This window comes from Ochotona princeps, chromosome 15, assembly GCF_030435755.1.
Source record: "Ochotona princeps isolate mOchPri1 chromosome 15, mOchPri1.hap1, whole genome shotgun sequence".
NCBI classification, from domain to species: Eukaryota; Metazoa; Chordata; class Mammalia; order Lagomorpha; family Ochotonidae; genus Ochotona; species Ochotona princeps.
The window spans coordinates 211788-347136 of record NC_080846.1 but is presented as its reverse complement, the minus strand read 5'-3'; the positions used below and the strand labels follow the sequence as shown (position 1 = coordinate 347136).

At 58.1% G+C, this 135349-nt stretch overlaps 6 protein-coding genes across 15 annotated transcripts in view; 3 read left to right on the top strand and 3 right to left on the bottom strand.

Annotated features, from left to right (window-relative positions):
* Positions 1 to 19732, bottom strand: part of PLXNB2 (plexin B2) — a 21784-nt gene extending 2052 nt beyond the window's left edge. Inside the window, exons 1-33 of one of the 3 annotated variants that reach the window (XM_058673878.1) lie at positions 19591 to 19732; positions 12830 to 12896; positions 12565 to 12618; positions 8989 to 10067; positions 8426 to 8608; positions 8210 to 8338; positions 7883 to 7983; positions 7678 to 7804; positions 7303 to 7456; positions 6775 to 6889; positions 6512 to 6620; positions 6328 to 6429; positions 6003 to 6095; positions 5743 to 5824; positions 5498 to 5658; positions 5268 to 5416; positions 4846 to 4954; positions 4550 to 4686; positions 4279 to 4449; positions 3967 to 4096; positions 3660 to 3887; positions 3407 to 3583; positions 3073 to 3212; positions 2890 to 2990; positions 2559 to 2788; positions 2301 to 2482; positions 2131 to 2197; positions 1814 to 1960; positions 1425 to 1581; positions 1237 to 1337; positions 1068 to 1152; positions 827 to 981; positions 532 to 692 (exon numbers count right to left, since the gene is read on the bottom strand). In XM_058673878.1, the coding sequence (XP_058529861.1) occupies positions 532 to 692; positions 827 to 981; positions 1068 to 1152; positions 1237 to 1337; positions 1425 to 1581; positions 1814 to 1960; positions 2131 to 2197; positions 2301 to 2482; positions 2559 to 2788; positions 2890 to 2990; positions 3073 to 3212; positions 3407 to 3583; positions 3660 to 3887; positions 3967 to 4096; positions 4279 to 4449; positions 4550 to 4686; positions 4846 to 4954; positions 5268 to 5416; positions 5498 to 5658; positions 5743 to 5824; positions 6003 to 6095; positions 6328 to 6429; positions 6512 to 6620; positions 6775 to 6889; positions 7303 to 7456; positions 7678 to 7804; positions 7883 to 7983; positions 8210 to 8338; positions 8426 to 8608; positions 8989 to 10067; positions 12565 to 12583 (5081 nt within the window). In that variant the 5' untranslated portion in view covers positions 12584 to 12618; positions 12830 to 12896; positions 19591 to 19732. Of the gene's footprint in view, positions 1 to 531; positions 693 to 826; positions 982 to 1067; positions 1153 to 1236; positions 1338 to 1424; positions 1582 to 1813; positions 1961 to 2130; positions 2198 to 2300; positions 2483 to 2558; positions 2789 to 2889; positions 2991 to 3072; positions 3213 to 3406; positions 3584 to 3659; positions 3888 to 3966; positions 4097 to 4278; positions 4450 to 4549; positions 4687 to 4845; positions 4955 to 5267; positions 5417 to 5497; positions 5659 to 5742; positions 5825 to 6002; positions 6096 to 6327; positions 6430 to 6511; positions 6621 to 6774; positions 6890 to 7302; positions 7457 to 7677; positions 7805 to 7882; positions 7984 to 8209; positions 8339 to 8425; positions 8609 to 8988; positions 10068 to 11454; positions 11773 to 12564; positions 12619 to 12829; positions 12897 to 14456; positions 14907 to 19590 lie in introns of those variants that run through there. The other 2 variants (XM_058673879.1, XM_058673877.1) reach the window with 2 other exon arrangements.
* Positions 19733 to 23293: 3561 nt separating this feature from the next.
* Positions 23294 to 31113, bottom strand: DENND6B (DENN domain containing 6B). Of its 3 annotated transcripts, none has more exons than XM_058673881.1 (20): positions 30835 to 31113; positions 28730 to 28768; positions 28614 to 28656; positions 28019 to 28131; positions 27642 to 27722; positions 27187 to 27247; positions 27022 to 27101; positions 26476 to 26538; positions 26219 to 26274; positions 25745 to 25867; positions 25568 to 25663; positions 25378 to 25472; positions 25210 to 25275; positions 24577 to 24641; positions 24339 to 24428; positions 24218 to 24271; positions 23884 to 23993; positions 23706 to 23808; positions 23553 to 23627; positions 23294 to 23483 (listed from the first exon to the last, which is right to left on the bottom strand). In XM_058673881.1, the coding sequence occupies exons 1-20, from the start codon at positions 31009 to 31011 to the stop codon at positions 23361 to 23363; spliced, it is 1713 nt and encodes a 570-aa protein (XP_058529864.1). In that variant the 5' UTR covers positions 31012 to 31113; the 3' UTR covers positions 23294 to 23360. The 3 variants fall into 3 exon arrangements, with proteins under 3 accessions (XP_058529864.1, XP_058529863.1, XP_058529865.1); XM_058673880.1 differs by having other exon boundaries at positions 27187 to 27292; positions 30835 to 31112; XM_058673882.1 differs by lacking the exons at positions 27022 to 27101; positions 27187 to 27247.
* Positions 31114 to 44888: 13775 nt separating this feature from the next.
* PPP6R2 (protein phosphatase 6 regulatory subunit 2) lies at positions 44889 to 104092 on the top strand. Of its 5 annotated transcripts, none has more exons than XM_058673186.1 (23): positions 44889 to 45093; positions 69002 to 69233; positions 74423 to 74609; positions 86496 to 86633; positions 87519 to 87584; positions 90178 to 90290; positions 90640 to 90753; positions 93262 to 93388; positions 94338 to 94490; positions 95278 to 95493; positions 97908 to 97972; positions 98571 to 98662; positions 99508 to 99593; positions 99909 to 99989; positions 100235 to 100332; positions 100482 to 100539; positions 100661 to 100782; positions 100887 to 101038; positions 101405 to 101561; positions 101654 to 101727; positions 102276 to 102450; positions 103669 to 103854; positions 103932 to 104092. In XM_058673186.1, the coding sequence occupies exons 2-23, from the start codon at positions 69109 to 69111 to the stop codon at positions 103999 to 104001; spliced, it is 2655 nt and encodes an 884-aa protein (XP_058529169.1). In that variant the 5' UTR covers positions 44889 to 45093; positions 69002 to 69108; the 3' UTR covers positions 104002 to 104092. The 5 variants fall into 5 exon arrangements, 4 of the variants coding, with proteins under 4 accessions (XP_058529169.1, XP_058529167.1, XP_058529168.1 ...); XM_058673184.1 differs by having other exon boundaries at positions 69002 to 69244; XM_058673185.1 differs by lacking the exon at positions 99909 to 99989 and having other exon boundaries at positions 69002 to 69244.
* Positions 104093 to 105479: 1387 nt separating this feature from the next.
* Positions 105480 to 124527, bottom strand: SBF1 (SET binding factor 1). Of its 2 annotated transcripts, XM_058673105.1 has the most exons (41): positions 124317 to 124527; positions 119983 to 120068; positions 119616 to 119753; positions 119317 to 119475; positions 119112 to 119222; positions 118629 to 118734; positions 118414 to 118546; positions 118205 to 118313; positions 118012 to 118125; positions 117831 to 117908; positions 117467 to 117580; positions 117257 to 117385; positions 117069 to 117167; positions 116775 to 116979; positions 116478 to 116590; positions 115866 to 116015; positions 115475 to 115543; positions 115233 to 115391; positions 113824 to 114089; positions 113570 to 113742; positions 113423 to 113496; positions 113080 to 113275; positions 112809 to 112936; positions 112393 to 112568; positions 112172 to 112308; positions 111866 to 112073; positions 111584 to 111780; positions 111358 to 111495; positions 109822 to 109899; positions 109400 to 109581; positions 109138 to 109317; positions 108849 to 108950; positions 108585 to 108770; positions 108373 to 108499; positions 108168 to 108298; positions 107856 to 108086; positions 106948 to 107061; positions 106651 to 106862; positions 106213 to 106300; positions 106014 to 106145; positions 105480 to 105918 (listed from the first exon to the last, which is right to left on the bottom strand). In XM_058673105.1, exons 1-41 carry the CDS (start codon positions 124369 to 124371, stop codon positions 105820 to 105822), a joined length of 5682 nt encoding a protein of 1893 aa, XP_058529088.1. In that variant the 5' UTR covers positions 124372 to 124527; the 3' UTR covers positions 105480 to 105819. The 2 variants fall into 2 exon arrangements, with proteins under 2 accessions (XP_058529088.1, XP_058529089.1); XM_058673106.1 differs by lacking the exon at positions 109822 to 109899.
* A 2468-nt stretch (positions 124528 to 126995) lies between these two features.
* Positions 126996 to 128237, top strand: ADM2 (adrenomedullin 2). Its single transcript, XM_004589699.2, has 3 exons — positions 126996 to 127221; positions 127326 to 127429; positions 127881 to 128237. Exons 2-3 carry the CDS (start codon positions 127332 to 127334, stop codon positions 128182 to 128184), a joined length of 402 nt encoding a protein of 133 aa, XP_004589756.2. The 5' UTR covers positions 126996 to 127221; positions 127326 to 127331; the 3' UTR covers positions 128185 to 128237.
* A 2275-nt stretch (positions 128238 to 130512) lies between these two features.
* MIOX (myo-inositol oxygenase) lies at positions 130513 to 132950 on the top strand. Its single transcript, XM_004589407.3, has 10 exons — positions 130513 to 130527; positions 130835 to 130915; positions 130999 to 131079; positions 131158 to 131320; positions 131412 to 131479; positions 131572 to 131681; positions 131767 to 131834; positions 131927 to 131976; positions 132065 to 132177; positions 132842 to 132950. Exons 1-10 carry the CDS (start codon positions 130513 to 130515, stop codon positions 132948 to 132950), a joined length of 858 nt encoding a protein of 285 aa, XP_004589464.1.
* The last annotated feature ends 2399 nt before the right edge of the window (positions 132951 to 135349 follow it).

Below are 135349 nucleotides of genomic sequence, written 5' to 3'. Positions count from 1 at the left end.
GGCCAGGAGGCAGGGCTGAGGCAGGCTGAGGCAGGCGTGAGGGGCAGGAGGCAGGGGTGAGGGGCCAGGAGGCAGGCTGGGGCAGGCTGAGGCAGGCTGAGGCAGGCTGAGACAGGCGTGAGGGGCAGGAGGCAGGCTGGGGCAGGCTGAGGCAGGCTGAGGCAGGCTGAGACAGGCGTGAGGGGCAGGAGGCAGGGGTGAGGGGCCAGGAGGCAGGCTGGGGCAGGCTGAGGCAGGGGTGAGGGGCCAGGAGGCAGGCTGAGGTAGGCTGAGGCAGGGGTGAGGGGCCAGGAGGCAGGCTGGGGCAGGCTGAGGCAGGGGTGAGGGCCAGGAGGCAGGCTGGGGCAGGCTGAGGCAGGGGTGAAGGCCAGGAGGCAGGCTGGGGCAGGCTGAGGCAGGCTGAGGCAGGGGTGAGGGGCCAGGAGGCAGGCTGGGGCAGGCTGAGGCAGGGGTGAGGCAGGCTGAGGCAGGGGTGAGGGCCAGGAGGCAGGCTGGGGCAGGCTGAGGCAGGGGTGAGGGTGTGGCCCTCACCTGTTGGTCTTCCAGATGTGAATGGTGTCCTCGTCCCGGATGTCGTGCTTCTCTGCCTGCTCGTCCAGGAAGTCAAAGAAGTATTTGACGGCAGGGGGCACGGCATTCCGGGGCGCCAGCACGCTCTGGAAGAAGTCGTCCACGAACTGCTGCAGTGTGCCCTGTGGGGGGGCAGCGGCCATGTGAGGTGTGAGGCATGGCAGCTCTCTGGGCAGCTAGCACTGTGCTAGGCCCACCCCGAGGGACAGCGCCAGCGCCGCGCCCCACCCACCCCGAGGGCCACTGTCCCCCCCACCTTGACGGAGAGCAGACGAGTCAGGTAGATCTCGGTGATGGCCTTGGTACGCTCCTTCTCCTTGACGCTGCCCCGCTTGCTCTTGCCTTCCTCCACCTCGTCTGCCGGCCGCACCAGGTGCCACACACGGTTCTCCTCCTCCAGCAGCGCGTGGCCTGCAGCAGGGAGGGGCGGGGCCCTGAGTGCGAGCAGACCCCGCGGGGCTGCGAGGGGCTGCGAGCGCCGGGGCAGAGGGACTCACGCTCCCCGGGGAGGTCCTGCTGGCTGTCCTCAGGCTGCTGGGAAACGCCCACCTTGGAGAGGATGAGGGTGGCCCCATCACGGACCTGGGAGCAGAGTCAGGAGGTCGGAGGGTGGGCGGCATTTGCCCGAAGCCCTGCCCCCATGCAGCGCCCCCATCCCACGCTCACGTTGTAGTGCATCAGTGTGTTGATGCGCTTCCACCGGCCGTCCCGCTGCGACGTGAGGTCCAGGTCAGACAGGATCTGGGCTGTGGACCCAGGCCGCCACTCTGTGGGAGGACAGAGCAGGCTCCTGGGACCCTCTGGCGTGGCCACTCCCCCGAGCGTGGCATCCAGGGGGTGGTGGACACACTCACCGAGGACCACGCTGTCTGGCCTGGGCCAGCAGGAGCAGGGCTGCGTGCGGTACACCTGGTCAATGATCTTTTCCTTCACCTGGGAGATGGTGTCACAGTTGAGGACCTTGACTGGGATGGCGTCCACACCTTCGTCCTGGACAATCACGCTCACAGTCTGAAGGTGGGCACAGGGTGTGAGAGGGAAGCAGGATCATACAACTCTGCCTGCATGTGTCTACAGCACACGTGTCTATAGCACAGCACACACCGAGCTTGGAGAGCTATACCACGCACAGGGACAGAAGGCAGGACCCTCCCCATACCAGCTGAGCCCCACTGTCCTCCCCTGGGACGCACCCCACAGTCTGGGCCCCTGCCCACCCTGCAGGGACACACCCTGGACTTACCAGGGGCACATACTCCACATCGTCCCCTAGGAGCCCCGTGTCATTGAGCGTATATTTGGCTTTCTTCAGCACAGCGTCCACCGGTCCCTTCTCCACCTGGTGCTTAATGGCCTTGAAGAGCTTGTACAGGGGCTCGCCCGCACTGTCCTGCAGAGCAGGGACCACGCCCTGTTGACCCAGACGCCCATCCCCTGCCCAGGGATGCCCACCCCCTAGGGGCCCGTGGACCCAGATGCTCACCCCCTAGGGGCCCGTGGACCCAGATGCCCAACTCCCCGCCTGTGTACCCAGATACCCAGCCCTGCCCGCACACCCACCCGGAGGTACTGGTACAAGCAAATGGACATCCAGTTGGACAGCATCCTCTCCACCACCGTCTCAGACCTGCGGACCAAGTGTGTTGTACAAGGGACCATCTCAAGTGTGCACTTGGCTCCTCCCCGGCCCCAGGCGGACTCCTCCTCCAGCCCAGCTGGGGTCCACTCACCTGCGAAGCATGAGTTTGGGGTTCTTGGCCACCACGTACTGCTCCATGAGCTCCAGGAAGAGTGTGCGCATGATGTCTGTGTAGTACTCCAGCTTCCCATGCAGAGCCACCGTCAGCAGCGATGCAAAGTACACCTTGGCCCGCGCGGAGAACTCCCGCTGATTCTCCAGGGTGTGGATGAACTGCGGGGTGGCAGGCAGCATCAGGCTCCACCCTCAGAGTCCCCTCTCCGTCCCGCCCGGCCTCGCCCCAGCTCACATTGATGAGGAAGGACTTGCTATTAAGCAGGTTGGAGAACTGGTAGAGGGCTTGCTCCACCGCAGGCCGCCGCGACTCGGGGATGTCCAGCTTGCCCGTGATCATCACGTCCTTGTCGCCATCCTTGGAAGGCAGGAAGAAGACGCGGTCGGTGTAGGTCTTGTAGTCCAACACGGGGATGCCCGCCTCATGGACGTCGTTGGTCTGGTCTTCCATCTCGATCATCAGGTCTAGGGGCGGGGTGAGTGAGTGAAGTGCCCCGCCCACCACCCCGCCCCTCCACCAGCCCCGCCCACCCAGCCCTGCTGGCCCCGCATCACATCCCACTCACCAGTGAACTCCTTCTTGCAGCGGTCTCGCACACTCTCCTCCAGCCCCTCCAGCTGCGAGCGAATCTTCTCATACTCGCGCTCCGCTTGCTGGCTCTTCCTCCTGCAGCACAGGCAAGTGGGCCGTGGGCAAGTGGGCTCACATGGGGCCCTGATGGGGTCTCCTGCATGGGGTGGGGCCTCACCAGTAGCAGTAGACAGACACAGCGATGACAGCAACCATGGGCACCATGACCAGTGGCAGGATGAGGCTGAGCGGCACGTCACTGACGCGTGTGTCATACTCCACGCGACCTAGCACCCACTCACGGGAGCCAAACTTGACCTGTGGGGGGTGGCAGACAGTGAGTGCAGGTAAATTCAGGCAGGTGGTCTGCATGTCCCGCCCAACCCACGGCTGCCACACCTCATCCCACCCTGTGGCCCCACCTGCCCCTCTGTGCATGCTCAGTGAACTTGAGCAGGTCGTGGACAGTGTCCCGCCCAGCCCGCGGCCCCTGCCCACCCCTACAAACGCACAATGAACTCTGGCAGGTTGTGTGCTGTGTCCCGCTTCTGCCGCCGTTTGGGTGGGGGCTGCACCTCTGGGGGCTCGCAGTATAGATCTGTCTCGGTCAGCGTCTTCATGATGCAGCGCTCGGCACCCACAAAGGCCTCGGCCTCCTGCAGCGTCATCGCCTTATTCAGGTTGGTGCCCTGAGGGGGTGCGGAGGTCAGCGGCCTGGGTGCCGTGAGGGGTCCCCTGCCCCGCCCCGCTCTGAGTCCTCCTCACCCGGGCGTGGATGAGCTTGTTGACCTGTTTCTTCACACCACCTGTAAAGTTCTCAAAGGTGGGGTCGGCCACGTACTCAAAGGCGCCGGTGTTGGTCCTGAGCAGGGCGCGGTGCCCGTCCATTTGGATCAGCACCGTGAGGTTGTAGGCCTCGGGCTCTTCGGGCACGGCCGGTGACAGGAAGACCACCTTGGTGTCATTGTGGAACACGTACTCGGTGCCCATGACCTGTAGGCCAGTCCCAACCATTAGCCCTGGGGCCAGGGGACAGCGCATACCGTGCCCGCCAGCCTAGGCACACACTGACCGTCACGGGCTGCAGAGGCCCGGCCTCCCGCCGCTGTCCCCAGGACTGCAGGGGCTCGGCAATGACCACCATGGCAAAGTTCTGGATCAGGCTGAAGCCCTGCCCGGTGATGTTGATGCTTCGGCCGCCGCTGCAGGAGGGGGAGGGGAAGGTGGCGTCTTTGAGGGTGCCTGGCCAGCTCCAGGGCACAGGCCCTGCCCTGAGCCCAGAGGTCGTGTCCTGGGCAGGCAGAGGTGGCAGGGTGGGGAATGAGCAGGAACCGAGTGACCAAACTGCTGGCCAGCCTCCCCCAGGATGGGCCAGCTGCCGTACCTGACGAAGCTGCGCAGGGGCTCGAAGGAGTGCAGCACAGGGTTCTCACGATAGGTGAAGGTGGCACCCACATTGGGCACCAGGGAGCCCCCATAGGAGATCTGAAGGAGCACCTCGCCCAGCGTCGTCTGGGGGCCGGTGACACACTGCAGCTGGGCCCCGAACTTGGTCCTGGCCAGAGAGGTGCTGGTCAGTGGGGCAAACCCCTCCCCCACAGGCCCAGGACCATGCCCCCATCCAAAGGCAGGGAGAGGGCTGAAGTGACACCCACACTTTACAAGGGACGTTGCTGAGAGTCACCCGCACGTCCTCCTCAGAGCCTGTGTCCAGGTGCGTGCCGCTGATGGTCAGCGTGGTACCACCCGCCTGTGGTCCCTGCTTGGGCTCCACGCTGAGGGGCTGGGGCTGCTGCAGGAGCAAAGGCCAGCGGGGGTCAGGGCTGCTGACCCCGCTGTCCCTGGTGTAGCACGAGGCAGGGGCTCCCACCCCGGCCTTCCCTGGGCAGCGGCCCAGATTCAGCAGCACAGCCCTGACTTCACAGCTGCAAGGCTGTGTGCCCATGTTTACCTGGTAGGTGAACTGGACATCGGGTGGTGAGTGGCCGAGCTTCCCACTGACGTCCACTTCGACACCCCCTGTGCACGGTGCCTCTGCTGCGCCAATCACACACACGATCCTGTGGACAGGAGGGTCCCCAGGTACCACCCACGTAGTCCCCCCACGCCCCTGAGACAGGAGGGTCCCCAGGTACCGCCCACGTAGTCCCCCACGCCCCTGAGACAGGAGGGTCCCCAGGCACTGCCCACGCAGCCCCCCGCGCCCCTGGGACAGGAATGTCCCCAGGCACTGCCCACGCAGCCCCCCGCGCCCCTGGGACAGGAATGTCCCCAGGCACTGCCCACGCAGCCCCCCGCCCCTGGGACAGGAGGGTCCCCTAGCACTGCCCAGTGTTGGCCAGAACCTGGTGGCGAGGCACAGCATCCACTCACCGGGTGGACACGGAGTACTGTTTGGGCTCAAAGATGCAGTCCTGGCCAGCCACAGTGACCTTCTTGATGTCGTCTGCTCTGATGCCCAAGTTGGAGCCAAAGATGGTGACGCGGATGCCCCCACCCAGAGGGCCAGTCTGGGGCTGGATCTGCAAGGACAGAACCCGGTGAGGCGGGGGTCCAGCAGGCCGAGGTGTGGGGTGGGTGAGGGCCAGCAGGGCAAGGCTCACCCTGGTGATGGCAGGCGGCGGGCACTCGGATGTGGCGTTGCTGCACAGGGCCTCGTACACACACCTGCCCTGTCCACCGCACCACACACACCGGTAGGTGGGGTCGGCGGCCAGGCACAGGCTGCAGTCGCTGCGGCCAAAGGAGCAGTTGTAGAGGGTCACTGTGGAGGGGAGCTCCTCGGTCAGCTGGCTGGTCAGTCGGCAGGAGCACCCAGTGCCCGCGGCCCGCTCCCGACCCCACCCACCTCGCAGCCGGCTGTCGATGTTCTTGCCGTATGACTTGACGTACAGGTGCAGGGGCAGCGTCTCATTGGCGTCGTGGGACAGCTAGGGGGACGGTGGGGATGCTACGCTTCATGCCTCACCATTAGGGACAGAAAGTAGGGGACTAGACCCTCAGTGGCAGGGAGATAGAGAGGTCAGAGGTGGGCTGGGCTCTGGCCAGGACCTATCAGCACTTCCAGAGTTCAGGGTTCCCCGAGAGCCCCCAGGCCCAGCAGCCCACCTTTGGAGTTCGGAAGGAGAAGGTCCCTCTCTCCTGCATGGTCACTGGCTCCTCAAACTTCAGCAGGTCGCTGCCCACGTACAAGGAGGAGCCCTGTGGACAGTAGTCAGAGCCTGGCCTCCGGGGCACGTGACCTCCCCAGCCCCACACCCTCTGTGCATTAGAGGCCCTGACCCTGCTGCCCACTCAGGCCGCTCCCACCCACCCCCACCATGGGAGGGGCTCAGCCCCTGCCCTGGCCCCCAGCGTGTCCTAAATGCTGCACCCCTACAGGCTGGTTCCTGACTCAGGGAGGACAGTGGTGGCCACCCAAGCCTCTCCCCACCTTCACCGTGTCCAGGTTCTTGCCCTGGAAGGTCACATCGGTCTCATAGTTCATGGGGACCACCAGAGGACTGGGGTCCAGGAACTGCGGGCAGTTGTCCTCCTAGGAGAGAACAAAGTTGGCAGGGAGTGGCTCCAGTGGCTTCCCCCAGTCCCCAGCCTATACCCCTCGCAGCAGCCCTCACCATGTGGGCTCGCACAATGCCGTCCTCAGGGTTGGGTGAGGCCTCACGGCACTCATGGTAGCGCAAGTCCCACTGGCAGGTCCAGCGGTTGCTGGCACAGGAGATGCAGCTGGAAGAGTGGTCATGAGTGGGACAAGGTGGAGGGTGGGGCGTGGCCAGGGATGGCAAGGGGCGTGGCCAGGGATGGAGTGGGGCAGGGCAGGCCAGGGACCAGGCCAGGGATGGGTGTGGCAAGTGGCATGGCCAGGGGTGGGGGTACTCACGGGAGCTTTTCCACGAGGCTCATGGCCTCCCGGCAATCATAGAATGGGTATGTGTGGAAGGTGAGGGAGACATTGCTGCGTCTAAACAGGAGCTGGATGGTCATGGCCACGTGGTCTGGGGAAGCAGGGAACGGTGTCAGGGCAGGGGACAAGGCATGCTCAGGGACCAGCCTCCCAGCCAGCAGAGGCTGAGGGCAGGGCTGTGTGGTCCCCAGAACTTGTGGCCAGCCCAGGGTGGGCTCCCACTCTGCCACCACACTCTGACCTGCCTCTCACCGGGGCCCTGCTGCTCTGGCCTCTGGCCACACCACTTGTCCTCACAGTCCCCAGTACAGGAGACAGGGGCCAGTGCCTGCTTCGGCTCCTGTGGGCCCAGCCTCTGGGGACAGCTCTGCCAGTCTCCAGCTGGACAGCAACCCTTCCCCTCGGCCTCAGCTTTGATTGTGCAGCCCTCGCCTTCCTGGACCATCCACATGGCTGAGGGCAGGATGCCCTGGCGTCACCGGGCGCCCTGCCCCAAGTCCTCACCCTCGCCGGGCTGTGTGCTGGGGATACTGCTGGGGGAGTTACAGATGACGGTGTCACCCTCCACGCGGGCGGGGTGTGGCGGGGGCTCCCCAAAGAGGCACAGCAGCTCGTCGTCGGCGCTCAAGGCAGGGAGGGGGCTGACGGTCAACTGCACCTGCAGGAGGGCCAGCAGCTGACCCGGGGCCCTCACCGAGTTGATGTCCTGCCCCACCCCGCTTCCTGCTCCCCACCCCACGTTTGATTCTGCCAGGTAAGGTCTGGGCCTGCTCTGGACATGGGGGGCCCCACAGAAGCACAGCAAGTCAGAAGGGAGACAGGCTACCCCCAGCCCAGTCCCACTCCTGCCCCCAACCCTCCCCACTCTCCTGTGCGCACCTCTCCCTGGGCCCGCCGGCTCATGTTCTGTGGCTGCGCATCAGTGACAGTCACGCAGGTCTTGTCCCAGCTCCACAGCCAGTGGCCAGTCTCCTCGGCCCGGGGACACTCGGTCCTCCTGGTGCATCTGCAGGGGAAAGGGGCAGCCTCAGCCCTGGTCTCCCCTAGCCCTGGGCCAAGACCCTGCAACCCCACGGGAGCTCACCGGCCCTCGACGACACACCAGCCACAGTAGGGATCCTGGGAGTCACGGCACTGCGCGCAGGTGGAGTAGCTCAGACACTCCTGCACCGGCAGCCGGAACACCTGGGGACGCAGCCAGTAGAGTCCCAGGTGCACATGCCTCTGGGACCGTAAGCTCAACCGTACCTCCGTGACCATGTGGCTGCCGGCACAGACCCACTGCCCGTGCTCCCTGAGGGGACGCCTGTGCCCCTGGTGGTCTGAGGGATGTTCGGCCCCTCACAGGCAACACCCTGAGATGCCACTGCAGGCCCAGCCTCCTGCGCGCGCCCTGGGTCACCCAGCGCACCTTGTCCTGCGTCATGGCGTACAAGCTGGTCAGGTCCCCTGACAGCACAAGGTCCTGTTTGATTCTCCTGTTGATCTCAACAACAATGGAGCCGTACTCTGTGGAGGCGCCATCCGGGGCAAGGTACACCTGTAGGCAGAGAGGCAGGGCTGTGAGGGAACGGCCTGCCCCACTGGGAGGGACTCCAGGGACCTCACTGCCCCTGTGCGGCCTCACCTTGAGGACGCGGCCATCGGAGGTACCCAGGAACGCAACCGTGTGGCCATTCTCAGCAGTTACCACCACAGCTGTCAGGTTCAGGCCACCCCGCAGCAGCACAGCTGTGGCCGTGAGTCCGTCCCGGCTGCCCAGCGGGTAAGGCAGATGCTCCGAGCCACATGGGAAGTTCTTGCTGGCTTCCTACAGACCACAGTGTCAGTGGCCAACGTAGATCTCCCCACCATGTTCCCGAGCCCCAGCACACAGGGCCTTCAACGTCACCAAGAACGAGGGCCATGCAGCAGGGACCCTGGGCACTGTGCCCGAGCCTGTGAGAAAATGCCTAGGACACGCACTTCACCCTAAACTCTGACAGCACCCCTAGAACACATGAATGAACCAAGCTCACGAGAACACATCCAACACATACATGAAGGTCAAACCCTGAGAACACGCCAGGACACACACAGACCATGGACATGGGAACACGCCAAAACACACAGAGACCATATACATGAGAACACGCCAAAACACACACAGACCAAGGACGTGGGAACCCCATGACCACCTGTGACACATACCGGCCCGTGGCTGCCACACTGTATCTCGCCATGGAAGGGCTTGTAGAAGTTGTCGCGGCCCACATCTGTGCCTTTATAGCAAGCCTCGCGGGCGGCCTTCATCTTCGCATGGACCTCATCCAGCGGGAACAGGCAGAGGCCGGCCCCAGGTCCTCCAGCACCACCTCGGCCGTCCCTGCTGAAGACGGCATAGAGCACACTGCCAGCATCCGTAGTGGCCACAGAAGCTGCCAGACATGTGCCGAGGGCAGGTGCCTGGGGCTCGCTGGGGTCATGGCACTGCAGGTCCAGCTCCAGGTATGAGTAATAAAAGAGGTCCTGCTTGCACATGCGTGCCAGCAGCGTGTGGTTGCGGGCTGGGTGCTTGTCCTGCTGGTTGAAGACAAAGAAGACGTAGGATCCGTCCTCGAAAGCCGCCACAAACTGCTGTGTGCTGGTGGACAGGTACCCGGCCTTGAAGGTGGCATGGTCTGTATAGGCCTCAAAGGCCTCCCGGCCCTCGGCCCGATCCAGCAGGCGGGTGCTCACAATGATGCCGTTGTCGTGTGGGCCGTTGCCCTTGCCCACAAACAGCACGCGCTCCCCATCGGGGCCTGCTGTGGTCACCAGCCCCACAGTGGCTACGGTCTCATCATTGCTGGCCACGAAGGACTTCTCGCCGCCGCTGTCCTCATAGAAGAGGCGTGTAGAGACGTTGCTGAGGGCACGTAGGGCACAGATCCCTTTGAAGAGGCTACCACACTCCACCAGGCGCTGGCCAGGGGGGTCCAGCAGCAGCAGCTGATTCACGTTGTCAGTTGGCACAGCCTCATGGCACTGGCTGGCCTCGATGGGCGGCGTGCACTTCTTGTTGTCCAGCTCTGGGCCTGTGACTGCCTTCTGCTGTAGCTCCAGGTTAGCACTCAGCTGGTACAATGCGTTCACTGCTCCCACGTATACCACGCCAGACGCCTTATCCACCGCCAGGTGGTTTAGTTCTGTCTCGCTACGGAAGCTGGGCTGCCGCACGCTGGAGCCTAGGCACGCCAGTCCCAGCAGAGTCAGTGCCCAGAGCTGCAGAGCCATCACCCCCCGACAACCTACAGGAAGAGGGAGGCGTCAGGGGAGCCCCAAAAGCCCCACAGGGGCCGGGGCTGTAGTGCAACCAGCAAAGCTTCCACCTACCATCCCATATGGGCACTGTTTCATGTCCCAACTGCTCCACTTCCAACCCACCTCCCTGCCAATGCACCTGGGGAAGCAGCAGAGTGCTTGGGTCACTGCACTCACGGCGGAGACCCGGGTGGAGCTCCTGGCTTTGCACTGGTCCAGCTCCAGTCACTGGGGGTCATTTGGAGACTGAACCAGCTGGTGGAAGACACCATCTCTCTATTCCTATTCCTCTGTAACTCTGACTCCAAAATAAACAGGAAACACACACACACACGCATGCATGCTCACACGCACGCACGCACCAGAGGGCTGTGAACCTGGAACAAGCGGGAGAACCCAGCTCCTTGTCTGGCACCTCAGGGATCTGGAAAACTACTTCCTTGTCCTGCTTATTCACTTGCAGCCCAACCTGTGACCAGGGCAGGGCACGGCCACTCCACACCTGGTCTATCCCACCAGGTCCCCAGGCTCCTGCAAGACCAGCCCTGAGGCAACATAGCTATGTGGCTAGGAAGTCTCCGGGCACCTGCTCCCTGCCCTCTGACCCCTTCAACACAGCCCAGGGCTCAGGCCCAGGCCAGCGGACAAACCTTGCATGCATGAGCAGTGGGGCTGCATCATGTCCTGCACCTGACTCTGAGCAGGACATGTATGCGGCCTCTGGGAGCAGCTCACACACAGCCCTGGGAACAGCCCTCTTCACCCTGCCTATGCCCTTCCTGGGACACAGAGCCAGGACCCAGGAGGGATCCTGGGGGCTTGGGTCCAGCTGGCAGAAAAGCCTGTGTGCAGCACTGTGCTAGGACCGTGCGCATCCACGTCTAACCCAACAATGTGACCCTGCATGTGCATGGCAGGGCTGGGTGAAGGGTCTCCCCATGGAGCAGGATCCACTGGTGCAGCACGCACACCTTGGGCCCAGGAACAATGGCAGGTTGCCTACTCCATTTCTCTCTGGGGACCCCAGCCTCTCCCAGTCAGGCTCCTTCCCTCAGGTTCACTGGGATCTGCTCAGCATGCCCCAGGGTGAGCTCTGTGCAGGCTCTGGGTAAGCCTGCCCCCTGGGACAGGTGCTTGTCACTCTTGCAAGCCTGCTTCCTTCTTCCCTTGGCCCCCAGGCAGCCCTGCCAGGGCGTGCCTGCCTCAGTCTCAGCCGCACTCTGCTGTCTGCCCAGACTCTCCATGGGGGACAGAGAAAGGCAGAGCTTGCCTGGTGGTCCGGTTCCCCGGGGAGCAGAGTGCCTCAGCAGCCTTCTCCACTGCACTGGACTCAGTCCTTGCCCAAACCCTGGGGACACAGGCCAAGGAGCTCACCTATAACTGGGCAGTGCACAGAGCAGGAGGGCCCTTCCCAGCCTAGACTGACACGCAGGGCCCTTTTCTCTTGCCAGGGTACCTGCTGCAGCAGGTCATCTCCTGGCCACACCCCAGTAGCACCAGGGCTGCCAGGCAGCTCAGTCCCTTCCACGCCTGTACTCCCAGCCCCGCCCATTGGGCTGCGCCAGCCACAGGGAGCCCGGAATGAATGGAAAGCCTGGGCCCTGGGAGGGGAGGTGGGGGGGAGCATGGGGGTGGGGCGCCAGCCTGACAGGAAAGGGGACCCTATATGTGCTCAGACCCTTTGTGTCCACCCCGCCACCTCCACCCTGGAGCAGGCACAGCCTGGATCTGAGATCCTGCCACTCGTGGTAGCACTGACCCCAGCTCACCCAGGAGGGCAGAGGGATCCCCTCAACACACACCAAGCCTGGATCCCCAAGGCAGGCAGGAGGGGCAGACTCTGTCCAGGGGTGGAGGTTCCTGAGAGGTAAGCACTGTGTCCACAGGTAGAGGCTCCTTGCACTTCCTGGACAAACAGACCTAGCCACCCTGCCTGTCAGGCAGGGAGCAAAGGGCCACACACCTGGCAGCCAGCTCAGCCCCGGGCAACAGGGCAGGAGGCGCCAGGGACAGCCGCCGGAGCTTCCGGCCTCTGGAGTTCCTGGAACAGGCGGGCGGGCAGCCGGCGCTTCCTGTTTTGAAATCTGGCCTGGGACCCCCACTTACAGGGCTGGTGGGGGATTTCCTCCAGGCCCTCTTCCCAGCTCAAGTTTGGAGGTACACTTCTGAGAAGCCCTATAAACTCGGACGTCTGCACAGGCACCTCCCCACCACACCAAATCCCAACCAGAGCAGAGCCAGCCTCCAGGGAAGCAGGGCCCAGCAGGGCTCCCCAACATCGGAAGAGGGTGGAAGAGGGTGGAGGGGCAAGTCTTCCCAGGGTCACCACGAGCTGCCCTGGGAGCCCTCCTCCCTCCAGCTCACCCTCTGTCCTTCCCCTCAGGGCCAGACTGTGGGAGTGGCTCAGTCCAGACAGGGTCCCAAGGACACGAGCAGGGCATGCCCAAGGCTCCTGGCACCTCCCCGGGTAAGGCAGTTACTCACCAGGCCTCCGTGTCCCCATCAGGCTCTGCTCCTCGCTGCCGGCATCCACACTGCCTGGGAAGCAAAGGAGAGGCAGGAGTCACCAGCAGTCTTGCCAGCACCCACTGTCCTCTGCCGACCCAACCCCATCTGGTGCCTGTCCTCGCCCCTCCAGTCCAGCTCAGGGCCAGGGGCTGCTTATTCCAAGCCTGTTACTTTGATTGCAAGAAATGGAAAGAACTGCTTTCTGAAAGCCACCAGTTCTGCACCCTGAACTTTTACTCACCTGTATTAACTTGTTAACTGTGTTAGCTTGGGCAAGTTACTTAACTTTTCTGTGCCTCGTTCCCCATCTGGGAACCGAGAAAGTAGCCAGTGAGCTCCCTCGAAAGCCACCAGAGGGCTACACTGTAGCAGCATCAGCCTGGTGGCTGTTTCCTCTCCAACATTGCAGAGGGAGGGGCTGGACCAAAGGCACCCAGCCACCTTCTCCTACAGAGTTCTGCCCCATCCCACACTGTGGGCACCAGCACAGGCAGGTCGGGGTCTGTGCCCACCCCAACACAGCCCTCACCTGACCCTGAAGTTAGGACGGCTCTGGGTGGGGGTCATTTCATACTCCCACTCAACAGCCTCTGTGAAAGCAGGGGCAGAGGGGCTCGGGGAGGCCAGACCACTCTGCCTCCAGCTGTGCTGGCTGCATAACGCCAGCCCCATCTCTTCCTCTTGGTACCCCTTCAGCTTCTCAGCAGGCTGTCCTCCACAAGTCAGGAGCCAGGAGTCAGGCAGGTGACACGGGGTTCCCTGGCATATTCCTGAGCCTCCCGCCCCTGGAGCCTACCACGGCAGACGGCAGCCCCAGGCTCTGCACAAGGTGGGTGGGGTGAGCAGTGAACCCCCACACACCCAGTTAACAGACTCCTCCAAACCAGTGTCTTCCACAGACTGAGTCAGCCCCAGCCAACTCCACAATGCCCAACCTGCCTTACCCTCGCTCCTGCCCCAACACCAACTCTGACACTGGGGCAGGGTAGACCCCTCTCCTGGGTATGGAAGACCTAGGCTTCTGTGAGGTGACGGATGTTGCTACAGCCAGGGGCCAAAGCCCAAGCCCCTCAGGACCTCATCCTGCTGGCCTGTGTCAACCCACCAGCTGCCCGCGGCCATAGCTTCCCCACGGACAGCTCACCTGTCCGGAATATGGCCTGCCTGTGCTCCAAGACCCACCCGAGTTCCACCCCTGCCCGTGTGTCCTGAGTCCAGTAAATCCACCAGGTGTGCCTCGTGGCGGGTTCTCAAGTGACCAACACCTGAGGAACTACCCACAGGACCAAGACTCCCCCCCTCTGGGGCACCCCAGCCTGCCCACGTCCTCCCCTGGGGAAAAGGGGGAGGAGCACTGTATTCTGGGGTTAATCTCTTTCAGGCTCAGGGAAATCAAGGCAAGTCGGCCGCAGGAGGCAGCGGGCAGGCCTTGTCCCCGCCATGCGGAATGGAGGCCCCACCAGCATTCCGTGGGCACCGCGCCACGGGTCTCAAAGGCAGAGCCGCCCGTGCTCAGGCCGAGCAGGTGGCACAGTGGGCTCGGAACCAGCCACGAACACACGCACACAGCCGCGGTGTCTCCAGCTTTTCCAAAACAAACACCGGGCAGAGGCGGCGGGCGGGGGTGCGTGGAGCCCCTTGCCCTTCCGGTCGTTCTGGCTGCGGACACAGCGCGGTAGCCCGGCCACGCGCAGGCCGGCCCAGGCCAGGAGGCGGCGGCCCCGGTGTGGGCGGAGAGGGGCGCCCCAGGCGGCAGAGCCACTCGGGCGAGGGCCGAGCGCCACCCCTACCTCCGACGGCTGCGGTCCTCGGCCGCCGCCTCCCGCGCCCTCCCGGGACCCCCGCCACCCCGCGCCCGGGGCGCGCACCTGGCGAGGACGCGGAGACTCCCACGGCTCTCGGCCCGGCCTCTCCGGGGACCCCAGGAACAATGTCGGCGGCGGAGACGCTCACGTGACGCGGGGAGGCGTCCCCGGGGAGCGCTCACCTGTGTCAGGAGCCCGGAGCGCAAACGGCCACTCCCGCGGTCCTCCCCGCCCAGGACGGGGCGAGGCGCAGGGCAGCTCCGCCCCCGCCCAGGCCCTAGGGCCGGAGCCCGGGGCACCGGCCGCCTCGCCTCCGCCCTGCCGGACCCCCGCCGACCTGGGAGCAGGGGTGGGGCGCAGGGCTCCGGGGACAGCGTGACGTCAGCCCGCGGCGGCCTCCCAGGACCCAAGGCTAAGGACCCTGCCCATCCACCGATCCCGGCAGGTGGCGACAATGAGGGCGCAGCCCAGGGCTCAGGCTGCGCCCAAGGCTGTCCACTTGACTTCCGCACTCCAGGTTCTGGTGGCCCGCTGCCAGCCCCAACGGCTCCCTCCCCTGGGCTCTCATCACCCTCCTACCGGCCCCACGTCCCCACCTCTCACAGCACAAGTCCCAGGTCACCCTTGACCCGACCCTCCCCTGAGTCTGCCCCAGCCCCCTCCCTCCCTTGGTGCCAAGTACTCTGCGGTTGCCATGGCGCCACCCCCCCCATACCCGGAACACAAGATGGGCTCTCCCCAGTTCTGCAGCCCTTCCCCAAGCATCCCAGGCTGCAGACACTCCCCCCAGCAAGGCTGCCGCCCCCGCTCCAGCCTCTCCCCGTCCACCTGGGCCTGCACACAATCCTGCAGGCTGTGGCTCCCAGAGGAACTGAGCAAGCCGGCTGAGGTGGATTGGAATCAAGGGCTGGGCAAATCTTCCAGCCTCAGGCCGAAACCTGTGTGCACCCACCCTGCTATCCCTTGCCTCCGAGTGCCCCCAACCTGGCCGGCTAGCCAGAGGCCAGGTCCCAGCTGGCTGCTGCCAGCCTGGGCAGCCTGGGGCTCAGCAGGCTGCAGCTGGCCCAGAACCCCCATCCTAGAGCCAGGGGCGGTTGGCAGGGGGTAGGGTAGGTTGGGTGAAGGCAAAGCGAGGAAAGAGGCAGCAAAGCTGTAATCTCCCTGTCATGTCAGCCCAGCAGCGCCTCATTGGTCACCCCAGCCCACCTCCCCCATCACAGCTGAACCCTACAATTAGCTTGGGGCGCTGCACCACGCCTGTGCCTGCCATCTTCCCACGTGACCACACGTGGGCAAGTGCTCTCAGCTGTGATGCCGGGGAGCTGGCCAGCCGGTGCCGTCAGGACTGAGCCCACGGGCCACCCCCGACTGGGCGCCGTCAGGACTGAGCCCACAGGCCACCCCTCACCAGCTGCTCTGGAGCCTTGGAAAGTCCCAGTCCTGGGCCTGATGCACGTGTTGCTGTGTGGCTGCAGGGGGCTGGGCTGCCTCCAGTGTCCTGTCCAGACTGAGTCTGTGGCCAGCAGGACACAGAAGGTCACCAGAAGCACTGGACAGGGTGGAGAGCCCAGGCCAAGGGTGGTACAGTGGGCAGGCAGGGGTTTCCCAATGAGGAAACTTTCCAGCTTAGGGTGGGGGCAGGGCAAAAGGCAGGAGGCTGGGAAACAGGAAGGGGCCAGGATCTGAGCCGCTGGGGGGGGGTACCTAGCCTCCCTGCACATTCTCTGGAAGGGTCCCCAGCCCCTGCTTCCACTCTGTTCCATCCAGCAAGGAACTGACAGCTGGGGTGGCACAGGCAGAGCCCCGGCCAGGCAAGGAGCCTCGGGCTGGAGCCTGGACTTGGTGGGTAGGAGCCCTCCAGGGCATCTACTGCTGGGTCCTGAGACCCCTCAGAGCTGCCCTGAAAGCAGACCCTGATGAAAGACAGTGAGGAGGCTAGGACCCCAGACCCCCACCAGCCTGGGAGCACCTCTGAGTAAGGGCCCTGAGTGGGTGGTGGCTGCTGAAGCCCCTCCGTTCTACCACTGCCCTTCACTCCTGCCAAGTGGCCCAACTCAACTCAAAATAGCTTCTCCCACCTGCTGAGTGGTGGACAGAAGGCAGCCCTGGCGCTGGGTGGGTGAGGCAGGAGTGGGGAGTGGGTGCCTCACTCGCTGGGTAGGAGAGCCGAGAGCCCCTGCATCCTGCTGCCCCCTGCCCCCGAGGATTTTCCTGGCCCTTGTGTTCACCCCCCAGATGCACAGCTGGAACACGGGCGAGGACAGTGACAACCCCTACCCCAGTCACTCAAGCTGCCCATGGTGTGTCCTGCTGTCCACCTCCCGCCAGCTTTTGGTGCCCAGTCTGGGGCTCGGGGGCTCCCTCCTCTCACAGCGGTTGCCCAGGATCCCACAGTGCCCCCAACATGGACCCCACGAGGTACTGTAGGCCTGTGCTGGTTCAGGGCCTCCCTGGAAGCACAGGGGAGACCTGCTTCCCCCACTGGACACAATGCTGCTAGGCTGGGGGCACAGCGAGGACCAGAGGAGGCTGGCTCCCAATGGGGAACCATATGGGGGCCATGAGGGCCAAGGAAGAGGGTGTGGCACTCCAGCCAACTCTGTCCCCAGGCCAGGCCCCACATCCTGGGTCACCAGCCAGTCCACAGGGACACAGCGCCCCCCATCACACAAAGACGGCAAGCCACAAGAAAGGCAACAGTAACCAGGCTCGGGGTATGAAGAGGGGCTGAGCAGCCTCCCCCCACTGCAGGGGCATGCCTTGCACCCCTGTTCCTGCTCCCCGAGTCCCACGTGAGGCTGGGTCCAGAATTCAGAGGAACAGTGGCCACTGCAAGGCTTTGTCTGGCCAAGGGAAGGCTCAAGGGTCAGGGGGTACACACAAGGGCAACAGAGGCAACGGGCCTGGCATAGGCCACATGGGTGCCCAGGCAGTGGGAGCCCTGGCTGGCTGGCAGAAGGGGCTAGAGGAAGCAGGGGCCTGTGTTAGGGATCTGAAACTCCAGAGCAGAGGAAGACAGAGGAACCACAGGGCCCGGAGAGGGGAGCCAGGGGCTGCGCCCTCCCACCCCCTCAAGCAGGTCCTGACCCGCCCTTCCCGGCCCAAAATTAGTCAGAGGCTCCACCCCACACACAAATAGCTGCTCCCCCCAGAGAGGGGCTCTACCCAGGCCCCCCACCCTCCAGCAACTGCTGAGAGGCCAGGCCTGGGTGTGAGCCTCATCAGGTCACCTCCCCCTGGCCCCTGTCCAAGGCAGCAGCCACGGAGGGAAGCTCAGCTCCCAGCCACGAGGCTGGGGCAGAGGCCCAAGGGCGGGCGGGTGTCCCACACCCCAAGAGGAGCTTGAAGGCACAGCCACGTCCCTCCCACCCCAGCGGGGCTGGGCCAGGCTCCAGTCCCCTGGGTGATCCAGGTCCTGGGGCCTGCGCCATGCGGAGGCTGCAGCTGCCAGCCCACCCAGAGCCTTCCAGTCCCATCTCTTCTGCTTCGCCGGGCAGGGCATGGGGACCAGCCCTGGGCCTCCGGCACTGGGCCCGAGCTGCTGGCTCTGCCTGCCCTGTGCAGTCCCAATCCAAGCTATAGCACAGGACCTAGGGATACCCAGGAATCACTTGGGGAGCCAGCTGTGGCCTGTCTCCCCACATATGGGATGGGTCAACAGGAGGAGTCCAAGGATAGGGGCTGGGCTGTCCAAGGGCCCTCTAATCAACTGCAGAGAACAGGACAGGGAGCAAGCAAGCCTGAGGTTGCCCTGGTGGACACTGTGCTCCCCCGACTGTAAACTCTGTCCATATCCCCACCCAAGCCCACGCGCGGCAAGCCAGGGGGTCCCTGGCTTCCCACCAGGGCAGACACTGGGGCCTCCTCCAATCTGGGGTGACGCATCTCCTCCTGCCCCACCCCCAACCGGTCGGAGCAGCCAGAGAAGGAGGAGGCACTGCCTGGACTTGCCGGTTCTCCCTTCAGGGGTTCTCACCCGCAGCCCGGAAGTGGATCCCTCTCCCAGCAGGCTGCAGCCCGGGCCCCCCTCGGCGGCGGCTGGACACGGCTGGATAATCCAAAATAATTCCTTCCTGGCAGGCAGCCGGCGGGGGAGGGGGCCCTCACATTCCAAACCAGTGTTTTTCCTTGTCGGTCACTCAGCTCCTCAGACCTCAGGCAGGGCGGGGAGCCCAGTGTTCCCGGGCTGCTGGTCGTCAGGACTGCTGGTAGTCAGTCGTCTCCACTCTAGCAGCAGGGAACCTGGGCCCGGGCCACGAGCGAGAGGAGACGTGGGAGCAGCTCTGGCCGGCCAGGCCCACCTGTTGGTCCCTGGCTCTGTGCACCCGGGAGCTGACCGAGCCTGCAGGGGCCTGCAAGCTGAATCCCTCCACCGTCAGGGGAGGGGCGGGGTCCTACCCCACCAGCTCCCACCTTCCGAGGGGTCACAGGCGCTGATATGGGACTACAGAGGGGAGCCCTCCTCACCCCAACTCTGGCTTCTGCCACAGTAGCTTTCTGGTCTGTTCCTACCAACGGGGAATCCTAACTCCGGACCTCAGACTTTCCCACACAGGAGACACAGGGCGCCCCCGCACCCCTAGAATGGTCCAACGACCTGGAGATAGAGGCGTAAGAAGCACCTAGCCAGGAGGGCTTCCTGCAGGAGGAGGCATCTGGAGGTGCCGTGCTGGTAGTCAAGAGCAAGGCCCAAGCACCGAACACACCCCCCGCCCTCCAAGTCTGAGACTTCCTGGGTCCCAGCGCCCACCGGACACGAACCACAACCCGGGATCGGGAGATTTCGCAGGAGGCAGGCTCCTGTCTGTCGCCACCAGCCTGAGGCACCAGCCTGTCACCACCGCACCCGAGCTCGGGGAAGCCCAGCCCTCGCGCAGCAGGGACCACCTCGCCCTTGCGCGGATCTGAAGAGGAGGGGAGCGGGTGCAGCGGGAGGGTCTCGAGCCAGACGAGGCCCGAGGCGGCCCCAAGGGCCACGCGCCGCAGGCCTCGCCCGCCACCTGGAGCAGCGTGGGCCGGGGCGGCCGGCTGCAGCCCGCGGACCCAGACGACGGCCCAGGCCCCGGCCACCCTCCGCCCAGCCGCGGCCGCCTCCCGATCGCACGCCAGGGCGCGTCGGGACAGGCGGGGCGGCGCGGATGGTGGGGCCCCCCAGCCCGGTGGAGCGACCCCGCAGGCCCTGGCCCCAAGCTCGTACCTGTGCGTCGGCCACCGAGGCTCGATGGCTCCCGGGCCGCGTTCGGCGCTGCGCTCTGGCCCGCGCGGCTGCCATGGAGACGGGCCTTTGTGTGGCCGAGGAGGGGCCGGAGCGCGCGGGAGCCGCCGGCCCCGCCCCCGACGGGGGAGGGCGCGGACGGGGGAGGGGCGGACGGGGCGGGGCCGCCTTGCTGGGCGCACCCCGAAGCCCCGGGGCCTAGCTGGGCGCGGCCCCGGCCCAGGTTCCCTGCTGCTAGAGTGGAGAGGACCAGCGACCAGCAGTGTCCCTCAGCCTGGGGTACCACTTCTGGGGCGCCCGCCGGGACTTAGGACCGGGACAGCGCCGTGGCCAGGCCGGACTCAAGTCCCTGGACGCACCTGCGGATTCTCAGAAACTGGCAGGCACCTGCATCCACCCCACCCTGGGCAGCGACTGACCACAATGGACAATTTCTGGGGTCAAGGGTTGTTGGACCTGACCCTCTCCAATTGGCCCCTAACGTCTCAGGGCAGGAGGGCCCCAGGGCTACCCAGCTCCCCAACAGCTTGGCAGAGGATTATCTGGGAGAGGGGTCTGGGGGGTGGCTGCACCCCGCCCCCCTCCCGGAGACTAAATGAAGTTCCCAGCTGCCTGCTTTGGCTTAGTGCTGCCCTGGCTATCACCAACCACTGCAGTGTGAACCATCAGATGGAAAATCGGGCACTTTGCCTTTCAAATTAAATGGACCAGTAAGAATCACCAACTACCTCTGTCCCCCAACCCTCCTTCTTTCTCCCTCAGTGCCGCACACCTGGACCCCTCTGGGGACACTGCTGGAGGCCCACCCCAGGACCACGGGTCTTCCAGTGGCTGTGGGCTGGGAAGACGGAGTTGGCAATTACACCCTCCCCCTCTGGCCCTAATGAGATGATGGGTTGTGCTGTGCCCCCCCCCCCTTGGTGACTGTGCTCAGTTCCTCCTGTCCCCACCCTGGGGACCTGCCCCAGTCCTCCAGGACTCCCAGAGCCAACTGAAGGCTCACTGAAATCTGCTAGGCACCACTCACTCAGTTACTACCCAAACCCTCTCCCCTGGCCCTGAACCAGTCTACACCATGGCTACCCTGCCCCCACCACAGGGGCTCCCAAAGTCACGGTATCTGACTGGGACTGCCAAGTTCTCATCAAAAAGGAAGTTAAAAGACAAGCCTGTGTCACAAAAGCGCATTTTAATACCAAAAACTGTGGGGAGGTCACCATCCCACACTCAGAATAGAAGGCAGGAAGCGTGAGGCGGAAGGCCATCCTTCCACTCCATGGTGCTGGCCTCCCGCGTGGCCAGTGCACACAGCAGCCCCAGCTTCTGCTTCCCCAAGCCCCCGGCCTGGTAGGCTCCTCAGGGGGGCAGGTCAGGGTGGGGAGAGAGGTTCTGACCTGGTCTCGGGGCAGCTTGGTGACAGGATGGAGCTGCCAGTCATCCAGTCCTGCCCACCTGCACCTTTACCCCTGGCCAATCCGGAGGCATGGAGTTAGCTCCACTTCTCCTGCCTGCCTCAGCCATGGCATCCCTTCTCAGCAGTGTTACTGCCCATGCGGCCTCGACTAGAGCTGCCAGGAGGAAGAGGGTCCTGGGATCCAGGACTGACAGAGGTCACCCCACAGCCCCAACTCTGACCTCAGTGCCCTCAGAGAGCCCAGGGAGGGGAGGTCCACCCTGGAGGGTGAGGTCAAGGACAGGAGGGCCCTACGCTGGCTTCCTGAAGTCCTGGGTCTGCTTGTGGGGAGGGCTGGGACTCAGGAGCAGCTCATGCACCACCCATTTGTGAAGAACGCCCTGATAGAGGCAGGGTCCCCACCTCCACCACAGCCCCATCCTGTGGTGAGCATTCCAGTTGGCCACACAGGAAGACGCCAGCCACCCATGCCTCCTGAGACCTCTTCCTCCGCAGGGCCTGTCTGGGGCAGCTTCTCCACTCTCAGGGCAGGCCTGCTGCTGATCTAACTGTGGACACAACCGTATCCCACTGTCCAGGTGAGGGATACCCTGCACCTCCCTGGGAAACTGAATGAAGTTTCCAGCTGCCGGCTTTGGTTTGGTGCTGCCCTGGCTGTCACTGACCACTGCGGAGTGAACCATCAGGCACTCTGCATTTCAAATTAATGAACAAATAAGAATGTGTCCATCCCTTGTCAGTTAGGTGGAAATAATTGGGGGCCTGCACCGTGGTGTTACACGCTAATCTGCGTACAGTCGGCATCTCACATGGGCATCTGTTCAAGTCCCAGATGCTCCACTTCCAATCCAGCTCCCCACTCACGGCCTGAGCAGGCAGCAGAAGTGCCATCCGCATGGGAGCGGGGGTCTGCCTCAGCCCCGGCCGCTGTGCCATCCGCATGGGAGCGGGGGTCTGCCTCAGCCCCGGCCGCTGTGCCATCCGCATGGGAGCGGGGGTCTGCCTCAGCCCCGGCCGCTGTGCCATCCGCATGGGAGCCGGGGTCTGCCTCAGCCCCGGCCGCTGTGCCATCCGCATGGGAGCGGGGGTCTGCCTCAGCCCCGGCCGCTGTGCCATCCGCATGGGAGCCGGGGTCTGCCTCAGCCCCGGCCGCTGTGCCATCCGCATGGGAGCGGGGGTCTGCCTCAGCCCCGGCCGCTGTGCCATCCGCATGGGAGCGGGGGTCTGCCTCAGCCCCGGCCGCTGTGCCATCCGCATGGGAGCGGGGGTCTGCCTCAGCCCCGGCCGCTGTGCCATCCGCATGGGAGCCGGGGTCTGCCTCAGCCCCGGCCGCTGTGCCATCGAGAGAATGAACCAGCAATGGGAGATCTCGCTCTCTTTATCCTTGTCACTTTGACTTTCCAAAACTAACTAAATAAAAAGGATGGGGATGGTCTGGGCTGGACAGGTCAGCAGGACAGTGTATGGCAGTGCTGCAGTGGGCCCAGCCTGGAAGTTCAGTGCTAGGCACTCCACCTCACTGCAGGTGCCTGCTGGGGAGCCCTGAGAGCCTGTCTCAGACTACAGTGGTACCAGCCCTGGCTTCAGACCCAGCCCCGAGCCCATCTGCGCTGCCAGGACCTCACCTCCTTGTCCAGGTGCCGCGCAGTCAGTGGGCAGTGGGCGGCTTTGAGGGGTCAGGACCACCCTCAGCTGCATGTGGGTGCTGTGAGAGGAGCTGGGCTACAGCTCTGGGTCCACGCCGGTGCTTACCCCCCACGGGTCCAGCACTCAGGGAGGCACAGGGCAGCAGCCTGGAGGTGGCAAATCTAAGGAGTTGGGCGGCCCCCCAGCGAGATTTGGGGCTCCAGCTGGGCCCAGGGTTCCTCAGGCTACATGGGGACAGGGTGAGCATCCAGAGGGCACTGCGGGCAGCAGGCAGCATGTTGCACATTGCCAAGCAGCCTCTGCCCCTCTCAAGTGGGGGAAGTGGGCAAGCTCCCTGTTACTCCAGACAAGAGGTGGGTGGCCTGCGTGAGGGACAGACGCGGCCCACCCAGCCAGCCTGTCCAGCAGGCTGGGCAGCCTGCTGGGGCTGACGGGCACAATCAAACACAAGGCCTGGGTTCTGGCAGATGGGCAACAGGAGGGGATGGGCAGTGGGCCTGCCCAGACCAGTAGGGTCCCAGCTGCCCCCTGCCCCCTCCCCCGCCACAGCCTGTGGGGAGCAGGTGGGGCCCAGCAGGAGCAAGCTCTGCCAGCAGAGTTCCCCAGGCAGGGACCAGGCTGTGCTTCTGAAGGCCAGCTTTACTGCCAGGCGGCTGTGGTGCAGGGAGGGGCCTGGGGACCCGGGCTGGTCCTAGGGTGGGCACAGGACAGCCTGCAGGTCCTTGGGCAGCGAGCCGATGGCCATCGTGACGTAGAGCTGAACCCGCTGCAGCGTTGCCTCCTTTACAGGGAGCTGGTGGCCCTGGGCCCGCACCTGTGGGGGCAGCAGAGGTCAGGTGGGCGTCCCCAGCGGGAGGCAGGGCAGAGCAGGGCCAGGCCTCACCAGCTTCTCCCGAAGTTTCAGGACCAGATCGACGACCTCCACCTCGGACTTGTCCTTCATCCAGGTCTCGAGGTCCTGCCAGGGACACGGGGTTCCTCCATCGCTCATCTGTGCCCCCACCAACTCAGGCTCCCCAACCCACACCATCCTCACCGCCTCACACAGAGCCTCCAGGTGCAGGGCCTCCAGCTTGTGGGCCATCTCTCGGTGCCGCTGCCGGTACCAGCCGTCAAAGTGGGGGGACTTGAAAAACCTCCTGCAGGTGGCAGCAGCCAGGCTGTGGGCCTGCCCCCAGGTGCCCACAGCCACGCCCATAGCCACACCCACTTACCTGTAGAGGCCCAGCCAGTCGCCCTTCAGGATGCAGGTGAGCTGGGGCCCCGCGTGCTCCAGGCTACGTAGAAAGTCGTCCTGGCAAAAGGGGCGGATCTGGGGGGGTGTCTGAAAAAGGACTGGGTGAATGAGCCATTGCCCAGCACAGGCTGTACCGGGCAACCCTCCCCGTGGTCTCCCCTGCTCTGCCTGGTGAGGGGCTCCTGGCAGGCGCAGGGATGGTGGCTCCCGCCTGCTCACACTTCTTCCCACCTCTGCTCTGCAGAATCCCAGACCTGCCCACCTCCCGCATTCGGCCAGCAGCCACTCTCCCCAGGCCCCTGGGACCTGACCTTCCAGGGTGCGATGCTCTTCTGCAGCGGCATGAGGCTGGCCATGTAGTGCTCCTGCAAGGGGACGCAGTGAGCTGGGGTCACAGCACCTGCCCAGCCCTCGCCCCCGCCTGGGCCTCACCAGGGGGAAAATGAAGCTCTGAGTGAGCTCCAGGAGGTGTCGCCTCAGCAGGGCACTCTGCACATCCGACGGCCGCTTCTTCTGCATGCCCTGGGAGGGAGACCGGGCTCAGCACCCGGGGAGGGGCCCAGCCCTCAGCACCCCAGGGAGGGAGGGACCCAGCCCTCAGCACCCCAGGGAGGGAGGGACCCAGCCCTCAGCACCTGGGGAGGGGCCCTGTGTGGGCCCCCACCCTTACCTTTAGCAGCCTTTTGAGCAGAGCCTTGTCACGATGCAGGTAGGCTGTGTAGGCCGTGTAGAGGCCTACAGGACAACAACGGTGCGTCCAGTACTCCATCTCCACCCACAGCGCACTGGCAGGCTGTGCTGCACACTTTGCCCCACCCCAACTCCCGACCAAGGAGAACCCCAAGATGCCCGCCAACCATCTGAGGACCAAGAGCAAGGCTCAAGAGGCCTGGCTACTCTCACAGGGGCCTGCCAAATTCCAGATAGGCCCCCAGTGGACAGACCCCAACCCAGAGAACAGGGCAGGCTCTCGTGGATTGACCCCAGCCCAGGGGACTAGACAGACCCCTGTGGATAGGCCCCTGTGGACAGCCCCCGCCCAAGGGACTGGACAGGCCCCTGTGGACGGCCCCCGCCCAGGGCACAGGGCAGGACCCCTCGTGGACGGACCCCAGCCCAGGGCACAGGGCAGGACCCCCTCGTGGACGGACCCCAGCTCAGGGCACAGGGCAGGCCCCCTCGTGGACGGACCCCAGCTCAGGGCACAGGGCAGGCCCCTGTGGATAGGCCCCTGTGGATGGACCCCAGCCCAGGGCACAAGGCAGGCCCCCCTCGTGGATGGACCCCAGCCCAGGGTTCAGACCTGGCTTGGTGTCGAGGTTCTTCAGCCTCGAGGGTTTCTTGAGCTTGACCTGCTTCGGAAGGTCTCCTGCAAGAGGTGCCCAGCAGCTATCTCAGTGCCCACTCTGGGCACACCACCAGCTCAGACACCTCCCCTCCCACAGGCAGCAGCTGACCTGGGGATGCTCACCTGACATCCTGGGCTCTCCGACCCGGAGGACATGGGGCCAGTGCTGGAGTGTTTTGATAAAGAAAGGGTTTGTGACTCCCAGGACCACGTTGGGTCTAGAGACAGAGAGAGAGAGCAAGAGGGAGAGGCAAAACTGGGCCCTGGGAGCGGAGCAGAGTGGTCAGGGTGTGGGAGCTGGGACAGTACTTACGGAGCCTGCGTGCGGGTGGAGAATTCCTTGAACTCGCTGTCATGGACAGTGAAGTAGGGGCGGAAGTCACAGCAGAACTTGAGCGGCTGCAAGCAGCTGGGGGATCCAGACGCAGAAGGTGAGCAGCTGTGGCCTGGACAGCCTCGTGGTCCCAGCTGGCCCAGGTGTGGCACCCACCTGGTCAGGGCCAGCACCAGCTCTGAGGACACGTCGGGTGAGGGCGCCAGCACCAGCAGGGGCTCCCCAAGCAGCATCAGCTCCCACAGCATCTGCACATGGGCCAGCACAGGCCGGAAGCACCTGGTGCCAGGCGGAGGCAGCTGGGTGCACGGCCTGCAGGTAGCCCCAGTCCAGTCCTAGGACTCTCCGCTCCCAGCCCAGAGGCCTCTCTGGTGCTGAGGTATACGGTGGCAGTCATATTTGCAGACCTGAGAGTGTGTGGCAGGCCACTATGGCCACTCATGTCGGCCCAGCCTCGAGACTAGCACAGAGCAGAACAGTTTCAAAGCCCAGAGGGGCCGTTTCAGGCACTGGAGGATTCCTGTTGGCTCTTCCCTGCCCACTTCCCTCCAGGTGCAGACACCTGGGCACAATTCCCCCCAAGAATCACTGTCTGAGGAGCTGCTTGTGCACACGCTCTGGTGGGCTCACCTGAACAGGTCCAGCTCATGGACACTGGCAAGGACCACCGGGGCCGGCAACAGGTTCTGGGAGGGAGGACAAGTCGAGGCTGAGGGCAGAACGAGAGACCACAGTCTCTGCCCTATACCCCACAGGGGAGAGGCGAAGTCCCCAGGCCTGCAAGGAAATGGAGCCACCCCACAGGGCAAGCCAAGGAGCCCGGCCAGGTGCCGCTCAGCCCAGCTGACCACTCAGTCAATCTGTCCTCTCTCAGCCTCAGCCCCCACCTTGTGGTCACACTGCCTCACAGTGCTGGACTCCGGCTTGTCCACCCTGGATGGGATGTGCACCTGTTGGGGGAGGAAGCAGCTGACATCTCCACACAACATCATGCACACAGGCAGGCACATACAAACACACACAGGTGTGTATCCATAGGCACAAGGTGCATACACAGGCACACACACATACAGGTACACATACAGGCACACATACATATAGACACACATACAGGCACACATACATACACATACATGCACACACACATACAGGCACACATACATACACATACAGGTACACATACAGGCACACACATACAGGCACACACATACAGGCACACATACATACACATACAGGCACACACATATACAGGTACACATACAGGCACACACATGCACACACATACAGGCACACATACATACACATACAGGCACACACACATACAGGCACACATACATACACATTCAGGCACACACACACATACAGGCACACACACATACAGACACACATGCACACAGCTATAGGCACACATGTGCTCGCTGGCCAGCCCTCACCTGAAGGACAACCCCCATGACAGGGAGGTTCAGGGTCTGCCCAGGCACCGGAGCTGGCCATTGGTCAATCTCGTTACATACTGTGGACACAGGTGGCCCACGTCAGGAGCTACTTGGCAGCCCGCCAAGGCCCGCCTACACCATCCATTCCTGACAGCCACCTACCTGCTTCCAGGCAGGGAGCCAGCTTATCAAAGTACTCGGGGGCCAGCAGGCTGAGCAAAGCCTGGAAGAGCCGGACAAAGGGCAGGCGGGACACCAGAACTAAAGACTGGGGGGGGCGCAATGGGCATGGAAGGCAAGGTCACCCCAGCTGCCTCAAGCCTGCCAGGACCCCCAGAGCCAGCACTGAGAAGGCCCACTTGCCTGTCTCACAGGGGGCACCCAGGTCCCATGTGACAGTGCCCGGATGGAGCCCGGGATCCAGTGGCTGCACACCTGGCAGGCAGCAAGGATGGCCCCTGCCACCTACATGGGACACCTGGCTTTGGCCTAACCCTGCCTTGATGGCTGGGGGCATTTGAGGCGTGAACCCTCTTTGCCTCTCCCGTAAGACCATTCCAGAAGGACTGAGGCTCCCTCATAGGCGTGGGGCAGTCCCTCGGGCTCCGGCAGCTCACCTTCTGGAAGTAACCCCTCTTCATGGAGCTGTCTTTCACCTGCCTGAAGTACACGTAGCCAAAGTAGTGAGCTGGGTCCCTCTAGGAGCAGCAGAGAGTGAGCCCTGTGGGGCAGCCGAGCCTCCCAGAGGGGCAGCCGTGCCTCCCAGAGGGGCAGGGTGGCCCGGAACCTGAGGTGGGCAGTGCCACCCACAGGGAACACCACTGCTGACATGTGGGGCAAAGGGAAGCCCCTAGTCCCTGGTGAGGCCACCCAGGGGAGGCTGGCACCTGGGCTGACAGAACCAGCAGGACTGGAGGCGGGCCCCAGGAGACCCAGGCACTGCAGGGGGCTAACAGGCCCCAGGGCGGGGAGGGAGGATGGCCAGGGGGCTCACCTGCAGTGCCATGGGCGCCCTGCTGTTGTACAGCCTGTCATCATTGTGCCAGGGGCTCCTGTGCCCTCCACACTGGCGCATCCGGAAGGTGAACTGAGTGTCCCCCAGGCAACCTGAGAAGAGGCCTGTCCCATGGCAGGACCCTGGACACAGCCAGAGGGTCCCTGGCCCTCAACTGGCTCTCCCACCCAGCACAGCTGCTCCAGGTCTGCACCCAAGGAAGCAGCTTTGGCTTCTCTGCAGAGGTGGACTTAGCCTCCTACACGAGGGCCACGCTGACTCCCACGCTCCAAGGGTACAAGAAGCGGGGGCCTGGCTCCCAGGGGCCACTGTGCTGGGTGAAGGAGGACACATTTCACTGGCCCAGGACACCTCTGCCCACATGACTGTGGGAACCCACCCACAAGCTGCAGCCCGGAGTGAGGGTGCCCACTGACCACATCCTCTGCCCATGTGACTCTGAGAAGCCACCCACATGCTGCATCTGGAGTGGGGGTGCCCACAGGTGGGGGGACCCTGGCCAGGGTGCCCACTGGCCACATCCTCTGCCCACAGGCAGCAAGCCCCCATCCCAGTGGCAGCAAGCAGCCCTCACCTGAGTGGGAGTCGGGGAAGGACAGGTAGCAGACGCTGCTTTTCTGAAACACACAATCCCGTCAAGGCCAACTCGCTCCATCTCTGCTCCTCCCCAGGCAGGGTGCTGCCACCTACCTCCTTGTCTGTTAGTCGGAAGTCGCTTGGGTACACGAGCTGTGGAGGACAGAGCACCAGGTAACATCTCGCCTGCGGCTGCTGCAGAGGCTTGAGCCCAACTCCACCCCTCCCACATCTCCCAGCCTCTCCCCAGCCCTCAGCCCAGGACTGCTCCAAGGCCTCCCCTGGCTCCTCGGGGCCAGCACAAGTGACCCCTTCCGCATCCCCAGTCCACCTTGCTGCCCTCTGCCAGGCTGCAACTGGCTCTCCTGGCTTGCTGCCACATCAGAAGGGGAGGGTTTCAGAGCCCACCTCTGGTCGTCTCCTCTCTTGCCTGGAGTGGCTGCAGGACCCTGCCTGGCTGGTCTCTCACCTGCCCCACTAACCCTCTAAGGTTACAGGGGCCCTAGCCATGCCGCCTCTATGGATCTTCACTCGGACGTCGCCTGACCGAGCAGCAGCCCTGTCAGGCCCTACTGCCTTCCCCTGTCCACACAGCTTCACCCCTCCTGGCCCACCTGCAGGCTCAGCCAGTGACCAGATGGACTGGGCTCCCACCTTTAGGGGCTCTGTGAGAGAACCTCGGAATGGTCTAGAACAGGTCACACAGGCACTGCTGGAAGCTCTGGGGCTCCACCTACCCCGTATGCCACAGGGACCTCCCTGCAGGATGCTGACAAGGCTGGAGCCCAGAGCCCCAACTACACAGCACCCTGAGGTGTCTTCCGGCCGGCCTGTCCAGGAAGCAGCTGTACTCGGAGCCAGCCCAGATGCAAGGACCGGGCAGCTAGGAAGGGCATGGATGGGGAAGGACCAGGCCTCTGGGGAGCATGCAGACCTGGCAGAGCTCAGCATACTGCCAGCCAGGACCACAGCACCGGCTTCAGGCCCAGTTGCTCTGCGTGCAGCCCAGCTCCCTGCTAAGGCACCTGGGGAGGCCACAGATGACGCCCCAGGACCCAGAGCCCTGCACTCACACGGTAGGTTCTCTGCTCCCACACTTAAGGACCTCACTGTCACTCAGCCTTCCAAATAAATCAATCTTTACATATATAGGAGGGCGGGAGCCAGGAGGGAAAGTGGGAAACCAGGAGCACTTGGAAGGTGGGGCTGGATCCACAAGGGCTTCAGAGAGCCCGGTGGGGGCTCAGTGTCCCGAGTCTGAAAGCCACACTTCCCCGTGTAATGGTTTTCAGCCACCTATGCGGCAGTTTGTCAGGTAACGCTACCCATCATTGCTTGGGGCGGGGAGGCGGGGTTGCACCGGTCACTTCCCTCAAGCTCTATCAAAGCCCTTTCCATCACGTGCACCACTGGGCTTTCTCTGCTTTCACCTTCCCCTCTCCCACGCTCTCTTGCTTCCTGTGGACAGAGGACAAAAGGTAGCAATTTCTCACCCTTAAGATAAAAAGTATCTCTCTCCCTCGCCCATTTTCTATTTCTACTTCTCACCCTCTGAATGAAATGTAGCACTTGTTGAAACCCTGTTGCTGTCTGTGCTTAAAAGACAAGGGCCACAACCTAGACCACAACACTGCAAGTTTCCTCCCTTCTCCTGGGGCTTCAGGCCCTGAGGTGAGAGTGGCCATGGCTCCGGCGGGGACAGTGGGGGTGTGGCACAGCGCCGGGTGCCCCAGAAGCATGTTCCCATTGAGAAAATGCTGCGCTTCTCCGGTTCTCGGACCCTGGAAAGCTTCTCCCCGGCAGAGCCACGCGTCCCTGGCTTTCCTGAGACTCAGCTGGGGATCCATTCCAGCCAGCGGCGGGGACCCTGCGCTCGCTGCCCGCCAGCCCCGCCTGGCACGCGGCCCCTCCCCGTCTACACCTGCGGCAGGAGGAGCTGCAGCTGGCGGCAAGACCACAGGGAAGGCCCAGGCCAGGGGACGCCGGGTGGACACACCGCAGGGCCTAGGTCTGGGCCACCGGATGGGGTGTTCAGTGGCCGGACTCCGTGGGGGCAATCGGGGGTGCAGGGGCAGCTGCCAGCCCCGCCCAGGGCTGGGAAGTGGACAGACGGAGGGGGCGCGGCAGGTGCAACGTGCGGGGCCCGGCCTCCTCCACCCGACCTCAGCCGGGGGGACCTTGACTCCGAGGGGGTTGGCGGGAGGGCCGCGGCCGCTCACCTCCAGCGCCTGGCCCAGCTCCAGGTCGAAGGTGACCACGCACACGCACTCCAGCCAGGCGGAGAAGCGCGCCCAGGGCGCAGCCGGGGCCCGCGCCGAGCTGCCCGAAGACGTCGGCGAGGCCGCGCCCAGGCCGCCGCGAGCCCGGCGAGCTCCGGGGCCCGACGGCGCATCCATGGCGGCGGCTCCCGGCGCGTTGCCGGGGGAACCGGAGCGGCGGCCGCAGCAGCTCAGCGCCGCGGAGCAGTGGAGCGAACGCCTCGGGGCAGAGCAGCCCGAAGCGGCCGCGTGCGCCCCCTGCCGCCGGAAGAGCCCCGGCCCCGAGTACCGCCGAGTGCCGGCGAGCGCACCAGCGAGACGACCCGCGCGGGCCAGAGTGGACTTCCGGTCGGGCGGGCGCGGCTGCGGGAGCGGCTGCGGGAGCGGCTGCGGGTCAGCGCGTGTGTAGCCGGCGTGCGGGCTTTGTTAGGAATGGACCCCCTCCTCGAGCCAGGCCGACGAGTGGAGCTGGGTCCCTTGGCCCCGGGCCTGGTGGCCTCGTGCCCTTAATGGGGTCAGCAAGTGATGACCCAGGAAGTGGTTAGGGCAGCTGCCTGTTGCAATGAGTGTGCACGGTGCTCTCCCCGAAGCTACAGAAGACAAAAGTGCCCATCCCAGAGCCCAATGGACTAATCTACACCCTGTGGCACCAGTGTCCCATGTGGGCACAGGTTCGTGTCCCAGCGGCTCCACTTCCCATCCCGCTCCCTGCCTGTGGTCTGGGAAAGCAATCAAGGATGGCCCAAAGCCTTGGGACCCTGCACCCACAACATAGAAGAGCTGGAAGAAGCTCCTGACTCCTGGCTCCTACCGTTGTGGTCACTTGAGGAGTGAATTAACCAAAGGAAGATCTTCCTCTCTGTCTCTCCCCCTTTCCATATATCTGACTTTGCAATAAAAAATAAAATAAATCTTTTTAAAAAGTGATATCTGTTGAAGGTTTTGCCCCCCCAAAAGCCAGAGTGCCATGTCGAGGACCCGGAATCTCAAACATTCTCAAGCGACTGAGAGGCAAGCTTCCTGCAGAAATCGCAGGGGAGGTGTGAGGTTTTCACTGTCATTTATTTTTTTTAGTGATTGTGGCCTAAGCATGTGTGTATAAGCCAAGTTCTGTTAGATTCCTTTTCTAGTTGGATTTGTTTACCGGTGTTGGTTCCTGTAACTCATGTTGACTTATCCTGTTGCCTGAGACCTGCCTGTGGCCTGGGAAAGCAGCAGAGGATGATCCAAGGCCCTGGGACCCTGCGCCTGCGTAGGAGACCTGGAGGAGGCTCTTGGCTCCCGGCTTCGGATCAGCTCAGCTCCATTGCAGCCACTTGGGGAGTGAACCAACAGATAAGAATATTTGTCTCTCCTTCTCTCTGTAGATCTGACTTTAAAACAAAACAAAACAACCTGAGAAGAACTTCACAACTCCTATTCCCGGAAGCCCTGCACCCACTAGTCTTTCCAAGGAGGAAGAGAGAAAGGAGAGAGCAGTGATGGGCAACCCTGTGGACTTCAGTCTGGTAACAGTCTGGCCCCCAGCACTGTTCTGAGGTGCCCATCCAGTGACTCAGGCATGTTCTTCCCACTGACCTGAGTTGGGGAGCTTCCTCTGCCTTGTCTCCCATCTGGGCCTCTGGTCCAGCTGTCTGGGAACACGGCTGTTCGTGGGTCTGAGCCATCATTCCTTCCGGTGGCCGTCCATGCCGAAGGCCATACCATCGGCAAAGTTCTCACATCTGGGCCCCCAGAATGCTCCATCCCACCGGATGCTCTGGTGGTGGGCTTGTTTGCTTCACTGCTGCTCCCCACTGTGCACACTTCCCTTCTCTGCTGGTGGATGCCTGGACTTAACGCCTGCAGCCAGCCGGGGCTTGTGATAAATAAGGCTGCCAAGAGCGCCTCCTGTGTGGGCCCGTACATGGCTGTTTCTGCAGGGCACAGCTGGGAGCCAACTCCTGGAGGCAGGGGCTGGCTACGAGTCCAGCCTTGAGTTGGTGCAGAGACAATCTGCCTGGTGCCCACAGTTGTCCAAGCAAGCAGACACCTGATGTCACTGTGGTTCTCGTAGGCATGTTCGGTCATTGCTCAGCCCTGGGAGCATCCAACGCCCTTCTGCAACCCCAGCTCCCAGATAAGGCCCTGACCCAAGGGTGCAAGCTGGGCAGTCTCACGTCTCTGCACATGCCTGTCAGAGGTACCGGAAGTATTTTCATTTCAATGATGTTGCTTATTTTTGTTTCTTCTATTTCTACTATGTTTATCTGTTGTCTCTAGTGGCCTTGCCAGACTTGCTTACTCTAAAGTTGGGTGTGGATCCCTGGGGTCTTCTAAGGTCAGAATCACGTCGACTGGAATAAGAATGACATCACCCCTTCCTTCCTTGGATGTTGTTGTGGCCCCACTGGAATGTGAACCCTGATTTTTATCTTGCCTTCTTACACTGATAAGAACCTCTGGTGAACCCCAGCTGTAGGCAACTACCCGGGTGCCTTGTACCTAGGCAAGTGTTGGGAGAAAAGCATCAAGGAGCTGCTGTAACTATGTTGTGTGCCAGCATAGTTACCTATCCTATTATTATTATGTTTAAAGATATGGGGTAGGGGTGCAGAAACCAGCATGCTGACAGATGTGATCTGGGGCCCCTCGGACCAACATGCTTAGGCCTCAGACAGGTGGGCAGGGCCTCAGGCTGGCACACCATACTGCTGGAAGATCAGACTTGGGGACCTGCTCATTCATGGGCATGGAGGCCTGCTGACTGATCAAGGAAGGGGATGGAGATGTGTGGGAGGGAGGACTGCTGAGGGCAAACACTACATGTAAGGAATGACTTCTGGAAGACTTCCACCAACCAGACCATTGCTCTTGCAGGCAAACGAGGGGTCTGAGTCCAGGTGGTTTGGAGGAGGGAAACTGGATGAACATTCTTTTTTTTTCTTTTTTTAAATACATTTTATTATTGTTGTTATTATTTTATAATACAGTTTCATATTCCCTTATCCCCTCCCCAGTTCCCTCCCCCCAGTTCCTCTATATCATTATTAACATATAGGTCTTCATACTCAGTCATATGTCCATCATTGCGGACATAGACAATGGCAGAGAGTCCAGAATCCTATTGTCAAGATATAGTAAACAGTTTCATTGTAAGTCCATCTTTGTCTGGAAGCAGAAATGCATACCACACTACATCCTCACGTCTGACTGTTAGTCTCCATTTCGCAGCTACTGTACATCTCCTTAAATGAAAAGTCATGATTCAAAATCAACAATAGAAAGAAGAAATTTACAATGCCATGAAGTTAAATGACATGTTACTAGATATGACAGTTTCCATTACACAGCTACTATACATCCCCTTAAATGAAAAGTCATGATTCAAAATCAACAATAAAAAGAAAAACAGAAATTTACAATGCCTGAAGTTAAATGACATGTTGCTAGATATGACAGTCTCCATTACACAGCTACTATACATCCCCTTAAATGAAGAGCCATAAAACAAAATCAACATTCGGGAGAAAAAAGAAGTTAACAACATCAAGAAGTTAAATAACATGCTATTAAATGACTAATGTGTAGCTGAAGAAATGAAAATCAAGAACCTTCTTGAAGAAAATGATGCCACCGCATGATCTACGAGTCATTGGATGATTTAATCAGAAGGAAGTGTTTTGAAGAGATGAAACCAACAGAAAACAACAAAACCCATGTGATATAGTTTCTGCTGATCTTTGTTGAAGTGTGTCTCCTCCAGACATTAAGCAGATGGGTTTTGTTTTTTAATCCAGTCTACTAATCTATGACATTGATTGAGCTTAAGCCATTTACAGTCAGAGTTTAATATACATGGGTGTTAATTTGGTCCTCTCATTTTAGGAATGGGTTGGTCATTGGTTTAGTCTTCTGTTGTCATTTTACTGGGATGTTCTTCCCGTTTGCCTTTGGTTTTGGTAGGTGCTATTCCTCTTTTCTGTCAAGAGAACTTCTTGAAGTATCATTTGTAGGGCAGGTTTGGAAGAGGCAAATTCTTTTAGCTTTTCTTTACTGTGGAAGAATTTTACTTCATTTTCAAAGACAAAAGAAAGCTTTGCTGGATATGTTATCCTGGGCCGACAATTATTTTCTTTTAGAGTCTGGAATATGTCACTCCATTCTCTTCTTGCCTGTAGAGTTTCCTGTGAGAGGTCTCCTGTGAGCTTAATTGGCATTCCTTTATATGTCAATTGATTTTTTTCACGTGCACATTTAAGGATCTTTTCCTTATGTTCAATTGAAGAGAGCTTGAAGATCATGTGTCTTGGTGAAGATCGCTTTTGATCAAGCCTGTTGGGAGTTCTGTGCCCCTCCTGGAACTTGTTTCCCAATTCTTTCTCCAGATTAGGGAAATTTTCCTTTATTATTTCATTAAATACATTTGCAAACTCAGCTTCTCTTTCTGCACCTCCTGGGACTCCCATAACTCTTAGATTTGGAATCTTAATAGTGTCTTTCAATTCTTGAATACTTTTTTTGGCCTGATCCAGCTCTGCTTCCAGCTTTTTGTTTGCTTCCCCCTGATGACAGGAAATACCTTCCAATTCTGAGATTCTTTCTTCTGCTTGCTTCATTCTATTTTGGAGACTCTCCACTGTACTCTTAATTTGCTCTACTGTGTACTTAATTTCTGATATACCAGCCTTGATTTGCTTTATTGCTTCCTTAAATTCTTTGAACTCTTGCATGAGCTTCTCATTGTTGATCAGAATCTTTAAAATGAGTCTTATGGATTCTGTGTGCCCTATTTTCTCGATGTCTTCCTCGGTGAACTCTGAGGTTGGCATAGGGTTTTGCTCCTTTGCAGGGGAGTCTTCGGTAATATTCATTGTGCCTTTGTCTCTTCTTTTGCTCTTGGTCATTGCACTTTTGGTTAGCAGAGTCTTCTCCTTGGGGCAGGTTTCTAAGCTTTGTCATCCACAGGTCTACAATGCGATTTTATTTATTGCGGTTGGTACACAACTTTTTGCTTGCAGCCACTTGTGCCACAACCTCCAGCGAGTTCCAGGTCTGGGTTCTTATGTTGGATTTCCACCATGGTCTCCACAGCCCCAGCTCTTGGCTCACCACTCTCCATCTCCTGTGATACCGTGCTGAGGCTGCACTGTTGTCTCTGCAACCTTTCTCCCACTTCTGGTTGGAGCAGGTCCCAGGATTAGAGAGACACCAGGTGTCCTATATAATTAGGTTGTTGGTGGCGCTGATCTTGCCGGAACCTGTTGGACTTTGGGTCTGGGTGCCACACGGACCTATTTTGACCGGTACGCTGCCAGAGTCAGTATTATTTTCCTGTGCGACCAGTGCAGTCACGGACCTCAGCAAGTTCTCGCGAGATCAGCACATGTGCAGTTCACTATTGTCCCCTGCAGTCCCACAGCTATTGCCACAGTGCCCAAAATGGCGCCTGGTATACAACCACTACAGTTGTTGATCTGCTGGCCGTCAGATCCGAGGGCTACCCACCTGCCCTGGGTGGAATCCGTAGAATGCCACGTCGTTGCAGTTCACTGAGACAGAAATGAGCTCACTCCCAGCTCAGCGCATGCTTTGTCCCTTCCCTTGCCCTTTTCTCCTTTCGCAAAATGGCGCCCAATTCAGCTCGAAGGGGCTGACTGGGCTGTGAAATCCACTCTGTTCTCGCGCTGCCCATCTGAGATTTGCTGCTCTGTCTCTGTCTCTGCTCCTGGTCAAGTCAAACAGACCAGCAGAACAGACAGTTCTTTGTCTGGGTTCACCACCCGAGCTCCCAGTGAAAGTCCCTTCCCACCTGGCTGCTGGTGGAGTTCAGGATGCTGTTGGAGTTTAGATCGCTGTGCTGGAGTATCAGTCTCTGCAACACCACACCGTTGTGTCCTCTGCTTTCCTGTGTCTGTCAGTCTCCAGGTATCCCTCTGCTGTTGTTTTGTCCCTTCCTTTTTCCTGAAATATGTCCTCTCTGCTTCATCCTGATTAAATGTTTTTCCGTCCGCATAAATGTGTCCTTACCCTATTCCGCCATCTTGATTCTAGTGGACAAACATTCTGTACTAGACCAATGCACCCGCCCATGTGGGAGAGCTGAGCTGGGCTGCTTGGTATGGACCATCTCCTACTGGTGTACAAGAAAGCTGGGGCTGGCAGAGCAGAGTGCTGCCTGGCAGGGCTAGATCATAGTGCCTGCCAGTGAATGTCAGGGCAGAGGGTAGATCAGGACACAATATCCACCAGCAGACACAAGGGCCAAGGCAGGCAGACAGACTATGATGGGTAGGGGCCCAGTACCTGCTAGCATGCCTGAGTTCCAGGTCCAGGAGTTGGCCTGGTGGGGAAATTTGGGGCACTCCTCTAGTGAGCTGTAACTCTCACTGGTGAGCACATGACACAGGGCTGGCTGTGAGCCAGGCCGGGCCATTGTTGGCAGGTATGTGGCCTGGCTTGGGGAAGGGGATGGACTGGAGAGGGCCAGGCCAAACCATGGCACACTGAAATGTGCAGGAGCCAGGATGATAGCCGTGGCAGACTAGGCTATCATACCTACCAGTTTACTTGAGAGCTGGGTATGGGAGCAGCCTGGGCAGCGCTAGGCTATAGCACCCACTAGTGAGAGTTAAGACTGTGGGTAGGCCGGGCCATACCAGGCAACAGCATGTGATGGCAAGGACAGAGGCAGGGAGTAGACCACGCCAGGCTGGATTGGAGTAACCACTAGCATACATGAGGCTGGAAGTAGGCCTGGTAGGGAAGCTAAGGGGATGCCCCTTTTGAGCTGTGACTCCCATTGGTGACAGCAAGAGCCAGGAATAGGGGAGGACTGGGTTGAACATGGCTGCAGAATCCCACGGCATCTGTGTGGGCTGGGTCTGGGAGTATGCTAGACTTGGCTAGTTTCTAGTACCCACTGGTGCTTGCGAGAACCAGAGTGGGTGTGAAATGGGCTGATCTAGGTCACAATACCTGCTGACCCACATGAGAGCTGGGTCTGGGGATGGGCCAGGCAGGACTTAGCTGTAGTATCCACTGGAGAGAGCCAGAACAGGTGTGGACTGGTCTGTCAAGGCCACAGTGCCGACTGGTGAAGGCTGGGACTGGAGGTGTGCCAAGTCAGGCTGAGCCAAACACTCACCGATGTGTGTGAGATCCACAGCTGGGAGCTGGTCTGACAGAGATTGGAGAACTCCCCTGTTAAGACACAGCCTTGGCTGGTATGAGTGAGAACCAAGGCTGGAGCAGTCCAGGCCAGGCCGGGCTATAGTACCTATATGACACATGTGGGTCAGGTCTGGGGGCGGCCCAGGTTGTGTCAGTCTGCAACACCCACTGGCAGGTGTGAGAGTCAGGATGGGGTGCAGGTCAGACCAGATTGGGACATAACACCTGCCAGTTCACATTCAGGCCAGGACTGGGGGCTGGCTAGGCTGGGTTAAGCTGCAACATCTGCCAGTGAATGCTGAGGTGAGATGGGCCATGCCAGACTAACCCATCAGTGCATACAGACCCAAGGTTGGGAGAACAGCTGGTAGAGGGGCTGCAAAGGGTCCCCTGCTGAGCCACTGCCCCCTCTGGTGAGAGTGACAACTGGGATTGGGAGTGGACTGGACTGGGCAGGGCTGCAGCAACTGTTGGCCTGTTTGTGAGCTGGGTTTGAGGGAGGGCCGGGCTAGGCCAGGGCACTGCGCCCACTGACACATGAAAGGGCCAGGGTAAGTGCCCACTGGTAGGCTTTGCCGCAGCTTCCACTAGAAAGTGCTGGGAGATGACGTAAGTCATGCCAGACTGGCTCACACTACCCCCTGGAAAGTGCAAGATCTGGGACGGTGGGAGTGGGCCTTGTGGGGAAACTGTGGGCACTCCTCTGCTGGAATGCATGATAGCCAGGGCTAGAGGTAGACCAAGATGGACAAGGTGACAGCACCTATCTACGTACATGTGGACGGGGACGTGGGGTGGCTGAGCTAGGCTGCAATCCCCATAGAGGTGTGTGAGAGCCTGATTGGGATACAGCACAGACCAGCCTACTCTGCTGAATGTACTAATGTGAACAGGAACTGGGACTGAGGGTGGGCTTGGTGGGAGTTATTGGGGCTCATCCCACCTAGACTGCAGTTCTGCTGGTGTGCACAAGGGCCAGATTTGTGGCATGATGGGTAGAGCTGGCCCACAGCACTCATCAGTTTTCATGGGACAAGGGGCTGGGGACAACCTAACCAATCACCAATGTGTACCTAGGCTGTTATGGGTGATGGACTGAACCAGACTTTGTACTGGCTGGCATATATGAGCCAGGTCTGAGGTCACTCCAGGTAAGGTTTATTAGGGTCCCCAACTGGATCACTAGATTCAAAGCTATGGCCACAGAGAGAAGCAGAGGATTTGTGGTCTAACCTTTGAATCAGGACTGGACTTCTTCTATTGCTGATGCCTATGCAATGGATGACATGCCCAGGCACTTATGGGACAAGATGGTCCTAACCCATTTGGGCTTGCAGAGGACGGCAGTGCCACGTCAGAAGATGGGGAGCAGAACAGATTGGACAACTCTCCTGGCTGAGCTTTAGCAACAAGTGTCTGGGTGAGTGGATGTGCTAGGGTGGGCTCTGTCAGCCAGTGGACATGGGAAGGATTTTCTTAGCTTGGAGCAATGAAACCAACAGCATCTTGAAACTATCAAAACCACCCAAGCAACATCTTTAGAACATTCTTTTCCACATTGATGTTTCTTCTTTTTTTTAAAAAAAAAAAATCTATTTTATTTTTATTGGTTAACTCCCTAGGTGGCTGTAACAGCCAGAGCTGAGCTGATTCAAAGCCAGGAGCCAGGATCTTCTTCCAGGTCTCCCATGTAGGTTTAGGGTACAAAACATTTGGACCATTCCTTCCCAGGCTTGAAACAGGGAGCTACATGAAAAGTGGAGCATCCAGGACACGAACTGGCTGATACCCATATGGGATCCTGGAGCTTGCAAGGCAAGGATTTAGCCACTGTGCCATTGGGTTGGGCTCCACACTGAGGTTTGTAAGATGACATCAAGTGGGCATCCCACATTTCCATGTATTGGTGTCATTTGGAAGTTGGGGCAACCCCCATTTGCCTCCCAGATACAGGAGAAAGAGAAAGGAACCTGAAGGATTTGTCCCACCCACCTTCCCCCATGCCTCAACCCTCCCCACCCTAATCAGTGGTCTTATGGACATGCATTCTTGTTAACTATGTAAACACAATCAAAATAAAATAAAATTTAAAAAAGAACATTTACCAGCAGCGTGGCGGCGGTTGGGCGTACCTCAGCCAGGCTGGACTCAGTGCTGGGGACTAGCCCCTGCCACCATTTCGAAGCAGTGAGCGAGTTCTGGGCTTTTGGATGGCCACCACACCAGCTGGCACTGGGCTCTGCATGCTGGCCACCTGGCGGCGAGCTCTGGGGTCTTGGAGCTATGGAATTACTGCCTAGGGACATCCCTGGATAAGGCCACTGTGCATATAGTTGAGGAATAAATCCTGAGGGATTCCCAACGACAGGGTCATTGTGCTTGCAGGTAAGCAAGGGAACTGAGACTTGGTGGTTTGAAGGGGAGAGAGCAGAAGATCTGTATGGGTCAGACTGATACACCAGCCTATATGGGAGTCCTGAGTAGAGCTTGTTATCATGAACATTGCTGATCACCACAAGCCAGTCCACGTGAAAGCTAGGGCTGGGGACCTGTCTAAAAGGGCTTGATCCTAGTACCTGACAGAATGTTGGAACAGGGGATGGGTCACATTAGGCAGGGCCATGACACTAACCAGCATGTGAGAGAACCATATCCGGGGATAGATTCTGTGGGGAATATGTGAGCCCAACCCTGTGGAAATACAAGTCCTGCTGGTTAGCTCAAGAGTTGGGGTGGTGACGAGCTGAGCTAGGTGTGACCATGGAACCTGCCATCATAGGTTCAGGGACCAAGAATAGTTTGGCCAGATCCAGGCTACAGCACTCACATGTGCATTCTAAAACAGGGTGTGAAGTGGGTCAGACCTCAACATTCACCAGCTTATACGAGGCCAAGATGGAGGGACAGGTTATGCCAGGCAAGGGCCTAACGCCCACTGGCATGCGTGAGATCTGGGTCTGGGAGTGGGCCAAGTGGGGAGTGTGGGAAACTCCCCTAGTGGGTCATAACTCCCACTGGTGATCACATGGTCCAGCCTAGGGGTTGGGCAAGTTGGGCAAGGTAGCTCCAACTGTTGGCTAATGTGTAGGTTGGTTTTGGAGGGCGGTAGGCTGGGTAGGGCCGAGCAAACCTTAGCTCAACAGCAAGTACAGAAACCAGGCTAGAGCACATGTCATGCTGGGCTAGGCTGTCACACCTACCAGTTTGCATGAGCCGGGAATGGGAGCAGACTGAGTAGGGCACCTGCCAGAAAGAGTCGGGACTGGGGGCAGGCCGGGTCAAGCCAGGCTACAGCATCCAAAGGCAAAGGTCATAACAGGTAAAGGATTATGCCAAGCTGGGTCAGAGTAACCACTGCAAGATCTAAGGCTGGGAACAGACTTGGCTGGGGAGCTAAGGGGACACTTTGGCCGGGTTGTGGTTCCCACTGGTGAGTGTGGGGGCTGAAGTGGGGAGCTGCATTCTGGTCTGGATATGGCTGCAGTGTCCCTCAGCACAAGTTTGGACTGGGGCTGGGAGCGTGAAACTGGGCTAGACTCCCAGCACTAATTGGTGCTTGTGAGGACCAAGGTAGGTGTGGGACAGGCTAGGCTAGGTTTTTGCCCCTGCTGAGCCAGGTGTGAGCTGTGACTACATGTGGACCAGACTTGGCTGGGTTATAACATCCAACAATAAAACTGGAATGAGTCGAAGGCTGGTCAGGAAAGGCCACTGTTCCTGCTAGGACAAGAAGCAGACTAAGTAGGGCTGGCCCATGGACCCACTGGTGTACGCAAGATCTGGCATTGAGAGGTTCAGATGGACGAGCTTGGACAACTCCTCTGTCGCAACACAGTCCCTACAGGTGAGCATAAGAACCACAATAGGGAGCAGCCCAGATCAGGCCAGGGAATGCTCCCATCAGCATACATTTGGCTCAGGTTGGGGTGAACCACGTAGGGCCAATTCACATCACCTGCTGGCGAATCTGAGTACAAGAATGGAGTATGGGTCAGGCCAGGTTCAATTGCAACACATGCCAGTACACATGAGGGCTGGACTGGGCTAGGCTGTAGCGTTCACGTGAACTGGAATTGGGGGTGGGCTGGGCCCGGCCAGGCTGCAGCAAAGCACCCATGGGCAAATGCTGAGACGAAGCAGACTATTGCCAGACCGGGCCACAGCACCTAACCAGCACATGCGAGACCCAGGGGGGAATGGGGCAAAGCCGGTAAGGGGGCTGCATGGGGTTCCCCTACTGGAGAGTGTGAGTTGGAACGGAGGCAGACCAGGCTGGGCAGGGCTACAACAGCTGTGGGTCTCATGTGAGCTGGATCAGGGGGAAGCCAGGCTGGATTGACTGTTCCTGCTGGTGCATGCATAAGCCAGAGTGGGTGTGGGTTAGTTGGGCTTTGCCACAGCATCACCTGGCAGTGGCTGGCACTGGGGGCTAATTCTGTCATCTGTAGAATCACCTGGAGAGTATATGATTTGAGAGTGGGAGTGGGCCCAGTAGGGAAACAGTGGGCATCTCCCTCTCGGGTTGCCACTCTTTCTGGTGAGCATTAATGGTTACTGCAGTTACAGCAAGTGGGTGGACACCACAGTGACCTCAGCCAGAGATCTGGCGTGCCCTGAAGGAAGCCAAAGCCACATACCGGCCAATGATGGACAAAGGCCAACATTCCTTGTCCTATCAGGACCCAAGCAGGGCTGATGCCAGCACCCATGTCAGAGGGGGTATAAAACCTTTGTCTCCGCTGCCCAGCTTGTCTTTCCCACTTGCAGTCTTCTCTCCTGTTCATTCTTCCTCTGCATGGAAACGCCCAGGACCGGATTCCTCTTTGCATAATAAAGGCCTGTTTGTACTTGGCTGGTATTTTCTTTCTCAGGTGGTCAGCAGATCTAACAAGCATGAGAACCAGAACTGGGGCAGGCATGGCTAGACAGAGAGTGGCACCTGCTGGCAGGTGTGTGGACTGGATAGGGGGGCTGGTTGAGTTGAACTAGGCTTCAATGCCCGTTAACACATACGAGAGCTAAATGGGATGTGAGACAGACTGGACCAGTCTGCTGTACATACTGGCATGCATGGGAACCAGGGAAGGGGCAGGCCTGGTGTGGGTTATTGTGGGTCACTAGGCTGCAGCTCCCACTGGTTTGCATTAGAGTCGAGTGTGTGATGGGCAGGATCCGGTTGGGCTGCAACACCCATTGGTTTGTTTAGAAGACAGGGATGGAGGCAGAATTTTTCTCTTTTTTTAAAGATTTTATTATTATTGGAAAGCCAAATATACAGAAAGGAGGAGAGACAGAGAGGAAGATCTTCCATCCGATGTTTCACTCCCCAAGTGAGCCGCAACGGGCCGGTGCGCGCCAATCCGATGCCGGGAACCAGGAACCTCTTCCAGGTCTCCCACGCAGGTGCAGGGTCCCAAAGCTTTGAGCCGTCCTCGACTGCTTTCCCAGGCCACAAGCAGAGAGCTGGATGGGAAGTGGAGCTGCCGGGAATAGAACCGGCGTCCATATGGGATCCTGGGGCGTTCAAGGCGAGGACTTTAGCCGCTAGGCCACGCCGCCGGGCCCGAGGCAGAATTAACCCAGCAGTTCCAACCACCAGCATATGCATAGGCTGATAAGGGCGACAGACTGCCGGATCCTGCACTAGCAAGCATATGCAAGAATCAGGTCTGGGATCACCTCAGATGAAGTTTTTTTGGGGATCCCCCAACTGAACTGTTAGACTCAGAACCCCAACCATGAAGAGAATTGCAGGTTCCATGGTCTGACCATGCAGTGCATGTGTGCAGAGCGTCCTCAGAGCCTCAGATGGAGCAATGGACAGCATATCCAGGTGCAAATGGAGGATACGGCAGTCCACTGGAACCTGCAGAGGACACCTGGTACCACAACAGAACAAATCGATCAACTAGCCCAGCCAAGCATTGGCAGGGAAAATCTAGGCAAAATGGAGACTCTAAGGTGGACTATGTCAGCCAGCGGATTCTGGAGAGATTTCATCATGCTTGGAATGGTGGGATAGGCAGCAATTCAGAATTGAACTATCAAAACCACTTGAGCAGTGCCCTGGAGCATGCCCCACATCGGGAACCCTGGGATGGGTGGGAGGCTGGGTGTGGCTTCTCCTTTATCTCCCCCCCCCCCAGCCCCCGTCACCAGATACAGGAACGAAAAAAGAGAATGTGGAAACAATATTTTAAAAAGATTTATTTTATTTTCATTGCAAAGTCAGATATATAGAGAGGAGACAGAGAAGATCTCCTGTCCGATTATTCACTCCCCAAGTGACCACAACAGCCAGTGCTGGGCCAATCTGAAGCTAGTAGTTTCTTCTGGGTCTCCCACGCGGGTGCAGGGTCCCAAAGCCTTGAGCCGTCCTCGACTGCTTTCCCAGGCCACAAGCAGGGAGCTGGATGGGAAGTGGAGCTGTCGGGATTAGAACGGCGCCCATATGAGATCCTGGCGCGTTCAAGGCGAGGACTTTAGACATTAGGCCACCGCTCCGGACCCTGAAAATAATGTTCTTACCCACTTTCCTATAGCCTTCGAACCTTTTCACCCTAATCAACAGTATAAAGATAATTTAAAAAACTAATAATAAAATGGTTGAACCATAAAAAAAAATTCAGTGTAACGGGAAATCATGCTAACTTTAATTTAAGCTCATCTAGGTCTTGAAGATAACCAGCCTGCATGGTGGTCCCGTCACTGGAGCGCGGCCCCGCCCTCGCCCCCGGCGTGGCCACGCCCCTTGTCCCTTCCCTCGCTCGGCCTTGCCCATCACCCGCCCCCGATGCGCCCCCCCTCGCTCCGCCCCGCCCCAGGCGCGAGCGCGCGCGGCCCCGCGCCGAGACTCCGCGGCCGGAGAGCGCGCGCGCGCCCGCGCCGCCGCCATCTTGGGGAGACCCGAGCGGGCCGCGAGCCGCCGGCCGGCCGCGCCCGTGTCGCGAGGCGCCGAGCCCCCGGCCAGGCCCATGAGTGCGCGGCACTCCCGAGGCCACCCGGGCTTCGCTGCCGCCAGCGCCCTGGCCTCCGAGCAGCCGCCGCTTCGCCCGGCCCGCGGGACAGGTGAGTGTGGCCGCCCCCGGCCCGTCGCGGCTCACGTCCGTCAGCGCCCCCTGTCCGTCGGCGCCCGGGTCAGATGGACTGCGCCTCCTGTCAGCGCCCTGTCAGTCCTCGCTGCTTGTCAGCGCGGTGTCAGCCCGGCCCCCTGCCAGTGAGCCAGCATCTGCTGTCTGCGCCCCGTCGGCCAGCCCGGCCCCCCGTCAGTGCCCAAGTCAGCCCGGCCTCATCAGTCAGCGCCCCAAGTCAGCCAGGTCCCCTGTCGACCATCGTCTCTTGCCCTGCAGTGAGCGAGTGCCCCTGTGAGTGCCCCCTGTGAGCCAGTGCCCCCTGTCCGTCAGCCAGGCCCCTGTGAGCCAGTGCCCCCTGTGAGTGCCTCCTGTGAGCCAGTGCCCCCTGTCCGTCAGCCAGGCCCCTGTGAACCAGTGCCCCCTGTCCGTCAGCCAGGCCCCTGTGAGTGCCTCCTGTGAGCCAGTGCCCCCTGTCCGTCAGCCAGGCCCCTGTGAGCCAGTGCCCCCTGTGAGTGCCCCCTGTGAGCCAGTGCCCCCTGTCCGTCAGCCAGGCCCCTGTGAGTGCCCCCTGTCCGTCAGCCAGGCCCCTGTGAGTGCCCCCTGTCCGTCAGCCAGGCCCCTGTGAGCCAGTGCCCCCTGTCCGTCAGCCAGGCCCCTGTGAGCCAGTGCCCCCTGTCCGTCAGCCAGGCCCCTGTGAGTGCCTCCTGTGAGCCAGTGCCCCCTGTCCATCAGCCAGGCCCCTGTGAGCCAGTGCCCCCCGTGAGTGCCCCCTGCGAGCCAGTGCCCCCTGTCCATCAGCCAGGCCCCTGTGAACCAGTGCCCCCTGTCCATCAGCCAGGCCCCTGTGAGTGCCCCCTGTGAGCCAGTGCCCCCTGTCCGTCAGCCAGGCCCCTGTGAACCAGTGCCCCCTGTCCGTCAGCCAGGCCCCTGTGAACCAGTGCCCCCTGTCCGTCAGCCAGGCCCCTGTGAGCCAGTGCCCCCTGTGAGTGCCCCCTGTGAGCCAGTGCCCCCTGTCCGTCAGCCAGGCCCCTGTGAGTGCCCCCTGTGAGCCAGTGCCCCCTGTCCGTCAGCCAGGCCCCTGTGAACCAATGCCCCCTGTCCATCAGCCAGGCCCCTGTGAGCCAGTGCCCCCCGTGAGTGCCCCCTGTGAGCCAGTGCCCCCTGTCCGTCAGCCAAGCCCCTGTGACCCAGTGGCCCCTGTCCATCAGCCAGGCCCCTGTGAGTGCCCCCTGTGAGCCAGTGCCCCCTGTCCGTCAGCCAGGCCCCTGTGAGCGTGCCTGTCAGGTAACACCCCATTTCAGTGAGTCAGGGCACCCTTAGCCAGCCCCCTGGCCCACATCAGTCAGTGCACTGGTTCTCCCTCAGTCACTGGCACCCCTTGTCAGTCAGTTCCCCCCCAGGAGTCAGCCCCCTCCCTCTTTTCTGGTGTGCCCAGCAGGGTGCCCAAGTCCGTGCTCCTTCCCCCGTGATGCCCAGGCCAGTGCCCTGCCCATCAGCAGTCCCCCACCATCACCCATCTTCTCTGCTGGCTTCCACCTGCTCAGTGCCCTCCTTGGCAGTGAGCTCGAGTCTGGGTCTACTGTCCTGGCAGGGGAGGGCTCTGTGATGGCAGCCCGTGTCCCTGGGCACTTCCTTGGCACCGCCTCAGCCTCTGGGAGGGTCCTTGCGCCAGCCTCCTGCCCTGCTCTCAGAGGAGCCATCGCTGGCCTTGTGCCTCCCCTCTCTGAGTCACTGCCTCACCAACCCCTCTCCTCATCTCGGCCCTTCCTGCCCTTGCCGCCATGGCCCCAGGTGTCACTGGCCACCCAGTCCCTGTGCCGCCATCCTCGGCTGGTCCCCTCACAACCTCGGTCTCCCCCTGCCTGGGCCTCCCGCAGCCGGTCACTCCCTGCAGGGCCTTCCTTCCACTTGCTGAAGCCCTTCTCCAGCGTGTTCCTCTTGCACTGCTCCCGCCCTCAGCCATCATGGGTCTCTCTTCACCTCTTTGGAGTGTATGATTGATTTATTTGGGAGGTGGAGTTGGATGGGAAAGAGAAAATGAAAGAGATAGACAGACCTCTGTCTTCTAGTTTACTCTCCAAGTGCCCACAGCGGCCAGCGCCGGCCCAGGCCCAGGCCGGGAACTCCATCTAGGCCTCCCAAGTACTTGGGCCGTCAGGTAGTGCCTCACAGGCACCCAAGCCGGAAGCTGGGCTGGAAGCTGAGCTGGGATTTGATCCCAGGCACTCCAGTACAGGAGGCAGGCATCCCAAGCAGTGGGTTAGGGTTAGGGTTGCGGTTGGGGTTGGGGTCAGGCGCAAGGACCCTCCCAGAGGCTGAAGCGGTGCCAAGGAAGTGCCCAGGGACACGGGCTGCCATCACAGAGCCCTCCCCTGCCAGGACAGTAGACCCAGACTCGAGCTCACTGCCAAGGAGGGCACTGAGCAGGTGGAAGCCAGCAGAGAAGATGGGTGATGGTGGGGGACTGCTGATGGGCAGGGCACTGGCCTGGGCATCACGGGGGAAGGAGCACGGACTCGGGCACCCTGCTGGGCACGCCAGAAAAGAGGGAGGGGGCTGACTCCTGGGGGGCACTGACTGACTGATGTGTCACAACATCACTTTTGTGCACTGTTTTCTTTTTTTAAAGGATTTATTCTATTGGAAATTCAGATTTTCAGTGAGAAAGAGGTGCAGAGAAAGATCTATCCACTGGTTCACTACCCCAAGTGGCCACAGTGACCAGAGATGAACTGATCTGAAACCAGGAGCCAGGAGCCTCTTCCAGGTCTTCCATGCAGGTGCAGGGCCGCAAGGCTTTGGGCTGTCCTCGACTGCTTTCCCAGGCAGGGAGCTGGAAGGGAAGTGGGGCAGCCAGGACACGAACTGTTGCCCAAACAGGATCCCGGGGCATGCAAGTCAAGGACTTTAGCCACTAGGTTACTGTGCTGGGCCCCACTGTTTTTGTTTGTTTGTTTGTTTTAGTTGCTTTATTACTTGAAAGGCAGAGTAGTAGAGTGAGAGCAAGAGCAAGTGGAGGGGGTATCTTCCATCGAGTGGTTCACTCTCCCAGTGGCCACAGTGGTCGGGGTTGTTCCAGGAGCCAGTCCTTCTGAGTCTCCCACATGGTTGCAACGGCTCAAGAACTTGGGCCATCTTCTTCTGTTTTCCCAGGTGTGTTGGCAGGCGGCTGGGTTGGAAGTGGAGCAGCTGGGACTAGAATTGGCGCCATGTGAGATACTAGCCCTGTGGGTATTGGCTTAACGTGCCACCTCAGATCGGGCTCCTTCATTCACATATTCTTGTGTTCTTTTTGTTTCCTGCTCTCTCTTGCCTTCCCTCACTGTCATGTCAGTTAAGCCCTGGAGGGCGAGAAGGTAGCTGTGAGCTATGGGTGGACAGACACTTCCAGAATGAGAGGACAGCAGGAGCGGAGAGGGGTGGATCTTCAGGAACTGAGCCAGGACTCCTTGGCCAGGGTAAGCTGAGGGGCAGAAGGTGGTCTGTCCGTCAAGCTGTTCTTGTAGGCCTGGTTGAGGAGTTGGGGCTCGAGTCTGTGCTGTGAGGGAAACGGGCTAGTGGTGGCGATGCGGAGGGCCGTGAGCACGTATGCACACTGCACATTAGCGCAGATGGTGGCTGTGCTTCAGACGGGACCTTGCTGAAGCCTTAGCTGTGGAATGAGGGGATGTGGGGGTCGGGGTGGCCTCAGGCTCTGGAGGGATGAACGGTGGTAGTGTATTTACTAAGATGGGAAGCTGGATTGGAGGTGGCAAGCAGGAGCGTTACATGTTGGAGTTGCAAAACCAGACTTTGTCTCGCAAAGGAGTAGCAGGAGTCCAAGGCTTGCAAGGGTCCTGCAGAAACATCTGGAGCCTGAAGGCGAGGACAAGGGATACAGCTGCCATCAGGAAAAGAATGCTGCAAGCCCTGGGAGTTGCTGCTTGTCTTGGGTGCCTACTTTCAAAGCAGAAGCTGCTAGTAGTCAGCTCCAAACAAAGTATGAGAGGTACCCACAGGTGTTGTGTAGTTGGCCTCTTGCCTGTACCTCAGCTGCCCTCTTCCTCCCACCTCTTGTGTAGTCTTCTGAAGAATAACGTAACTGTGTGCGTTAGAAGATACAGTGCCGCACACACACAAGACACCGTGTGACACTTCAGCGAAGCCAGGAGTGCACTGCACTCATTCTTCAGTGTCTCCATTTTCACTAACAGCCGTATTGGGGTTATGTGGTATTCATATACAGCTAATAGCCTTTTTCTTTCTTTCTTTCTAAAATTTATATATATTTTATTGGAAAGGCAGATTTACAGAGAAAAGAGGAGACAGATTTTCCATCCACTGGTTCACTCCCCAAGTGGCCACAATGGCTGGCTGAACTGATCTGAAGCCAGGAGCCAGGAGCCTCTTCCAAGTCTCCCACGCCAGTGCAGGGTGCCAAGGCTTTGGGCCATCCTCCACTGCTCCAGGCCTTAGGCAGGGATCTGGAAGGGAAGTGGAGCAGCTGGGATACAAACTGGTGCCCATATGGGATCCTGGTGTTTGTAAGGTGAAGACTTTAGCCTCTAGGCTATCAAATCAGGCCCAAGTAGCCCTTTTCTTAAAAATAATAATAATAATAATAATTTGAGAGCCAGTGAGTGCTCCCATCCACTGACTAGTGTGGCTGGGTCAGGGCTGGACTAAGGCCACAGTTAGCCAACAGGAACACAGTGCGGGTCTCCCGTGTGTGTGCAGAGGCCCTGGCACTTAGGCTGTGTTTCCCACATCCCGACTGTGTTCTGAGGGAGTGGCGCTGGCAGTCACACCCAGGCTCTGTGAGGAGGGATACACTTGTCCCAGCTGCTGACTGAACCACTGCGCTAAATGCTGGCCACCTCCTTTTAAAAAATCTATTTTAAAAGATTTGTGTATTTATTTGCAAGAGAAAGAAAGAGATTGATTCATCTGGGTCACTCCCCAAATGGCTGCAAAGACTAGGGCCATTGGGGCAGAAACCAGGAGCCTGGAATTCCCATGTCTTCTGCAGCGTTCTCAGTCACATTAGCAGGGAGCTGGATCTGGAGTGAAGCAGCTGAGACTCAACCAGTGCCCATCCCTGTGGCTTGCTGGAGTTAGCAGGCAGCAGTTAACAGTGCCAGCCCCCACCTCTTCTTTCTGATACAGAATATCATCTTTTATTTATATATTTAAATGCATTGGGAACTGGTGTTTTGTATCCCTGCATCACCCCAAATGGAGAGCCTGTATTACCTTGTACTGGCCCCTGTTGTTAGTTTTCTGTTTCGATAGGTGCTGGGTATAGGTGTAGGTGTAGGTGTAGGTGCAGTTGGAGGTGTAGGTGTTGGGTGTAGGTGGAGGTGCTGGGTGGAGGTGGAGGTGCTGGGTGCAGTTGGAGGTGTAGGTGTTGGGTGTAGGTGTAGGTGTTGGGTGCAGGTGTAGGTATAGGTGCTGGGTGTAGGTGTAGGTGTTGGGTATAGGTGTAGGTGCTGGGTGTGGGTGTAGGTGTTGGGTGTGGGTGGAGGTGCTGGGTGTAGGTGCTGGGTTAAGTGCAGGTGCTGGGTGTAGGTGTTGGGTGGAGGTACAGGTTCTGGGTGTAGGTGCTGGGTGGGGGTGGAGGTGCAGGTGTAGGTGCTGGACGTAGGTGCTAGGTGGAGGTGGAGGTGGAGGTCCTGGGTGGAGGTGCTAGATGGAGTTGGAGGTGGAGGTGGAGGTGCTGGGCGTAGGTGCTGGGTGGAGGTGGAGGTGGAGGTGGAGGCAACAGCAATTGAGCTCCTGCTGCCCATATGGTGTATTGGACTAAGTTCCTGGTTCCTGTCTTCAGCATTTGCTAGGCCTGCGCAGTCTTGTCCTAGTGGCTGTGGGGATATAGGGAGTAATCCTAAAAGATGGGAGAGCACTTATTGTCCTTTCTCTTTGTCTCCCTACAAGCAAGTGGGGTACTGGGTGGTAAGATCGGGGAGGAGCATTGTGGCTTAGCAAATTTAGCCACTGTCTGCAACTTGTCATTGCATGTGGCCTCTTGTTGGAGTTCCATTTTGGATCCTGGGAAAGTAGTGGAGGGTGGGCCAGGTGCTGGGCCTTTTCACCCACCCTCACGGGAGAACCAGAAAAAGCTGCTGGCTCCTGGCTTCCGCCTGGCCAAGCCCCAGCTATTGTTAACTGGGGAGTAAACCAGCAGATGGAAGACTTCTCTCTTCCCTCCCTCTGTAGCTCTGCAATTCAAACAAATCTGAAAATGAGAAAAAAAGAGGAGAGAGGTAAAAAAAACCCTCAGGGCCTGGTGCAGTAGCCTAGTGGCTAAATCCTCACCTTGCATGTGCTGGAATCCCGTATGGGGGCCGGTTTGAGTCCCAGCTGCTCTGCTTCCCATCCAGCTCCCTGCTCGTGACCTGGGAAAGCGGTGGAAGATGGCCCAAAGTCGAGGGACCTGGAGGAGGCTTCTGGTTCCTGGCTTCAGACAGACTTAGCTCTGGCCAATGCAACCACTTGGAGAGTAAATCACCAGATAGAGAGTTCTCTTTCTCTAATTTTGCCTTTCAAAGGAACATGAGAAAAAATTATTCTGGGCCAGCATGGTATCTTAGTGACTTAAGTTCTCACCTTGCAAGTGCTGGGATCCCTTATGGGCACCAGTTCATGTCCCAGCTACTCCACTTCCCATCCAGCTCCCTGCTCGAGGTCTGGGAAAGCAGTACAGGACGACCCAAAGCCTTGGGACCCTGCACCCATGGGAGGGACCTGGAAGAAGCTCCTGGCTTCGGATTGGCTCAGCTCCAGCTGTTGTGGCTACTTCGGGAGTGAACCGTGGACGGGAGATTTTTCTCTCTGTCTCTCCTTCTCTGGAAATCTCCCTTTTCAGTAAAATAAATAAACCTTTAAAAAAAGCCCAGGCTATGTAGCAGGCTATGTAGCGTGAACTGTATGCATGGGATTTCGGTAGATGTGTCCACTGTTGCCGTCACTTCTGTCAGAGTGTGGAACATTCCGTCTCCTCTGGTCGTGGGGCTGTGTTCCTCCTTAGTCGTGACAAACACCCTCTCTGATCTCAAGAGTCATCGTTGTGATTTCTATTACTATAAATTGATTATGCAGTTCTTTTTAAAAATATATTTTAATTTTAAATTTTGAATTATGAATTATGTGGCACAATTTTGTGTAGGCTGGGATTCACCCCCAAACTGCCACCCCCATTATGCAGTTTTTTGAATTTTGTGAGAGTGAAATCATAAAGTGTATGTTCCTTTTTACCTGTTTTTGTTCAATGCAATGTTTTTTAGTTTATTGATTTTTTTTTTTAAGATTTACTTGTTTTTATTGGAAAGGCAAATCTGCAGAGAGGGCAAGACATGGAGTAAGATTTTCCATCCACTGTTTCACTCCCCAAGTGGCCACAATGGCTAGAGCTGAGCTGAGCTGAAGCCAGGAGCCAGGAGCTCCTCCAGGTCTCCCACGCAGGCACAGAGTCCCAAGGCTCTGGGCCGTCTTCTGCTGCTTTCCCAGGCCACAGGCAGGGAGCTGGATGGGAAGCAGGGCTGCTGGGATTAGAACCGGCGCCCATATGGGATCCCAGCGCCTGAGGGGGAGGATTAGCCAGTCAAGCCGTTGTGCCTGGCCTGAGGTTTGTTGTTTTTGAGGCAAGTGGCTGAAGTTTGCTTCTTTTTATTTGAGTGGTATTCCTTTCTAAAATTTATTCATTCTATTTGAAAAGCAGAGTGAGAGGTCGTGTATCTGTGTGTTCACTCCCCAAGTGCCTGAAACAGTCGGTGGGTGGGTGTGGGGGAGGCAGGTGGATGCCAGAAGCCTGGGCTACCTGGGGTGCTAGGGTCCCAGGTACGAGAGGCACATTATCAGGGCACCGTGGGGAAGTAGAGGCACTGGGACTTGAACCTGGCACTCGGATGTGGGGCGTGGTAAATGTTAGCCACTGCACCAAGTGCCTGTTCCTTTGTATGAAAATAAAGGAATCCTTAAACATGCTTTTCTGTGGGTGGGTGGCTCTGGGTAGCTTTCACTTTTACCTGATGTGACTCACATCTCCGAGGCCCATCACGCAGGCCTCTTGGAGGACGTGTGTTATCTCTTTTGGATCAGTGTCTGGCTGTGTGCTTCAGTTGTTCTAGGAACTGCCTTGCTGGCCGGGGTCTTGAGCCAGTAACGTGGACACGGCGAGGGTCTAGGGATGAAGCACCGACAGGAGACCAGTGATGGTGGAAGTCTCTCTGAAGCCTCTCTTTATTACTCCTTATATACTCTCCTCCCCCCAGCTCTTTAACCAAACAATAGGATGCCAATGAGTCTGATTGGACCAGGTGCGTTTAGCCGCAAGCCCATTTCACGTTACTGCTCAGCTTAACCGGTGGGCCTAGCAGGGCCGAGGGCACCGCACAGGCCGGGGTCGCGGCCTAGCAGGGCCGTTGGCAGCAGTTCCTGTGCCGGCTGCTCCACTTCCATCCAGCTCTCTGCTAAAGACCTGGCCAGTGAACCAGTGGGTGAAAGAGCTTTGTCTCTGTCTCTGCTCTCTGTAAGTCTGCCTTTCCAGTAAACAAATAACTCAATCTTCAGGAAAATATTGTGCCTCAAACAGGATTGTGGTAAAGAAATGAAATATGAAGGTAACTTTTGTATTTGAGTCTATAGTTTATTTGAGATACCAGATGACACTGTAACAGACTGCTGAGTTCTGAGTTCTGTATTTACTTGGAAGATTTTTCCCACCCTGCAGGCGGTCACCCTCTGGTCGCTCCATCTCGTCTCCTCCTGCCCTTTGGGTCCCTCCCTCCTGCTGCTTCCTTCCTTCTCTGAGCAGCTTGAGGCCGTTTGTGTGTGGTATAGTGTCAGGGTACAGTAATTCTCCAAATGGATATATAGTTATTTTAGCATCTTTTGTTGAGAAAGTCCTCTGTTCAGTCACAGTTGTGTCTTTGTTGTAACTAAATCTGTGTGCAGGCTTTCTGTGGTGTTCCACTGTTTTTTTTTTTAAAAAAACTTATTATTTGAAAGACACGGAGAGGAAGAGATGGGGTAAGATATCTTCCATCTGTTGGTTCACTCCCCAGGCGGTCTCAACAACCAGGACTGGGCCAGGAGCTTCATCTGAGTCTTCCACGTGGGCGTGGAGGCCCAGGCACTTGGGCAGTTGTCTGCTGCTGTCCCAGGAGTGTTACCAGGGAGCTGGATCTAAAGTGAACAGCTAGGACACAAACTGGCTCTCATCTAAAATGCTAGCTTTGCAGGCAGCTACCTAACCTACAATACCACAAGGCCTTATCTTTTTCTGTCTGGTGCTACTATAATGTCTTAATTCCTGTAACTTACTTTCCTTCTTTTTTTTTTTTTCAAGATTTATTTTATTTTTCATTACAAAGTCAGATATACAGAGAGGAGGAGTGCCGGAGTCCAACTCCAGCCGAGAGTTCGGAGCTCGGGAAGGGTGCGTGGAGTCGGCGATAAAGAAAGACACAGACACTGACACTTGGTGGCTTCTTGCTATATCCTTTATTCTCAAGAAGAAGCTGTCCTTTTTATTTACTTAGACACATCACTAGCCTCTGCACAAACGTTTGATATTTTATCTTTAACTTTAGAACAAAGACAGCATACACAGATCACAGATGTTCAATTAATTTTTACTTCATGGTCAACCAGGTGCTCTTAAAGATAATTCTGTAAGTTACTATAATCAGTTTCTTTAAAGCAAGCCATTATTCATTCTTCAGAAGTAGCCATTAGGTGACAGCCAGAACTCCAAGGCCGAGGCACAGATGGTTACCTACTAATCAGTAAAACATTCCTACCTACTACATTTTATTTTCACAACTTATCTATCACTTAATGGGAAAAATACATCAAAAGGAAAAGAACATAGGGATCTAAGGCAAAAAGTTTCAAACGTTAAATCCCCCTACAACTGCAGACCCTACAACCCCATAAACAATTAAGCAATAATCAAAAGTATATCTCTGTGATGTTAGTAGAATCGCCCTATATTTCCTCTAGTTAAAAAATTATGAAAGCGGCTAAAACAGCTACATTTTCTGTGTTCTAAAAAGTTGCAAGGACAGGCTAACCTTTAAGGTCACAGTAACTATATTTTTTGCCATAGCAGTTTCCACTCATACTCCCATCAATTCTGTTAGTTTGTAAAATTGTTATTAAGCCATTTCCCAGAAGGCATGCTATATGTCTGGGCCAGATTTCAGGACAATGGGTAGGCACACAGCAGGGTGTCCAGAAATGGCATGGGTTTAATTGTACTCCTGTGCACAGTTAAAGGCCCACTCACCAAGACATTATCAATAACATTAACTCTCAAGCTCATATTACTTGCCAAAGCCATCTCACAGGGGCAAACAATGCCTCAATAGATTACAGGATTCTTAGCGGGGTGCTTGAGTGTCCATGCAAAAAGGTGGTGAGACTGCATCAAGGCGGTCAGAGAGAAATCCGCTGGGCCCTGCCAAACAGCTGGAAGCTCCCCCGGGCCCTGCCATGCAGGGAGCTGTTCTCTTCACACCTTCGTGCCATCTACACCTACTGCACGGTTCCCTGCAGAGCAGAGACAGAGAGGAAGATCTTCCGTCCGATGATTCACTCCCCAAGTGACCACAACGGCTGGTGCTGTGCCGATCTGAAGCCAGGATCCAGGAACTTCTTCCAGGTCTCCCACACAGGTGCAGGGTCCCAAGGCTTTGGGCCATCCTCGACTGCTTTCTCAGGCCACAAGCAGGGAGCTGGATGGAAAGTGGAGCTGCTGGGATTAGAACCAGTGCCCATATGGGTTCCTGGCACGTTCAAGGCGAGGACTTTAGCCGCTAGGCCACGGTGCCGGGCCCAATTCCTGTTACTTTCTTTTTTTTCTTTTTCTTTTTTTTTTTTTTTTTTAAAGATTTTATTGTTATTGGAAAGCCGGATATACAGAGAGGAGGAGAGACAGAGAGGAAGATCTTCCATCCGATGTTTTACTCCCCAAGTGAGCTGCAACGGGCCGGTGTGCGCCAATCCGATGCCGGGAACCAGGAACCTCTTCCAGGTCTCCCACGCGGGTGCAGGGTCCCAAAGCTTTGAGCCGTCCTCGGCTGCTTTCCCAGGCCACAAGCAGGGAGCTGGATGGGAAGTGGAGCTGCCGGGATTAGAACCGGTGCCCATATGGGATCCCGGGGCGTTCAAGGCGAGGACTTTAGCCGCTAGGCCACGCCGCCGGGCCCCAATTCCTGTAACTTTCTAAGAAAGATTTATTTGTTTATTTGAAAGGCAGAGTGACAAGAAAGAGATCTTCATCCACTGGCTCACTCCCCAGATGGCTGTGGTGGCCAATTCAGAGTCCGTGGATGGGAACTCAGTTTCCCAAGTGGATGGCAGGGGCTGAGGCACTTGGCCCAGCATCTGGGGCTTTCCCACGTATGTTAAAAGGGGGCTGGGTTACAAGTAGAGTGGATTTTTAAAATTCTTCTCTACATACATGTCTTGTTAGTAGTAAATTTCTATTTTTCAAATTATTTTGATAATCTTTACATGGTTAATTAGGGCACAACTGGTCAAGGGCTACAGGAAAGTGGGTAAGTCCATTGTTTCCACGTTTTTTCGTTCCTGTATCTGGTGACTGGGGGGGGAGGAGATAAAGGAGAAGCCACACCCAGCCTCCCACCCATCCCAGGGTTCCCGATGTAGGGCATGCTCCAGGGCACTGCTCAAGTGGTTTTGATAGTTCAACAATTCTGAATTGCTGCCCATCCCACCATTCCAAGCATGATGAAATCTCTCCAGAATCCGCTGGCTGACATAGTCCACCTTAGAGTCTCCATTTTGCCTAGATTTTCCCTGCTAGTGCTTGGCTGGGCTAGTTGATCGATTTGTTCTGTCCTCTGTCCTCTGTTGTGGTACCAGGTGTCCTCTGCAGGTTCCAGTGGACTGCCGTATCCTCCATTTGCACCTGGATGTGCTGTCCATTGCTCTGTCGCTAGTAGTAAATTTCAAATTAAAAAATTTTTTATTTGTAAGAGTTATAGGGAAAATAGGAGAGCCGTGAAGAGCTTAGACCAACTGGTGCTTGTGTGGGATGCCAGTGCCCAAGGCAGCAGCTTCACCAACTCTGCCACAGTGTTGTACCTAAGCTTCCCAGCTCTTGTAGAGATTTCTGTTGGGGCTTTGATTGGGATTCAACCTATAGATTTAGTTTGTTTATTTGTTTGAAAGGAGGAGTGACAAAGAAGCACACACTCAGCCAGAGAGAGGCCTCTTCAGTCTGTTGGTTCACTCCCCAAATGCAGCCGTGGCTGGGCCAGCCAGAGCCAGGGAGCGGACTCCGCCTGGGTCACCCATGTGGCTGGCAGGGACGGGCTCTCACCTCTATGCCTCCCAGGGTGCGTTAGCTGGTTGGAGTGCAGCACATGCTTCAGCACGCGCCGCTCATTTCTCTTTCCGCTTCTTTTGATTTATAGCTTTTTCTATTTTAGATTTTTTGATGTCGCTGTGAAGAGCTTGGAGGCGTGTGTGCTGGGACTGATGAGCTGGCACTGACCCTTGGGCCAGGAGACTGGTGCCTGAAGATGGGGGGGCATGAACAGCCCCAGAACATTGCCTAGGTGACAGGCTCTGCCCCCACCCTTGCCTTCATCCTTGGAGCAGAGCTGCAGCGTGAAGACCTAGGGAAAGGTTGTGTGTTCCTGAGAACTGGGAGGTGCTTAGGAGTGTACCTGAACAGAAGACCAGCAGTCCTTGTAGCCAGAATAGTCCCAGGCGTGTCTGTTCTTGAAGGGTAGAACAGATACAAGGAAAGCTTGCAATAACCTTTTTGCCTGGTCCCCTGTCTTTTTTTTAATTTTTAATTTTTGATGTTTACATAGTTGATCAGGGTGGGAAGGATGGAGGGTTAGGGAAAAGTGGGTGTGATCATTATTTCCAACTTTTCTGTTTCTTCTTGTTTCTGGGTAAAGGGGGGAGATACAGGGAGGAGCCATATTCAGCCTCCCAACCGCCCCAGTACCCAGGGATTGGGAACGGCCACCCAATACCAACTCGGGGTCCTGTTGTGGCACACGCGCCGAGCTCCACGGACCCTGCCCCATGTCCTGCAGCCCAAGGCCTGAGATCCAGCGAGATGCACTGCTTGATGATGCCACATGGTTTGACATTCTGTGTCTACATCCTGTATCTTCTGTTGATTGCCTTCCTCTTCCTGTGTTCTTTTTATCAAGTGATCTTTTCTCCGCAGGCCTCACGTTCATCTGTTGCTGTCCTTCACACGCTCCTTCTGGTCTCTTTTCCCCAAAGTCCTATAACATCTTTGTAATTGCTCTTTTTAGGTTCTAATCTGCGGATTATCTTTTCTCTTTGTAGTGGACACTTTTTTTAAGCCATATGAATTACCAATTCAGAAGTTAGTCTGCCCTTGGCAGGCCTCCTATGGCCCGGGTGGACTGTTCTGCATTATGGCTTTAAGGGTGCCTGTGGGGCTAGGGCACTCATATGGGGGAGCTGGTGCCCACTCTCAGAGGGCAGCAAGTGTGTGGGGGAGCTGGTGCCCATTCTCAGAGGGCAGCAGTGTGGGGGAGCTGGTGCCCATTCTCAGAGGGCAGCAGTGTGGGGGAGCTGGTGCCCACTCTCAGAGGGTAGCAGTGTGTGGGGTTGATCCCACTCCACTGGAGGAAACACTGCAGAGCACAGCAGCAGTAGTGTTGGCATGTGTTGGGGTATAGTCTGGGGTGCAGTGAAGGGGCTGCCCTTGGACGTGAGCCGGGGTTCCTGTTTGCTGTAGGGGGAAGGGAAGGGGGGACTGGGGTTGATTTGATGAAGGGAAGATGAGGGGCTGGCACATCAGCCTTCATCCTTTGCTGTGGATGAGGAGGGGGAGGGAGGGAGGGCCTGGCATGTCAGGCCTTCATCCTTTGCTGTGGATGAGGAGGGGGAGGGAGGGGCTGGCATGTCAGCCTTCATCCTTTGCTGTGGATGAGGAGGGGAGGAAGGTGTGTTAGCTTGCTGTTGGTCCTGGCAGACCAGCAGGTGGCTGGTGGTGCTATGAGCTCTGTCTTTGGGCTGGACACAGCCGGGGTGCTCGTTTGCACTCCCTGGGCTCCCCTTGGCTTGCTTGGGAGTGTCTTCCAGGCTCCTCTGGCCACAGGGATGCGGATGCGGACCTAGTCAGGGTAACGGCTGGCACTTTGGTTGCAGCAAGTCTCTGGGCCAGGCAGGAGTCGCGGGAGGCCGATGGGCTTCTTCAGTAAGGACCATGTGATGTTTTGGCCTTTTTAGAATTTACCAGTGAAGACAGGGAAGCCGGCTTCCTCCAGGGATGTAGTGGGAATTGTGGTCTGCTTAATGTTTGAGGTGTGTGATCATGTAAATTAGTGAGTGTGCTGTGAATGCGTTCAGTCCTTCTGTGACCGGCACTGTCCTCCCTCGTGCCCTGACTGCTGACATCTAGTGAACACGTAATTGCTAACCGCTGTGTGGTGGCGGGGAGCTGGATGGGAAGTGGAGCAGCCGGGACTGGGACCTACAGGGTTCTGCAGCCGTGTCCCTGCCCTGGGCCCTTCTCTGGCTGGAGTTAGGTGGAGGGCTCTGTCCCTGCTCCCTCAGGGGGACGTGTGTGTTGTGTGCTGCTTCCCAGCGTCAGCGCAGGCCTTGCTCTGGGGTGGCGGGAGCAGCAGCAGTCATTGCCGCCAAACAACAGTGACTTTTTTTTTAATTTAGTTACTTGAACTGCAGAGTTCCAGAGAGAGGAGGAGAGACAGCTGACTCACTCCCCAGACGGCCCTATCAGCTGAGGCTCGGCCAAGCTGAAGGCAGGCAGTGGCTTTCCCAGGTGTTAGGGAGCTGGCTTAGAAGTGGAGCAGCTGGGATGCTGGTGCTGTAGTGCTTCAATCTGGGTCACAGAACTGGCCCCTGAGAAAGGGTTTTTACTGCAGTTTTAATGCGTTAGGATGTTCACTGCTGAGTAGAGCTAAGCCCTCCCACTCCCTTCTGCCCTTCTGGTGTTACTGTAGCCTGTGCTCTCTGGTTCCCACGTTCAGCACTCACAAATCTTCCTCAAAAAGATCTCCACTTCCTCACTGTGTTTCTTGGCCCCTTTGTCTGCGATCTGCACAGAGTTGTGCTGCCGGACTGCAGGGAGGAGGTGCAGCTGCCTGGCTATGGCAGTGGCTGTGCTGGCTCCCGATGGCCTCCAGCCGCCCTGTGGCCTGGCCGGGGGACCTGACCCCACAACACTGCTGGGACCTGCCTGGGATAACTAATCTGCTGCTTGCTTATCAGTTTGCTTCCATTATTTATCTTCCCAGAAGATTATTTCACCTAGAATTTCAAATGTTTGCTGATATCTGGAAGAGAAGTAGAGCAGCTGGGATAGGAATTGGTGCCCACATGGGATCCAGGTACATGCAAGGCGGAGATTTTACTGGTGCACCAGGCCCTGAAGAAAGTATCATTTTACAGGTGAAAAAATTTACAGGGCCCAGCGCATTAGCATAGTGGTTAAGATCCTCACCTTGCACGCCAGGGATCCTATATGGGTGCTGGTTCTAAACATGGCAGCCCTGCTTCCCATTCAGCTCCCTGCCTGTGGCCTGGGAAAGCAGTCAAGGACGGCCCAAAGCTTTGGGACCCTGCACCCGCATGGGATACCCAGAGGAAGCTCCTGGCTCCTGGCTTCAGATAGGCTTAGCTCCAGCCGTTGCAGACATTTGGGGAGTGAACCAGTGGAAGGAAAATCTTCCTCTCTGTCTCTCCTACTCTCTGTATATCTGACTTTGCAATAAAAATAAATAAATCTTAAAAAAAAATAAAAAATTTACATCCAGGGAGATTAGAAGCTTGTTTAAATTATATTAAGGTACAGACTAAGCTGCCACAGAAAGAGGCCCCAAAGAACTGTGGCTTGAATGAGGTAGGGAAGTGTATTTATTTCTCATCCAACAGTAAGGCCTGTTGGTCAGCCTTCCTCAACCTGTGGTTGGTCTGTTTTTTTTCCAGTGCATCTGCCCACTTTGTAATCTGACTGTACATGTGCTCATTACAGAGCTCAGGGACTCACTGTGCCACTTGATGGAGGCCACCTGCAATTGTTCTCTTTCCGGTGATTGCCTGGTATGGGAAGAGGCGTGCTCTGTGGTGTTTCCTCTGTTTGTGGTGTCTGTGTGCGTGCCACTTGTGGCTCAGGCTGCCAGCGTGATTCCTGAAGGTGGACCTAGCAGGTGACACACACGGTTGGTCACGGCATGGCCACCACTGCCCACCATGACCTTACCCTGTTTGCTGTCTTCTTTCTACGCAGAGTCTTTGAAAATACAACTCGTTAGGGATTTCCTCGGTCACTATGGGAAGCAGCTCAGACTATATAACATGGGATTCTCTTTCTGTATATGTTTACTTGACTGTTTTAACTTGTTTTCGTTTTATTTGAACAGCAGAGATTTCCCATTTGAAGTTCACTTCTCAAATGTCTATCACTCAGGCTGGGCCACCAAAGCTAGGATTCTAGAACTCAGACTGACTCCATGTGAGGGGTGGGACCCAGGCCTGGAACCTCAGTCTGTCTCCATGTGAGGGGTGGGACCCAGGCCTGGAGCCTCAGACTGACTCCATGTGAGGGGTGGGACCCAGGCCTGGAGCCTCAGTCTGTCTCCATGTGAGGGGCATGGTCTGGGCCTGGAGCCTCAGACTGACTCCATGGGAGGGGTGGGACCCAGGCCTGGAGCCATCACCTGCTGCCACCCAGGGACCCTGTTAGCAGTAAGCTGAGGTCAGGAGCAGACCTGGAACCCAAAACAAGGTGCTCTTATGTGGTGTATGAATGTCCCTGAGGGACCTCATTTCTGTTTGTTTGCTTTTAAGTTTGCATTGTTAAAAAGGCATAGTGATAGAGAGGGAAAGAGTGAGTGATCTTTCACCTACTGGTTTGCTTCTAAAGGCCATGATGATTGTGGTTGAACCAGGTGCAGGCCAGGACCCTGGAACTCCATCTGGAGATTCCATGTAGGTCACAGGGACCCAAGTAATCAGCCATCATTTGCTGCTGAGATGGACGGCAGTGTCATGGGGGCCGCAGCGGCTGGGCCTCAGACCAGCCCTCTGAGATGGACGGCAGTGTCATGGGGGCCGCAGCACAGCACTGCCTCCTGGAGGACGGCTTAGCCTCGGCACGCATCGCCTGCTCAGAGGATTCCTCTGAGTTTCCCTTTTACAATACAGGAAATGGGAGCATGGGAAGACATGCAGCTGGCCTCAGGTCACATAGCACAGCCAGGACTTTGATTTTATATATATATTTCCTCTTCTTGTGGCCTGGCAAAGCAGTCAGGCATGGCCCAAAGCCTTGGGACCCTGCACTGTGGGAGAACAGGAAGAAGCTCCTGGCTTCCGGCTCTGATCAGTTGATCTCTGGCTGTTGTGGCCCCTTGGGCAGTGAACCAGTGGATGGAAGATCTTTCTCTGTCTCTCCTTCTCTCTGTAAATCTGCCTTTCCAATAAAAAATAAACAAATCTTTAGAATAAAATGATTAATTTTACTTCAGAGTCATAGTTACAGAGAGAGAAATCTTCCATTTCCTGGTTCACCTTCTGAATGGCCGCAACAGCAGGAGCTGGACTGGTCTGTACAAAGCTGGGAGCTAAGAATTTCTGCTTGGTCTCCAACGTGGGTGCAGGGGCCCAAGGTCTAAGGCCATCCTCTGCTGTTTTCCCAGGCCCTTACCTTAGCAGGGAGCTGAATTGGAAGTGAAGTAGCTGGGACTTGAACCAGCACCCATATGGGATGCTGGCACCACAAGCAGAAGATCAGCCTGTTAAGCCACTGCAGTGGCCCCTTGGTCATATATCTTTTTTTTTTTTTTAAAGATTTATTTATTTTATTACAAAGTTAGATATACAGAGAGGAGGAGAGACAGAGAGGACGATCTTCTGTCCGATGATTCACTCCCCAAGTGAGCCGCAACGGGTTGGTGCGCGCCGATCCAAACCCAGGAGGCAGGAACCTCTTTCAGGTCCTCCACGCGGGTGCAGGGTCCCAAAGCTTTGAGCCGTCCTCGACTGCTTTCCCAGGCCACAAGCAGGGAGCTGGATGGGAAGTGGAGCTGCCGGGATTAGAACCGGTGCCCACATGGGATCCCGGGGCGTTCAAGGCGAGGACTTTAGCCTCTAGTCCATGCCGCCGGGCCCGGTCATGTATCTTTAAAAGCAAAACAATAAAAGAGGGGTTGGTGTCATGGTTCAGTGAATTCAGTCATCATCTGTAACGCTGCCAACATCCCATGTGAGTGCCAGTTCAAGTCCTGGCAGCTCCATTTCCCATCTGGCTTCCCATTAAAATGCCTGGGAAAGCAGCAGAGGATGGCCTGAATGCTTAGTCTCTGTGCCTCACATGAGGCCTGGGTGGAGTTCAGCCTCCTGTGTTCTGCCTGGCCCAGCCTTGGCCATGTAACCACCTAGGGTAAACCAATGGTTGGAAGATCTCTGTCTCTCTCTGTAACTCTGTCCTTCAAATAAGTACATAATTTTTTTTTTTAAGATTTATTGTTATTGGAAAGCCGGATATACATAGAGGAGAAGAGACAGAGAGGAAGATCTTCCATCTGATGATTCACTCCCCAAGTGAGCCGCAACGGGCCGGTGCATGCCAATCCGATGCCGGGACCAGAAACCTCTTCTGGGTCTCCCACACAGGTGCAGGGTCCCAAAGCTTTGGGCCGTCCTCGACTGCTTTCCCAGGCCACAAGCAGGGAGCTGGATGGGAAGTGGAGCTGCCGGGATTAGAACCAGTGCCCATATGGGATCCTGGGGCGTTCAAGGCGAGGACTTTAGCCGCTGGGCCACGCCGCCGGGCCTGAGTACATAAATCTTTAAAACAGAGAAGAAGTTATGTGTCCAGGTAGTAGAGCATATTTCAGATTCAAATTTTCTTTCTGTCTTTTTAAAATATCTCTGGACAGAATTATTCTGTCTGTAGGTATGAAACTGTTCTTTTTTTTCTCTTCTTATTCATTATTGGAAAGGTGGATTTACAGAGAGAAGGAGAGATAGAGAAGGATCTTCCATTCACTGGTTCACTGCCCAAGTGGCCTCAGTGGTCAAAGCTGTGCCAGTTTGAAGCCAGGCTCCCACATAAGTGAGGGAGCGGAACTGCAAATCTCTGTCCTGGGTGTGCTGGGTACGAGTCTGGAGGGATGGAAGGTTGTTCTGGTTCTGCAAGGGACTCCCTGGAACAGCTGGCAGGGTGGGAGAGTCTGCAGGTACCACAGAGGTGGAGTAACCAGCAGGTACATCGTTTGTGACCGTCGATCGTCTAGGGAAGGGAATGAAGACCTTTCCATAGATGAGTATCTCTGTGGGGGCTAGGGTTTCGCTGCTGGAGTAAGAGACCTTTAAACAGAAGGGCGTGCAGGGTGGTATGGTAGCATAGCGGCTAGAGCCATTGCCTGTGACGGTAGAACTAGCTGTAATTAAACCCTGTACTGGAGGTGAGAAACTCTTAGTATCACTGATTGTCTTTTAAAGATTCATTTATTTTTATTGCAAAGTCAGACATACAGAGAGAAGAAGAGATAAAGATCTTCCTTCCGATGATTCACTCGCCAAGTGACCACAACGGCCGGTGCTGCACCGATCCGACGCCAGGAGCCAGGAACTTCTTCTGGGTGTCCCATGTGGGTACAGGGTCCCAAGGCTTTGGGCCATCCTTGACTGCTTTCCCAGGCCACAGGCAGAGAGCTAGATGGGAAGCTGGGCCACCGGGATTAGAACCAGCGTATATGGGTTCCTTGCAGATTCAAGGTGAGGAATTTAGGTGGTAGGCCATCGTGCCAGACCCTGATCTGTTTTTTTGAAAGATTTATTTACCTTTTTAAATTTGATTTTTGAAAGGCAGAGTTACGGAGAGAGGAGAGAGAGAGAGAGAGATTGTTCTGTGTACTGATTCACCGGCCTAAATACTACAATGGCTGAGTTCAGGGAACCAGGAGCCGGGAACTCTGTATGGGTCTTCTTCATGGGTGACGGACCCAGCATGTAGGCCATCCTCTGCCCCTTTCTCGGGCAGCTTGATTTGCAGGTGGATTGGAATGGAGCCACCAGGATGCCAGTGGTCAGGCAGTAGAGTCATCTGTTAATCCGTAGTGCTGGTCTCCTGACCTTTCTCTGGGTTCTTGTTTGCCTAGGATGTGTTTTTCAGTCTTTATATTTCTTTCTTTGTCAAAAGATACTTTGTTGGGACAGGCGTTTGGCTCAGCAATTAAGATGTCCATTTTTATGAGAAAAATCTCAACATATGCTTCAATCACTAAATTTTTAATAAAATAGAGCTAAAGCGAACATTGAATGCTTCTTCACTGTCAGCCGTGGGAGCATCCTTTGGACAGTCTTTCATCTTACTGGAACTGTGCGATAGATGTTCTTGCTACTGACAAGACAGTAAAGACAGGAGGGCACTGTCTAGTCTGGAACTCAAACACAACAACTTAATTGGCTAACCCTCCACCTTGCAAACTCTAGGAACCCATATGGGTGTTGGTTCATGTCCCAGCTGCTCCACTTCCCATTCAGCTCCCTGCTATGGCCTGGGAAAGCAGAGGAGGACGGCCCAAAGCCTTGGGACCCTGCACCTGCGTGGGAGACCCAGAGGAGGCTCCTGGCTCCTGGCTTCAGATTGGCTCAGCTCAGGCTGTAGCAGCCACTTGGGGAGTGAACCGAAGATAGAAGATCTTTTCTCTTTGTCTCTACTTCTGTCTATAAATCTGCCTTTCTAATAATGAAGTCAGAAAGAGCCTTCTGACCCTAGCTGTCATCTTCCAGGGAGTCGCTCAGATGATGATGAAGCCATTGGGAAAGGCAAGGCACCCACCTTGTGTTGCAAGTCTTTGGGAAAGCTGGAAATGTCCTGGGGCTGCATCCATGCACATGGACAAGGAAAAGGACGTGGTAGAAGTCAGGGGGTGGGTCCTGCTCCACAAGGGGCACTGTACACGGTACCTTGGCAGCACTGGTAGACAGTGTTACCCAGCATTCTGTTGGTATGTTTTAAATGAGGGCAGGATTCTTGCTGAGTGCATGCGTGTGTGTGAGCATGCTAAGTTCTGTGAGAGCTGAGGTAGCTTCTGAAGGTGCGATGGACAATGTTCAGAAAAAGAAGGATGCCAGGAGAAAGGTTCCTGGGCTTGCCAGCCTGCTGCACCCGGAGAAGCCCTGGAACCTGTCTCCTCATGTGCCAGTTAATATCATGGCCCAGCCTAATGTGACCCACCCCTGCCCTGACACTGGCAGGTACTGTGGTCTAGCTCTGCCAGGCAGGCCTCCCTGCCCTAGCTTTCATGTGTGGCAGCGGGCAGTGACTGATGCCAACCATCCCAGCTCAGATCTCCCACATGGGCAAGTGCATTGATCTAATCTAGACAGTCCTCCAATTTCCCTCCTCTATATATTTTTTAAGATTTATTTATTTTTCTTGGAAAGGCAGATATACATAGAGGAGGAGAGACAGAGAGGAAGATCTTCCGTCCGATGATTCACTCTCCAAGTGACCACAACGGCCGGTGCTGCGCCGATCTGAAGCTAGGAGCTAGGAATCTCCTCCAGGTCTCCCACGCGGGTGCAGGAACCTAAGGCTTTGGGCCGTCCTCAACTACTTTCCCAGGCCGCAAGCAAGGAGCTGGATGGGAAGTGGAGCTGCTGAAATTAGAACTGGCACCCATATGGGATCCCGGCGCGTTCAAGGCAAAGACTTTAGCTACTAGGCCACGCCGCCAGGCCCTAATTTCCCTCCTCTAAACCACCCAGTCTCAGCCAGCCCCTGCCCACCTCTAAGTGCAGTGGGACCCTGGCACCGCTAGGAAGACCTGGAGGAGGCTCCAGTCAGCCACCTTAAAAAAATAATAAGGGCCAAGTGTGGTAGCCTAGCGGCTAAAGTCCTCACCTAGCATGCACCAGGATCTCATATGGGCGCTGATTCTAATCCCAGCAACCCCACTTCTCTTCTAGCTCCCTGCTTGTGGCCTGGGAAAGCAGTCGAGGACGGCCCAAAGCCTTGGGATCCTGCACCTGCGTGGAAACTGAAAGAAGCTCCTGGCTCCTGGCTTTGAATGGGCTCAGCTGTGTCTGTTGTGGCCACATAGGGGTGTGAACCTGTGGATGGAAGATCTTGCTGTCTCTCCTCCTCTCTGTGGATTTGCCTTTCCAATAAAGGCACATGTATCTTGGGCCCGGCGGCGTGGCCTAGCGGCTAAAGTCCTCGCCTTGAACATGCCGGGATCCCATGTGGGTGCCGGTTCTAATCCTGGCGGCTCCACTTCCCATCCAGCTCCTTGCTTGCGGCTTGGGAAACCAGTCGAGGACGGTCCAAAGCTTTCGACCCTGCACCCGTGTGGGAGACCTGGAGGAGGTTCCAGGTTCCTGGCTTCGGATCGGCGCAGTACTGGCTGTTCCGGCTCACTTGGGGAGTGAATCATCGGACGGAAGATCTTCCTGTCTGTTTCTACTCCTCTCTGTATGTCTGACTTTGTAATAAAAATAAAATAAATCTTTAAAAAAAAAGGCACATATATCTTAACGGGGAAAAAAACAGGCTTGAACAGCATTATCAACCAACAGTCAACCAGCAACCACAGATATGAAGCCTTCATTGAGATATTAAAGACAGGGCTGATGGTTACCCAGCGACAGCCTGGAGGCCAGATCTCAGCTACTGCCTGGTTTTGTACAGCCTGCCAATTAAGAATGGTTTCTATTTCTTTAAAGCATTTTTAAAAAGATTTTATTTTTATTAGAAAGGCAGAGATACAAGGATCTTCCATCCTCGGGTTCACTCCTCAAGCAGCTGCAACAGCCAGAGCTAAGTCGACCTGAAGTCAGGAGCCAGGAGCCTCTTCTGGGTCTCCAACACAGGCGCAAGGTCCCAAGGCTTTGGATGGTCCTTGACTGCTTTCCCAGGCCATAGGCAAGGAGCTGGATGAGAAGTGAGGCAGCCAGGACGCAAACTGATGCCCATATGGGTTCCTGGTGCTTACAAGGTGAGGACTTTAGCCACTAGGCTACTGTGCCTGGCTATATATATATACGAGAAAGAACATGCAGCAGAGGCCCAATGCATCTTGCTATTTAGCTCTTTGTTTAAAATGTTGGTTTCTGTGGCAGACCATAAAACAAATCTTAATGCAAGGGCAGGGGTTGGGGGTATTGTGGTGCAGTGGATCAAGCCACTGTTTGTCATGGCCAGCGTCCCATATGAGAGGGCTGTGTCAGTTCTAAATCATGGCTGCCCTACTGCCCATTCATCTTGCTGCTAGTGCTCCGGAAGGCAGCAGAGGATGGTTCTAGTGCCTGGGCCCCTGCGCCTGGGTGGGAGGTAAGGATGGAGTTGCAGGTTTCTGGCTTTGCCCTGTCCATCCCTGGCATTGGTGCATGTGGAGAATGAGCCAGCAGATGCAAGATTTTTTGCCTCTCTGTCTCTGATGTTCTTTCTTTCAGATTAATGAATTTTCAAAAATGTAAACAGTGAAGTTGTATAAGCATGCTGTCTCATCTAATTCAGTGATGGACAGTGAGAGAAAGAGGCGGGGGTGGTGGTGGAGGAGTGACGGCTCAACTGACTGAGTGCTCTCGAGTTTACTCTGCTGAGGTTGAGTCCTGGGCCAGTGGACCCTGTGAGGAGATGTGCCTTTCTCAGGATAGAGGGCACGAGGGAGACATTGACACGTCGGCCACATGGAACCAAGGAGCAAATAACATCTTGGGTGTATTGGGGGCGTGGTCAGGCTGTAGGGGGTGGTGTGAGGGAGAGGGCACGGTTGGGTCAGCCTAGGGCAGTGTGGGGAAGCTGGACCTAGTCTTGCAGCTGCTGAAGGGCTAGGCAGTGACGAGGAAGAGCCACCTCCTAGCCTGAGTCTGGGCTGTGCTGTGGTAAACTCACAGAGGGAATGGTGACCCTTTGTCTCTGCCTGCAGCTCCGTGGCCTGCACAATGTTCTGGAAGTTTGACTTGAACACCACGTCCCATGTTGACAAGCTGCTGGACAAGGAGCAGGTGACACTGCAGGAGTTGATGGACGAAGATGACATCTTGCAGGAGTGTAAGGCTCAGAACCGGAAGCTGCTGGACTTCCTGTGCAGGCAGCAGTGTATGGAGGAGCTGGTGGGCCTCATCACCCAGGAGCCGCCCCTGGACATGGACGAGAAAGTCCGCTTCAAGTATGTACTGAGTCCATGCCTGGGGCCTGTGTGACGGGCAAGAGTGAGGTAGCCAGAGCCAGGGCCTCTTGAAGAAGCTGGGCGTCAACACTTTTCCGTATACTTCCCTCCTGCCCCAAGGAGTCTGCTCCTCTGGGATCTGTTGTTGGGGTGCCTCACCCCTGTGTATGTAAATAAGCTTAAGTTGTTATAAATAGACTTTCAGAATTTTACTTTGTTTGAGAGACAGAAAGAGAGGTCTTCCATCTGCTAGTTCCCCCTTCAAATGGCTGTGCCGGTCAGGGCTGGGCCAGGCCGAAGCTAGGATCCAGGAGCTCCAGCCAGACCTTCACTGCCTCCAGGGTGTGCATGAGGGAGAGCTGGATTCAACTCAGGAAGTCTCCTATGGATTGCGCTCTTGTTCTCTCTCTCTCTTTTAAGATTTGTTTGTTTATTTGAAAGGCCGAGTTGTAGAGAGGAAGAGACAAGAGGTCCCCCATCTGCTGGCTCAGACCTCAGAGGACGACAGTCAGATCTGGACCAGACTAAAGCCAAGAGCCTGGAGCTTCTTCCAGGTCCGCCCCGTGGGGGCAGGGACTCAAGCACTTGGACCATCCTTTAGTGCTTATAGCAGGGAGCTGGATTGGATGTGGAGTAACGGGGACTTGAACTGGTGCCCATGTAGTATACAAGGCAGTTAACCCGCTAACCAAATTGCTGGCCCAGTGGGTACCTTAACCTCTAGGCTGAGCAGCTGTTCCCATCAGGGTATTTTGAAAAGAAAAGGGCCATTCGCATGAAGAAGAGGCCACACCATCCGGCCTTCACCAGGGTTGGCCCAGACCTGGCAAGCGACCAGGCAGAGATGTGCAAAAGCTAGACCCCCTGGTGGTGGAGAATGCTGCTTTGGGGTCTTCGACTTGGAGGACATGCATCATTGTCAGTAGTGGCACTGACCATTCCCAGTACCTAAAATGTAAGCCATGAGCCTAGGAGGGAGACACAGGGACAAGCAGGGGTAAGACAAGGTTGGAGCTGCCCAGGCTTCGAGGAGGACAGCTGCGTAGGAACAATGAAGTCGTCCTGGCTGCTCTGTGAAAAAGCCATGTGACCCACAGTGTCCCCAAGGAGATGGGGGTGAGGGATACACAGGATCAGGCATACTCAGACTCAGCTGCCCTCAGCTGCCCACAAGAAGGCTCAAAGCATGTGCGTGTGGCAGGGAAGGCTTAGAAGGGGGCCACACCTGATTCTGGGCACCCTGTGAGCTACGAGGATTGGCAGCTTTGAGTGGCAGGAAACGAAGTGCAGGAGAAAATGATTCGTTGAATATGAAAATGAGCCAAGTTTGTGTTTTCTGTCTACCAACAGAGTCTTACAGGCTCCAGAAGCAGTGCCCAGTAGCTGCAGCAGAGAGCGCTGGATTGTGTGTAAATAGAAGAGCAAGGCGGGTACACAGATGTATCTCAGCAGGGCTCTGACAGCGCATGTTGGTGGACAGCAGAGGCCCTTCTGGTGATCGGTGCAGAGTTCTAGAAGGACACTATGACTTATAGAGAAGCCAGGTTGGGAATGGAGTGACTTGGTGCAGAGTTCTAGGAGACTGTGGCTTGTAGAAAAACCAGGTTGGGAATGGGATGAGCAGATCCAACACAGATGACCGTGTGTGTCATGTGAGAACAGTGTATGTATGCTACTAAGTTACTACTGATTATAGCCACTCATCTGTAAATATGGGTATTTGTGCAGAATTTCTTGCATTGTTCTTATTAAGATTGGTTTCTTTATTTGAAAGCACAGTTGCAGACAGACATAGAAAGACGGACAGGGATCTCTGCTTGTTCCTTTCCAAGATGACCAGAATGTCCCAGACCGCGCCTTGATAAGCCTTCAGCCTGGAGCTTCATCTTGTTCCCCCACATTAGTGACACAGGACAAGGACTTGGGGTACATTAGCAGGAAGCAACCTGGAGCAGCCTGGAGTTGGACCCTTGCCCATGTGGAGTGATGGTTTGACAAGCACTAGCTTAAGCCACTGAATCACTACGCCACCCCCATGGTTTTTGTTTGCCCTCCTGTTCTAAATTTTAAGAGTTTGTTTGAATTTTTAAATTTGGATTTATTCATTGCTACGTTTTGAAAGGCAGAGTGACACATAAGCACCTACTCATACACGAGAGAGAGAGATGTTTCATCCACGGGTCATGGTAGCCCAGTGGCTAAAGTCCTCGTCTTGCACGACCTGGGATCCCATATGGGCACTGGTTTTTGTCCCGGCAACCCTGCTTCCCATCCAGCTCCCTGCTTGTGTCCTGGGAAAACAGTCTAGGACGGCCTGAGGGCTTGGGACCCTGCACCCATGTGGGAGCCCCAGAAGAATCTCCTGGCTTCAGATCGGGTCAGCTCCAGTCGTTGCAGCCACTTGGGGAGTAAACCAGTGGATGGAAGATCTTCCTCTCTGTCTCTCCTCCTGTGTATCTGCCTTCCCCGCCCCCCCCCAAAAGATGTAGCATTCAGTGCTGTGCAGGCCAAGCCAGGACCGTGCTTGCCGCTGTATCAGCTTCCAGGCTCCTGGAGCTGTGTAGCTTGAATCTTGATCCTGGTGGGTGTGCCCCAGGTGCATCTGATAGTCAGCTCTACCTGGCAGCAGGGTGGTCCCTGCAGTGCTGTGTTGTTCAGGTGGTCCCGCTCATTTCTGCTTCTCTTGTGTTTTCAGTCCTTTGAAGGACTTGAGTAGGGGTGTGCTAGGAATTCTCAGCCATTTAGTGCTCCCTCTTTCTCCCAGGTGTGTGCAGGAGTCCTATGCACATGTGCATGGTGCACAACTGTGTGCACATGTGTGTGCTGGAGTCCTACTCTGCTTTCATGGTACATGTCTGTGTGCATGTGTGTGTGCTAGAGTCCTGCCCTGCATGTGGTTTACATGTCTTTGCATGTGTGTGCTGGAGTGCTGCCCCGCATGTGCCTGCAGAGCACTTGAGCAGCGTCTGTCTGGGAATTAGGACATTATGAAGCTCCTCCCCAGGATATCCTTTTGGAAGGTGCCTTCTTCTGACCATGTGTTGGTGTGGACAAGCTCATTCCCTGAACTGCTGACACACTTCTTGTAGGGTGCCTGTTCTTTCCTCTACCTGCGCCCTTTGGTTTGCTCATTACTGCAGTGATTTTGCTTTCTCCTTGCTGCCACGACGCTGTTGTCTGGAAGTCACAGGGCTTCACAGGGCTTCACTCTGGCCTTCCCTGCTGGCCCTCCTTCCCCGAGTGGCTGTTCCCTGTTCAATTGTCTGAGCACTTATTGTCTGACCCTCACAATTTCCCCATGTGCTGGGGCTCCAAACTCCACAACAGGAACCCTGAAGGCCAGAGAGCCAGACCTGAGCTGCCCCCTGCGGTGGCCCTTGGCCTCGTCATCCCTTCCTCCCACACACGCAGCCTGGGGTACCTCTGCGCAGTGAGGACTGCTCTTCTGGGGCCAGCCAGGCCCTGTGCTGCCGGGCCTCTCTATGTAGACCAGTGCTCCCTGCAGGCCTGTGGGCGCTCATAGTGGCTCTGCCTTAACTGAGCTAATGAGAAATATCCACCCCTTGGCTGACTGAGAGGCCTCTGTCTCTCCCCTTCCACACCTGGGCAGCTGCTACACTCAGCTGTTTTCCTTTATCATCCCATAAACCAAGGCCCTGTTCATGCCAGCTCACAATGACCTCTAGGCTTGGTACTAGAGCCTCCTCTGTGCCTTGCACACTGGCAAGAAATAGAGGTTTCAGTTGCTGATCCCAGTTGCACATATCCTGCCTGCCAGGTGTCACTCTGCTGTATACATATTGCCCTCAGGATCCCTACTAAAGGCCTTTGGGGCAGGCCTGACTGCCCCATCACCTGCATGTTTGGGTGAGGAAGCCCAGACAAAAAGAATGTGGTCACTTGCCTAGCTCAGGAGCTGGCCTGTCATGGGACAAGTGCCGTAGGACACTCGCGGCGGTTTGTTCCAGTTGGGCCCATTGTGCCTTCTTGGCAAGCCCAGCTCTCCCAGGTGAGGTAGATCATCAGGCCTTGCTGTCTGTGCTGCTTTCAGGGGCTTTGTCCTGGGTGAGTGGCCAGTATGTGTGTCCTGGGCTGTTGGCCAGATTTGCCTGACCCAGAGCCTTGGTCAGGTGTGTGTGTGTGTCCTGCCATTTGGTCAGGTGTGTGTGTCCTGCTGTTTGGTCAGGTGTGTGTGTGTCCTGCCTGTCATCCCCCCCATGTTTGAAAGTCATTGAAGACAGATTGTTGTGGCATTGTAATGGTCACATATTTAATGGGATAAAGATTTTTTGTTTGGTCATTTTTATCACATGAAAAGTACACTATCCACAAATCAGATACTTTTAGTGATGAATTACTTGCATAATGCCTAGAACTGGTACTACGTCATAAAGGATAAATCAAGTCCCTATTTGCTGCTAGGAAAGCCTCCATTTACCTCGGTGAAATACAGGGGACAGACTTGACAGATCAGTGTGGGGCCTAGAGGGAAGAGAATATTGTGGATGAAGCAAGATGACCCAAGAACATAAGTCGGGTCAGTAGATGTAGGATAGGGAATCAGGAGATTGAAAGGTTTGTTTAAAAATTTGAGCATCTGGGCCCGGCGGCGTGGCCTGGCGGCTAAAGTCCTCACCTTGGACGCGCCAGGATCCCATGTGGAGCAGTTTCTAATCCCGGCAGCTCCACTTCCCATCCAGCTCCCTGCTTGTGGCCTGGGAAAGCAGTTGAGGATGGCCCAAAGCCTTGGGACCCTGCACCTGCATGGGAGACCCGGAGGAGATTCCAGGTTCCCGGCTTCGGATCGGTGCAGCACCGGCCGTTGTGGTCACTTGGCGAGTGAATCATCGGACGGAGGATCTTCCTCTCTGTCTCTCCTTTCTGTATATCTGACTTTGTAATAAAAATAAATAAATCTTTAAAAATAAATTTGAGCGTCTGGTAAGAAAAATACTAGTCACAGTATAATCACATTTTCATTCTATGCTAATAACTGTTTGTGTTTTGGTTCGTGTCACAGGAGCTGCTTCCCTAGGAGCAGATTCCTTAGGGAGCCGTGCGAGCCCTGCACAGTGTGATCTGGGAGATTGCTTAGGGAGCCGTGCGAGCCCTGCACAGTGTGATCTGGGAGATTGCTTAGGGAGCTCACCTCCAGTTGCTTGGACTCTGCCCTTCCAGGTATCCCAACACAGCCTGTGAGCTCCTTACTTGTGACGTGCCGCAGATTAGCGACAGACTGGGTGGGGATGAGAGTCTGCTGGGCCGTCTGTGTGACTTCCTGGACCGTGAGCCTCCTCTCAACCCTCTGCTTGCCAGCTTTTTCAGCAAGACCATCGGCAATCTTGTTGCAAGAAAAACCGAGCAGGTAAGTCTTGTGTGCAGCCCATGTGGAACTGTCAGGCTGTGTGCAGCCCACGTGGAACTGTCAGGCTGTGTGCAACCTGTATGGAACCGTCAGGCTGAGTGCAGCAGCCATGGGCTGCTGTGTGAGGTATGGGTGAGCAGTGGGTTGGTGAGATGTGGTCAGTTCTGGAATAAGCAGCTCTTCCCACTGTTGGCAGGAGCTGCTCCATACTCTCGTTATGCTGGCTTGTCCTCTGCCAGCCGGGCCCAGGTCCCAGGGTGTGCCTTCGTCATTTCAGGACCTTACACACTCACCTACAGAAAGGCCTGCACTCTGGTCTGTGTGTCCATTACACTTGTTCTTTGTAGGTGACTTCTGGCATCAGCTTCTTAGAGCAAGAGTGATTTTGTCTTCAGCTGTAGCCCGACCTTCTGGAGGCTGCCCTCGTTCCTGCCTGGCGGGGGCCCAGTACTTCAGGCCTTCCACTCCGCAGACTCAGGAGGCTGGCACCACCAGCCTGTCCCCACTGGGTTATTCCACAGCAAACCTCAGGCCTCTCAGATAGTTTCTGTAAAGATTTTAGTACAGGGGCTAGCATTTTGGTTAAGCTACTACCTGTGACACCAACATTCCCTATCAGAGTTCTGGTTCAAGTCCTAACCGCTCCGTGTGTGATTCAGCTCCCTGAAGACAGGCTGGGGGGCCCGGCGGCGTGGCCTAGCGGCTAAAGTCCTCGCCTTGAACGCGCCGGGATCCCATATGGGCGCAGGTTCTAATCCTGGCAGCTCCACTTCCCATCCAGCTCCCTGCTTGTGGCCTGGGAAAGCAGTCGAGGACGGCCCAAAGCCTTGGGACCCTGCACCTGCGTGGAAGACCTGGAAGAGGTTCCTTCCTCCTGGGTTTGGATCGGCGCAGCACTGGCCGTTGCAGCTCACTTGGGGAGTGAATCATCGGAAGGAAGATCTTTATCTCTCCTCCTCTCTGTATATCTGACTTTGTAATAAAAAATAAATAAATCTTAAAAAAAAAAAAAGGCTGGGAGAGCAGTGGAAGGTGCCTGGGCACCTGCCACCCACGCAGGAGTCTCGGCTGGAGCTCAGGCTTCTCCCACCCCAGTTGCTGTGAGCATTGGAGAGGTAAGCCAGTGGATGGAGCCATTCGTTCTCTCTCTGTCTCCTCACCCTCTTCCTCTCGACCCCTTTCTTTCCTTCTCTCCTTCTCTCTCACTCTTCCCTCCTCTCAGCCTTTCTGTTTCCTTCCTTCCCTCCCTCTCTCACTGCCTTTCAAATAAATAAGTAAATCTGTAGCTTTTGATATATTTCTTTTAAGTGTAACTAGAATTGGCCTCTGTGCATCTCATCAACAAATCCATAAAACATTCTTTTAATTTTTTTTTTCATTGGAAAGGCAGATTTACAGAGAGAAGGAGAGGACAGAAAGATCTTCCATCCGCTGGTTCACCCCCCAAGTGGCTGCAACGGCCAGAGCTAAGCTGATCTAGAGCCAGGAGCCAGTAGCCAGGAGCTTGTTTTGGGTGACCCTCATAGGTGCGGGGTCCCAAGGCCTTGGGCCATCCTCCATTGCTTTCCCAGGCCACAAGCAGAGAGCTGGAAGGGAAGTGGAGCAGCTGGGATATGAGCCAGTTCCCATATGGGATCTCGGCATGTTCAAGGTGAGGATTTATGCACTGAGCCATACACCAGGCCAACAGTGCTGTTCTTCTTTCCCAGCATGGCTAAAGGAATGCTGTCAGGGTGTCTGGGCAGGAGGGGGACGAGGTCCTCAAGCTTCATGTGGCAGGAGCCTGCCTACATGCCCCATCCTTGTGGGGCAGTGGGGCAGCACACCTGCCAGCAGAAACGTGCTGGCAATGCTGTCTGTCTAAAGAGGATCCAGGAGAAGCTTCTGTTGGTGGCTTGTGCCACTGTGGCCATTGGCAACCCTGCAGAGGCCGTCACCACTGCAGCTGCTCTTGTCGCTGGCTACCTCACGTTTGGTTGCCTCACTAGCCACATCCAAGCGGCCTTGCGGAAGCTGCTGACCTGCGGCTGCCCACCAGGCTCTCACAGAGGTGTGCTAACAGAACCCGCCTGCTTTGCTGTGTGTAACAGGATGCCTCTGTGCTCTGTGGACACTGCCATCCCCTACAGCCACAGAGATGTGGATGCCAGCCCAGAGGGTCTGTGCACACATGATGCCCCCATGGAGGTCATGCTTGATCATATACCCACAGTAATCCTGGAGAGATGGGAGAAAAGCAAGGAGCAAGGGCCAGTATTGTGGCATGGTGGGCTCAACCACCACCTGCAACCCCTAGCATCCCATGTGGGTGCCAGTTCAAGTCTCAGCTGCTCCACTTCTAATCCAACTCCCTGTTAATGCACCTGGGAAAGCAGTGGAAGATGGTCCAAGTGCTTGGCCCCCTGCGCCTATATCAGAGACCTGCAAGGAACTTCTGGGTCCTTGCTGGCTTTGGCCTGATCAGTGAATGGAAGATCTCTGTTTGCCTTTCAAATAAATTAAATAAACCTTTTTTTTAAAAAAAATTTTTTAAGAGGAGACGGCTGCTGTTGAGAACCTTGGAGAAGTTTGAGGGTGAATGGACTGCCTTGGGTCCATGGTGCTCAGCCCAAGGTACAGACTGGAGTGATGGGGTGCAGGCCAAAAGGCCTGACCTCTGACCTCTGTCTGGTCAGTAGTGCCTGACTGAAGACGGTAGAGTCCAGGTCTCTGAATGGATGGGAACCACCACCAAGTGATCTCGAGTTGCTCTTCACAGTTGGTGAAGCAAAATGGAAAATAAATACCAGTTTTTAAAATACATACATACAGGGCCCGGCGGCATGGCCTAGCGGCTAAAGTCCTCGCCTTGAACGCACCGGGATCCCATATGGGCGCCAGTTCTAATCCTGGCAGCTCCACTTCCCATCCAGCTCCCTGCTTGTGGCCTGGGAAAGCAGTCAAGGACGGCACAATGCATTGGGAGCCTGCACCTGCGTGGGAGACCTGGAAGAGGTTCCAGGTTCCCGGCATCAGATTGGCACGCACCAACCCGTTGCGGCTCACTTGGGGGGTGAATCATCGGACGGAAGATCTTCCTCTCTGTCTCTCCTCTCTGTATATCTGACTTTGTAATAAAAATAAATCTTTAAAAAAATGAAATGAAATAAAATAAAATACATGCATAGATAAGATAACTAGAATTCCACTGTTTAACACCATCAAATATCCTGTTGGGGCAAGTGAGTGTTTAGGGTTTGTGTCTTTAGCTGCAAGAATGCGCATCCTCTGAGGGCACTGAGGGCACTGTCAGGGTGCTGTCTGAGGGCACTGTCAGGGTGCTGTCTGAGGGCACTGTCGGCACTGAGGGTGCTGTCAGAGGGCACTGTCAGGGTGCTGTCAGGGCACTGTCGGCTCTGAGGGCACTGTCAGGGTGCTGTCTGAGGGCACTGTCGGCTCTGAGGGCACTGTCAGGGTGCTGTCAGAGGGCACTGTCGGCTCTGAGGGCACTGTCAGGGTGCTGTCTGAGGGCACTGTCAGGCTGCTGTGAGGGCACTGTCAGGCTGCTGTCTGAGGGCGCTGTCAGGGCACTGAGGGCACTGTCAGAGGGCACTGTCAGGGTGCTGTCAGAGGGCACCAGGGTGCTGTCAGAGGGCACTGTCTGAGGGCACTGAGGGCGCTGTCTGAGGGCACTGTCAGGGTGCTGTCCTAGGGCACTGAGGGCGCTGTCAGGGTGCTGTCCTAGGGCACTGAGGGTGCTGAGGGCACTGTCAGCGGGCACTGAGGGCGCTGTCAGGGCACTGTCAGAGTGCTGTCTGAGGGCACTGAGGGCGCTGTCAGGGCACTGTCAGGGTGCTGTCTGAGTGCACTGTCAGGGCACTGAGGGCGCTGTCAGAGGGCACTGTCAGGATGCTGCCTGAGGGCGCTGTCTCAAGGCACTGTCTCGGGGTGCCTTCTCAGGGCGCTGAGGGGACTCTTGGACTCAGTGGCTTATTACGTCTGCTAAAATATCATCTTCTGTCAGATTTGCAAGACATCCCACTTGACTGTCCATCCCAGATTTTTCCTTTTTTCTGCTTTGAGACTTGTTTTTATCTGAAAGGCAGATTTAGAGAGAAAAGAAGAGAGTGACCTCTTCCATCTACTGCTTCATTCTTACAGTGGCTGGGGCTAAACTGATCCAGTAGAGGAGAGCTTCTTCCTTGTCTCACACATGGGTGCAGGGGCCCAAGGACTTATGCCATCCTCCACTGCCCTCCCGGGTGCATTGACAGGAAGCTGGGTTGAAATCAGAGTAGATGGTACTCGACCTGGCAGTCTGACACATGATGTGGCTGTCCCAGGCAGCAGCTTAACACACTGTGCCACAACGCCCCCTCAGACCTCTTCTGAAGCAGTCAGTGAAGAGCAGGCAGAACAGGGTGCTGCAGTGGCTTGGTCCTCTTGGCTGGAGGTGGCAGACATGACAGAGAGCCTTTGTGCCTGGTCCTTGTGGCACAGGGCCTAAACGTGTGTGTCTCATAATTTAGTGTTGTCTGGTCGTTCTACTCTGACACTTTTAGATATTTTCTTTATAATTTATTTCCCCATATGATATTTCACTCCCCCTCCTTCATCCTATGCTTAATACTTGAAGTAACATGACCTAAGCTCTTAGATGTATTATTTTATTGACAAACATGTGGCATACTTAATTGTGCAATTCAGACAAGACGGAAGTTAATAAAGCAGTCTCCTTTAATTCCCTCCGGAGATTGCATTCCTCTGAAGGTGTCTCCAGCAAACGTGCTGTCATACCCTGAATAGCACATGTTGCTTTTTCCACTGAGAGGTGGGCCTTGTCTGTATTTGCCTGTAGAACCACTGCATTCTCTTCGGTGATGTCACGTTCCTTGTCTGGGACTGTACAAGGGTTTCTGTCATTCGTGCAGGATGTTGCTTGTCTCGGGGGTTGGCGGTGGTGGCAGGACCGAGCGAGCCGCCTCTTCTGTTCCCAAAGGCCCAGGAGCCCCGAGGCAGGGCTGTTGGTGAACGGACCGTGGCACCCGCTTTGTTCCTCATCTCAGAGTCTTCAAGTTAGAGACAAGTTTAGGAATCTTCACACCTTGTGGCCTTACTTTTTCTCAACTTCCTTATTTGTAGCCACCCTCCCAGATGACATGGAAGTAGATCTGCCATATTACTGTGATTACTATTTATTTGTTATATGTAAACTCAGTGTGTGCTTCTAAGGGATGAGGACTCTTGTGAGTGCAACCCAACAGCACTCTCACACCTAAAGCCTTAATGGCCATTTCTGTCTCTCATCAGCTATGCCTGCAGTGGTCAGGCCACGCCAGTGAGGTCATGAAAGGGTTTCTGGGTGGGCGTGTTCGCTTTCTGCACGCTGTGCTGGTGCACATGAGGCTCAGCCGGCTACTTCCGTAAGGGACCTGGCTCCCTCCCCCAGGCTTGTGGGTCCTAGCTCATCCCTGCCTTGTTCTCCGTTTCAGAATTGTTTAAGTTAGATTGTGAACTGTATGCCCTTTCACCCAGCACCGTCTCCAGCTCACTCTTGGTTTCCTATGTCAGTGTGCCGCGTGTCGATCCTCCGCAGCTTGGGGCCAGTGTTTGGGCAGAGCAGGGAAGCCTCGTTTGTTCTTTGCCTGCTCTACTTCCTGTCCAGCTCCCTGAAAGTAGCCAGGTGAAAAGCAGCAGAAGATGGCCCAGGTGTTTGGGCCCCTGTGCTCATTTGGGAGCCCTAGAGGAAGCTCCTTTTCTCTGGTTTTGGCCTGGCCCAGCGCAGGTGATTGCAACCATTTGAGGAAATGAATCAATGGATGGAAGATTCTCTTTCTCTCTGTAACTCTGACCTTGAAAAAAAAATACATTAATCTTTAAAAGCAAGCATTGTGGAATAGTAGGTGAAGCCACTGGCTGTGACACCAGGATCCCATGTGGGCACTGGTTCGCATCCCAGTTGCTCCAGTTCTGATCCAGCTCCCTGCCAATAGCCCGGGAAAGCAGTGGAGCACAGCCCAAGTCATGGGGTGCTGCACCCATGTCAGGGTCCTGGGAGAGGCTCCTGACTTCTGGTTTAGATCTTGCTCATCCCTGACTGTTGCAGCCATTTGGGGAGTAAACCAGTGTATGGTCGGTCTCTGTCTCTCCCTCTGTGTAACTCTTCCTTTCAAATAAATAGAACAAAAAAAAAATTTAAAGGGTCATCCACCGGTTAGAAGATAGCTCAGCCAATTCCAGATTTTGATGACTATTAATGAAACTACTATTATAATAATTTATCTGTGGGTTGATTATTTATGTATAGCAGCCTATGCTCTGTAATTAATGATATTTTTTCTTCTTTATGATTCTTATAGTCTTTTCATGCATTTTTATGTTGGCTGGAAGTTTTAGTGAAGTGGCGATGACGGATCTCCTTGTTTTATGTATTCCTTGCAGAAAAAGCTTTCAGCAATTTAAACTAGGATGTCTGTAGGGCCAGTGTTACGGAGTCCACCTCTGCCAGCATCCCATATAATGCTGGTTTGAGTCCCAGAGCGCCACTGCCCGTGCAGCTCCTGCTGGCGTGCCTGCGAAAGCAGCAGGACGTGGCCCGAGTGCTTGGCCCCTACACTCACGAGGGAGACCCATTTGAAGTTCCAGGCTCCTGGCTTTAACTGGCCCAGCACCGGTCATTGTCATCTGTAAATCTCTTCCTCTCCCTCTCTGTGGCTCTCTCAACTAAATAAAGTATTTTTTTTTTAAGGATGAAATTTGTTGTAGAATTTTTATAGTTTTGTTTACTCAAGCATAAGGGAATTTCCTGTATTCCTACGTTTTTGAAAGTTTATAATATCAATAGTTGTTGACATTTAGCAAATATATTGAGTTATTTGTGTGTTTTTCTGTTAATAGGTAAATTATATTGATCAGTTGTATTGTTGTAGTTATTTGTTTTTGTTTGAAAGTCAGATCACAGAGAGTAGGAGAGGGAGATCCTCTATATGCTGGTTCACTCACTAGGTGGCCATAGTGACCAGAGCTGAGCCAATCTGAAGCTAGGAGCCAGGAGCTTTTTCTGGGCCTCCCATGTTGGTGCAGGGGCTCAAGGACCTGAGCCATTTTCTGTTAACTTCTCAGGGCATAAACAGGGTGTTGGATCAGAAGTGGAGCAGCCAGGACACAAACCAACACCCATGTGGGAGGCTGGCTCTGGCAGGTGGAGGATTAGCCAGCTGAATCACCACGCTGGCGCTGATTAGCTTTCTTCCTTTCTTTCTTCTTTTAAGATTTATTTTATTTTTATTGCCAAGTCAGATATACAGAGAGGAGAGACAGAAAGGAAGATCTTTCGTCCAATGATTCACTCCCCAAGTGGCTGCAACGGCTGGAGCTGAGCCAATCTGAAGCCAGGAGCCAGGAGCTTCTTCCAGGTCTCCCACGCAGGTGCAGGGTCCCAAGGCTTTGGGCCGTCCTCGATTGCATTCCTAGGCCACAAGCAGGAAGCTGGATGGGAAGCGGGGCTGCCAGAACTAGAACCGGAGCCATATGGGATCCCGGGCATGCAAGGCGAGGACTATAGCGCCTGGCCCAACTGATTAGCTTTTTAATGTTAAGCCACGTTATGTTCCTGGAATATATACTGAACTTGGTTGTGAAGTGTTTTGATTTCTTCACATTGGTGAGCTTTTTACACAGGTGGTTATCAGTGAGCTTGACTTGAAATTCCCTTATGCATAATACCCTTTTCAGGCATTAGGATTGAGGTTTTACATTCTTGTACAAATGATATGAGACATTCCTTTTTTTTAAAAAAATAATAAGATTCCCTCCTGAAGCTGTTCTGCACCCCAGTCGTTAACATACACCTTGTTAGAGTTATAAGTCTGTTTGGACTATTCTAAATTCGCCAAGTTCAATAAAAATCATGCTTCAATACTATAAACTGCTAAATACAAAAATTAAAATAGACACAAGACACCTGAATAATACCCTATAACCATTTTAATGTGTAGAGCAGCCAGTTGTGTATAAACTAAACTTGAAATGTCAGTGAAGTAGTCACAAGATGAGGTTAAGAAATTGCATTTTCTCACATATTAGTCACTCAATTCCATAGCAGTTAACTCCATAATGTTGTAGATTGTTGTTGATGTTGTGTTGTGAGTTTTCAGGAGGGGATGATATTCCACCAGCTCTATTTTCAGACCGGGGATGGTCTCCCAGTGCATCTGTTGAACTTGTCTGGACAATAAGTGCTGGACTCTATGCAGGGTACATGCTCACAGTGAGGGAATCATGACTGGATATGAACTGTACTACTGCAGCAATGTGGAAGAGTCCAACATGGGGGGTGGGCATGGGGTGGGGTTGGGGGAATTCCAGAACCTATGAAGCTGTGTTACAAAATTAAATAAATAAATAAATAAATAAATAAATAAATACGATTTACTTATATATTTGCAAGAGAGAGACAGGGAGAGGCAGAAACACAGATCTTGCATTCTCTGGTTCACTTTCTTAGATGGCCACATAGTCTGGCTGGAGCCAGGCCAGAGGCAGGAGCAGAGTCTGTGTGGACGTCAAGGACCAAGCACTTGGGCCAAACTCCACTGCTTCCCCAAGCCATTAGCAGAGGACGGGATTGGAAGTGGCACAGCTGGAAAATGAACTGGTGCTCATATCGGCTGCCACATTGCAGGTGGTAACTTTATCCATTACCCTGCAACACTGACCCCTAGGACATATTCCTTTAAGTTCTCCGGAAGAGCATATTTAAGATTGGGCTATTCTTTTTTTGCTAGTTTGTATATTTTTAAATATTTTAAATAGGGGCCAGTGCTGTGATACAGTGGGTTAATCTTCCACTTGTGCCACCAGTATCCCATACGGGCGTCAGTTTGTGTCCTGGCTGCTCCACCCTGGCTGCTCCACTTCGGCTCCAACTCTCTGCTTGTGACCAGGAAAAATAGTGGAGGACAGCTGAAGTCCTTAGGACTTATTGTTGTTGTTGTTGTTGAAAGAGTGGAGGACAGCTGAAGTCCTTAGGAATTATTATTGTTGTGTTGTTGTTATTAGAAAGGCAGATCAGATTTTGTGGAGAAGAGAGACAGAAAGATATTCCATCCACTGGTTCACTCCCCAAATGGCTGCAATGACTGGAGCTGAGCTGATCTGAAGCCAGGAGCCTGGAGCTTCTGCTGACTCTCCCAATGGATGCAGGGTCCCAAGGCTTTGGGCCCTCCTCTGCTGCTTTCCTAGGCCATAAGCAGAGAGCTGGATGTAAAGTGGAGCAACTGGGATATAAATCTGTGCCCATATGGGATCCTGGCACTTGTAAGGCAAGGATTTAGCCACTTAGCCATCATGCCAGGCACAAAAATAAAGAAGTCTTTAAAAATATTTCAGAGGGCTCGGCACAGTTGCAGTAGTCTAGTGGCAAAAATCTAACTGTGTGGTTGCAAACATTAGGATCCCATTCTTTTTTTTTTTTTTTTAAAGATTTGTTCACTTTATTACAGCCAGATATACATAGAGGAGGAGAGACAGAGACAGAGAGGAAGATCTTCCGTCCGATGATTCACTCCCCAAGTGAGCCGCAACGGGTTGGTGCGCGCCGATCCGAAGCCGGGAACCCAGAACCTCCTCCGGGTCTCCCACGCGGGTGCAGGGTCCCAATGCATTGGGCCGTCCTCAACTGCTTTCCCAGGCCACAAGCAGGGAGCTGGATGGGAAGTGGAGCTGCCAGGATTAGAACTGGCGCCCATATGGGATCCCGGTGCGTTCAAGGCGAGGACTTTAGCCGCTAGGCCACGCCGCCGTGCCCAGGATCCCATTCTTTTTTAGGACTTAGTATTCCAGTGTGTGACGTTTTCTGTATTACCCACCCCGGTCGACATCAAGGCTGATTTCATGTCTTCGCTGTTGTGAATAATCTTCATTTCCAGCAGTTTGGAACAATTTTTTTTTTTTTTTTTACTTTTTAGGATTTATTTATTTGAAAGATGTAGAGATAGAAAGGTGTTCCATCTGCTGATTCACTCACCAAAGGACCACAATTGCCAGAGCTGGGCCAGACCAGAAGCAGGAGCCAGGAGCTCCGTTCTGGTCTCTTCCATGGGGGAAGGGTCCCCGGCAGCTGGGCCGTCATCTGCTTTTCCTGTGGATGTGTTAGCAAGAAGCTGGATCAGAAGTGAGACAGCCAGGATTGGACCTACACTCCAGTCTGGGGTGCTGGCATAATAAGCTATGGCTTGCCTTGCTGTGCCACCATGCCAACCCCTCAAGAAGTTTTTTAGCAGTTTCCATTTTTCTCACACAAATTAGCATAAAGTTATTCTATTAATTTATCATAGTAGTTTTCTTTACTTTTAATATAGAAGGTGGAATGAGACAGACTTCCTGTATGCTGGCTCACTCAAAAGCCCCCAACATCTGGGACTGGGAGCCAGAGACTCATGTGTGGCAGGGACCCAAGTGCTGGAGGTGGAGCTTCTAGGCAGAGCTGGGCCTGGCTCCAGAGGCTGTGATGAGGGGTCTGCCCCTCTGCTCCACGCGCCACTTCTCAGCACAGCTGTGCTGTCTGAGGGATCTAGCCAGGCCCGTCTCCTTGCTCAGCAGTAATGAACATCTTACCCACCACAGCTCACTGTGGGCCCACCCTGTCACATCGGCTGTCATGTGGCATCCTAATTTGCAAGCATATCCTGTGTTTTTGCAGAACGATGCATTCCTAGGGCATGACTATGTTTACGTGGGACTTCTCTGCTCTGTTTCTAGCCTTTCTAGTTCCGTCATTTTCAAAGAGCCTTCTTCCTCCTCTTCCTAGTTTTATCATTCTGCTGTAGTCCATTTTCTGTTCCTAAAACTGGATGCCCCAAGGGTCTGGTGCACTGACTCAACGGGCTGGATCCCATGTAGGCACTAGTTGTGTCCCATCCAGTATTTTGCTTGTAGCCTGGGAAAGCAGCAGAGGAGGGCCCAAGGCCTCAGAATCCTACATCCACAGGGGAGACCTGGAATAAGCTCTTGGCTCTTGACTTTGGATCAGCTCAGCTCTGTCTGTTGTGGCCATTTGGGAACATCTGGGAACCAGTGGGTGGAAGATCTGTCTCTTCTCCTTGTTAATCTGGCTTTCTAGTACAATGACTAATTAACTAAATAAATACATGCATTCATACATAAATCTTAAAACTGGATACCCCAAGCTGGACAATATGAAGGAAAGTGTCTCCTTTCTTGTAGTCTAGATGTTGGGGAATCAGAAGCAGAAGGGCAGCATGAGGTGAGGGCACCCTTGCTTTGAGTACTCTGCAGGCCGGAGGGTGTCCAGGGCGTCCAGGCCCAAGACAGCAGATGGAACAGCTCAGCTGCTTCCACGCCTTGTAAACCCACTGACAGTGACCCCTGTAATCTGAATCCATCATTGTGACCTTGGGGTTGTGTTTCCAGCCTTCCCCACCGGGTGGGCCATGGGCAGGCGGGGAGCCTACCCCAGGGCTCTGCCTCCACTCCATCATTCCAGAGCTTCCTGCCGAGCTGTGTGTCCCTGTCGGTAGCCCCATGTATTGCCCCTCTCCTCTCTCTCTCCCTCTGTGAGGTGCTGTCATGGCTGGTTGTCTTAGCTCAGCTCTGTCAGCCTTGTTCATTTCTCTTGGTGTTGGGTGGCATCTTCACTACACTGAATGTGTGGATTTCCTGCACTGTGGCATCCAGGAGACGCCATGTGGTGGTGATTGTCAGTCCACTGGGGAAAGGGTGCCCCCAGCACCAGACGTGCCGCCCACACTGCTCACCACCAGCCCTGGTGTCATGTCCTTCTGGGGGTGTGTGCTGAGCATCACTGAGTGTGCTCTGTGACTGTTCTAGGGGAGAGCTCAGGGTGACTGCACGCCCTGCCTGCTTACCAGCTGCCTGCCATTGCAGGTGATCGCCTTCTTAAAGAAGAAGGACCGGTTCATCAGCCTGGTGTTGAAGCACATTGGCACCTCAGCCCTCATGGACCTGCTCCTGCGCCTGGTTAGCTGCGTGGAGCCAGCCGGGCTCCGGCGGGAGGTCCTGCACGTGAGTCCCTGTGAAGGCATGGCTGTATCTTCCTAGTGTGCTCCAGGGGGATGGTGTCCCTAGCTCCCCGCTCTGACCCTCCGCATCGTGTCAAGGCCTGTACTCAACACCTCCTGCTGCCCACCCTGGATAGAAGCAGAGAGCCAAGAGGCCTGTCCTGCTGCTCTGTGAGCAAGCACAAGTGGGCCGTTCCTCATCCACCCTGCAGCCTTAGAGCAGCTCAGTGACCCGTCAGGCTCCAGCCCATCAGTGCTGCTCCTTGGTTTGTCACCGTCGCTTGTACTATGTCCTGGGATGAGTTAGAGGAAGCCACCATCCTGTGCCTGTCCTCCTGTCAGTACCCACCTCCCTGGACTAGGGGTTGGGGTTGCTAGGCCTAGGTGTACCACCAGGATAATAACCCATTCCTCACAGAGCCAGGGGTGACATTGCCCTTGCACGGTGCCTGCTGCTGCTGCAGAGTTCCGCCTCAGCTGCTCTGTGAGGCTTTGGTGTGTCCTGGAGGACCTGCTGGACCCTGCACTGGGCTCCCATAGCCCTGGGCTTGGAAGGGGGTTCACTCTGCCCTCACATTCTTGTAGATGACCAGGGTCCTTTTGCCCTGCCTTGTATCGTCTAGCGTCCCTGTCCAGTGGGTCCCCAGCTCGCCCGGCTGCTGTGCAGCCTGGTCTTCAGAGGGCTTTCCATGGGACAGATACACTGCAGCCTGCGCTCTGTCTCACCTGAGCTCTCAGAAGACCCTGCGTGTATCTGATGCAGAACAGTCATCCAGGCGGCCTCCTGCGAGGTGTCGGGGAGCATGGGTTTCTGTGGCTCCGAAGGACTTCCCTGCCTTTTTCCTTAATTATGGACAGAGATGTTGACACACATTTTTTCCCCTTTTAGTGGCTTAATGAAGAGAAGATCATCCAAAGACTTGTGGAACTGATCCATCCGAGTCAGGACGAGGACGTGAGTGTGACGCTCACAGAACACGTCTTCCCTTGCTTTCTTTAGTATCTGTTTGTCCATGTGTCATCTATCTGTCTGTGTATCTATCCATCCATCTATCCATCCATCTACTCACTATCCATCTATTTGTCAGTCACATGAGAGGCAAAGTTAGAGAGATCTTCCATCCAGATGTCTGCAAAAGCCAGGGATGGACCAGGTCAGAGTCAGGAGCTCCAGGCTTCACCCAGGTGTGTCGCAGCTCACCTTGTTTGTTGCATGAAACTCCCAGGTGCTCAGGGAAGAATGCTCCCCTGCCCCAGGTAAGGCCCCACTTTATACTTGTTTTGCTTTATTCAAGGGTAATCTCTAGATTACTTTTTCTTTTTTTTACTAAAAATAATGTTTGTATTATAAAAACAAATCTTAGTTACCTTTCATAGTAGTTACCTGTAGCTGAATATCAGTTAACACCGAGAGTTAGTTCCTTGCAAAGAGGATCACTTATAATCCCTGTCAGTACACACCTCCCTGGGCTCGGGGTCGGGGTGGCCCATGTCCTCTGCTTACAAGCTGGACATTCAGGGTTCATCCAAGGGGATTGTTCCTATGGACATGGCCTGGCAGCACTCAGCCCCCCAGGACTGCTGGCTGAGGCCACCCTGTGCTCAGAATGCATCCCGCAGGGAGCAGGAAAGCCTCTAACAAACTCAGCATGACAGAACCCACTCCTCAGGCATGCACAAACATGGGAAGGCCGTGCTGGGGCGGGGGAGGAGTCACTGGGGGCCTTCCGGAAACTTCACCATAAACCAGGAGCAGCGAGGGGACAGGAAGGCTTCCTGTCTCAGCTGAGCACTCCACACAAATCCCAGTAGGCCTTTTTCTCCCACTAAGACGTTTGTGTGCATACACATCCACACCCACATCCATGTACACACCCTCACCATCCTAAGGAGGTTTGTACACACACACACACACATACACACACACCATCCTTGGGGTTTGTACACACACACACACACACACACACACACCATCCTTGGGGTTTGTACACACACACACCAACACCATCCTAAGGAGGTTTGTACACACACACACACACAACATCCTAAGGAGGTTTGTACACACACACACACACCATCCTTGGGGTTTGTACACACACACACACACACACACACACCATCCTTGGGGTTTGTACACACACACACACACACACACACCATCCTAAGGAGGTTTGTACACACACACACACACACACACCATCCTTGGGGTTTGCACACACACACACACACACCATCCTAAGGAGGTTTGTACACACACACACATACACACACAACATCCTAAGGAGGTTTGTACACATACACACACACACACACACACCATCCTTGGGGTTTGTACACACACACACACACACCATCCTAAGGAGGTTTGTACACACACACACACACACACCATCCTAAGGAGGTTTGTACACACACACACACACACCATCCTTGGGGTTTATACACACACACACACCATCCTTGGGGTTTGTACACACACCATCCTCAGGAGGTTTGTGTACACACATACTGTCCTCAGGAGGTTTGTGTACACACACACTGTCCTCAGGGGGTTTGTATACACACACACACACACACACACACACACCATCCTTGGGGTTTGCACACACATATACACACAGATACACCACCCTCATGGTTTGCACACACACACACCACCCTCAGGGTGTTTGTACACACACACACCATCCTTGGGGTTTGCACACACATATATACACAGATACACCATCCTCAGGGGGTTTGCACACACACGCGCACACACACACTGTCCTCACGGGGTTTGTGTACACACACACACACACACACACACACACCATCCTTGGGGTTTGTACACACACACCCACCATCCTCAGGAGGTTTGTGTACACACACACACACAGACACACACACACACACACCATCCTCAGGGGTTTGTGTACACACACTTACAGGTGTGTGAGTGTCATGGTCTACCCCAAGTTGCCAAGGCAGGCTCAAGGCCCCGCACAGAATCAACCTTTTGGCTGAAGTTTTCATTAACATTGCTGTCCCAGTGTCTCCCACCGCAGAGGGCCCGTGGCATGTGCCCTTACCCAGGAAGAGCCGTGCCTCTCGTCACGTCACCTACCACAGACAGTGTCTGGGTGTCCAGCAGTGTAGGTGGGTGCAGGTGGAGGGGCAGTGCTCCTGTTTGTCCAGAAAAGTTGAGTTCTCTCTCTGCTCTGTGGCAGCATCCCTGTTTTCATTAGCTCACAGGGCTCTCTTCACATATCAGTAGCTGCTTGTTAAATTAAAACAGTTACCAGCGCATGGTCACACATTCAATGGACCCCAAGACATATGTCAGAGCTGGAGAATAGCATGTGTGCTGCCCCGTGTTTGAGTTCTGGTGAATAGTACAGTACAGCTGAAGATGCTAGCCAGGTCTCCTTGCTGCTGACAGAAAAGGCAGCCCTGGGCTTGTCGGAGACAAGGGCACCACCGTGGAGCACGGGCAGTGGCCGTCAGAGAAGCAGCGTGGGACCGGCCTCTCCTGCAGCCGGCACTGAGGTTGTCCTCTCGTCTTGCAGAGGCAGTCGAATGCGTCTCAGACTCTCTGTGACATGGTCAGGCTGGGCAGAGACCAGGCCCTTCAGCTGCACGAGGCTGTGGAGCCAGACCCGCTGCTCACAGCTCTGGAGTCGTGAGTGCTGGGAGATCCTGGGGTGCTGGGGGATCCTGGGGTGCTGGGCTGTGCCCCACCAGCCCAGCTGTGAACACCTGGAGAGGTCGTGACCTCTGGCTTACTTCTCACGAGCCGGCTGTGAAATTCTCCCCAGGTCTTGAGCCTGGCTAATTTGGTGGACCTTTTTCCTCAAGGGAGGGCCCCGGGGGGTTGGCTGGCTGACCCAGAGGGAGCCAGCTGGGAGGGAATGTATTGCTAACCTGAGCACCTGCCTTAAACCCCTGCGGACTTGGGGTGCTGTGGGTCTTCCCCAGGAGGCGGAGTAGGCTGTGTTGGCACGCTCTGTGTGACCGTGTGTGTCCCCCAGGCAGGACTGTGTGGAGCAGCTTCTGAGGAACATGTTTGATGGGGACCGGACGGAGGGCTGTCTTGTCAGTGGGACCCAGGTGCTGCTCACCTTGCTGGAGACAAGGCGGGCTGGGTGAGTTGCAAGGGGCAGTGGGGGCTAGCCTTGGCATCCAGTGAGCCTGTGGAACATGTGGTTGGCAATCTTTAAAATGAATTCTTGATTGTGTAGGCACTGGTGTGAGCAGGCGGCCCTAGGTGGAGGGTCTACTTTGCAGCAGCGGCTGAGTGCCCTCCCACTGTCACCAGGTTGCATGCTGAAAAGGCATGGCGGGTGCATGTGTGCACGCGTGTGTGTCTGCCCTGACATGCAGGTGCCTGTTGGCACACATTATTTCCTGTGCCAGCCTCACCGTGGTGGGGCATTCACCTGTGTGCTAAGCCCACGCTGTGCCCCATTCACATACACAAACGGATTTTGGGACCAATTGTTGATACAGTTAGGGTGGCTGCAGGACATAGACCACTGCCACATGCCCTTGCTGCCCATGATGCTAGGCTGGCTCGGGGCCAGGGCGAACACCATAGGTGTGACCAGGAAGGGTCGTGCAGGTGTGTTGTGGGACTGGTGGCTGAGGTCTGCTGTCAGCGAATGGCAGTGAGGGGTAGTGAGAGTGGGGCGGGGTTGAGACATGTGGCTGTCAGCTTGGAAGAGGCAGAAACAGCTACTGGCCCTGAGGTGAGGCTGACCCTGCATGAGAACACAGGTGTCTAAGACCCCTCTAGGACCCTATGCAAAGTTTCAAGAGGCGTGGACAAGGGCCAGCTGTTCCCCGATTCCCTGAGTCTGGGTGCTGTCAAATCACACGAGCACATGAGGTGCCCCAAGGGGGTTACATAGGAGCCACTGGCAGAGGCCCAGCAGAGAGCTGGTAAAGGTTTGTTCAGGCCTGCTGTGGGTTTGCTGAGGCAGGAGGGGCGGCTGGGAGCTCCTGGATGGTGGGCCCAGGAAGAGAGCAGGGAGGCCTGGCTCCACTGTTCCTGGGTCCTGCCCCTGTAGGCTGTACCTGGGACTGTGAGACCCAGCAGTGGGGCGGCCCTGCCCCTGTGGGCCGTGGAGACCCAGCAGCAGGGTGGTCCTGCCCCTGTGGGCCGTGGAGACCCAGCAGCAGGGTGGTCCTGCCCCTGTGGGCTGTGGAGACCCTGCAGCAGGGTGGTCCTGCCCCTGTGGGCCGTGGAGACCCAGCAGCCAGGCGGCCCTGCCCCGTTAGATGCTTCTGGCTACCTGCTGTCACGTGCTGTGAGCTGGGACTAGCAGCCTGCATACTTCTAAGCAAAAGAAAGGACAACAGGAAAGTGGCAAAGTCTTGATGGTAAAAGTATCAGAAGCTCCTCTCCAGTAGTATCCAATATATGTTAATTAATTAATTTTATTTATGCATTTATTTTGGGGAACATAATTGATTCTTCAACAGGAAAATATTGATTTAACGCATAACAATAGAAGTAAGACATTGAGATCATGGTTCCTGCTGACTTTTCACTCTTCTTAAAGCAACAAGTCCGGGTGACATTTTGCTGATGAGCCCACCCCTGCTTGTTAGAAGACGACAGCTTAAGATAGAACAGTGAAAACAGGCTGTTTGTTTTTACTTTTTGATCCTCTTATATATTTAAGTAAGGATGATTTCATTGTTTCAAAGAGTTACAGAGCGAGAGGAAGAGAGAAAGATCCTCCCTTTGCTGTTTACTCTCCGAGCTGCCTCAGTGGCCAGAGCTGAGGCCCAGCCGAAGCCAGGGGCGCCCACGTTGGGGCAGAGGTCTGTGTTCTCAGGCCATCGTCCACCACATTCCCCAGGCTATTGGGAGCAAGCTGCAGAGCGAGTGGACTAAGCTGGACATGAACTAGCGTCCCTATGGGATGCTGGTCTCACCTGCATGTCACAATACTGGCCTCTAATTTTTTTTAAAAAAAGCATTGATTTTTATTTACTAGTAAGGAAGAGTTACAGAGGATGGCAGTAGGGAGACAGAGTCCTTCTGTTAGTTCACTCCTCAAATGACCTCAACAGGCAAGACTGGGCAGGTCGCAGCCAGGAGCCAGGAGCTTCTTCCCAGCCTCCCTCCCCTGTGGGTCCAGAGCCCTCCCACTTGTCCATCTCCCACTGCTTTCCAGGCCACTAGCAGGGAGCTGAATTGGGTGCCAGTGGCACAGGTGGTAGCTTGGCGTGCTACACTGTAACACTGACCCCTAATTTTTTTCCTATAATTTATTCTATAATGGTCACTCATTACTTTGGTAGCTACACAGTGTTCGAATAAATGTCTCTAAAAGTTTGAAAGCAACGACAGTTGGCTTGGTGCCGCTTGCTGTCTCTGCCTGGACTGTGGGTCACAGCGAGTATTCTCCCAGCACAGAGGAGCAGTGGGGACACAGGCCTGGGTCCCAGCCCCCGGACCATGTGTGTCACTGTTGACCTTCTCCCAAAGGCTGGCATGCTTTTCTGTCCTCTCTTCTCAGGCACCACATCATGGGTGGGGGCTGAGAGTGGTGTCCCCTGGGAGAGTTCTGTGAGGAGGAAGACAGTGAGGTGGGAGGGGTGCAGGTGCGTCCCGAGGTCCCACCTGCTGTGCTCACACACAGGACCGAGGGTGTGGTGGACCCCTGCTCGCAGGGACCGGAGGGGCCAATTGCAGTCAGCAGCGGCATCCTGCAAGGCATCGAGCCCCGGCTGCGGGACTTCCACCAGCTCCTGCTCAGCCCGCCGAAGGTGAGCGGTCTGAGTGCCTTGGAACATGCTGCAGGGGCTGACTTATCAAGAGAGAAGTCCTGCAGCAGATCTGGGCCAAGGCCATGGGGTGTGGGTGTCTCCACTCTGCTTTCCCAGACCCTTAGTTGATGCCGGAGCAGTGCTTTCAGGGTACACCCACCCCAATCCATGAATCTCACCTCTGCCTCCGCTTGGAGAGGGTGGGGAGTAGGGTATGTGGTGGCTGGCGCAGGCAGCTAGGCCCAAGGTCCACTTGGAAGCTTCCAAGCTGGGGGCACCTGACCAGAGGCCATGTGACTCCTTGGGGAAGGGGCCAGGACATCTTAGAGGAGGCCCTTTACTCACTCAGCAGCTCGGGCAGTGGGGAGGTTAGCCTCCTGTCCTCCCCCAGGAAGCACCTCAGGTTTCAGCTGGCCTGAGGCTGGCTGTTCCCCACCTCCTGGCTAGTCCTTGTGCTTCCTGGAGACCAGAAGTTATTTTAATGAGTTTTGCTGAATCTGGGGGGGAGGAGGATCAAAAATACCCCAATCCAGTCTGACCCCCAACTTTACCTTGTTGGTATCCCTTGGGCTCTGGGACCTTCGCAGCTCCAGCTGCTTGGGACGGTCTTGGGACCCTCAGGCTGGCCTTGCAGTCTCCTGTGGTGCTGACCCTTGGTGGCCTCATCTGGAGGCGCTCTCGGTGGCTCAGGACCAGCTGACTGCACGCATTCCCTCCCTCTCTGAAATCGATGGGAAATCTGGGGTTCTTAACCCTGCTGATGCCCTGGTTTCCTGTGTCGGTTAGCCCTGCCTCAAGGGACACCCCAGGCACGCATGCACGCTTGCACACACACACACACACACACACACACTTCCTCCTGAGTGGCCATTAGCCATGAAGTGGGAAAGGCCAGCAGAAGCTCCATGTGTCACAGGCCTTCACTGGGGGGTGCGTCCTGTATTCACAGAAGAAAGCTATCCTGACCACCCTCGGCGTGCTAGAAGAGCCCCTCGGGAATGCCCGTCTGCACGGGGCCCGGCTCATGGCCGTGCTGCTGCACACAAATACGCCCAGCATCAACCAGGAGCTGTGCCGGCTCAACACCATGGACTTACTGCTGGTGAGGACCCGCGGCCGGCCATGCATCACTGTGTGTCATGCAGAGCCCACGGGCAAGGCAACTGTACGAAGGCCTGCCTGAGGGGAGCTCTCATCCCGAGCACTGGGCCCTGGTGGAGCCTTGGGTGACCACAGGACCTGTCCATCTAGGGGCCCTAGGCAGTGACCACGGAACTGACCTGAAGGCAGAGAGGGGCCTGTGACTGCCCGCGGGGCTGGGGCTCCACAAAGCAGCCTGGAGCCAGTGGCCATCCTCACAGTTCTAGTCTGCACCAGCAGAGGGCACCCTCCACCCAGCAGTGCCACCGGTGACCTGCCTGAAGGGAGGAATGGGCAGGCAGTGACCAGTGCTGCTGCGCTGGGGGAGCACTCCCCAAGGCTGCCCTCCCCCTGCAGCCTTGACCCAGAAGGCAGCAGCTGCAGCCCTGCAGGGCTGCTGACCTCAGTCTCCCAGTGGGCACTGCCGGGACAGTGCAGCTCCAGGTCCAGCTTGGGATCATCATCGGGAAAAGACCGATTTTACTTTCCCTCTCACTGTAGGAATTCTCTTTCCCCATCCCTTAATGTTTGTTATGGTGAAGTAGTAAAATGTGAGATTTGCCGTCTGAAACGTGAAATAAATCAAATACAAAAAAATTTCATTTAAATCTTTTCAAAAGATGTGTCATAGAGAGATGGCTTCAGACGGCTTGCTGGATGGCGTGGGGAGCAGATGTGTGCGGAGTCGGGTGTAACAGTTGGCGCTATGGGAGGAAGCCGAGCTGTGTCTCTGCCCTCTGTTTGCTCAGGATTTGTTTTTTAAGTACACCTGGAATAACTTCCTACACTTCCAAGTGGAACTCTGCATCGCTGCTATCCTCGCCCATGCTGCTCCAGGTGACAGGGGAGAAGCTGGAGGGGCTGCGAACGAGGCGGAGCCTCCGCAGGAGCATGGCAGTGGGCTAAGGGACCTGGAGCCGCCCCAGCCCACACCCAGCCTCCCTGAGAACAGCATGGTGACCCATGTAAGTCCAGGCCAGCCCCCCCATGTGGGGTGTAGGGGTTGGGGTGTTGGAGGTGTGTCCCCTACATGTGGTGCTGTGTTGGGGTGTTGTAAGGGTGACCCCCACATGTGGTGCTGCGTTGGGGTGTTGTAAGGGTGTCCCCCACATGTGGTGCTGCATTTGGGTGTTGTAAGGGTGACCCCCACATGTGGTGCTGCATTTGGGTGTTGTAAGGGTGTCCCCCACATGTGGTGCTGTGTTGGGGTGTTGTAAGGGTGTCCCCCACATGTGGTGCTGCGTTGGGGTGTTGTAAGGGTGACCCCCACAGTGCTGTTAGCATTTGGGTGTTGTAAGGGTGTCCCCCACGTGTGGTGCTGTGTTGGGGTGTTGTAAGGGTGTCCCCCACATGTGGTGCTGTGTTGGGGTGTTGTAAAGGTGACCCCCACATGTGGTGCTGCGTTGGGGTGTTGTAAGGGTGTCCCCCACATGTGGTGCTGCATTTGGGTGTTGTAAGGGTGTCCCCCACATGTGGTGCTGCGTTGGGGTGTTGTAACGGTGTCCCCCACATGTGGTGCTGCATTGGGGTGTTGTAAGGGTGTCCCCCACATGTGGTGCTGCATTTGGGTGTTGTAAGGGTGTCCCCCACATGTGGTGCTGTGTTGGGGTGTTGTAAGGGTGTCCCCCACATGTGGTGCTGCGTTGGGGTGTTGTAAGGGTGACCGCCACAGTGCTGTTAGCATTTGGGTGTTGTAAGGGTGTCCCCCACATGTGGTGCTGTGTTGGGGTGTTGTAAGGGTGTCCCCCACATGTGGTGCTGCGTTGGGGTGTTGTAAGGGTGACCCCCACATGTGGTGCTGTGTTGGGGTGTTGTAAGGGTGACCCCCACATGTGGTGTTGTGTTGGGGTGTTGTAACGGTGTCCCCCACATGTGGTGCTGTGTTGGGGTGTTGTAAGGGTGACCCCCACAGTGCTGTTAGCATTTGGGTGTTGTAAGGGTGTCCCCCACATGTGGTGCTGTGTTGGGGTGTTGTAAGGGTGTCCCCCACATGTGGTGCTGCATTTGGGTGTTGTAAGGGTGTCCCCCACATGTGGTGCTGCGTTGGGGTGTTGTAAGGGTGTCCCCCACATGTGGTGCTGCGTTGGGGTGTTGTAAGGATGATCCCCCATGTTCTGCTACATTGGGGTGTTGGATCCTGTCCCCCACATGTGGTATTGGACAGGTTGTCTCCTGCATCGTCTCCCAGCCTTTCCGTGGTGACAGAGGGCAAGAGGGAGATAGTCTTGTCTGTCTTGGCTGCACCCCAGGGTGGGCGATGCCCTCACCATGTCTGGAATGGAGCCTGCCTCTCATGGCTCAGTCCACTGTTAGGGAAGAGAAATGCCAAATTCTCATGCGAAAAAATGGTGGAATTTGGACTTTAGCAGGACATGTGGAGCAGGGTTTAGTCTAGCAGTCAGGAACCCACATCCTGCGTGTAGCCCCATGCTCACGCACACCCTGGCAGGAAGCAGTGATGGCTCAAAGTGGGGGACCTGGCAGGGGTTCTAGGCTCCAGGTGTCAGTCTGGCACAGCCCCAGCTATGGCAGGCAATTAGGGGACAGACCAGTCTGGGAAACCCTTTCCCTGTCTCTCCCGTCAGAGAAGTCAGCTGTTTAATAAGGAGACTCAGGGTCCTGGACTGGCCGTAGAGGGTTGACCACTGCCTGCAGCACAGAATCCCGTAGGTACTGGTTTGAGTCCCAGGTGTTTCCCCTTCAAATTCCTGAAGTGAAAAATGGACAAGTCTTTGGGCGCTCCACCCACGAGGGAGACTGCAGTGAAGTGCCTGACTTCAGCCTGGCCCAGGTCCGAACATTGCAGGCATCTGAGGAGTGAATCAGTGGATGGAAGATTCTTTTTCTTTCTAACTCTGCCTTTCAAGTGCATAAACAAACCTTCAAAGGAGATGCAGTAACACTCTCAGATATCCTCCCTCCTTCCCTCAGGGATGTCCCCACTTCTGGGCTGTGTCTGTGACGGTCCACTGGCTGGGTTCTCAAAGCTGCGTCCCCTTCTCCATCCTCAACAGCTGACGCTGAGCCGGAGGAAGGAACTAAGCAGACCTCAGAAACGAGGACAGCTCAGCCCCACCATCGCAGTCCACACTGCAAGCTGATGGACCAGAAGGGGCGTAGGAAGGAGGCCCTGTGTCTCTGCTTAAGGGCCTCCCCCACAGTGGACCTGAGTGTCCCCTGGGCCTCATGTCTGCCTACTATGGCCAGGCTCCTTGGCATCTTGAGTGCAAACCTGGCAGATGGTGATGGAGACTGACAGTGCCTGCCAGGAAGGGGCCCCTAGAGGCTGGAGAGTGTCCTCTCACACTCAGGGCCCTGGGCGGCTGCTGCCACAGCAGAGCCACAGCCCCCCGCTCACCCCACCTGTCTCTCTCGCCAGCTGTTTCAGAAATGCTGCTTGGTACAGAGGATCCTGGAGGCCTGGGAAGCCAATGACCACACACAGTAAGAGCCAGTGGGGGTTATGGTGGTGGGTGGAGGCAGCCTAGCTTCTCGACTCGGTGGGCATCAGGACTGTCCTGCTGGGTACACGGCTGTCAGTTCTGTCTGGGAGGGAGGACCCTGGGGCTCCCACACGCAATCCTAAAGTCCCCCAGAACCGAGACGCACTGCATCAGCACCTGCTCCCAGGGACGCACCTGCACCTGGTCAGGCAGCACCTCACGCATTGGCCTGTGCCACGGCCCAGGTCTTCCCCAGCCCAACTGCTGTCCTGGGAGTGTGGGCCCAGGCTCACAGATACTGAAAAGGGTCTGTCTCCTGGACTTGCCTGAGGGCTGAACTCATCTGTGTCCCCCGCGGATGCTGCATTCCAGGCCCGGGCTCAGTTGGGGTTTTGGCCAGACCTGGTGGCCTTCTCAGCCCCCACTGTTTGCGAGGTAGGCAGTAGCAGGCAGTGGCACTCTATGGTGGTGCTGTCTGAATGCCAGTGGCTGGAGGCTGTGCGTGGGCCCTGAGTTGGAGCTGCCTGGAGGTGGCTGGGGACAAGCCTCAGGAAGCTTTCCCAGGGCAAAGCAGCTACTGACAGTTCCTGTGCTCCCAGGGCAGCGGGAGGCCTGAGGCGCGGGCACATGGGCCACCTCACACGCATCGCCAACGCGGTGGCACAGACACACGTCAGCGAGGTCATCCCAGGTGAGCCTGCCCAGTCCCACCCTCCCTCTTGCCTTCCTGCCCAGACCCTCGGTGTTGGCTGTGAGCAGCAGACCTCCCCAGCCAGGCCTGCTCCTGCCTTCAGCCTGCGCAGTGGCTGCCCTGGTACCCTCCTGGATTCTCACCAGGGGCCCTGTCAAGTCCCGTGGCCATGAGCCTTGTCAGAGCTGAGCGAGGACAGTGCTATTTGGCCATCCTGGGCAGGAGGGCCCTCAAACCTGAGTGGTGTGGTCAGCGTGGACACAGGGTGGGGGTGGTGTTGGGAGATGCTGGGACCTGGGCTGAGCCCGAGTGGATGCCTCAAGGTGTGCTGGTAGACAGCCATTATGCCTGCAGTCCCAACCAGTACAATCTGCCCAGCCAGGTCTCGGGTGAAGGAGGACTGCTTGGGAAGCAGTGTTCACTCTTAGGGGCCTGTCTGGGCGCTTAGGGCCCTCTTAGCCTGGGGCTTTATTGGCCAGTCTCATGGGCAGGGCACTGGGGCAAGCCTTGGTGCAGCAGGCCGAGTCACTCGGACCGGCCAGGGAGGTCTCTGAGCTAGAGGCATGAAGCCAGTGGGATGGGTGGGGGCAGCCTGAGGAGGTGAGCGGCAGCAGGGAGCTCTGTAGCTAGCTGCAAGCGTAGAGGCCGGATGCCAGGCCAGCTGCCAGCAGATCGTGCTTGCCAATGTCTGTGTCTGGGGTCACCACACACCAACATATGCCCAGAAGGCACCCCTGCCGAGGCCGGTGTAGCGACAAGACAGCTGCCAGAGTGGCAGGCGCTGACTAGAGTCACACAGCCCCGTGCAGGCAGCCAGGAGCTCATCAGGCTGCACTGGTTTGCAGGGCTCCCTGCCGAGTGCCGTGGGCGCTGGGAGAGTTTTGTGGAAGAGACGCTGACGGAGACGAACCGCAGAAACACCGTGGACCTGGTGAGGGCCCACAGGGTGACCACGTGGACCCCTCCCCCGCAGCTCAGGCCCAGGGCGGCACTGGGCAGTGCTGAGCAGGGCTGGGCTGCACCCTTGAGCCCACCCAGCCTGCCCGGGGGCATGGTCAGCTGCCATCCTGAGGGCCTCCCAGTGCTCTCTTCTCCCACATGGAGCTGTGACTGCCCACAGCCCTGCACGGGGAGCCTGGGCCTCCCCTGGGCCTCCATGCCCAGCCACATCAGCAGTGCCAGGCTGAAGCAGGCGGGACCTGGGGTGCCGGTGGCTCATGCGCCCACCCTGTCTGGCCTGTTTTAGGTGGGCACTCACCACCTTCACTCCTCAAGCGAGGACGAGGACATTGAGGGCGCTTTCCCTAACGAGCTGTCCCTTCAGCAGGTGAGGGCGTGGCCGGCACTGCACCCAGCCCTGCCTCTGGGCGTGGCCTGATGGCATCTCACTAGTGAAGGGGAGCGCCTGTGGGGGAGAGGAGGCTCTGGGGAGACCCCACAGTGGGGTGCGCCTGCACACACCTAGCAGACCCTGAAGCCCCGTGTTGCTGGAGGAAAGGCTGGACAACCAGAGACTTCCAAGGAGCAGCCTCCAGTCCGCAGCCTGCTCCTGACGGACACCCATCCCTCCAGGCCTTCTCCGAGTACCAGATGCAACAGATGACTGCCAGCTTTGCGGACCAGTTTGGCTTCAAGGACGAGGACTTTGCTGACCAGGACGACGGCATCAGGTGAGCCCAGTCAGGTCCCCGGATTCAGCTTCCTGTGGTCTTGCCCGGAGTCTGGCCCTATGTCCCCCCAGGGGCGGGGCTGAGGAGGACGTCCTGTCCCCAGGGGCGGGGCCATGAGCAGAGGCTGATGAGTCCTTTGGTTCTCGCAGCGCCCCATTCGACAGGATTGCAGAGATCGACTTCAGCATTGATGCAGAGGAGGACAGTGTGAGTGAGCTGCTGGACTGCTAGGGGCTGTCCCTGGCTGGGAGGTGCCCCCAGGGAGTCCCCCCAGCAGGTGGCAGCTCTGCGCCCTGGGTGATGGTCAGCCTAGCTCTCGGCCTTGCAGCCCAGCACAGCTCTGTTCGAGGCCTGCTGCAGTGACCGCATCCAGCCCTTCGATGATGAGGAGGAGGACATCTGGGAGAATGAGGAGACTCGCTGTCCCACGCGAGTGATGGCCAGGGCCAGGTGCTGAGCCACCCTCATGAAGCTGTGGGGCCCAAGGAGGCATGTGGCCCTTCCCACGGAGCTGGACATGTCCTGGGACAGTGAGCATCTGACTGTGCCTCCAGGTTTGGGACCCCCCACACCGCAGGGAGCTGCTCCAAGAAGCCCCCAGAGCGTGGGGGCCAGGAGAGGAGAGCAGATGCAAACCAGGCAGATGGGGACACTCCAGGGACCCCCGTGGAGGACAAAGCCGCTCCCCTGCAGGGGGCCACAGAAGGTAGTTTTGGGAGTTGGGCAGGGGATGTGCTGTTGGGGCCTGCCTAGCATGGCTTCCTGTCAGCCTGTGGTCTGGAAGCTCCCTCCCTGCACACCGGCGGGCTCCTGGAGGCTTCATTCTTGCTCATGTCTCTAATGGCTATGGCCTATCTGTCAGGAAGGTGTGCCTCATGCCACCAGGACCATCCTGAGGTGCAGCTGCCCTGGCAGCACCTCCTGTCCTCCCCTCTGTCCTGGGGTCCCGGGCACATCCAAGCCAGGCAAGGGGCAGTGGTGCCCAACGAGCCCCCTGCCTTAGACAGTGGGTTAGGTGGGTAGCATCACTGGACGGCCAGATACCACCTCACCATTGCCCCCTTCCTGGCAGGTGCAGCATGGGTGGCCGTGTTTGACGAGCCAGGAAGCTTGACACCCGGGGCCGCAAGCGTGGCAAGAGACGTGGGTTCCAGCGTGTGGGTGGCCAGTGCCTCTGCTCCAGAGGAGAAGGGCTGGGCCCAGTTTGCCGACTTCCAGCCTTTCTGCTGGTAACAGACATATCCAGGGGCCCCGAAGCACTGGCCGAGGTCAGGAGGTGACCGTCTCTGAGGCCTCAGCCTTGTCCTTGCCCTCTTTGCAGCTCCGAGTCAGGGCCCAGGTGCAGCTCCCCTGTGGACACTGAGGGCAGCAGGAGCCAGGGCCAGGAGCCAGCCTGTGAGTAGGGGCAGCTCTTCAAGGGCCCAGCTTTGCCTGGTCCAAGGCCCCAGACAGGCCGGCCCCTCCTTGGGGGTATGGGGAGGAGGAAGCCAGGGCCCCAGGGCAGGCTGGGACTTGGAATTGGAGCAGGCATGGGCTCAGGAGACTCCCCCAGCACAGGAAGCTGCCACAGAGCCATGTCTGTGCAGCCCAGGGCCAGGGGCACGGCCTGTGTCTTGAGCAGCAGCTTAGGAGTGCATGCATGGCCATGGGCACACCCCCACTCTGTCCCAGAGACAGGACCACGTGGAGTCCCTGTGTCCTCATCAGAATGCAGGGTGGCCACCACCTGGCTCGGTGGCGGGCGGACAAGCATGGTCCTGATGGCGGGCACCCCAGGTGTATGAGCTCATGCTGCCACTCCACATGCTAGCAGCACATGGCAGGGATGCCCTAAGGTTCAGTCTTGTGCTCCACTGACCGTGCCCACTGGTGGGGCTAAGGCTGTAGCAGCCACACACTGACCTTCTGCCCTCGCTGGCTATTGATGCTTCTCTGTTCTGCAGTCAGTACAGCGTCCCCTTGTGCGTGGAACATGTGTGTCACCAGCAAGACCTCACTGGTGGCCTCCAGCAGTGAGGAGGACAAGCAGAAGGCAGCTGGCGCCATGGACACCAGGAACATGGGCCCTGACCAGGAGACCTCCCCACTGCCCAGCACAGAGACAGCGGCTGGTGGCAGGTGTGCAGCGGGTAGCAGGCCTGCCCAGGGCCCCTGATCGCACACAGCTGGCTCCAGGCCGGCAGGTCCAGCAGCCTATGACCATGACACAGCACAGGGGAGGGGTGGAAAGGGCTCTTTCTGATACAGCTCCCACCTCCCCTCAGGAGCCAGGTCGGGCTGCATCCTTGGGTCTTGGGTTCCCTGGATGGTGTAAAGATGGGCAGGGCCCTTGGCTGTGCTGTCCAGCAAATGTCCATGGTGGGCTTGCCCAGTGAAGGTTTGCTGATCTCAGCGCAGACACCCAGAGCACCTAAAGAGCCTGGACCATACCTAGAACACCCACACGCTGCCTGGGGGCTGCAGGCCACTTCCAGGGGAGATGCAGGTCTTCCTGAGAGCAGTGTATAAGCACAGAGGCCCATGTGGGAGGCAGTCCCCTGGGGTCCATCAGACAGATGCCCTTGGCCCTGGGGGCAGTGGGTGGGCGTATGAGCAGCACAGGCTTGGGAGCCAGGCAGGAAATGAGCTGCGGCAGGGCAAGTGGACTGACAAGGCACTACTTAGGACTGGGGCAGCAGGAGTGATGAGGGTACACCTGGCACAGGAGCTGCCAGGCTGGGGCTCAGGGTGAGCAGGAACCCCACAGGATTAGGGATTGAGGCACCAGCATGGTCACACAGGAGCTCCCTGGTGGGGGGTGGGGGACGAGGTGCTGGTCACACAGCAGGCTTCTCTAGAGTGCTTGGGAAGGGTGATCCTGCCAGGGTATGGGATATCAGGCTCTGGATCTTGGTCCATCCCACCCCTAAACAGGTGAGTCTCTTGCCTCTGTGACAAGGCCCCACCGACTCCCCCCTCCACCATGGTCCCCAGAACCCCATGTGGTACTAGGGTGCAGTGTGTCCTCCAGCCATGTGTCAGGCCCATCTTCTTGCTGCCCCGCGGCAGGGGAAGCAAGCCCAGGCTCTGCAGCTTTGTCAGGGTGGGGCTGTGAACCGTTGACAGGAAGTGTGCAGGAGTGAGCAGCCCTGTGAAGTCCCCACAGCTTGGTCCCCTAAGACTGGGGGGCTGCTTCTGCCGGGGAAGCTATCTCCCCGCAGCTTCAGGACTAGGGCCGGGCTTGCTGATGGCAGCCAGTAGAATTGCCCAGGTGCGCTGCGAGTCAGCTCAGCTTGTCCTAGATGGGAAATCGGGGTGGACCCTTTGTGGCACTGACCAGAGCTGTCTGCTACACAGGGTTGCATGTGTCGGTGACAAACTGCCAGAAGCCACTGGCCCTGTACCTGTGGAAACGACCAGGGCCCTAGCTGTGGCGACTGGAGCTCCCCACGCACTGAAGGCTGAGCCCCCTACAGCTGCCCCAGCAGTGTTTGATGCAGCGGCTGTGGCAGCGCCCAACCCAGGGACAGTGGCCAAGGACAGGTGAGCATGCTGCGTGAGGAGGGCTGGGTGGGGCTGGCCACAGCCCCAGTGGTGCCAACCCCACTGCCATCCTGCAGGGAGACCGACACCCCACCCGAGGGAGCCGCCTTCAACGGGCCCGGCCATGGCCAGCCCTGCTCAGGCTGAGTCCTTAATCAAGATAACTACTGGTGATGCAATTTTTAAATTTAATTTAATTTTAAAATAAATGCTGCATTGGTAAAGCTGGTCGCTGGAACCAGTCAGACCCCCCCCATTTTGTCTTTCCTGCCTGACCCCAAATGGGGCCTTGGGTCACGGCCCTGTGTGGGGGCCTGGCCCCAAGCACAGCAATAAGGTCAGAGGGAGCACCCCTCTTCCCACAGTGGCTGGGGGTCAGGGCACCAAGGGCACCTGGTACCTCCCAGTGCCAGGTACTGAGCTTTTTGTTTTTAAGCAAACGCAGGAAGAGCTGTTTTTTGCACTTTGTACCTGCTTGTAGCCAGGTCCCGTGGCACAGGGCACATGTGAGGGTCCGGCTTGGCTGTGTGAGCCAGACCCTGCGTTGCAGTGGCCCTGTGGGCTGGCTCCTGTCAGGATGCAAAACTCGACTGCCTTAAACACAAGACCTTCAGGCCTGGTGGGGATGCCACTCCCATGTCCACAGTGCCACACCTGTCCAGGAGAGGCACAGCAGCCCTGGGGCCTGAGGCCTGGCCACCCCTAGTGCTGGGCAGGGCACTACTGACCTGAGGGGTCTGATGGGTCTTCGAATCCACTCTTGAAGTGTTCACCTGCTAGGGCACAGCCCTAGCCCCCAATAAAGCCGTGTGGTTCCCACAGACAGCCTGTGTGTGGTTGGGCATGGTTGGGTGGCAGGCAGGCCAGCTGGGCCTGAGGGGCTGGTGTCATGACCCTAGCGGACCTGCCAGCACAGATGCGGCTGGAAGTGTTACCCCCCGAGTCCCCCCATCCCTACCCTGTACCAGCTCCCTGACCAGACAAGAGGGGCAGGTGGACACCAGACTGCCCAGAAGGTCTCCTCTCTGCCACCAAGGCCATCCCAAACTGCTCTCACAAAGCTGATGGCCCCAGCTCCACCTGCACTCCCAAACCTGTTACGCCAGGGGGACCAAGGATCACCTCTTCCTTGGTCAGGTTCCATGTGGAGGGAGGCCTCTACACAGCACCCCAGGACACAGCAGGAGGACCACAGTCCTCTTCCCGTTACCACAGCTTTCCCTCACACACCTGCTCACCTCCCGCTGGGGGCCAAACAGCCATTTCATCACCGGCTACCACTCCAGATCCCTGCCCGGCACCAGGGGCCACAGGACTTTGCCCTAGTCCTGGGCTCACGTGGGCATGGGGACAGGAGGAGACCATCACAGCAACAGGCCTCAGTAACATCCCAAGATGGGGCTGGTCAGGTCTTGGTCAGACCACCTCATCCCTGGAAACTTACTCTCCCTAGCAGTCACCTGACTGGCCGGCTGTAGGCCCACCCCTACCCGGGGACTCCCCCTACCATCCCGTCAGCCCCAAGGCCTGGGGAACCAAGCAGGGCAGTGGGAGGGCCTGTGGGAAAGATGTCCGCTGATGGCCTTGGCACGGGGCAGGGCGTGGGAGAGGCAGGCACAGGGACACACCGTTAGTTCTCTTTTATATAGACTCTGGTTCTAGAAACAGTTCCCCTGTGGCCGGCCGGCCGGGGCCAGCACGCCGACGGACTGGGTAGGTAGACTATTTACAGGCCCACCTGGGGGCCGTACCATGGCTGCCTGGCACACGACACTCAGCCACAACGCCACAATAAGTTAGGGCTGGCCGGGCAGGCGGGGCGGGTGGGGGGCTGTACACCAAGTGCTGGGGGGCTGGGGCCTCAATACTGTCGAGGGCCGGGGCTGTAAACATGGCCGGGGCGGCCCTGCCCACCCCTAGTGGTCTGGAAGGACTGGAAGCAGAGCAGCCCGGGCAGGGCCGGGGTCAGGCGTCCGACAGGCAGCTCTGGATCCGGTCCACCCACTGCTGGGCCGAGGGCACGTCCTGGGCACAGAAGTTGTAAACGCGACGCGTCGTCTTCACCTGGGGAGGAACAGGCCGCTGACACCACGCCCAGCACCCTAGGGCTCCCTCCCTGCTCCCCGCCGGGCCCCTCCCCTGGTCCCAGCTGGGCTCACGTCAAAGAAGGCCTTCTCGTCCACAGTCTTGGGGGCACCCATGGTGGGCGTGCCTGGTGCCACAGCCTCCACCTCAGCCAGGTCAATGATGCCCTTGCACTCTGTGTCCACACGGTGGTCATAGTAGCGCAGCTAGGGGAGGGGAAGGGAGTCAGAGCAGCCCCCGCCCCCGCCACTTCCCCCTTGCCCCGCCACTCACCTGGTGCTTGGTCTTGTCCAGCACGAACCAGCGGGCCTTCCAGGGCTTCATGAAGGCACCCTTCTTGTACAGTGTGCCCTCATAGGACCTGTGCCAGCGGCAGGACTCATTGGGCCCAAGGCTCCAGACCTCGGTTAGGCCAGCAAACCACAAAGGCTGTCCCCAAGAGGAGAGGGTCCAGGGCACCCACACCCCCCAACAGAAGGGACCGAGGAGCATCTCCAGCCTCAGCGGGCTCCCACAAGGCCAGGGCTGGGGAGAAGACTGACCAGGCCAGCGCGGGCCTTCACTTGGCACCACCTGGCCCCCATTCCTCTGCTCCTCTCCCAGCCACTGCAGCCTGGCGGGACACCAGTCGGTCCTACATGCCAAACCCCTTCCGGAGTCTGCACGTGCTTGGGTCACGGCCATGTCCACCCCACACGTGACTGTAATCACCTGTTCTCACTCTCGGCTGTCTGGAACTGGCTATACAGGGTGCTGGTGCTGCGGCGGGCAGCCTGGCGGGAGCTCGACGTGGTGGAACCACTGCTCTGGTCACTGTCCAGGCTGAGGCTCAGGGTGGAGCCCACTGGCCCCTCCTGCAGATACACGCCCAGCGAGCGGCGGTGGTGGGGCACGCTGGACGCCAGCAGGGAGCTGGGAGTGGCCTGGGGGCAGGGGTGGGCTGGGTCAAGGCCAGGCAGCCTCGGCTGCCTCCTGAGGACCTGCCCCCATCTGCCCGCACACACTCACACGCCCGTCTGGCCGGCCTGGACCCTCGAGGCGCTGCGCAGCCTTCACCCGGTCCCAGGCATCCTTCCAGCGCTCAGGTGAGCGGCCGAGCTCTGTCTCCAGCCGCTGCAGCTCCTGAGAGAGCACGGGCCCAGGACGTTACTCACAAGGACAGGGCTGGGGGGGATGTGAGGAGCCACAAGCACGGAGATAACCGGAAGGCGACGTGGGCAGGAGTAAGGTTAGGAGGGACAGAGGACCTGGGTCGAGAGGTGCCGTGGGAGCCCCGGGGGGCAGAGATGTTAAATTATCGGGCCAACAGTGAAGTAAGCTCTGCCTGTAGTGCCAGAGCCCCATTTGGGCACTGGTTCAAGTCCCAGCTGCTCCACTGGTCATGCTGACCCGAACCCTGCTTATGGCTTATAGTCCAAGCTGGGCCCCTGTACCGGCCCCTGGCTCCTGGCTCCTGGCTCCTGGCTCCTGGCCTTTGTGACTATTTGAGCAGTGAACCAGCACATGAAAGACTTCTCTTTCTTACCCTCTCTGCAAACTGCCTTCCAAGTGAGTAAATATTTAAAGAACTTCCTCTCTGAGGGAGCACTCCCTCCCCACTTGCCCAGTCTGCCCTTCCCCTCCCCAGATCACCCTGTGAGCAGCCACCAAGGGGCCCTCTGTCCTCAGGGGTCTCCGGCTCCTGTGGTGGCACCGTAAGCCCACCAAGAGCCACAGGCCAGCAGAGCCCCCCAGTGAGAGTGGGCAGTGGGTGTGGCCAGGGAGTGCTAGTTCCCAGGACCCTCCTCCCTCAGAGCTGAGCTGCGGGGTGCTGGCCCAGCAGAGGCTGCACTGATGGGGTAGAGGGCCCAGCCTGCCCTAACCCCCCAACCCTCAGGCCGGGGGCCCCTACAGCCCCAGCGTGGGCTCCACATGACCTCCAGCAGGCGTGAGATAGCATCTGGCTGGGCGCGGGGCCGGCTGTCGTAGCACGGCCACACCACTCGGCGCCGGCTCTGGGGGGCGCCTCCCTCAGGCCGTTCTTCCTCGGGGGGCTCAGGAGGCCCCTGGGCCAGCTCCCAGTCGTAGGGGGGCCCCTCAGCCAGGGTCTCCTCCGTGTAGAAGTCCCACACCTTCAGGTTGGACACGTTGCTGTACGGGCGCAGGACCTGGGGAGGGACAGGCACTGAGGAGGGGGGCAAGCGAGCCTCCCACCCTCTCCTTGCTTCCGCAGCCCCCACCCCGCTCACCTCCGTGTCTTCAGGTGCGTACATGTAGTTGTAGAACACGGGCGTCCTCTTGCTGAGCCGCTCCACGTACTCCCACACAGACCTGCAGGCCGGCTGGCCCCTGCGCTCGCCCTTCTCCTCGTACAGCACGCCTGCAGGGGGCAGCGCTGAGCCTGGGCCCCGCCCCCACACGCCCGAGGCCCCGCCCCGCGCCCCACCCACGCACCCAGCTCGATGCGCTCGTAGTCCGAGTCCAGCAGGAAGGTCCGGAACCGGCGGGACGTGTGGTGGTAGCCGAGGAACTTGAGGTAGAACTGGCTGAACTCAAACTCCATGGGGAACTGCAGGTGCACCTGGCGTCACAGAGCCGGGGTCAGCGGCAGGGGACACAGCGCCCACCCACCCAGCTGCCCACCGCCTGGCTGCCTCTTGGCCAACCTGATGCACGCAGTCCAGGAACTGCAGGAAGACGGGTGTGACGCCGCTGCTCTGCCCGGCCAGGGTGTGGGCCCCCCGGTGGCTGAAGCGGTGGCCGAAGGACAGCCACTCTTTCTCCACCAGCAGGCGGAAGCCCTCCAGCGTGCGGTAGAAGGGGTCCGAGAGCAGCTGCACCAAGGACACCACCTGCATGGGGGGAGCCAGCGATCAGCAAGCAGCACGGTGCCCTGGGAAGCCTGCTCCCAGCCCATGGCAGCCACACACCTGCGTGGTGATGTCCCAGCCGTCCTCCAGGCTCACCAGCACGGAGGAGCCCGAGTCCAGCAACTCCACCACCAGCACAGACACCTGCAGCAGCTTGTGGATCTGCAGGGACAGGCACCCCAGTGTCTCCGAGCCCGGGGGGGCTGCACAGAGAAGCATCCCACTAACCCTAATCCTGACTGAAGAGCCATTCCCCGTCCCCAGCCAAGCCCTGCCCCCTGATGGCTGACCTGGCCTGGGCTCCCCACGGGAGGCGGGGTCCCGGGCACCAGACAGGGGCAGTGCAGACCTGGGTAAGCCACTCTGAGTCCTCCAGGGAGCGCAGGAAGGAGGCTGGGCCAGGCTCAGCAGCAGGACAGCCAGGCACGCAGGCCTTGAGCAGCTTCTTGAAGCTGGCCTTCACCTGACGCACCTCGAACACCTCGATAGGCACCAGCTCCCACTGCTGCAGTGGGTCCGGTCGCACGCCCTGCACAACAAGACCAGGCCCATGAGACGCGCTCAAGGCCTGGGCTCGGGCCCCCTGGGTCCCACCCCCCCGGCCCAGGAACCTTGAGCTGGGCTTTGTCCCCGATGATATAGAGGGCTGCACGCTGGGGCCGCAGGAAGCCTGGGTCAGAGGGGGCCCCGTTGGCCTGGGGGGGCCCCAGCACATCTCTGCCAGCCAGCCGGGAGCCCACGTCGGCACCAAGCCCACTGCTGCGGCCACTGGCTCGCACGCTACCCCACTTCCCTGCAAAGAGAAACCAGCTGAGTGCCAGACTGACAGAGCGGCACCGCTCACGGGGGACTGGCAGGACTCCTGCAGGGAGGGAGGGGTCATGTTAGTGTCTGGAGCCAACTGCAGTGAGGAAGATTAGGGACAAGAACTTAGAGGTTAGTGTCCCATACGTGGGAGGTGTGTGTTAGTGCCCACACGGGGACCGTCGGCGCCAGGCAAGGGAAGCTGCTCCGTGTGGGCCGGGTACGATACCTCGGGGCGCAGTTCGTCTGGAGGCCGAGGCCGCCATGGGGTTGGACAGCGTGGTGACCCTGGCTCTGGGGCTGGGCACTGGGGGTACAGCAGAGAGAAGGCTCAGGCCGGGGTGCACATAGCTGGGTGGGCTCCCCACTGGGGAAGACCCAGATGGAGCTCCCAGCTCCCAGCCGTGGCCATTCGGGGTAGATGGGAGCCAAGATAAACCACAATTATCGTGTGTGCACATGTGCACATACGTAATTACCATGTGCATGTGTGATTAACAAGGGTGTCTGTATTTTAATGTGTGCACGTGTGGTCATGTATGTGCATGCAGTTAACCTGTGTAATTAGCACAGTGCACACGTGCACATGTGTAATTAGAAATGCCAGGATCTGGCGTGCTGGCACTGGCAGGCTGCATGGGTGCCAGCTCCGGTCTGGTGGCCTGGCTTCCCATTGCTCCTGCAAGTGTGACCTCGGTGCTCGGGCCCTGCCCGCGCAGGGACCAGCTCTGGCTGCAGTGAGCAGACAGGTGTTACTGCACTCTCACTCAGGAGAAAGTAGGGGAGCTTCCACGTGCAGCGTGGACTGCAATCACACACACGGGCAGGAGGGGCAGTATGACTCGGCCAGCGAGACACCCCAAGGTGCCCCAGGTGCTCCTTGGGGATGGGTCACGGCAGGGGCCATGAGGTGAGGCCTGTGAGGCTGTCCCTGCCTCTGACCACATGCGTGGGCGAAGTGGACTGCACTCCCACATGGTTGCCTTGACCTGAGGCCCCCCAGGGGAGAGAAGGAACACCCAAGTACGTGTGCACACATGCAAACTAGACTCCAGCTCCAGCCAGAGGACCCTGTGGCCTGGGCTGAATGTGCTGGGCTGCCCTCCAGAAACCCCAGCATCCATGAGCCCAGCCAAGAGTGCGACCCTGACAGCAAAGGAGCACGGGGAAGGCAGAGACAGTGCAGATGGGGGCCAACGCCAGGGAACCCCACTTAAAGTAAGGCACCCCAGTGCATCTTGGGCCAAGCAGGTCTCACTTCCTGGCAGACAGCGACCACTGGCTATGATACCCATGAGCCACAGGCCCATGGAAATGGCATGGCCAGAGCACAGCTCCCAGCAGCACCCGGTGGCCCACGTGCACCCTGAGCCCCAGAAAACAGTTTCTCAGGGTGGGGCCCAGGGTGGTATGGAGGCTGGCCTGGACCAGCATGTGTGGGGTGTTGACAGGGACGAGAGCGAGACTGGAACAGACAGGGTCCAGGGGCTGGACAGATGAGGACAGGGGCTCGGTGGCGAGCAGAGGGGCCACAGGAGGGGCTGCAATACTGTTCCAACCTCTGGTGGGGTAAGGCTTGGAGGACAAAGAGGTGGACAGGTAGGCTGGGCAGAGCTGGCAGAACCCCAGGACAGACACTTACCTGGTCTGCTTCCCTCCCAGCACCAACACCCGAGGCCATCCCCAACACACGGCCATTCTGCCCCTCCCAGGCTGGTCTGCCACGCCCCGCTATCCATCTCCCCGCAGCCTGCCAGTCCCTCACCATGGGCACCCATGTGGGCCGAGGAGAAGCCGCTCAGTGTATTGCGCCCGGATGCATCTGCGTAGCGGGGCATGGAGCTGACCACAGCCTGCAGGTACTTCTCCTGCTCCAAGCTGCTTGAGTCGGCCTGGGACTGTCCTGGGGGAGGACGGAGCTGAGACTGCAGCCGGACAGGGGCTGGGACGGGGACAGGGCAGTCACACACTGGGACTGGAGGGCAGGCTACCTGGAGAAGGTGCATTCTGGGCCTTGAAGAGGCCAACCACACCCTTGCCATGCAGGCCCCCAGAGCGCAGCAGCACAGCCCGGGAGCGGCCACTGCGCCAGCAGACGACAGGAAAGCGGTTCTGGCGGTAGCAGCGGGAGACACGCTGCAGGGCGTTGTCCTGCACGCTCTGTGGAACGATCAGCAGCCCAGGGTAGCTGCAAGGGAGGCAGGCCCGTGAGAGTGGCTGGAGCCTGGGGGTCGCCCACCATCAGGGAACTCCGTGGGCTGTGCCAGGCTCACCTGCGGCAGATGGCATACATGCGGTTGACTGGTGAGATGCGGAAGGGCTCAGACTTGGCCCGGCTCAGGCTGCTACTCAGCGTGCCGAGGCCCAAGCGCTGGTAGTCCCGGCAGCAGGCCCGCTCCACCAGGCTGCTCATGGTCATGCGGTCGGAGGGTTTGAGGGCCGAGGCTGGAGTCAGCGTGCTGGGTTCCGGCTCCTCCGACACTGCAGGACCGGCACAAGTTGCTCATCATCACCGGCCCCTGGCCTACCAGGGCCTTCCCGCTGTCCGCAAGCACGCAGCCCCCCAGGCAGGCACCCACCTGAGATCTCATCCTCCTGGTCCTCAGCTGGGGACTGGCCCCGGGGCTCCCAGCCGGGGGGGTTGTACTTCTTCCGGGTCACGTACTGGCGCCCGATGGTTTTCTTGGCGTTCTTCACCAGGTTCCGGGACAGCGTTCTGTGAAGATGAGGGTGGGGTTACCCACGACCTGTGACCTGTCCTGGCGGGACGGGACGAGGGCACCAGGGTCCGCACTCCCACCTGAGTGAAGCCTTGTCCTTGGTAGTCCGAGGCGGCCGGCCGGGTGCATGGGCGCCACCCAGGGAGAAGGCGAAGGTCCCTCGGATGTCCGGCGGGAAGCGCAGCTTGTGCAGCTGCTTGCGGAAGAGCTCGGCGCTATCAGAGCCCACCTCCTCATCGAAGGCCATCTTGAGCAGCTGGACAGACACAGGGCCCTCAGGGTTCCGGACAGTCCCCAGCCCCTCCCGACGTCGATGCTGGGGCTGGGGGGGGCTGGGGGCCACAGCAGCAGACGAGACTTAAGGGGCCATCCCACTCCCACGCCTGCATGGAGGCTGGACCTGCCCAGGGCACCAGACACAGGCCCCAGCGAGCACCCCCCCCGGGGGAGGCGGGTTGGAGGATACCAGCACCCCTCCTGGGCCCTGCCTGCCCACCTGGAAGGTACAGGAGCGCAGCTGGAGCCCGTCCTGCAGCAGCTGGTCCACTGGGGTCTGCACGCTGATGCGCTTCTCCTTGGTCAGCGCCGCCACAGGGAAGGAGCGGACCACCACCTGCTCCCCCACTGCCCATAGGCCAGGGCATCAGAACAGGAGGGGAGGGGCCACAGAACCTCGAGTGTGTAGTCCTGGGGGCCTCTTGGGGATGAGAAATAGAGCGCAAGAGAAGTCCCGCCCACCCCAGGACCTGGCAGGGGTGACAGCTCACCTAGGGGGTCAGTGGGCATCCCCGTAAAGATGACGCGGTATGTGGTGAGGAAAACGGCGCCCTCGGCCGGGAGCAGTGCAGGCCCACCGCTGCTGCCCCCGGCCCCTTCCTCCCGGCCGTCAGGCAGCAGGTAGACACGCAGGCCGTCCAGCACACACTCCTCACCAGGCAGCAGGCGGGGCCGCAGGAGTTTGGGCTGCTCAGGCACAAGGGCCGTGCCTCAGGAGGCAGCAGGCCCGCCCCGCCCCGCCCCACCCCACACTGCCTTCCAGCCCCGCCCCTGCCCCAGTCCTGCCCCCAGCCCGGGTCCTGCCCCCAGCCCGCCCCTGCCCCACCCCTGCACCTTCTGGATGGGAGGCAGCCTCTTGCTCTCCCGGTGCACGGCCTCCAGGGTCTCAATGTGCATCTGGACGATGTCTAGAGAGAGCAAGGTTCAGCCTGGGGCCTACACCAGCGCTGGGCGAGGGCAAGTGTGTCTCGAGCCCCATACCTGGCACCATGACATGCAGCCCCTTGAGGTGGTCGCTGGTGACCCCACTCTCCGTGCAGACCTTGTCCACAAAGCGGTTGATGAAGCGGACCACAGCCCCCGCCACGTCACAGGTCTCGGCATCCTCAAAGCCGCTCTCTGTGTCATAGCTTTCAGCCACGCTGCCCGCCATGCTGGACCAGGGAGGGGTTGGTGGGCATGGGCCTTACCCCTGGCCCTCCCGCCCCCGTCCCTCCACCCTGCCCTGCACCCACCTGTTGGTGACCAGGCTGTTGCTGGCGCTTTCCAGGTCGCCCAGCCCCGCTCGCTCACGCAGCAGGCGGCTCTTGCTGCTGTCCAGGGGCAACAATAGGTAGCTCATGCGGTTGGCGTAGTGGATGGCCTGGCTGAACACCGTGCTCTCCTCTTTCTGCACCAGCTCCTGCTGCTTCTCTCGACTCAGTGTGGGCCACAGGCGCCGCTGCTCAGAGGCCACATCCAGGGCAGAGCGCTCGTCCTCCTGGGATGGCGTCTCTCCCTCCTACCAGGGCAGGACACACACAAGGGGCAGTGAGCAGGACACACAAGGCAGTGAGCAGGACAGACACACAGGACAGTGAGCAGGACAGACACACAGGACAGTGAGCAGGACACACAGGACAGTGAGCAGGACAGACACACGGGACAGTGAGCAGGACACACACACGGGGCAGTGAGCAGGACACACACACAAGGGGCAGTGAGCAGGACACACATGGGGCAGTGAGCAGGACACACAGGGCAGTGAGCAGGACACACAGGACAGTGAGCAGGACACACAAGGCAGTGAGCAGGACAGACACACAGGACAGTGAGCAGGACACACATGGGGCAGTGAGCAGGACACACAGGGCAGTGAGCAGGACACACACACGGGGCAGTGAGCAGGACACACACACAAGGGGCAGTGAGCAGGACACACAAGGCAGTGAGCAGGACAGACACACAGGACAGTGAGCAGGACACACAGGACAGTGAGCAGGACACACACACAAGGCAGTGAGCAGGACACACACACGGGGCAGTGAGCAGGACACACACACAAGGGGCAGTGAGCAGGACACACATGGGGCAGTGAGCAGGACACACAGGGCAGTGAGCAGGACACACAGGACAGTGAGCAGGACACACAAGGCAGTGAGCAGGACAGACACACAGGACAGTGAGCAGGACACACAGGGCAGTGAGCAGGACACACACACGGGGCAGTGAGCATGACACACACACAAGGGGCAGTGAGCAGGACACACAAGGGGCAGTGAGCAGGACACACATGGGGCAGTGAGCAGGACACACAAGGCAGTGAGCAGGACACACACACATGGGGCAGTGAGCAGGACACACGGGGCAGTGAGCAGAACACACAGGGCAGTGAGCAGGACACACACACATGGGGCAGTGAGCAGGACACACAGGGCAGTGAGCAGGACACACACACATGGGGCAGTGAGCAGGACACACATGGGGCAGTGAGCAGAACACACAGGGCAGTGAGCAGGACACACACACATGGGGCAGTGAGCAGGACACACACACAAGGGGCAGTGAGCAGGACACACATGGGGCAGTGAGCAGGACACATATGGGGCAGTGACAGGCACACGCAGGCCCTAGCCCTGTCTCCATCCCCATGGAGTCTGCACACCTGGGAGAGGGCTTGGTCCTCCGCTGGCTCCAGGTAGAGGGCACGGATGTGGGTCTGCACATCCCCATAGAACATGGCTTCCCAGAACTGCGGGGTGCTCCACACCACATGTTCCTGCACGCAGCTGTATGCAAACTGCGTCACCCCTGGGCTCAGCTTCTGCAGGGGCCAGCGCAGCAGGGGGTCAGTCAGCTGCTACCAGCCACAGCCAGGGAGCCCACCCAAGGCCACCCAGCACTCACCCGGCAGAAGGCTGTGACCAGGGGCAGCAGGGCAGCTGCAATGCCATGCTCATCCAGCGATGTGCAATCCTGTGGGCAGAATGCTGAGCCCACTGGGACCCCTCCCCCTGCAGAGCCACCCTGCCATGCCTGATGCCATCACAGAGCAGTATCTTACACCTCTGTGACCCCCAGGGGAAGAACTCCCAATACTGTGACCCCCAGGGGGAGGCCCCAGGACTGTACCCCCACGGTACTGTACACCCCAGGGGGAGGCCTCCCCAGTACTCTACCCCCAGGGGGAGGCCTCCCAGTACTGTACCCTGGGGGGCCCCAAGTACTCTACCCCCCAAGGGGAGGCCCCCCAGGCATCTGTCTCACAGGGTACCCCAGGCCCAGGCTGCAGACTCACCTGTAGGCAGCAATTCATCATGCGCACAACAAAGTCGAACTGCTGGTGGTCTAGGACAGCACGGTTCTGCTGCACGTGCAGGTGCAGCTCCTGGGCGAGGCAGCGGCGGGCAGCTCGCCCCTTCAGGGCCCTCAACACAGCCGGGAGCAACTGGGGCAGAGACAAGGGACATATGAGGCTGAGGAGAGTGGCAGGGAACCAAAAGCCTTGTCAACAGGGTGGGTGTGCCCAGGTCCAGGCATCACTGAGCAATCCTGACTACGCCTGTGCAAGGGAACGTTCTGGAAAACAAAGATGCACAAACAGCAACATCCAGGCACAGGGTTCTTCTCTCCCAGGTCCCCCAGCATCCACTCACAGGTCACAGGCCTGCAGCTCTGCACACAGGACAGCCCCAGGTCCCCACTGCTGCCATGAGGGCCACAAAGGGCACATCAAGGCCTCTGAGGAGCCCGACCTGCCAGTGCTAAGCCCTGTGGGAGATGTGGCACTCCCTGCAGCCAGACCCCATCCCCATGGTCCAGCAGGGGAGGAGGAACCCCACGGTGCCCAGGCAAAGCCCGAACTCCCTGAGAGCAGTTGGCCTGGCCCCGTGGGAGCCCCCAGCCTCACCTTCTTGGCCTCAAGCATCTTGCCCTCGAACACGTAAGAGATGCAGTTGCGCACCACCTCCAGCCGGCGGGCACTGTTGGCATGCAGCCCGCTGCCCCGCTCCAGAATGGCCGCTGAGAAGACACCACACGCTTGCCCTGCCCATGTCCCCACCCACCAAGGTCGCCCATGTCCGCACCCACCAGGGCCGCCCAAGTCCTCAACCGCCAGAGCCACCCATGTCCTCACCTGCTTGCCCTGCCCATGGCCCCACCCGCCAGAGGCCTGCCCACCCATCTGGCTCTCCCCATTACACACTCATGGGGGGCCCTGAGGGCACGGTGGTCCTCTTCTCAGCTTTCACAGCCGGGGGTGCGCCCTGCATCTTGGCAGCCGCCTGGTCCACGATCCACTGCACGGTGCCCTCATCCAGCCGGGGGAAGGGTCGGGGTGCCCGTCGCAGGTGGCTGGCCTCTCCTGGCCTCTGCACCTTGTGCATGGCCACAGCAGGATACGGGTTCTCCTGGGGGCAGAAGGGCAGACATGGGCCAGCAGGCCGGGCCAACATAGCAGGTGCCCGCCCCGATGCTGTCCCCAGACCCCAAGGCGTACATTTTTGTAGAGCTGCTCTGCCAGCTCCTGGACGTGGCGCAGGACACGTTGTGGGTGGCTCTCATCTGCACGCATCCGTGCCACCTCGTGGGCGACCAGCTGGGGCAGGCAGGAGGCGGGGTAAGGCAGGATCAAGGGGTAGGCGACTGGGGTGCAGCACACAGTGGGCACAGTAGGTGGGGGCGCACCTCATCAAACAGGTCCGTGGGGCGGTAGGGGACCCCGCGTTCTGACACGAAGCCTGCAAAGGCCATGCCCTCCAGCACCTTCATCAGGAACTCGTCCTCCACCAACCCACGCTGGCCAAGGAAGGCTGCCTGGGAGAACACGCAGAGGTAAGCCCCTCAGGGTCTGACTGGCAGCACGGCCCACCCCATTCAGCAAGCCCTGGCAGCCACCTTGTGGAAGCGGATCACGGGCTCAGGGTGGATGCGTACGATGTGTAGGCACCAACGGTAGCCCTGCAGAAGCTGGGCAAAGAGACGCAGGAAGACGGCACGCAGCTCTTTGTCCTGGGGGCACAGGCACGCGGGTGAGAGCCAGGCCCCCAGCCCTGCCAGCCACTGTTCTCCACCCCAACCCTGAAAGGAATGGAGTCCCAGACACCTCCTGGCCCACCACTGTCCTTCCACCCCTCAGGCTCCTCGCAGCCTTGCCTGAGCCCAGGCTACAAACCCCTGGCCCCTCCCCCGCCGTTCTTCTTCTCTGGCCTGGGAGGTGGGGACGGCGGACCTGAGGGAGAGGTACAGGGCCTGCACCCACCTGCATCTTCAGGGAAGAGGTGGATGTTGTGGGTGGGGGGAAGGCCAAGTCAGCTAGCTCCAGCTCTGGATCCAGGACCTGCAGGTGTAGACAGACGGCCAGCTGCATAGCCGGCCTGGGCCTCCGGACTCCCCCTGCTGCAGGCAGCGTGTTCTCCAAGCCCGAGGCCCACACCCCTCACCATGCTCAGAACATTGTGGGTCTGGCTCTGCAGAGGCTCCGGCAGGGGCGGAATGTGCACACACTCGGGAACAGTCACCGTCCCGCCATCCAGGTCAGCCACGATCACGTCCAGCTGGGTGGGGGCAAAGGAAACCACAAGTCAGGGCCCCGCAAGCCCGTGCAGCAAGGCCGAAGCAGGCCACAGCCCTTACCAGCTCCTGGGTCTCTGCCTGGAAGGCCGCGTTAACCCCGATGATGAAGGGCGTGGGTGTGCTGAGGACCTCCAGCAGCTGCGCCGGCAGGATGGGCACGTAGGGGAAGCTGCGTCAGACCCCACAGCGTGCATGAGCCCTGGGAGGGCCAGAAGAGGGGCTGGGGCTGGGGCTGGGGCTGGGGCTGGGGGTGCTGGGCAGACAGGCACCTGTATCTGAGAGGAAACAGCAGGGCCAGCAGGCCCCGGCAGGCATCGGCAAGCCGCTGGTAGCTCCGGGACAGGAAGAGGACCTTGTGCTCCGTGAGGGCAGCACAGAACAATGACAGCACGTTGGTGATGCCTATGGGCAGGGTGCTCAGTGAGGAGCTCGACCAGAACCACACCTGCAACCCACTGGGTCAGACACTGACACCCATCCTCACCCAGCTGGCGGAAGAGCAGGGCCACGCTGCAGCGGCTCACAGGCAGTGAGTCTGCCAGCGGAGTCTGGATGACCTGTCGGTCTCCTGCCCCTAGGGAGATGGTTCTCTACGGAGAGAGAAGGGTTGAGACTGAGCAGCCTGCCCAGAGCTCTGGGGCCCCAGGTGGATCCTGTAGACTAAGACACCCAAAAAGGAGCTGGCGGGGCGGGCCGCAGAGCCCAAGGCACACCGGGCCTCTGCCGGCCTGAGCAGCTCAAGGCGGGAGGCAGCTGCCTCTAGCCTGGGGCAGGAACAGGGCCTGGGAAGGCAGAATCAACAAAAAATCCATACCGCTCCTTCCTCAACAGAGTCCAGCTGCACAGGACAGACGGCAGAGAGACACGTTAGACACACAGCACACATGGCACACGCAGGAAGCCCACGGCAGACAGGCAGGGCCAGGGCCAGGGCATAGAGTGCGAGGCCCGGCTGGGCTCCACGTACCTGGGAGCCTCCCGCCAGCGGGACAGTGCAGCTCAGCAGGTTCCCAACCACGTTCTCCAGGCACACGTTCAGGCCCTCCACGTGGATGGTGTAGATGAGACCCAGGCTGTTCTGTAAGACCCAAGCAGGGCCGAGGGGTGGCAGTGCAGCCGGTGGCAACACACCGCATCCTGCCTGGCCTCACCACCCTGGCTGCTTGCCTCACCCTGAACACGTCTGCGTGGTCCAGCCGTGACACCAGCACTAGCGTCTTGGGAGCAAACAGCTGGCCGGACTGGGCCAGCCCCGTGGGGGAGAGCCGTGCCAAGCCGCCCTCCTCTGAAGCCTCTTCCCTCTCAGGGGCGTCCGCGGCGCACACGGCCTCCTACAGACAAAAAGCCCCTTCTGCTCTGGTCCCCAAGGGGATGAAGACAGTCGCACAGGCAAAGGGGAGGAGCCAATCCCAAGGACAGGGCAGAGGGAGTCAGGGTCCCAGGCAATGGAGCCCAGGGCCCGCCAGCTGACCTGTGTGGGCTCCACTGGCTCCCAGAAGGTCAGGCAGGCGCAGTAGTGCCGCTCAGAGTTGATGTCGGTGAGGACAGCAACGAAGAACGTCGGCGGGTTCCTCTCAGGACACAGCTGCCACCCACTGGGCTGGCAGAACTGCAGGGCAGGCCTGGCCATCAGCTGCCTCCCCCACACTGCCCCATCCAGCCCACCCTCCAGCATCGGCACTGCCAGGAGCCACAACCCAGATTCTGGGGTCGGTGTCTGAGAGGGGACCACCAAAGGCACAGTCCCCTCAGCAGGACGACAATGCAGCCACCCACCCCGCCCAGCCCAACGTCCAGTCTTACTCCCAGGCGGGCCACCATGGACCACGCCTACTCACCAGCTCGATGCCCTGTGGGAAGGGATTGTCCTCCCAGTCCTTCTCTGGGAAGCGCTGCAGGATCTGGCCCTGGCCTTCCCCGCTCCCTGTAGACCACACCAGGTGTTTAGACCATCCTCCCTCACACTCAGGCACCCAGGTCCCACCTGGCACTATAGGAGGCTCCTGAACAGTATGATGGGGAGGCAGGACAAGCAACCAGGCCCAGACCACCAGAGAGGAGACGCCCACCCACTGCATGAAGCCGTAAAGCTATACTACACCTACCACACCTGACCCTGTCACCACTCACACCAGACTCTCCTCCACCTGTCAGCATCACGCCTGACCCTCTTCCACCCATCAGACCACGCCCTGGTCAACACACACCTGACCCTCCTCCACCTGTCAAACCACACACACCTGACCCTCCTCCACCTGTCAGCGCACACACCTGACCCTGTCCTGTAAGCATCACACACACCTGACCCTCCTCCACTTGTCAGACCACACCCCACCCTGTCCTGTCAACACACACCTGACACTCCTCCACCTGTCAGCACACACACCTGACCCTCCTCCACCTGTCAGACCATACACCTGACCCTCCTCCACCTGTCAGACCACACACCTGACCCTCCTCCACCTGTCAGACCACACACACCTGACCCTGTCCTGTCAGACCACACACACCTGACCCTCCTCCACCTGTTAGACTACACACACCTGACCTTCCTCCACCTGTTAGACCACACACACCTGACCCTCCTCCACCTGTCAGACCACACACCTGACCCTCCTCCACCTGTCAGACCACACACACCTGACCCTCCTCCACCTGTCAGACCACACACCTGACCCTCCTCCACCTGTCAGCGCACACACCTGACCCTCCTACACCTGTCAGCGCACACACCTGACCCTCCTACACCTGTCAGCGCACACACCTGACCCTCCTCCACCTGTCAGACCACACACCTGACCCTCCTCCACCTGTCAGCGCACACACCTGACCCTCCTCCACCTGTCAGCGCACACACCTGACCCTCCTCCACCTGTCAGCACACACACCTGACCCTCCTCCACCTGTCAGATCACGCCCTATCAACACACACCTGACCCCTGGTGAAGGACTGTACTGTGAGAATGGAGCTTGGAAGTGGGAGAGAGAACGGGGTCAGTGCGGGGTCTCTGACAGGTGGGCGAAGGTCCAGTGTGCTCAGGCCCGAACAGGGCAGTCAAGCACCACCAACCCCTGGTCATCACCACCTCTGGCACTGTGGAAGCCCACCCATGAAGATCCGGGGCAGAGCTGCTGTCTGAGACAGCTGTGCCCACACAGGCCTCTCTCTCCTCCATGCCAGCAGGAAACACTAGGCCAGGATGTTATCTCAGGATGCCCCACAGCCTCCTGAGCAGCAGCGCGGGAGTATGGGCAGTTGGGGGGCGTGAGGCCTGCTCCTGGCCCTCACGGTCACAGTGCATGCACACTGCATCAGCCCCACGTCCCTTGGCTAGGGAGAGAAGGGTTCCAGGAGGCCTCTGGCTCCCCTAGAATCTCCTTCCATTGCTTGGACCCCCAAAGCCTGTGGCCACCTCACATACAGCTAGTCCTCCAGGCACTGACCATCCCCAGGGACCCAGTACACCTCACAGGAGCCCAGCCACAATCTCACAAGAGGGCCAGCACCAAGGATGTGAGCCAGGCCGGACGGCTGCTCGGTACAGTCACAGGGAGCTGGGGGCTGACTTGACACAAAACCTCAGCTTCCTGCTCCCCTCCCCCACTCCGCTGACACCCTACAGGCAGCAGGTGTTGGCTGGGGCTACACCCACCTACACCCCACTAGCTCCCCTCCTACCGTGAGGTCTCTATGTCCCACCCAGGGGCCTCCTCTCAGGTCCAGGCGGCACACATGCACACTCCCAGAGCTGTGGCTCCTCCCTCAACCCACGTCGCCAAGGACCTCCTTGTGCTAGGCCCCAAACCACCATCTGGGCCCAGCCCTGGCTGGCACCCAGGGCTCACCCAGTTTTTGCCACGAGGCAGCAGGCTTGGGGGAAGATAGGCAGACAGGGACAGCGGTCTCTGCTGAGACACCCCAAAGCCAGGTCAGGTGGCCTTCCAAGGGCCACTCCCAGAGCCACAGTCCTCCTTGCCCCTTCACATGAAGTGCCAACTGCACCTGCCCCTCAGCCTACGAGGCCTCTGCAGGGCTCCACTCTCTGAACTGATTCCGCTATCCATCATGGGGTCTCCAGAGGGACCAGCAGGCAGGCATCTTTCCCTTCCTCCAACAAGCCCCCCATGGTGACAGGAGCACCTGCTGGCCAGCTAGGCTGGACCACAGCCTCACCAAGGCTTGCTGAAGGCAGACCATGCGATCCACACCCAGCCCCACTTAGACCCGCCAGACAGCTTCCGGAGCCCCAGAGGATGAGAACAAAGCAGCTCCCACCCTCCTCCAAACTGAGAGGCCCTGAGGTGACTCCTCCTCAGCCCACACTTGATGAGCTCAGCTCACTGCCCAGCTCCTCAAAGCTGACCTGCAGCAGCGGCACACTTCCTCTCCAGCCCAGGCCAGCACAGCTGTGTGGTACCCAGCCCTAGGGGGTGGCAGAGGAGAGGCCCAAGGCACACACGCTAAGTGCTCTGTCCCAGGGGAATGGAAGCCCCAGGTGGGCAGCAGGTCTGGGGGGGTGGGCTGTCAGGGCACTAACTCATGCCCGTGCCAGACCCAGAGGTGAAGGAAGATGCGGCTTCCTCCGTCTGTCTGGTGGGCACCCTAAGGACCCACTGGGCAGTACTGACCCAGCTGTAGCCACAGAGGGACCCAGACACACACAGGCACATGGCTTTGGTCAAGACTGACAGCAAGACGTGGCCAACGGCCTGGCAGCTTCTCCCACCCTTCTCCCCAGTCCACTCAGCCCTCTGAGTTAGCAGGGTGGGGGTTGGGAAGCAGCATCCCAGACAGCCCCAACCTGCTGGAGGAGGACAACAGGAACATGGGCGGGGACGAGAGATGGCACTTCATCATATACCGACCCAGCGACCCAGTGAGGCCAGGCCTGGGGGGATGACGTGCAGCCCCTCCAACGATGACACTTGTACTCTGGCCAGGTCAAGGCTGGCGCCCTGAGAGGTCCCCAAGACACTCTGGCCGAACTATCCAGGCCTTCCTGGCACCCACACTGGGCAGGATGATCTGTCTGGTCCTTGAGCTGGCCCGAGTGAGACCCATGCAGGTGGGCCAGTGCCAGCTGCTAGGACCCAGCAGGACACAGCGGTCATATCCCGCCCAGCCACTCACCTCCTTGGCTCCTTCCTCGCCCTCCTGAGTGATGCCCAGCTGGTAATCACTAGAACCCACACACTGCCTCTGACAGACCTCTAGGCAGCTGAGACCAAGGCCCAGCACCCAGGTCCAGCACCCAGCAAGGAGACAGGAAGTCAAAGACAAGCTGCCCCTAGCCAGCCCCCAGCTCCCAGCCCTGAGCCCAGGTGTCTCAGGCCTGCGGTCCTGGGGACCTTCACCTTCAGGTCTGTGTCTCAGGACGCCCACACACAGCCCTATACAACGTTCAGCACTTTCTGGGGCCCCTCGCAGAGGCCCGGGAATGGGGTAAGCAGGTCCAGACAGCCGGCTCTGCAGCGGCAAAGCAGGGGTCCCTGCCCTTGGCTGCTGGAACCCTCCTGCCACCCCGCTGTGCTGAGATCCTGGCCGGAGGACGCTCAGCTCCCACCCAAGGGAGTTTGGGAACCCATCCTCCCTGCCACTCCTGCCTTCCACGCAGCTCCGATCACAAGCTCCCAAACTCACGTCGCCTTCACCCCTGCCTGGCCACCAGGGTGTCAGAGAAGCGGAGAGACTGACACACAGGGACACCATACAGGCTCGAGTGGAGCCCAGCAAGAAGACAGGCAGGCCTGGAGGTGACTGATGGCCACAGAACCATCTGGACAGCTCTGTCCCTCTGCAGGTGGGACCCGGCAGCCCGGCAGGCCGCTGCGAGGAAGCGCTGAGCTCACCCACACAAAGGGTCGTGCGGGGCCTGGCACCCCGAGGATGCTGGCCAGCGCTGACGTCACGGTCGGACACGGTGCTGACCGCGGTCACGGCCAGGCTCAGCACCCGGCCAGGAGCGCCTGCGCCCCCGGCACTTCCTCCAGCCCCAGCCGCGCCCCGGGCCTGCCCGCGCACCCCGGCAGCCGGCCCGCCGACGGCCGCCGGGAGGGCTGCGTCGCCCCGGGCCTCCCGCTGCCCGTGCCCGGCGGCCGGGCTTCCAGGCGTCCAGGCATCCAGGCGCCGGCCCGGAGCCCCGTCCGCCCGGCCCTCGGCCGCCGCACTCACCGCGCGGGTGCGGCCCGAACGCCACCAGCACGAAATAGTCCGCGAGCCGCGCCATGGCTAGGGGCGCGGGCGGGCTCCGCGGCTCGGGCACTCGAGGGCAGCGCGCTCATGGCCCGGCCCCGACTCCGGACCGCGCACCCGGGACGCCCCGGGCCCGTCCTGCGGCGGCGGCGGCGGCGCCCAGGGCTCCCGCCGCCATCTTCCCAGCCAGCCGGCCCGCCCGGCCCCGCCGTGCGCCTGCGCGCCCTCGGCCCGCCCCCGCCCCATTGGCCCGTCCTGCGTGGGGGCGGGCCCCGCCGCGCGCCCCGGGCTCCGCCCCCGGGCCGCCCAGGGTCCTAGCAGCGGCCGGCGGGGTGGGCGCCTCGGACCGCGGGACCTGGACCTGGACCCTGCAGGGCCGGAGCAGAGGGCGCAAGAGCTCGGGGTGTCGGGGTCGCCAGACAGGCGACGGGGCGCTCGGGGTGTCGGGGTCGCCAGGCGGTGACGGGGCGCTCTGAGCAGGGCTGGACACCCCCGCCCCAGGAAGGGCTCTCCTGCCGCATCCTGCAAGTCTTCGGACTGACCAGGGCCTCCCTGGCAGGCTGCAGAGATGGGAAAGGGAGTTGGGGGTCAGCTGGCTCTGCAGGAGCTAGTGGCCACCATAGTATTCTGGCTGGCCCAGGAGCTAGCCAGAGAGCAAACAGAGTGAGACTTAGAGAGAGGACGCACGGATGCCCTCCCTGCCCTGGGCACAGGCTGGGCCACAGTTCCTACCACTAGTTTCCTGAAGACCCTGTCTCCTACCCATGCGTGGGCAGTGATGTCCCCACCTAGTCCACCAGGGACCAGCCTGTGCCCTAAGACCCTCACCAGGCCCTTGTCTACTGTGCGTCTGTGTCCCCAAGCTCAGGAGCCCCCAAGTCTCCTGTCCCATCTGTGCTACCCTCAGCAAAGCCTGCTCCTGCCAGTCCCGCCAGCTTCACCCCCAGGCCTGGCATCTCACAGAAGCCTCGGGTTTTCCTGCCTGCTTTCCTCGCCTGACCCCATTTGGCACAAACCTGGCCATGTGTAGTTGAGGCCATACCTCCCACCTGCAGCCCTCAACAGGGCGAGGGGCCCCCAGCGACACCTGCCACCCAGCTTGCACCCCACCCCACCCCACGCTCCTCCCCTCACTTGCTGCTAACCCTTCTCCATCTGTAGCTCCCAAGCTAATCACATCCATCTTTTTTTTAAGATTTTTATTTGAAAAGCAGAGTTAAACAGAGAAACAAAGAGATCTTCCATTTGCTGGTTCATGCCCCAAAAGAGATGAGCTGTTCTGAAGCCCCTACCCAAAGGCCTCTTCCGGCTCTCCCACACAGGTGCAGGGGTCCGAGTACCTGGGCCATCCTCTACTGCTTTCCCAGGCCACAGGCAGGGACACAGGTCAGAAAGGAGCAACCAGGACTCAACCCAGCACCTCAGATGGCAGCTTCACCCCCAGGGCCCCACTGCCTGCCTGTTCCTTCCATCTGAAAGCAGGTGGCTGGCTTGCTCTGCGGCCCACCTGTGGCCGGGACCTGGCTCTTCTCAGGTCTCTGCAGTGGGCACTGCTGGGGGCAGTTCCCGTCACCCCCAGACGTGGCTCCTCCAGCAGGGCACAGTGCGCATGGCCTGTGGTTGCCCCTTGCAGACCATGGCCTCACAGCAGGAGGGGCAGCTAAACTGATGGCTGAGAGTCAGAGGACCACCCCCCCAGCAGGACCTCTGGGCAGACAGGACCACGGGCTCATGGAAGTCCCCACCCCACCTCACCGAGACCTGCCTCCACCTGGCCCAGAGTGTAAACCTGTGTGAGTGGGGGCTCCAGCTTCCCCTCACTGAGCTGGTGCATGGACCCTGTTTGTTTTGGGGACCAGGGTGCTATGAGGGGTGCAGCTGGGAGGCACAGTTGCAGAACCCATGTCCCTCCTGCCACAGGCTCTCAGTCCCTCCTTCCCCTCAGGCAGCCAGAACGTGCCCACTCTCCAGCCCTGGGCTCAGGGCATGCAGGGCTGGCAGACGGCTCTGCCGGGGCAACCCCCAAAGGGCTGTGCCACAGCCAAGTCCACCCCGCCAGTCTCCCCAAGCCCCACCTGACCCGCCTTCCTGGCTGCCACCCGACTCCTCCAACATAAACACAACCCCTCTCAGCCCTGGCCAGGAGCAATGAGGGCGCAGGTGACTGCCCGTTGGAGCCCCCAGCGGCCTCAGAGGCCAGCCAGGCCGGGCACTTGTAGACGTAGTCATCCAGCAAATGAGCCCTGCAGGAGGGATGGGGCACAACTACAGCCCTTCGACAGCCTGACACGGGGCACTCGCTTGGGGCAGAGTGGCCAGAGTAAGGTCTACTGAGGGGCACACGGGGTGGTGTTCCCTGCCAGGTGGACAAAGACGCCAAATACCATGGCGCCAGGCCCTTCTCAGCAGCCACTACGTGGGGGATGCTTCGGCTCTGCTGGCATCCAGCAGAATCCGTGCTTCGGTGCTTCTAGGAATACCGGGCAGCCTGCATGTGGGCAAAAGATGGATTGAAGGACTCACGGGACACCAGGCACTGGCCAGACCAGGTCCATGCCTTCCGCGGGACCCCCACCCCCAACAGAAACTAAAAGGCGTGGCGGCCGGCCGGTCTAGTGCGCTGCACTGCTGTCTGAGCGGCCGGGCAGGCAAGGCGGGGCGGCCCGGCCACGTGCCCCGCCCCATCCCCGCGCCAGCTCCGCCCCTGCGACAGAGACTATTTAGCTGCACGGGCGCCGCCAGGGCCGACGCCGCATCCCTGGCAGGACGACCCCAAGCTTCGAGCTGACCCAGGAGACCCTCGCCCGCTTGGCCCACCGCCCGCCAGCGGAGGCCAGCCCAGGTGTCTCGCTTCGCGCCTGCCGCCAAGCACCGACCACCGCAGGTACCCGCCTCGCTCGCGCCCCCGCGGGGCCCCCAGGTGCGGGGGCCGCGCTGGAAGCCCAGGCCGGCCCTGCCCGCCCGCAACCTGAGCCTCTCCCTCTGCAGCGCGCCATGGCCTGGCTCCTGCTTCTCACCCTGGGTTGCATCAGCCTCGTGTACCTGCAGCTCCCGGCTGCCCTGTCCAGCAGCCCGCGGCCGGTGCGACCCAGGTGAGTCCCAGACAACCCCCGACCGCTGACCCCGCTAGACAGCCAGAACACAGGGCAGGCGTGTGCCCCCTCTCTTGTCCCAACCTGCCCCATCTGCCCAGAGGCCTCAGTCTCTGCCTCCCTCTGAGACAGGTGTCTACACGTACACCCAGTCGTGGCAGCAGCTGTGGGCTCCCGCAAGGTGCCAGCTCTAATCACCTCAAGGGCTGTGGGGGCATCACCCCTAGTGTGGCCCACAAAGGCCGGATGCCCAGGGCGCCTTTTACCCAACGAAGTGCTGGTAGTGAGCTTGGGCTATAAGTGACTCTCTGGGCAGTGGGCAGTGGACTTCCCCTGGCCATGCACCAGGCTGTTGGGGAAGCTGGGACTTCCCGCTCTGGTGACCCCAGGCTTGGGGCGTGTGTCTCCAAGGCTGAACCCTTGAGTTCACATCCTCCCCTCCCCTCTGCAGAGAGTCCCCGGCCTGGACCCCCGCCAACAGCCTGCACCCCCGACGCCCTGCATCCTGGCCAGCAACCTGGAAGCCCCGGCAAGCCCGTCAGCCGCACAGGAGGGCCAGCCATGTCCCCACTGGGGGCCAGCGTCTCAAGGCCAGCGGCCCCCACAGGCCCCACGCCCAGCTCCTGCGGGTGGGATGCGCCCTGGGCACCTGCCAGGTGCAGAACCTCAGCCACCGCCTGTGGCAGCTGGTGAGGCCAACTGGCCGCCAGGACTCTGCCCCTATCGACCCCAGCAGCCCCCACAGCTATGGCTGAGAGTCCAGGCCACATCCCTGCCTGTAACTTCCAGCTGGGATGCTGTGCCTGGGTCCCAGAGCCCTGGCCTAGCCACCCCTCCCCCCTCACTTCCCTGCCCGGAGCTCCTTCAGCAAGCACGGCTGAGTGAATGGACACCGAGAGCTGTGGCTGTGTCCTGGTCCAGGAGGGTGTGTGCCCCTAGGGCCCGGGTACCCCACAGCTGTGCACACTCAGGGCACAGCTACCCACAGCCGAAGAAGGGCATCTGTGGGGAGTTGGTGCTCACGGCAAACTGAGACCCAGGTTCCAAACCAACAGGGCCACCTCGGAGCAGGCTGGGCCCCTGCCACTAGCACCCCTTTCCTGCCCAGTGCCCTGCAATGCTGTGTCTCCAGCATCAGCTGAGGAAGGACTGGTCAGGAGGGAACCTTGGCAGCTCCGACTGGCAACCCTGGAGCCCAGGCCAGGTGCACCACAGAGACCCCACCTCACATGTGGGCCGTCCGGGGGGTGCGGAACAGACGCCACGTCCTTCTGTGGTCCTGAGAGCAACAGGAGCAGATCTCTACCCACACCGGCCAAGGGAGAGGCACAGTCCAGCAGAAAATGCAGGACCAGCCGTTGGGTAGCAGGAGACTGGGCAGGCTCAGCCCTCTGTACTCCCTGGGAGCCGGGACAGGGAGACCAGCCCTGGATACCAGCAAAATCAGAAGCCAGGCCAGCGAGTTCAGTTCCAGGCTGCGTCCACAGCAGTACTGGCCAGCACAGCCCCAGAGCAGCAAGAATGGCTTCTGTCAGAACACTCAGCCACCCACTGCCAGCGTCTGCTGCCAACCACTCCCACCTCCGAGGAGACCACAAGGGTGGGGCAGCACTGTGGCGTGCCACACTGGCGTCCCACATGGACACTGCTTCCGATCCCAGCCACTCCATTTCTGATCCAGCTCCCTGCTGGGACGTGGCAGAGGAGGACAGAGTCCTTGGGCCACTGCACCTGTCTGGGAGACCCGGAAAATGCTCCTGGCTTTGGCCCATCCCCAGTGGTTGCAGCCATTTGGAGAGCGGACAAGCACGTAGATTCTCTCTGTGCCTCTGCCTTTCAAATAAAAATGGATACATCTTTTTTAAAAACTCTGAGACCCTAACATTTGGGGGGGGGGGAGAGGACAGGGCTGTGCCTGCCACATAACCCCCGAGGTGGGAGAGCCGGGCCCTCAGGTGTGTCCCCGCTCCTGCAGCCTCGGACCTCTTAGTCCCGGCAAGGGAGTGACCATACCTCAGGGCACAGGGACACAGACCAGGAGCAGCAGCATGGCTAGGCAGTCAGGGGAGGCTGCCTAGAGGAGGTGTGGGGGACATCTGAGAAGGCGAGAAGTCCATGTGGCAGGACAGAGCATGGGACCATGGGTGGGGCAGTAGTCCAGGGGCAGGCTGGGGAGAGCAGTTCTCACAGCTCAGCTCAGCCTGGGCCCAGGGGCAAGGTTCAGGCTGGCGCCCGCCAGACTCCCACCTGGGAGTTCTGTGCCCTCTGCCAGGGGCATTTGCTGCTCTCCTACACTGGGCCCTGGAGGGCCAGCACAGACTCTGCCCCCTGGTTTCTCCCTGTGGCCTCGTATCATGGCAGCTGCAATGTCAGGAGACCCCTGATCCACAGCCATTGCCGGACGTGAAGTCACGTGACACCCCATGACCCTGCTGAGCCCCAGCTCAGGCAGCTCCCCGTCCACTGCACCCATGTCTTTGACCCTCACCCACCAGCCCCCCAATTCCCCATATGGCCTCCCCACATGGCCTCCCCACCATGTCTGTAGTATTGGGTGGAATTCCTTGTCCTCATCCCTGCCTGCTCACCAGCTGAGGTGCTCCCACAGTCTTGGGGTTCCAGGACTTGAGCCCCATCCCTGTGCCCTCTGCAGGGTCTGCTATAGTAACTCCATGCTGTCCACACATTGGCAAATGCGCAACTTTTTCTTAGCAAGACCCTGCCCCACCCAGAACCACAATGCCAGGCACGAGCTCCCCAAAAGGAGCTGGGGGAGCTAGGGAGCGGCCCCTGAGGCGGCAGCAGAGGCGTGTGAAGGCAGGGGACAGGTGCGGGGGCTGCCAAGCAGGTGGGGTCCTGGGGGACCCAGGAGGCGGAGGACAGGGCATGGCTGGACTGAGATGACACATTAACTTTCTGTGGCCACGCGAAGCATGGATGGTCACTCATTACCAAGCACCAAGGCCAGGGGGCCAGGTGATGTGCGGTCACTTATGTAACCAGTGGACATATATAGGGGCACCCAGACCTGGGGGAGTCTGGCCTAACTGTGAGCTCTCACACCTGCTACCAATTCCACCAAGATGAAGGTGGCTGTGGTAAGTACCTAGTGACTGTTGGTGTCCTGGCTGAGCCCCTTAGGGGAAAGCCTGCATCACCTACCCACTTTCTGCTGGCTCTGTCCGTCGTGGCCTCCCTCCTGTGGGTGCAGAGCCCCCAGCTCCCCAGGGAGACTCCAGCATGGAGGAACCGAGCTCCTTGCTCTGGTGGCTGCGACTCCTGCAGGCCCTACTGAGGGCATGGAAGAGGCTGTGTCCTCAGGCCACAGCTGGCAACCTTGAGCCTGCCAGCACCCGCCTGGAGCTAGTGTAATGGTGACCTGGACCCCCCTCAACCTGCCAACAGGGCCCAGACCCTTCCCTGATTTATCGTCCTGACGTGGACCCAGAGATGGCCAAAGACAAGGGCAGCTTCCGGAACTACACGGTAAGGACCATGGTGGGTCGGGGGGCCCCTGGTAGGGGCCTATAGGGGTGTGGCCTCTGCTGACCAGTCTGTGTGGCTTGCAGTCGGGCCCCCTGTTGGACCGGGTCTTCAACACCTACAAGCTCATGCACTCCCACCAGACAGTGGACTTTGTCAGGAAAAAGGTGGGTGTCCCCCTCCTGGGCAGCCCCCAGGATGGGCCCCCAGTGCGACCCGACTGACTTGCCCTGGCGCTCACCCAGCACGCCCAGTTTGGCAGTTTCTCCTGCAAGAAGATGACTGTCCTGGAGGCTGTGGAGGCACTGGACACGCTGGTGGACGAGTCTGACCCAGACGTGGACTTCCCCAACTCGTTCCACGCCTTCCAGACGGCTGAGGGCATCCGCAGGGTGCACCCAGACAAGGGTGCACTAGGCCAGCCGGGCAGGGCGGGGGTGTGCCCTGACTGGCCCTGACCGCCCATACCCACCATCCCGTCCTGGCCTCCTCCCTCTAGACTGGTTCCACCTTGTCGGGCTCCTGCATGATCTGGGGAAGGTGTTGGCCTTGTGGGGGGAGCCCCAGGTGAGGCAGGGGAAGCAGGGGTGCAGGTGGGAGGCAAATGCCCGATTGGGGCTCAGCAGGCACCCTGTTCATGGACCTATGTCCCTCTGCAGTGGGCCGTTGTTGGAGACACCTTCCCTGTGGGCTGCCGGCCCCAGGCCTCCGTGGTCTTCCGAGAGTCTACCTTCCAGGACAACCCTGACCTGCAGCACCCCCAGTACAGGTGTGGCTCGGGCCCAGCGGCCCACCACAGCCTCCCCAGCTCTTGTCCTGCCCGTGGCAGCCCCTCACCCCAGCTCTCTCCACAGCACGGAGCTGGGCATGTATGCACCGCACTGTGGGCTGGACAACGTCCTGATGTCCTGGGGCCATGACGGTGAGGCTGGTGGAAGAGGCTGCCCTGTGAGAGCAGGGAGGGGAGGACCTGCTGAAGGTGCCACCCAGACCCACCCTCCCACCCTCCCGCAGAATACTTGTACCAAATGATGCGATTCAACAAGTTCTCCCTGCCCGAGGAGGTAGGCGGGGCGGGCCTGGGTGTGCCTAGGGAAGCAGGGGACCCGCCTGACCAGGCTGAGCCAAGGATGGCCTCCCCCGCCCCCACAGGCCTTCTACATGATCCGGTTTCACTCCTTCTACCCGTGGCACACGGGAGGCGACTACCGGCAGCTGTGCAGCCAGCGGGACCTGGACATGCTGCCCTGGGTGCAGGAGTTTAAGTACGGTGTGGGTTGGGGGCTGCCATGGGCATGTAGGCTGCTGTGGGCATGGGGGACACTGTGTGCATAGGGCCACCGTGGGCATGGAGGCTGCTGTGGGCATGGGGGCCACTGTGGGCATGTGGGCTGCTGTGGGCATGGGGCCACCATGGGCATGTGGGCTGCTGTGGGCATAGGGGCAACCATGGGCATGAAGGCCCCTGTATGCACGAGGGCTGCTGTGAGCATGCAGGCCTCTGTGGGCATGGAGGCTGCTGTGGGGATGGGGGCCACTGTGGGCATGTGGGCTGCTGTGAGCATGGGGGCCACCATGGGCATGGGGCCACTGTGGGTATGTGGGCTGCTGTGAGCATGGGGGCCACCATGGGGCATGGGGCTGCTGTGGGCATGGGGACCGCCATGGGCATGCAGGCTGTGTGGGCATGGGGACCGCCATGGGCATGCAGGCTGCTGTGGGCATAGGAGGCACTGTGAGTGTGGGGGCCTCTGTAGGCATGGGGGCTGTGTGGGCGTGGGGTTCTTGGACTTGCGGGCTGTGTGGGCATGGGGGCCACCGTGGGCGTGGAGGCTGCTGTGGGTGTGGGGCTGTGGGGACATGTCAGCGTGGGGCCCTTAGGTGTGGGGGCTGTGTGGCTGCATGGCCTCACAGTCCCTCCATCTGCAGCAAGTTTGACCTGTACACCAAGAACCCCGACCTGCCAGATGTGGAGCAGCTGCGCCCCTACTACCAGGGACTCATCGACAAGTACTGCCCCGGTGTCCTGAGCTGGTGAGCAGCAGGCCCCATGGAGCCGCACCAAGCTCCCTGAGGCCCAGGCCACCTGAAGGCCACTTTCCTGCTGACAATAAAGACCTTGCAGAACCCTGTGTGTCTGACTCTTCCTTGGAGCTGGAGGGCCTGGACAGGGCCCTGCTGGTGTGTGTGTGTGTGTGTGTGTGTGCGCGTGTGTGTGTGGTATGTGTGATGTGTGTGATGTGTGTTGTATGTATGGGTGTGGGTATATAGTGTGTGGTGTGGGTGTGGCACACATGGCATGTGTAGACAAGAAAACTGCTTTTTGTTTCTGCCTTTCAATGGAGTGGAAGTAAAGCCCTTGACACCCCGGGGGGAGGGACGCACCCACGGAGGATGGCAGAAGCCCGATGCAGGGTCAGCACTACCTGTGCCTGCCCACCAAGCTGCAGCCCCACGGCTCGGCTGCTCACCTCTGCCAGGTCTGCTGCTCCAAGCCGTGTCCTCCAGGGCCGCACCCTCGCTTGGCTGACGTCTGTTCCTTTCCACCACGGTGTCCTGCGTCACTGGCCTTGGCTGCTTCTCAGCTCTAGCACCTCCTTTTGGGTGAGTGTGTGTTGAGGTTCAGCAGGACTCAGGTTGGGTGTGTTGGGGTGAGGGTGCTCCAGGCAGTGGGGAGGCTCACCCTGCCTCTCATCTCTTTAGGGTGTGGGGCAGCACATACTGGCAGCGTGTGCCTGATGTACCCCTTGGTGGCCAGGGTGTGTTCTGTCTGGAGGAAGGTTGGGTCCCTTACTACCCTCCCCTCAGGGCAGCCTCCCTCTTGGCTGGGTGGGTGGAGCTCCATAGCTGCCACAAGGAATTGTCACAGATTCAGTGGCTAATGTCCACGAAAACAAACTGGGTAGACTGCAGAATGTAAACCAGCCTACACAATCACGTTTCTATATAATCCCAATATATTAGCTACCAAAAAATAGGAATCACTATAACCAAGGTGGTGAAAGAACTGTGCAAAGACATTGTTAACACTGAAGTTGAATGGAAATGCATCCCATGTTCACAGAGAGGATCGGCATTGGTCCTGTTGTTGAATTGTCCACAACAGGAGCCAGCATCATGGTGTAGCAAGCGAAGCTTCCACCCCCGGTGCTAGCGTCCCATACGGGGGCTAGTTCATATCCCAGCTGCTCTACTTCCAACCCAGCTCTCTGCCAACGGCTTGGGAAAGCAGCAGAGGTGGCCCAAGTCCTCGGGCCCTGCATCCACATGCGAGATCTGCGGGAAGCTCCTGGTCCCTAGCTTCAAAATAGCTCAGCTCCAGCCAATGTGGTCACTTAGGGAACGAGCCAACAGACAGAAGATCTCTCTCTGTCTCTCCCTCTATTTCTGAAAATCTTGCTTTCAAGTTAAAATAAGTAAATATTGAAAAAAAAAAAAAAGGCCACACTACCCAAAACCGTCTGCAGACTCAATTCAACCCCAATCAAAATTATTTTTTTTACAACACTTAATGCTTTTCATTATAGACATATATATGTTTTAATTTCATAATTTATTTTTAATGTTGTTTATATGGTTAAGAGGGATGCACATCCCTGTGGCCTCTGATTAGGGTGGATAGGAAGTATGGAGGAGGTTAGGTGGGACAAATATTTCAGTTCTTTTTTTCCTCCTGTGTCCTCTGGAGGGGAGGGGGTTATTCCTTGCTGTCAACCTACACTCCCACCCAGGAATGGGGGGCTGGTCATTTGATGATGCCTTAGAGACCCCAATGTTGGGAAGAGTGTTCTGAGGGTGTTACTGGAGTGATTTTTGATAGTTGTGGGACATTATCAGCTTCACTGCCATGAGGCTGTGAAAGTCTTTCCAAGGTCTATTGGCTGACCAAGTCCACCTTAGCGCGTCCCAGGCCCAGACACTGCAGAGCTTGGCCAGGAGAGTTGTCCAACCTGTTCTGCTTCCCATCCTCTGACAAGGCACTTGACATCCTCTGCTGACCTAGATGAGCTGGCTGTCATGCTTTTCTGTGCATCTGGGCATGCTGTCCACTGCACAGGCATCGGCAGTTGAGGAGACCCAATTCTGATAAACGCTCTCCAAGGTCAGATCACACATCCCGTGATCTTCTCTGTGGCCAGGATCTGAGTCCAGCCATCTAGCTGGGGAATCCCCTAAGAAATCTTGGCTAAGCTTATCTCAGCAAGCTTGACTCTCCTCAGCTAATGCAGGGTCAAGTTCAGTCTGTCACCTGTACCAGTCAGTGCACACACTGGGGGGTGCAGCTGCCGGATCAGCTCTCTCACGTGAACCAGTGGGTGCTACAGTCTGGCCTAGCCCAGCTTGCCACGGACCTGAGCAGCTTAGTTGGGGCAATCTGCAATAACCCACCCCACCAGGCCTGCCCTCAGCCCTGGATTTTACATGTGCCAGCATGTG

Bases quoted from the DNA above. Each gene is read 5' to 3' on its own strand.
- DENND6B (XM_058673880.1), bottom strand. From the start codon at position 31,011: ATGGATGCGCCGTCGGGCCCCGGAGCTCGCCGGGCTCGCGGCGGCCTG. The intron at 27,723-28,018 runs GTGAGCCCCCTG...TGCTGCTCCTAG, and splicing joins GGGCGCCCATGGCACTGCAG to AGGGACCCAGCTCACTACTT. The intron at 24,429-24,576 runs GTAAGGGTGGGG...TCTCCCTCCCAG, and splicing joins TGCTCAAAAGGCTGCTAAAG to GGCATGCAGAAGAAGCGGCC.
- PPP6R2 (XM_058673184.1), top strand. From the start codon at position 69,018: ATGTTCTGGAAGTTTGACTTGAACACCACGTCCCATGTTGACAAGCTG. The intron at 101,039-101,404 runs GTAGTTTTGGGA...CCTTCCTGGCAG, and splicing joins CCTGCAGGGGGCCACAGAAG to GTGCAGCATGGGTGGCCGTG. The intron at 103,855-103,931 runs GTGAGCATGCTG...GCCATCCTGCAG, and splicing joins GGGACAGTGGCCAAGGACAG to GGAGACCGACACCCCACCCG.
- SBF1 (XM_058673105.1), bottom strand. From the start codon at position 124,371: ATGGCGCGGCTCGCGGACTATTTCGTGCTGGTGGCGTTCGGGCCGCAC. The intron at 116,980-117,068 runs GTACGCCTTGGG...TTCTGCCCCCAG, and splicing joins CAGAGCAGCTCTACAAAAAT to GAGAACCCGTATCCTGCTGT. The intron at 111,781-111,865 runs GTGAGCCTGGCA...CCTCCCTTGCAG, and splicing joins ATGTATGCCATCTGCCGCAG to CTACCCTGGGCTGCTGATCG.
- ADM2 (XM_004589699.2), top strand. From the start codon at position 127,332: ATGGCCTGGCTCCTGCTTCTCACCCTGGGTTGCATCAGCCTCGTGTAC. The intron at 127,430-127,880 runs GTGAGTCCCAGA...TCCCCTCTGCAG, and splicing joins CCGCGGCCGGTGCGACCCAG to AGAGTCCCCGGCCTGGACCC.
- MIOX (XM_004589407.3), top strand. The intron at 130,916-130,998 runs GTAAGGACCATG...TGTGGCTTGCAG, and splicing joins GCAGCTTCCGGAACTACACG to TCGGGCCCCCTGTTGGACCG. The intron at 131,835-131,926 runs GTGAGGCTGGTG...ACCCTCCCGCAG, and splicing joins GATGTCCTGGGGCCATGACG to AATACTTGTACCAAATGATG.